Source organism: Centropristis striata, chromosome 12, assembly GCF_030273125.1.
Source record: "Centropristis striata isolate RG_2023a ecotype Rhode Island chromosome 12, C.striata_1.0, whole genome shotgun sequence".
NCBI lineage: Eukaryota > Metazoa > Chordata > Actinopteri > Perciformes > Serranidae > Centropristis > Centropristis striata.
This window is the reverse complement of record NC_081528.1, coordinates 6,270,077-6,413,214: the sequence shown is the minus strand read 5'-3', so window position 1 is coordinate 6,413,214 and position 143,138 is coordinate 6,270,077. Positions and strand designations below refer to the sequence as shown.

The 143,138-nt window shown below is 38.1% G+C and overlaps 9 protein-coding genes across 14 annotated transcripts in view; 2 read left to right on the top strand and 7 right to left on the bottom strand.

The window, feature by feature from the left end:
* Nucleotides 1–18,955: 18,955 nt before the first annotated feature.
* On the bottom strand, nucleotides 18,956–29,135 carry b4galt7 (xylosylprotein beta 1,4-galactosyltransferase, polypeptide 7 (galactosyltransferase I)). Of its 2 annotated transcripts, XR_009395369.1 has the most exons (7): nucleotides 28,622–29,135; nucleotides 23,382–23,720; nucleotides 22,521–22,746; nucleotides 21,836–21,919; nucleotides 20,839–20,943; nucleotides 19,827–20,128; nucleotides 18,956–19,713 (listed from the first exon to the last, which is right to left on the bottom strand). XR_009395369.1 is itself a non-coding variant. In XM_059346887.1 (6 exons), exons 1-6 carry the CDS (start codon nucleotides 28,672–28,674, stop codon nucleotides 19,973–19,975), a joined length of 963 nt encoding a protein of 320 aa, XP_059202870.1. In that variant the 5' UTR covers nucleotides 28,675–29,135; the 3' UTR covers nucleotides 18,956–19,972. The 2 variants fall into 2 exon arrangements, 1 of the variants encoding a protein (XP_059202870.1); XM_059346887.1 differs by having other exon boundaries at nucleotides 18,956–20,128.
* Nucleotides 29,136–30,175: 1,040 nt separating this feature from the next.
* On the bottom strand, nucleotides 30,176–38,055 carry LOC131981867 (transmembrane emp24 domain-containing protein 9). Its single transcript, XM_059346371.1, has 5 exons — nucleotides 37,873–38,055; nucleotides 35,062–35,162; nucleotides 34,847–34,972; nucleotides 33,844–33,990; nucleotides 30,176–32,862 (listed from the first exon to the last, which is right to left on the bottom strand). The coding sequence occupies exons 1-5, from the start codon at nucleotides 38,018–38,020 to the stop codon at nucleotides 32,713–32,715; spliced, it is 672 nt and encodes a 223-aa protein (XP_059202354.1). The 5' UTR covers nucleotides 38,021–38,055; the 3' UTR covers nucleotides 30,176–32,712.
* A 3,875-nt stretch (nucleotides 38,056–41,930) lies between these two features.
* nocta (nocturnin a) lies at nucleotides 41,931–52,765 on the top strand. Its single transcript, XM_059345456.1, has 3 exons — nucleotides 41,931–42,646; nucleotides 49,634–49,900; nucleotides 50,651–52,765. Exons 1-3 carry the CDS (start codon nucleotides 42,439–42,441, stop codon nucleotides 51,514–51,516), a joined length of 1,341 nt encoding a protein of 446 aa, XP_059201439.1. The 5' UTR covers nucleotides 41,931–42,438; the 3' UTR covers nucleotides 51,517–52,765.
* A 4,097-nt stretch (nucleotides 52,766–56,862) lies between these two features.
* elf2a (E74-like factor 2a (ets domain transcription factor)) lies at nucleotides 56,863–70,322 on the bottom strand. 2 transcript variants are annotated; one of them, XM_059346941.1, is made up of 9 exons: nucleotides 70,061–70,322; nucleotides 67,278–67,361; nucleotides 63,607–63,889; nucleotides 61,729–61,836; nucleotides 60,352–60,468; nucleotides 60,010–60,093; nucleotides 59,395–59,587; nucleotides 58,801–59,055; nucleotides 56,863–58,013 (listed from the first exon to the last, which is right to left on the bottom strand). In XM_059346941.1, exons 2-9 carry the CDS (start codon nucleotides 67,350–67,352, stop codon nucleotides 57,440–57,442), a joined length of 1,689 nt encoding a protein of 562 aa, XP_059202924.1. In that variant the 5' UTR covers nucleotides 67,353–67,361; nucleotides 70,061–70,322; the 3' UTR covers nucleotides 56,863–57,439. The 2 variants fall into 2 exon arrangements, with proteins under 2 accessions (XP_059202924.1, XP_059202925.1); XM_059346942.1 differs by having other exon boundaries at nucleotides 60,352–60,465.
* A 4,229-nt stretch (nucleotides 70,323–74,551) lies between these two features.
* Nucleotides 74,552–95,133, bottom strand: mgarpa (mitochondria localized glutamic acid rich protein a). Of its 3 annotated transcripts, XM_059345931.1 has the most exons (8): nucleotides 94,915–95,133; nucleotides 89,336–89,436; nucleotides 89,092–89,197; nucleotides 85,428–85,448; nucleotides 79,223–79,525; nucleotides 76,497–77,548; nucleotides 76,210–76,256; nucleotides 74,552–75,983 (listed from the first exon to the last, which is right to left on the bottom strand). In XM_059345931.1, exons 1-7 carry the CDS (start codon nucleotides 94,988–94,990, stop codon nucleotides 76,221–76,223), a joined length of 1,695 nt encoding a protein of 564 aa, XP_059201914.1. In that variant the 5' UTR covers nucleotides 94,991–95,133; the 3' UTR covers nucleotides 74,552–75,983; nucleotides 76,210–76,220. The 3 variants fall into 3 exon arrangements, with proteins under 3 accessions (XP_059201914.1, XP_059201915.1, XP_059201916.1); XM_059345932.1 differs by lacking the exon at nucleotides 76,210–76,256 and having other exon boundaries at nucleotides 94,915–95,128; XM_059345933.1 differs by lacking the exons at nucleotides 74,552–75,983; nucleotides 76,210–76,256; nucleotides 76,497–77,548; nucleotides 79,223–79,525 and adding an exon at nucleotides 81,699–83,201 and having other exon boundaries at nucleotides 94,915–95,102.
* A 3,908-nt stretch (nucleotides 95,134–99,041) lies between these two features.
* naa15a (N-alpha-acetyltransferase 15, NatA auxiliary subunit a) lies at nucleotides 99,042–116,985 on the bottom strand. The gene is made up of 20 exons (XM_059346062.1): nucleotides 116,790–116,985; nucleotides 114,362–114,446; nucleotides 113,478–113,582; nucleotides 112,380–112,537; nucleotides 111,499–111,633; nucleotides 110,349–110,502; nucleotides 109,915–110,034; nucleotides 109,481–109,576; nucleotides 108,304–108,410; nucleotides 107,458–107,530; nucleotides 107,170–107,339; nucleotides 105,950–106,102; nucleotides 104,902–105,030; nucleotides 103,174–103,387; nucleotides 102,632–102,825; nucleotides 101,946–102,054; nucleotides 101,686–101,784; nucleotides 101,450–101,593; nucleotides 100,498–100,595; nucleotides 99,042–99,747 (listed from the first exon to the last, which is right to left on the bottom strand). The coding sequence occupies exons 1-20, from the start codon at nucleotides 116,841–116,843 to the stop codon at nucleotides 99,538–99,540; spliced, it is 2,607 nt and encodes an 868-aa protein (XP_059202045.1). The 5' UTR covers nucleotides 116,844–116,985; the 3' UTR covers nucleotides 99,042–99,537.
* A 1,307-nt stretch (nucleotides 116,986–118,292) lies between these two features.
* Nucleotides 118,293–120,948, top strand: ndufc1 (NADH:ubiquinone oxidoreductase subunit C1). The gene is made up of 4 exons (XM_059346075.1): nucleotides 118,293–118,452; nucleotides 119,789–119,892; nucleotides 120,603–120,674; nucleotides 120,836–120,948. The coding sequence occupies exons 1-3, from the start codon at nucleotides 118,407–118,409 to the stop codon at nucleotides 120,660–120,662; spliced, it is 210 nt and encodes a 69-aa protein (XP_059202058.1). The 5' UTR covers nucleotides 118,293–118,406; the 3' UTR covers nucleotides 120,663–120,674; nucleotides 120,836–120,948.
* A 2,684-nt stretch (nucleotides 120,949–123,632) lies between these two features.
* On the bottom strand, nucleotides 123,633–140,647 carry immt (inner membrane protein, mitochondrial (mitofilin)). The gene is made up of 14 exons (XM_059346063.1): nucleotides 140,490–140,647; nucleotides 136,646–136,713; nucleotides 136,360–136,549; nucleotides 134,924–135,053; nucleotides 132,985–133,077; nucleotides 131,965–132,129; nucleotides 130,900–131,033; nucleotides 129,692–129,795; nucleotides 129,146–129,281; nucleotides 128,619–128,748; nucleotides 126,997–127,220; nucleotides 126,492–126,623; nucleotides 125,653–125,782; nucleotides 123,633–124,639 (listed from the first exon to the last, which is right to left on the bottom strand). Exons 1-14 carry the CDS (start codon nucleotides 140,529–140,531, stop codon nucleotides 124,032–124,034), a joined length of 2,286 nt encoding a protein of 761 aa, XP_059202046.1. The 5' UTR covers nucleotides 140,532–140,647; the 3' UTR covers nucleotides 123,633–124,031.
* A 1,718-nt stretch (nucleotides 140,648–142,365) lies between these two features.
* Nucleotides 142,366–143,138, bottom strand: part of slbp (stem-loop binding protein) — a 7,855-nt gene continuing 7,082 nt past the window's right edge. For both annotated transcript variants that reach the window (XM_059346070.1, XM_059346071.1), the window contains exon 8: nucleotides 142,366–143,119. In XM_059346070.1, coding sequence (XP_059202053.1) covers nucleotides 143,051–143,119 — 69 coding nt within the window. In that variant the 3' untranslated portion in view covers nucleotides 142,366–143,050. The remainder of the gene's footprint in view (nucleotides 143,120–143,138) is intronic.

Here is a 143,138-nt window from a genome sequence, read left to right as displayed (position 1 = left end):
AGTAAAGTCTTTTTCTTTCTTTTTTACAATGTATGTTAGTCTCTCCAGAGCTAGACAGTCCATCAATTCCTTTGTCCACATTCCAATAGAAATATTATCATTACTTATGTCAAAATGAACTATAGCATTAGTTGCAACCAATGATAATCACTCAGAGCTGAATCCATAAACCCATAAACACTTTACAACATATATGAACCAAGCAGGACATAGTGTGGACCATTTCTACAACACTGTACTGTGTTACAGCTCTACCCATAGGGACTTTATGTTTGTTTTAAATTTACATTTACATTTAGTCATTTAGCAGACACTTTTATCCAAAGCAAACAATCAAGGTGTAGTGCAGTAAGAGCTATTAGTGCAGCAATAAGTGCTAGTGACAATTCTTTAAGGAGTAGAATTATTGTGTGGTGCTAGGAGAGAAGATGCTCTCTGAAGAGCTGGGTCTTCAGGAGTTTTTTAATGATAGATAAGGTTAATAAGGGTGTTTTTTTTTCCTTTTGCACAATGCTGTAAGCAAATTAGAATTGAAAAGAGCATATGCAATAAAAATGTGAAACGTACATATTCAGTGTGTTGTACTCAGTTACCTCACTGAATACAGTAATGTGTAACTTTACTGTAGTTTTAAATAGTATATAGTGCTTTCTTGAGTATTTTCAGGTAGCGTCACCAAGATCTGACTTTTTTGCATTGGGAAACATTTACAGAGTAAACTGTCATAATGAAAACATGACAAAGCCATTTGAATATTCATAAACATGGAGTCAGCACTTTTCATCTTGATGGCACTTTCATTGACATGAATACTTGCTTTTGAGGAATGAGCTAGGATCCATTTTGAGCAAGTGGCACGCTTTTGCAGGTTATCAACTAGGTTTTGCAGTTTGTACTAATTGTTTTGAGAAATGCATTAACTGTTGTGCAAATGTAAATATTTTTTTTATTTATTTAACCTTTATTTAACCAGGTTTTTTCCCATTGAGATCCAAGATCTCTTTTTCAAGGGAGACCTGGCCAAGAACGGCAGCACATAGAACGTTTCAACACATAGTCACAAACATTGGTCAACAATACAAATACATACAAAAACATGCATTTGATTTGAGAAATGCACCAAAGCGACTGAGAAAAACTAGTATTTTACTGCAGTAAAGGATCTGAATATTTCCTCCACATCACTGGTCAGTAATGCTTTAAACAGCAAACTAATGCTTTTAGCACTGGTTGTTTGGTTTGGTCTCAGTATTGATCGTTTCCATCGTTTGTTCGGAGCTTTAATCTGATCTCGTCCGTCAGCTGATCTGAGATCTGTCCTGTCACCGTCTGTCTTTGATCTGCTGATCGTACCTGCTGGACGAGCTCAGAGGATGTTTATTCCACACCTAAAGTGATGACAGGTGTCAAGAGGAGGAGTGGGAGGGGGCCTCAGGTGTGTGTGTGTGTGTGTGTGTGTGTGTGTGTGTGTGTGTGTGTGTGTGTGTGTGTGTGTGTGCTGATAGACACTCCCTTTGTCTCCAGGTGTGTGTGTTGCTGAGGGACATGCATTTCTTCTCATTTCTGCATCAGCGTGTGTTGATGTTTCTCTGCTCACACATGATTGCTCAAATGTATATGTGTATGTGTGTGTGTGTGTGTGTGTCCAGGTGAAGGTGTGTGTGTGTGTGTGTGTGTGTGTGTGTGTGCCCCTGGGCTCTTCCTGTAGCAGCGTATGTTTCCACCCCCAGGCCTGAGGGACTTTACAGGCTTTAACTGAGGCCATAACAGCTCCCCAGTGAAGACAATTAGCTGCTAAACGCCTCCCTGCTCGCCGCTGTTTGTTTACCCGCCCGGCAGCCCGCCATGTTGACGGCGTGTTCTGCTTTTTGTCCTCAAATGTGTTTAACCGCTGTCAGGAACGTCCAGAGAGCAGCAGATAACAGGAAGAGATAGAAAACAAAAACAAAAAGAAAAACAAGTTTGTTGTCGAGTTAATGCAGCTGTATCATATAAACCAGGGGTCTCAAACTTGCGGCCCGTGGGCCAATTGTGGCCCTCATGACGATATTTTGTGGCCCCCACCTTGATATGAAAGTTTAATGTGAGTTTTATATGAATGGCACTTTACCGTGTTTTGTGTGGAAGGTCCCTTTATTGTGCAAGCTGGAGCTTTGTTTCACTTGTTTCTATGTAATTTTGTTTCTTTCTTTTTTTTAAGTAATATTGTGTCTTTTTTTGGTCATTTTATGTCTTTTTCCAATACTTTGGTTTCTTTTTTTGTAATTTTGTGTATGTTTTGGGTCATTTTGTGTGTGTGTGTGTGTGTGTGTGTGTGTGTGTGTGTGTGTGTGTGTGTGTGTGTGCTGATAGACACTCCCTTTGTCTCCAGGTGTGTGTGTTGCTACAAGTTTGTTGTTGAGTTGTATCGTATAAACCATGGGTCTCAAACTCACAGCCCGCGGGCCAATTGTGGCCCTCGTGACGATATTTTGTGGCCCCCACCTTGATATGAAAGTTTAATGTGAGTTTTATATGAATGGCACTTTACCGTGTTGTGTGTGGAAGGTCCCTTTATTGCGCAAGCTGGAGCTTTGTTTCACTTGTTTCTATGACGACGTTAACAAAAAGAAAGGCAGCTGCTACCGGACCGTTTATTATCTGCTGTGTTGTTGTTACCGGAAGAAGTGGAAATGTTATGTAATGTAATGTAATGTTGTGTCTTTGTTTGGTTATTTTATTTTTTTATTTTTTTTTGTAATTCTGTGTCTTTTTTTGTAATTTTGTGTCTTTTTTTTAGTAATTTTGTGTATTTTTGGGTAATTTTGTGTCTTTTTTTTTGTCATTTTTTGGTCATTTTTTGTAATTTTGTGTCTTTTTTTTAGTAATTTTGTGTCTTTTTTTATACTGCCTCCAGCGGCCCCCAGGTAATTTGAGTTTGAGACCCCTGATATAAACAATGCTGTTGTTTTCACTTCCTGTTTTCACATTAAAGTTTTCCATGCTTAAAAAAGGCCTAAAATTTTGCAAATGAGAGACTGCAGATCTTTTCCATTTTCTGCTCATTTTATGAGATAACAGAAAGGTTTTCCACTAAAAAAAATAAAACACACAAACAGGAAAATGTTATTAATTTTCTGCTTTTTTTTTTTTTTTTTTTTTTAAATGTTTAGTCTATTTCAGGATTTCTGTGTTTAAAGTTCTGCAGACACCGACAGGTTTCGACTGAGAAGCTTGACTCCATTATAGAATAACACCTCGTGTGTCACATGTAGGTGAAAGTGGCGGCGTTCAGAGGCCCAGCGGGTGTTTATGGGGACGCTGATGGACTTTGTGTCTCAGCACGACCTCCAACATTACAGTGAAAATGGCCTCCACGTCTCGCCGCTAAAAAAGAACATTTCAATATGAAGCTGCTGTCTTTACAGACAAGTCCACAGACGTCCCAAATAATCTCAGTTTCAGTCTGCAGGACTTTCTTTTGTTCTCCAGATCTTCTTTCACTTCATTTTATAACCTTATAGATACTTCTTTATATTAGTAATAAACTTGATAGCTTTGAATGGAAGATGAAGACGATTAAAACCATGTTTGAGTTTGTGTTTAAGGTGTTAAACAGATACTTTTTCTGCATCTTTATAGATACATTTTTGGATAAATCCTTGTTGATGAAGCTGCACTCGTGTTTGTTAATCCATCTTCTGGATTTAGATTTCAAATGTTTTTATATCAAACATTTGGGTGTTTTTAATCTATTCGCCACAAAATAACGTGGAAAAATTCCAAAACTGAGTAAATTTGTGGACATGTATTGGTGTATAGACCCATGTATTGTAAAACTGGGTCCGTTTTGACTCGTGAGAACAATATGAAGCCTAAGTGAACCGTTTATTGATCTCTGAGGGAAAATATGGCTTATTTTATTTTGTACATTTTAGATTTTGTCCAACGTTTTCTTTTGTTGTTTCGCTGAACAAGACATTTTTACTGAACAAAACGTTCAAATAAACTGTCATTAAGTGAAAATACAGTGTAAAAAAGGGTCAAAGTTATGAGACCAAATCGGTAAACGTCCTTTTTTCTAATATATAATCTGCTTCTCTCCTGATGACGGCTCGCCTTGTTAGTGACCTGTCAATCAAAGGTAGCCACGCCCCAAATCATACGATTCTTTATCTTCTATTTTCTTCTAAATGGGGCCATTATTTGAACTATTAACATCAAATTGTCTAATGATGATGATTGAGACCATTGCATTGAAATGAATGGACAGAATTTTTTTGCAGCCAAACTTAGCGCCCCCTGCTGGAATGTTCGGTAGAATGCAGCTTAAGGCACTTCCTGGTTTGCCTCCCTGCTTAGACCCGGAGGTTGCCGCCTGATATATACATGGACATCTTTTTTTTTTATTATTACTTTTTTTGTTGTGATTTTTGCCTTGTTATTGTTGCCCACCCCCAGCTTAGCTTGTAAATATGCAATGTTTTTAATATGTTGTTGTTCTCCTAGTATTCTTAACCCTCTGAAACCCAAAACAAAAAGTATAAAAAAAAGTGTTTTTCTTTAAAAATGTCAGCAAAAAAATTTGTCATTATCTGCAAATGTTCAATTTTCCAACAGTCCTTAAACGTGTTGCGAATTCTTCACAACACTGGGGTTCAGAGGGTTAAATCCTTGTTGTTTTTATTTTAATATTTAATATTAAAACACCAGACAGCTTTTTAATCCTCTAAATGTCCTGAAAATATGTCAGAAATGACAAAGTTATCTTAAAGCCGTCTTTGCAGCAGAGACATCAGAGTGAAACGTGGTTGGACGACATTCCCGCTGCAGGACCTGCTCATAAAGACATGAAGACGTCATGTTGACTCTCTGACTCGCCATCTGTCAGCTGCTTTCATCTCCGACGTCCTGAAGTCGACTGTCAGGAGTCGGAGACGAAGCTTCCTGTCACTCTGATCTGACGAAACTCTGACTGACACTAACGTTCGTCTGCGAGGCAGCGATGACAGCGCTGAACCCTCTCAAGTATTCAGAAGGATTTCGGAAGTAATTTGCTGTCAGTGAAGTACAAACAGTAGTTTTTAGGTAAGTAGCGAGTCTGTTGCAGCGGAGGAAGAAGTAAAAACAGCAATACTACAGTGTAATCACCTGTATTTTCTTTCATTTCAAGTCCACCAGGAAAAACCTGAAACCCTCTGAGAGCCAATCACGTCCCTCACAGACCTCCTGATGGTGTAATTAGCGTCCATCAGCAACCAATCCCATCAGCCCCTGGGGCACCACTGTTGATTTAGGACTGAAGAGGAACTGGTGGTTCTCTGAAATAATGAGAGCTGTTCCACCTTAAGAGTGAAATCTATCTGGTTATACAGGTAGACGTTCAACTCTCAATACAAAACCAGTATCCCACAGTCAGCTAAATGTGTTTTATAATGGGGCTCTGTGGGGAAAATGCTTTCAGGGCTGCAGAAGATGAGTTATGATCAAGATCAGTTAAACTAAACGTAGAGAGGAAACTGATATGTATGAGCAAATGATACTTCATATACATAACTACTCTTAAAATATAAGACAGGACACAATCGTATGCATTAAAACATTTGAAAATACAGCCAGAAAAACCAAAGAGTATACTTAATATTAAAAAACATCAAATATTTAAAAAAAATCTGGATAAAGCAACGTTTTGTTCCATTACCAAAGTCGGCACAAAATTGGCAATAATGAGCAGATCACGCCAGATTTTATTATAAATTATTTAGCAAAATCACCATGAATTAAATCCTTGTGGAGCTTCAGAGTTCATAAAGACAAAAAATAATGCAATATGATTGATATGTAACCCTCATACTAATAAACTCATAATTACTAATAATTCACAGTTTTATAATAATAATGAAAATAATACATTTACTTTATAGGCGACTTTCTTATCACTCGGGGTCACCGTACAGTGACAACAACAAAAAAACAACAAATAAGAAATAAGAAATAATAAGAACAATTTAGAATTTGAAATTTAAGCTCTACTTATTTACATATTCTTATACTCTTAATATATTATCTATTGTATGTACATCTTGTATAGTCAAGTATTTATATATATATATATATATATATATATATGTTTACATATTATATATTATGTTATGTATGTATGTATGTATGCACACCCTGTACAGGCTAGATATATGACACGTCTAACTGGTAGGAGGCCCCGGGGAAGACCCAGAACACAGTGGAGGGATTATTTCTCTCTCCTGGCCTGGAAACGCCTCGGGGTCCCCCAGGAGGAGAGGGAATGCCCTGCTTAGCCTGCTGCCCCCGCGACCCGGCCCTGGATAAGCAGACGAGAATGGATGGATGGACTACTACTACTACTACTACAACTGCCATTATTAAACTAGCTACTATTATACTATTATTATTAGTTCCTTCTCAATCTTTAAGCAGAGACTGAAGACCAACTCTTTACTGAACACCGTCACTCTTGATCTACGCTGACGACTACGACAAGTATCTCACTGACCTAAAAGCTCCTGTGTCCTAATGGACTCAAACTTAACCCACGGCACTTACTCTGCTATTTTTTCTTGACTTCATCCTTGTTTGTGTTGTATTAGCTCCCATTTGTACGTCTCTTTGGATAAAAGCGTCTGATAAATGACATTGTAGAATTGTTTTTGACAGGAAGCCAGTGAAGTTGCTGTAGTACCGGAGTAATATGACAGGTGGAGTTCTGGTGATAATCCGGGCTGCAGCATTCTGAACCAGTAACCAGTTGGAGGTTGCGGATGGATTTTTGGGGCGCACCAAAGAGCAGGGATTTGCAGTAATCGAGGCAAATGTGACCAGAGAATGAACCAGGACGGCAGAGCTGTTGTTGGGTGTGAGGGACTGACGGAGGTTAATATTGTTAATACAAAGATGGAAGAAAGCAGACCAGGTGATGTTTAAAAATTGCAAATTGCTAACAGGCTAACAGTTAGCTCTGTAGCAGTACAGTGTGTATGTGCTAACAGGCTAACAGTTAGCTCTGCAGCAGTACAGTGTGTATGTGCTGCTGCTGCAGGAGGCGTTCACTTAGCGAACTCTGTTTGCATGAAACGATAAAGTGCTGTCCAGGATGACACCCAAATTTTCGACCCGAAGGGAGGGAGAAATGATGGAGTTGTCAATATTTATATTAAAACTGTCAGTTTTTGATATTGTTGATTTTAACCTCTGTTTTGTCACTGTTGAGCTTGAGAAAATTATTTTATGGTGAAGTATGCCATAAAACTTTTGTTCAAACTTTTTACCAAACAAGCAATTTTTTTGTGTCAGTTTTTAAAAAATGTTTAGTTTTTTATATACCTTTTTTTTCACTATATTAAACACTTTTGTAAAATCACAACCTAAATATCAATGTTTTCTCTCATTAAATGACAATGCAGATTTTTTCAACTCATATTTTGTTTTTTTTCTTCGTATTTTAACTTTGTTCCACAAATCCATGACAACTTATACTCTGTTGATTAATGAGTTTATAGTAATTAAAGTTTGTGACTGTAAGTCTCCAAATGATCACATTTTTAATTTGAACATAAATAACGTTTCCATTCTCTATGCACGCGGTTTCTGATAAATGTAGTTTCTAGAATTTAAATTAGTTGTGTTGAAGTTCTTTTAACATCGAGCTGTGATCAGACAGCAGCTGACAGATTTAAAGACTCTTCGGTCTGTCATCGGGGAAATTCTTTAAATCAAAGTAAAGATTTAAACGGGGACTCCCTGGACTGCCTGGAGGGCCCCGCGGCGGCCCCGGGCCTCAGCTTGAGCAATGAGCTGTCAGTCAGCATGTGTCGGCTCCTAAACGGTAATTTATGTTGTTGTGGAGGACAAATTGCTGCAGGAGCCGAACCATTAAACAAAACGGCATTCACACAGAAACATGTTTTCACCTGCAGTACAGATATTTTAAATATGTCTCACAGCGGAGGGGGGGAGGGACTGAGAGAGGCGGAGGGGGGAGGGAGATACATGCTTTACAGGAGGAGGTAGGAGAGGGGGAGATGCAGAAATACTGATACTCTACAGGAGGGGGAGAGGGACACGGGCTTAATAGGAAGGACGAGAAAGAGAGTTACTTGTTTTACAGCGGTGAGGAAAGGAGGGAGAGAGAGGAAATACTGCCTTTACAGAAAGAGGAGAGAGGGAGAGACACAGGCTTTATGGTGGGGGGGGGGGGGGTACTCGGTTTATAGAAGGGTGAGAGAGGGGGAGGGACACAGAGATGCTGACTTTATGAGGGAGTTACCAGTCCAATACCCGGAATGAGGCGGATCTCACTCATAATTTGATTATGAGCCATCCGTAGCGGACATTTGTCGGGACTTTTTTTGTCCCTGTTGAAGAGCAGGGCCTTTTTTTTCTCCCCTGAAAAAAGCCTGGTTGCTGATTGGATAGAACGCTAAGCAGGATGTGATGTAATACTCGACGCCACAACAACACGCGCCATATGTAAAAGCCAGCGAAGCACTGTTGCCAACTCGGCGACTTTGTTGCTATATTTAACGACTTATCAGACCCCCTTAGTGACTATTTTTCAAGAAAGCTACTGGCAACAAATCCAGCTACTTTTTCTGGTGTTATTGGAGACTTTTGGAGACTCCTTCTTACTAAAACTAAGAAAGAGTCGAAGCGGCACAGTCCTCCTGCAGCAGTCTCTCTCTCTAGCTGCAGTCACAGAGCCGGAGGGGATGTTAACCCCTTAGCGTCCAGTCTGCAAATTGCTAATAGGCTAACAGTTAGCTCTGTAGCAGTACAGTGTGTATGTGCTGCTGCTGGAGGAGGTGTTCACTTAGCTATCTCTGTTTGTTTACAACAAGCACCAGACACTCTGTGCACAGTTAGTGATGCCGGTTAATTCACGATCACGATGATTATGATCAGCGGAGACGATGTACATAATTAGCCATGCTGCTTTGTTTATGATCAGCTGCTGAGGTTATGCACACGCAGAGTGAGCGGACATTTGAGAGGGCGTGGCCTGAGACTTTCCCGGTGGCCACTTTTCCCCCTAAAGGAAACACGGCTATAGAATATATATATAGTAATCTGTCCTCTTTACGGCTAATTAAAAAAATGTTATACCTTCAGAATTTAAACCGAAATAGAGAAACAAAACTATATTTCACACATCACAGATATATTCCCTGTCGCTCTCTGAGATGTTTCCCTCCTCACGGATCCAATAAAATGCATATTTTTGTGTGAACTCCTCTTATTTTCCTGTAAATATAAATATAAATAAAACAAATAAAAATGTAGCAACCATGTAGAGCACCGTCACAGTTTAACTGTGTTATTTTTGGTCATTTTTTTATGTCACAGGTCCCAAAGTTTCCTTATAATTCCATAGAAATTAAAGTTGGGAAAGGAAAAGACACATTTTTTTTAATTATGTATATAGAATTAATTTTAACTAATAAAGTCCCACATAAGTTAATTATTTACTTGTGTTTGAATTGATTTCTATTATTTAGATTCAGTTCTGCTGAGAACAGAAATCAACGAGTTATTATATTTTAGGTATATTTTCTAGATTTTTCCTGGTTCTTGTGGTTCTATAATTAGGACCAATTATAATTCAAGTCAATTATTAATGAATATAAAACTGTTTCTTATCTTCCTGTCAGTGTTTGAAACATGCATTTAAATCTGTTTCCTGTGACAAGAGTTCATTAACATCATGCTGGTGTTGAACAGTGAACTCTGCTTCTGCTGTAAGAAAGATGAAGCTCGCCTTCATTAAAAACAGAACAGCGCCCTCTAGTGGCCAAGACTCCGAACTGCACCTGAACCCAACACACAACACAGAGCTGCAGAAGAATGAACAACCTTATAATTCAGTAAAAGTCTCAGTGTCACAGTGTAGAAATAAAAGACTGCATTACACATTAAAGTCCTCTGTATTTGTTTTTGTTTGATATAATTATTGTAACTAGGAGGCAGCATTTAAATCCATCAATCAATCAAAATTACTTTATTTATCCCTGAGGGGAAATTCAGTTAGTCTTTTAGCTCTTCTGTAAATTATTGAAGAATTAGACAACCTGATGGCTTTAGGAGCAAAGGATCAATGTTGCAACTGGTTGAAATAGAAACATTTTTTTTGTCAGAGATCTGTATTTAACAACTGTTTTAATTTGACAGTTTGGAGTGTTTAACCATTTAGGACATTATGATTTAAGCATATGAAGGCCATTCCCATATGCTGAAATTTATCTTAGATAATATTTTTATTTTATTTAAATCTTAATCTCCAAAGGAACTCCAGCTTGGATAAATGTAGTGCAGAAAAAGTACAATATTTCCCTCTGACATGAAGTAGAAATGTAAAAATATATTTTTTTTAAATAAAAAAAATGAATAGTTTTCTCACCAGACAGGAAGCTAATTTTTGCCTCGCTTTGCATGCATGTATAATATTTGTGTTTATTTATGTAAACAACACTAACATTAACTTCCACCATCAATATAAATATATATAATCAATATAATCCCCCCTTCTGCTCTGTAGCTGCCGTGGACGCCAAAAAAGCATAAAAAAAAGTTGTGATGTCAAGATACACACATCTGAAGGAACTGTAACTACAACATCATGGAGCCAAAATAAAGTGATTTATCTGGGATTTAATGTCCATAAATGGATGAAAAGGATGCTGAAATATACGACATGATGCTGATGTGGAAAAAGTCTGAATTAGTGGAATTCATGCTTTGTAAAGTCTGTCTGCAAGAACACAAGAACACTGCTGTTTTCTGAATGGAGTTTAGGACAATCAGGGCAAAACCCCCAAATATTTTTGTGATTTAATGTGAAAACAAGGATCAAAAGTATGCTGAAATAACTACAACATGATGATGATGTGGAAAAGGTCTGAATTCTTGATTTGTCACGTCTGTCTGCTGTTAAAACGACATGCATTCAGAGTTGTGCTGTGCAGGAGAATCTCAGCGAGACGGTGTCATTAAAATATATAGTTTAAGTTGAAATTTTCAACTTGTTATCTTGAGAATGTGGGAGGAACAGTTTGAAGGGAAATGGGAGAAATGGAATTATTACAGAAAGGGTGAGGGTGATACCACTAGTAATTATAGTAATGATAACTGAACGGGACAGAATTGTTGCATTGTGACTGAATGGAAGGACCTATAAGCTGATAATTGAAGTGTTGTTTTTTTTTATTGTTGTTGTTTGTTTTTTGTGTATTATTGTATTTAAATGGAAAAAACCCAAATAAAAATTAAAGTTTAAAAGAAAGACATTTTCAACTTGCAGATATACGTGAAGATGCAAACTTTGTTTAAATTTAAATTAAGTTTAAATTAATTAATTAAAATGACCTTATTATACCTATAATATAGCTATAATGCTCCGACTGCCTTTTATTGTTTATTTTTGGGGGGTTTGTTTATAGTGATGACACGAAATCTGGCATTATATGTAATATATATTAATGCTATAATGTTCTCCCTATATAGGCCATACAGTCTGTGTGTGTGTGTGTGTGTGTGTGTGTGTGTGTGTGTGTGTGTGTGTCCGGTTTGGTTCAGAAGCTTCCAGCAGCAGCGAAGCAGCCAATCAGAGTGTGACAGACGAGTGAGAGTCCGACCATCTGTAGGTGGACTGATGCCGACACACACACACACACACACACACACACACACACACACACACACAAAATACAGATAATAGAAATGTGGAAGTAACAGATTACATTTGCAGTAACTGCAGGATAAATGACAGAAGTGTCCTCATACTTTTGGCCACTTGGATTATTTTAAAGACGCCTTATTGAGATTTTTTGTAAACAAACAGTTGTTTACATCGTATTATGCAGCATGTGCATAAATGAGACTTATTAATGTGTCAGATTTGTTAATTTCTTTCTAAAAAAGATACGAAGATGATTTTAAAAACATTTTTTAAAATCTACTTCAGGTCTGAAAAGTGATTCTAATGTCCTGCAGGGGGCGACTCTAATGGCTGCAAAAAGAAGTCTGCTTGCATAGAAGTCTATGAGAAAAAAACCCTACTTCTGACTTGATTCTTGACTTCATAAACATTGTATAAAGAATAATTCTCATTAGTTTTGGTTTAATGATTCAAACCCTATATAAAAATATAAACTGGTGGAGAACTATTTTTACTGCACCTGATATGTATAAAATCTGTGTTTAAAGGAGCAGATGTAGCGTTTTCTTGTGTTTTTCACTGCATCTGGTCCCTCAGTGTTTTATTAGTGGAGCGGTGAAAACGATTACATGCTCTCTTTCCCTCCACTTTCTTTATTTTTTGCTAATTGCTCCATAATCGAAGCATAATCCCCCTACATTCATTAGCAAAAGGCTGAAAATTAAGTGTTGGCACCACATCTGCTCCGGAGCCCTCTGTGTCTGTAAATACGTGTGAACCGCAGCAGCCGACTCTCTGACTTATTACTGTACAATTTCCATTATCTTATATTACTGCGGAGATAAAAGCATTATAATAACCGAGTGGGGAATTAAAAAATTAGCAGGAAGCTGCAGCAGGAGTGCTGCGGGTGTCTATTTGTGGCAGCAAAAAAAGGTGTTTGTTTTTTCTCCGTCGCAGTCACATCCAACTAAAGGTGAAAATTGCACCCTGGGGGGAACAGCTTTGAGATGGGGCAGTCACATATGTATATATGTCTTTATGGCAGGCACCCCTTCCTCTCTTTGTCTCTGTCGCCATCTTTGGATCCACCCCAAAAACCCACAGCTGTACCAGAGAGCTGGTCTGTTTGTGTCAACGGAGACTTTTATTCTACCTGTTCAACGAGTTCAGAGCATAGACTGTATAAAAATAGGTTCAGAGGCAGAAAATTGACAGGAAACAGGAAGAGGAAACAAAAACGGTCATTGTAAAAAGGTGCAAATATGTGTCCTTTTTGACAATAAAGCAGGTTTAGCTACAATGTAAAGTACCAAAATGCTTAATTCACAGAGAAATGCACTCAGTCCGTATTCACAAACTGCCTTTAAATGAGTCATTACAACTCTTCGACATGAGCTACAAAGTGCTTTACTACAACATTAAAAAAATAAATATCAAATGCAGAGCAAACAGACTGCATATAAATAGGTTCAGAGGTGAAAAGTGACAGGAAACAGGAAGAGGAAACAAAAACGGTCACCATTAAAAGGTGCAAAGTGTGAAAATCTGTTTGTCAGAACATCTGCACACCTGAAGGCTTTTACACAGCGAGGAATTACGACAAGAATAGCTAAATACTCAACGTGAATATTTTGTATCTAAAAGATGAAAATTCCAGGTGCAGCACTTTAGTTTTACTAAAATAAACTATCTGAGTGATTCTCCTTCGACAAAAGCAAACACCACTCATTTTTAAATTAGGCAAAGGGCAAAAAACGGCAGTTAATTCTGCTCTGAATCCTCCGTCATGTTGAAGTGAAGACATCAGACGCTCCAGTTTTCAGCCCTTCATGTCCTTTTTTGATAATAAAGCAGGTTTAGCTACAATGTAAAGTACCAAAATGCTAAATTCACAGAGAAATGCACTCAGTCCGTATTCACAAACTGCCTTTAAATGAGTCATCACAACTCTTCGACATGAGCTACAAAGTGCTTTACTACAACATAAAAAAAAAAAATGTACAAGCCACATACAGAGAAAAAAAATATCACATGTAGAGCAAACAGACTGTATATAAGTGACAGGAAATAGCTAAATACTCAACGTGAATATTTCAGTTGCAGCACTTTAGTTTGACTTTAATAAACTACCTGAGTGATTCTTCTTCAACAAAAGCAAATACCACTAATTTTTTAATTAGGCAAAGGGCAAAAAAGGGCAGTTAAGAGCCCTGAGATCACTAAATCTGCTCTGAATCGTCAGTCATGTTGAAGTAAAGACATCAGACGCTCCAGTTTTCAGCCCTTCATGTCCTTTTTGACAATAAAGCAGGTTTAGCTACAATGTAAAGAAAATGCTCAATTCACAGAGAAATTCACTCAGTCCGTATTCACAAATTGCCTTTAAATGAGTCATCACAACTCTTTAACATGAGCTACAAAGTGCTTTACTACAACATAATTTAAAAAAAATGTGCATGCCACATACAGAGAAAAATAAATATCAAATGCAGAGCAAACAGACTGTATATAAATAGGTTCAGAGACAGAAAAGTGACAGGAAACAGGAAGAGGAAACAAAAACGGTCACTTTAAAAAGGTGCAAATGTAGGTGTGTGAAAATCTGTTTGTCAGAACATCTGCACAGCTGAAGGCTTTTACACAGCGAGGAATGACGACAAGAATAGCTAAATACTCAACATGAATATTTCAGTTGCAGCACTTTTGTTTGACTTTAATAAACTATCTGAGTGATTCTTCCTCAACAAAAGCAAACACCACTCATTTTTAAATTAGGCAAAGGGCAAAAAAAGGCAGTTAAACAGCCTCTCCTGTCCTCTCCTCTCTGCTCTGTGTAAACAGCCTCTCCTGTCCTCTCCTCTCGGCTCTGTGTAAACAGATTTTCAGTGAATATTTGTCACGTGTCCGTTCGTCTCAGCAGAATCAATCATGTCTTCACAGTGTCTCTGAGGAGCAGAATTTAATGTTTTTAACAGGATCTGGTTCGTGCAAACGCTTTATTTTTGGACCCATTTTAAATGACACATGTAGAATAAAGTGATTCTGACATAAAAAGTAACCAAAATGAAGCTAAAAATAGTGATTTTTTGTAAGTGATAAACTTTCATAACCTATGATCTGTTCAAGAACCGTCAGAAAGCTCAAACTCTGATAATAATGACTATTTTTACAGTTTCTCTCTGTGACAAACGCTGTTTGATATTTGTGGATTTGTTAAAGAAAATATACTTTTTAAACCCATTGGCTGGTGATGGGAGCCTGAAAATGAGACTAAAAACAACTGGGTTCAGATTAAAAATATGCCATTAATCTCAACACTAACAGCAACAATAAAGTGTTAAATCCGATTATAGTCAAGTAAACTTCTTCTACTTGTGTTTAGGTGAAGTGTCCTGAAACAGAGTGGATAATGAGGTCTAAGAGCGTTCATTAGCACCTTTACAGCAGCTCATTAGAGGAGCAGGATGACGGGCTAACCGGCTGTAAACTCCTGTGAACGGCTCCGCTAACCTCTGATCACTCAGCTACCTGCACACCTTCACTTATATGTGAACACCTTTATTTTTACCTGTGTTCCTCCTGCTGCAGCGTCCTGTGTCTTCACATTAAAAAGTCACTGAGAAAAGAGGAAACGATGGGTGGAAATGTGTAGATAACACAACAAAATCATGCAGGAAATTTATATCAAAGCTGTGATTTCTCCTCCAGCTGGTTCATATGAACTATAGTAGAGATTTAAAAATATTTTGTTGTTGTTGTTGTTCACTTTAACTGCCAAACAAAGCCTGAAAATCAATTTACAGTGGTTTGACAGTCATTTCTATGACTAAATAAGAACTATTATGGGTTGAACCAAAACACTATCTTCATGGTATTTGTTCTTAATTCTTTAATTATTTTATCGTGTTTATTTCTTAGGACTTGGATAAACTTTAAATCATGGGTCTCAAACTCACGGCCCGCGGGCCAATTGCAGCCCTTGTGACGATATTTTGTGGCCCCCACCTTGATATGAAAGTTTAATGTGAGTTTTATATGAATGGCACTTTACTGTGTTGTGTGTGGAAGGTCACTTTAATTACTTTTTTGGGTAATTTTGTCTTTTTTTAATAATTTTGTGTCTTTTTTAATAATTGTGTGTCTTTTTTGGTCATTTTGTGTCTCTTTTAAAAATATTTTTTGGGGTAATTCTGTGTATTTTTTGGTCATTTTGTCTTTTTAAAGTAATTTAGTGTTTTTTCAGTCATTTTGTGTCTTTTTTTGTAATTTTGTGTCTTTTTTGGTCATTTTGTGTCTTTTTTTTGTAATTTTGTGTCTTTTTTTGGTCATTTTGACCTGCTGTAAAGCATGTTTTTTGAATATAAATACAATTATAGTTATAATCATTTTTTTATTAATTTAAATAAAATTATAAATGTAATTGTAAAAAATATTTTATACATAAGTTATTTTAATAATTATTATATATAAAACATCCCAGTCAAATCACCCACAAATACAAAAGTGACTGATAACTAATTTATTGCTAAATAAAAATTGTCCACTATTTGTTCTAGCCATTTTATTATTTTTTATCTTGTCTATTTCTAAGGATTTGGATCAATTGTAAAAGTATGTTTTTGAAAGGTGCAAGCCAATAGAGTCTGGATATAAAACTGAAACTTTGTCTCTGTAATACTTTATAATAACCACAATTAATAATTGGTGGTTATATATAAATTTGAAAGTCAATGAAACTTTAGTTGATAGTTATTTTACTGTTAACAAATAATAACATTCATTTAAAATGTTTTTAGGATGTGAAATTCAAGAAAGCAAATTCAGTTTCACAGTAAAAAAAAATATACTGTTGAATTATATAAAACCAGATCTAGCTTTAAATTTACAACACAATAATGCCTTTAAAAATACAACTTAAAGATATGTGACGGTAAATTTCTGCAGGGTTTTGTACCCAGATGAGTTGTAGAGGTGCAGAGAGATTTTATCCTGAATGCAGACTTTTAGAAAACACAGAACAAAGTTGAGTTTTATCAGTTTTGGTTTTAATGATTCAAACTGCAGCAGCAGCAGGTCTCTCATGATGACAGATCAGACATATTTAAAAAAAATAATAACTAAAAACGAAAAAATAAATGTTGAAAATACATGAAAAAAATACTTATCCAATATAAATAGATTCCTATCTGGTGTCTCTCTGCGTCTGAGGTCATTCAGCGAGTCGACCAATGAAATAACAGCTACAGTCATCATCATCATCATCATCATCATCACACTTTTCATTTTAAATATCTCTCACAGTTCGACCAGGAAATGCTCCGGAGGTTAAAGGTTTAATTCTCTCTGTTCTGTTTAGTCAGTGAATGAAGTACCTGCAGTTAGAATTAATGAGTGAATGTTGAAACATAATTTAAGTTTCAGGATTAAAAACCCTTCGACAGAGAAGGAACCAAAGAACCCAGACGGAAGATTAATTAATCTGCAGGAAATTCTCCAGCTTCAGCGGTTTGTATTTGGGATGGAAATTGATAACCGATCGGTTGCCCGATTAATCAGAATCTCTCTGAGTTTATCAATTCTTTTAATGGATGTTTTCACAGTTTTGCACGTTGCAAAATTGTGAAATGCAATAATGAAAGAGTCACGGACGAGAGGAGGAAGAGGCCAAAAGTTTGGCTTCGAAAAGTCATGTCATCACTATCATCCCCACTGGCAGCTAGGAATTAATGGGAAAAGGAGCGAGTTTGTACCTTATCAGACAAATCGTGGCAAAAGGAGCCTTGACAGGGTTAACTCCACCTCATCTTGTGCCAATCTGACATTAATTCAATTCAAAGTCCTACACAGGATGCATTTATCCAAAGCTAAACTTAAAAACTTTTTTAATACAAGCCAGCCAGTCATACACACGTTTTTTCCTGTCCAAGATTAACCCATTTAGGCCTAAAACACCTGGAAACCTTTTTTTAAATAACCCCCTAAAACCTGAAGTTTTTCTGGAAATTCAACAGAAGTGTCAACTCTTCCTACTAAATAATAGATTTTTCAGCCTCTGTAGCAGATAGAAATGAAATTCAAAAAGTATTTGAGAGCTTATAGCAGTTATATCTGAGCTCCCTCCGCTATAGTCGTCTTCCACCATGATTTCAGTTCTGGAAAAGTCCCATGATGCATTGCGACACTCCCACATGTATTCTGATGCATTTCATTGGCCAAGAGACCGAAAATAGGTGGAAAAATCTAAAAATACTACAAAACGACGTATCCACTTTCCCGGCCCCCCTCCGATAATGCTTTCCAGGGTTAAAGGGGTTAAGCTCATTCTGGTTCTCTTTCTACAATACTTTTTCAAAAGCTTTAAACAAACCGATGCCTTTGAGTGCTTTAACCTCGATCTTTGGTGTGCCTGAATAATTCACACACTTCACCAACAGGGAAAACAACTCTATTGCTTTTGCATCTCTGGTAGCCTGCAGACGTATCTTAATTCATTGGAAGGAGAAGAATCCTTCTAAATTAAAGGATAAAGGATCTAATGTCATTTCTACACTTAGAAAAAAATCAAGTACAGTATTAGGGGGTGCTCCGACAAATTTTATAATACAACACATGTTTAGACAAGGATTTTCACTTGTAATATTTAGGGAGAGGGGGTGGGACTTTATAAGTTTTACTTCTTCTCACTCCTTCTCGAATATGTATTCTACATGTCAGGTTAAATGTTTTGTCTGAGCGCAGAAAACGGATGTGCTGATTGGCCGAAGATGTTTAAAAAAAAAAAAAAAAAAAAAAGGAGGTGCCGATTGGCTGAAGAGGCGCTCTGTGTATCTGTGCTCGACTGCTCTGCCTTAACTACCCGGATGTTTGTCTCAGAAAATTGAAATTGAATTTTGCGAACTGAATGCAATTATTCAAGTTAAGCGATTCAAATTCAAATATAAATTATTCAAATTCAGTTTCTGGTGGCACATACTTCAGCCCAAAGAAAACACTTACTGCCAGCTAGCCAAGTTAATGTAACAGCTGACTACATAAATACTGGTGAGAATCATGAAAAACTTAAAGTAACTTTGGTGCCTGAACATAACAGAGTAGTTCTGTTTTATAACGTAAACCTGTTTAAAACAGCGATTGTCTGAACTTTAAATAGGACTGTCATATTTCATATCATAATATGAACTGTTGTGCAAACATTTTTGTAAGATACAAAGCTGCTGGTCAGGATTATTGGATACGACTGAGAGCTCCAGCTCAGATTGTTTGTGTCAGACATTTAAAGACAAATGCTTGAAGTGAATGGACACAATAATCAGGTTTATTCATTGATAAAGAAAATAATAATTAGTTGCAGCTGTTTATCCTGCAGACTGAATAGTTTGCAGAGTACTTTGGTTCCTTCTGAACATGAAATAAATCAAATTGATAGAATAATTTCTGTCCTGACTTGAAATAAAGGTGAAGTTCTGCTGCACTTCAGTTCAGTTTGGCTCAGTTTACTTTGTAGAGAACAGAAACACCTCAGTTTATCCCAATTATGAGAAATAAAGTCTGTTAAACCTGTAAAGTCTGTAAATCTGTTCAAGAGGGGCATACTGTTAAAAAAAAAAAAAAAAAGCTAAAATAAAAACACTTTCTCTGTACGATTCAGCAGCAGAAAAATAAAAACATGACATTTTTGACGTTAGTAGTCGAGTTTTTGCAAAATACTTTTGTTTGTTTGTGGAGTTTAAAATGATTCAAAGCTACAATAAACCTCTGATGTAACAGTGTGATGCAGAAACATTTCCAGCTCTGCTCTGCTGCTTTTGCACAATCCCAGTTTTAAAAAAACAAAAAAAACAGTCTTTTAGTTTGCATTCTCACCTTGCAGCAGGGACCAAACACTGAAATAAGGATTCAAACAGCCGCGCTCGTCTGCTTCAGTTCAGTTTGTGTGAGTCTGCGTCTCCGTCCGCTGAGGTTCAGTCAGTCATAAAGTCTCTAACTGACCGGTTTGATGGTAAGAAACCATCACGAGGAGGTTTTAATCCTCTCAAAGTGTTTCTCTGAGGAGTAAAACAGTTAATTGTTGAGATGTACCTGATAAAGAGGAAATCTTCAGCTCCAGGTTGTTTCTGTCTAGCGTGCAGATTAAATTCATCAATAAGTCAGTTTGTACCGTCGATCAACGCGTCCAGTTTCACCGATCAGTCGCTGAAGTCTGCAGGACCAGGACCAGGACCAGGACCAGGACCAGGACCAGGACCAGGACTGTGGAAAGGACCCGTGTAGCACCGTGAGATGAACCGTTAAAGCGTGCGTCCTCTACGCCAGGACGCACCACGGCGTCTGCTCCTGGTCACACTCCAGCTTGATGTTGACGACGGAGCACGGAGCGCCGCTGATGGTCAGATCCTGACGGGACTCCACCTGGTACCGCAGGTTAGTCAGACCCCCCTCAGGGTCCACCTTAAACTGCTCCTGCAGGAGAAGGGAGGGAGGAACAAGTGGATGAGGGAGGAGGAGGAAAAGGAGGAGTGACAATGGAGGACGTGTTGTATTTTATTTGATGTTTTTTGGGGGGTGAGGGGACTTAAATCTTTGTTCATGTTTTGATTTTATCAAATATTATCTTGGTCATGTCCATATATCTTACAGTTGTGTTTACTGTAGATGCATAATTGTTAGAATAAACGGCAGCATTTCCCTCCAAAACTCATAAAAGAAAAATGATCCATTAAACTGTTCAGAAACTAGAAGATAATCATAACTAGATATTATTAAGGAATGAATGACTCCGTCCCAAATGTCACTCGTGTTCTCAGGAAAGAAGGAAGACATTATAGTTTAACTTTGGTTCCTCCTCCAGGATCTTCCCATTAAAAGAATAATCTGTTCTATATGTTGCCAGGCAGCATTCAAACCAGAGAAATGTCATTTTAATCAAGGTAACATTTCCTCTGGTGTCACGTGTCAGCGTTGTGTTTGTCTGACAGAAGCTTCATAAATACACTTTTTATCCAGTTTGAAGCAAAGTTCTTACACTCAACTCTATCTGAGAAACACTGAATGAAGCAGTTTCACTTTTTTTTTTACTTGTGTCAATCAGCAGGTGTGTTTATTTTGGAGAAGAGCTCCGTCTTTTGTTATTGTTTTGAATCCTCCTGAAGTAAACTGTGTGTCTCTTGTACCTGTTTCTGAGCAGCGACTCTCTTCTGGTCTCTCTTCCTCCAGGCCGAGTCGTGGATGTGGAGGAAGGTTTTATATCCCGTCGTGATTCCACTTGGTCTGAAGAGCTGCAGAGAAACACAGCAACCCACTCATCAAAACTTTGAGCGTGCCTTACTTACTTAACTTACCTTTGATGCACAACGTGGGTCTAAAGTGACCCGACTAAGTTTTTATATTCTATATCTTTGCAATAAATTCATTTCATCTCTCAGTATTCCAGGTTTTCCTCAAATAACTTGTTTTTGATCATCATACATACTAATTTTTTGTTTTCATTTCTTACTTTTTGAATAAAAACCCTTTTTTGACCCATGTTGTGCATTAGAAGGTGTTTATATGTTGTCACCAATTTAAAACCTGACAAAGAAGACACAAATATTAACTATCCTATTGTGTTAATTTGGTGTTTTTTCCAATTGAAATTATTATTTGGTGGCTCTAATAAGTAATAAAATATGTGATTTTCCAATGTAATCTGGTGGTTCTAACAACTCTTTTAAAGTTAAACCTTAAAATAAGACAAACACAGTTAAACATATACTCAAATTTTTTAATTCAGTGAATCACTTTTTGTATCTCTACGCTTCTAATGCACAAGGTCATTTTTGACCCATGTGTGTAAACTTGATGATATAATACCAAAACTATTTTTCTTAATGTATGAAAGGAAAATGGATATAATGATCTGTTGTAATAAAAATAAAAAAAGTTATTCAAACATACAGCCAGCTTGAAATAACATGGGGAATGAATGCCAGTCATTTTTGAACCATGTTGTGTATTAGAAGGTGTTTATATGTTGTGCATCTAAGGGTTAAAGAACTAACAGGAATCAGATATCACATTCACCTGTCGGACAAAAACCTCACTGATCCAGAACAGAAACTAAAACAAAGACCCAAACATCGTCCAAAAACAGACACTACACTGGTCCTGATGTTCTCTGTAGTCCTGTACCTGTAACTCAGCTTTCCTCAGCCGTCTGTAGAACTCGTCGTCCTCTCGGCCCCAGCCCCAGAACCGGTTCGACATCCCGTTACACTGCGACAAAAAAGAAAAAAAGCTCACTTTTTATTTTCTGCTTATGAGCTCATAAAGTCTGCAAACACACAAAACACTGAGGGACTGAAAGCTGTGAAGAAAAGACAGGAAACAATACGAGTGAAGTCGTGGGAAGTCAAACAGCTCCCTCTGGTGGACAGTTTGTCAAAACATTAATGTGCTGAAAGAAAACTGTTTCCACTGCAGGAACTTTATTACATTTGATCTAAAGCTTCAGCTTCATAATTTTCCTCGAGCATTTCCTGTGTTCTATCAACCATGTATGCTAGATTTTGCTTTTATTGTAGTCGAACCTGCCTCACCAGTCAAACACCTGAACCTGTTTATTTAATAAGCTCCTGACATTTTGTTTCATTCCTGCAGTGAAAATGGGAAAAAAGTACAGTTTTACCATTTTCTTTAAATGATTTAAATGCCGATATTATCAGAATAATATGTTGTCTGTCAACTTCTTCCAGCATAAGTCTGTACTGATGGACAAACAAGCAGGTTAAGAGGTTTAATAGTGGAATAAACTGCCTGGAAGATGAAAAAACTCAAAATGTTCAGCAGTGACGAGCATGAAAGAAGCGTGTGGTACCATGTGGTAATGCTTCTTGGTGAGCAGCAGGATTCCTCCCACGTAGGTCTTGTAGTGGTAGAGCGGGTGCAGCTCGGGGGACGCCACGTGGAACGGGCCCTCCTCGGGGAAGCCGTAGTCCAGAGCCTCGTTCAGGGGCAGCAGGTCCACGTCGTGCATTGCCAGGTAGTCCGTGTCGTTCCCGCTCTCCAGGTAGCCCACGTTGATCAGAGACGCCCGGTTAAACCTGCAACAGGACACAACACGGCTGTGGTTACTTTTAGAGACATTTTGCTGAGTTATCAACAGCTGTTATATCTGAGCTCCCTCCGCTATAGTCGTCTTCCACCATGATTTCAGTTCTGGAAAAGTCCCATGTTGCATTGCAACACTCCCACATGTATTCTGATGCATTTCATTGGCCAAGAGACCGGAAATAGGTGGAAAAAACTACAAATACTACAAATACTACAAAACTACGTATCTGCTTTCCCAGCTTTATTGGGTTAATAAACGAAATGCATGAGCCCGACTCCAAAAAAAAATATATATATATATATTATTTATTTATTTTTGGGTAAAATTGTGCACACTATTAGGTCAAACTGTTGTATATGGGTACATGTGTGCACAATTGTGTTGTGTAAGTATACGGTTCTCTTAGTGTGTCAGACATGAAAGAAGAGGATTGGGGTGGGAGAAAATGTTATATATGCATACATGTCTATATAAAGATTTTTTTCTTTTAAATTTGTGCTTCTGTAACACATCTGTTTTTCCTGCAAATAAAAAATTTGAAATATAAAACATCTGATAGTGCGTCCTCAGCTACCCTGATGGCGTCCTCTCTGCAGATTAAAACCAGGTGCAGGTGTTCCTCACCTGTAGTGATCCGCCTGGTTGATGATGATGATCTTGTGTCTGATCTTCTTCTTGTTGAGGAACGTGTGCATGAAGGGGACGAACACCAGCAGCTCGTCGAAGCGTTCCCTGAACGGGATGATGAGCGCCAGTTTGTGGGGACCCCAGGACGGGTCGTCCTGACTGTCAGCACCATCGGCGGCGGCGGGACAGGGCGGCGGCTGCTGCAGGCGTCTGTCTTGGTGCGTGGCGGAGGACATGTCTCCTGAACAGCTGAGCTGCAGCCACAGCAGAGAGACCAGCAGCAGCACCATGCAGAGACCAAACAGCTTGTAAACCGTGCAGCGACCGGACAGGAACCTGAGACACAGAGACACGAGGACTTTAGAGACTAAAACCTGCAGCTGTCAGTTGTTAAAACACAACTTCATAATAGTAGAAGCAAACTAACACAGGAAACAACCACAAACCAGGCAGGGATTATTGTTTTTAACCCATTTAAGCCGGGAAAGCATTATCGTATTTCTACCATTATAACCGGGAAATCGGATACGTCGTTTTGTAGTATTTGTTGTTTTTTCCACCTTTTTTCGGTCTCTTGGCCAATGAAATGCATCAGAATACATGTGGGAGTGTCGTAATGCATCATGGGACTTTTCCAGAACCGAAATCATGGAGGAAGACGACTATAGTGGTGAGAGCTCAGATATAACAGCTATAAGCTCTCAAATACTTTTTGAATTTCATTTCTATCTGCTTCAGAGGCTGAAAAATCTATTATTTAGTAGGAAGCGTTGACACTTCTGTTAAATTTCCAGAAAAACTTCAGGTTTTAGGGGGTTATTTTATAATCGCCCAGAGGTTTTACAGGCATTTTTTCCAGGCGAGAAAATTATAAAAAGATTTTTTACATTAGACAAAGTGCAACCTGAAAAACATAAAAATCTGTTCACCTAACAGTTTTACCAAACTAAATGTATTATTATTTAGAAATAATGTAGTTTGAGAAGAAGACATTGATGATGTCTAATGTATAATTAAATTGATCATTGTATCATGTAAACTGATGGATTGAAGTGTTACGTTAACAGTGCAATGAAATGTGTTACTGGATGTAAACTGTTAAAACCCCAGAGTTGTAATTAGTTGCGTTATTGTGTATTATATGTTTCATTTATATATATTTTTCATCCCTGTCTCCCTGCCCTATCCACCCCTTTGTCATACTGTATTCATGTTAAGTATATGTTTGGACGGGTTGATGGCTAATTTCATTGTCCTAGTACTTGTTACTCTGTGCAATGACAATAAAGGTGATTCGGGTTCTGATATATGCAAAAATCAATAAAAAGCCAAGTGGAAAAAAAAGAAATAAAGTTTGGTCACACCTCAGGGCCGAGGAGACATCTTTTAAGCCCAATAAGCAACAAGAAGGAGTGATGTTTTAATTTTTACAGTTTTAATTACATTAAACTCAAACACTGCTGTCCTCAGCCAACTGTCTGTCCTTCAGAGGCTGAAGCAGGCTCAGTTTTAGTGCACAGTGGAGATATTGTTATTAATATCAGAGTCCAAAGTCAGGCTAAATTTAAGTGAGGGGAAAAATGACACACCCACTTTTTATGCAAATCCCACATCGTGTTTCTCCTGCTGTAAAATGTGTTAATTTGTCCTCCTGTTTTTTGATATATGTGCATCCTGGGGTCCCTGAACAGCATCAACAACATCTTTGAGCTGCATAAATCAGGTATGACTGGAAAGCTGAGACTCTTGTGGATTCAATGAGCCTAATTTTATTTTTCTGCGGTTCACACAACACAAGTGCTCGCCAAACAACTGCAGAAAAATACATTTATGTACAAAATGTCAGAAGTTTATGAGACCAAATCACAGCATGGATTTTTCTCCGCGGTTCTAAAGGTCTTGGTGTCTGAAGGTGGGATTCTGGACGGAGTTTTGAACCTTTTTGTTAAACCTCACATAAAAAATGTTAAAATTTAGCGCCATATTTGTGTAACAAAGGCTATTCACCCAGAGAGGTTAGCTGAAGCTGCTTTGTATTTCTGTCACGCAACATTCAAATATGAATTCAGTCATTTCATGAGAGACAAACCAGGATCATGCTGCATTCAGGCCACAACATGAAAAACTCCCATTATTCCGACATGGAAGTGTTGATGTATTATTCTAAACCTGCAGGCCTTATTGTGACACCAGACATATGTTAATTTGGCCTAAATTATCTTTTAAACCATGTTGAAAAAGATCAGAAATACAGCGCCGTATTAATTAGCAGTTTCTCCTCTCAGCTGCTGAGAATTACAGACCAACAGATGGGACCTGAACGCAGCGTGAGCCCTGCAGCAGGCAGAGTTTAATAAAAAACAAACCAATTAGCAAACTGCAGCAGAGGTTCCCAAACTGAGTCTCACCAACAGTTTTATTAACACACTTTCAGAACAGAGAAAATCAAATATCACAATATGTATTACGACAGTATTTAATATTTATACTGATATAAATGTCACAGGGACGTTTTATACTCATTATACCTAAATAGGTTTACTAAAATAAAAATTTTAATACAGGACTTTTACTGGCAGTGGAGTATTTTCACTTCTTTAAAATATTTGGATACTACTTCCACCACGGCTGCTGTTTGTTTATTTTGATTATTGTGAAATAAAAGGAATAAAATAAACAACAACAAAGCATTGTGATGTAGCAGCCAAGGTTATAATCGTTTTGGATTTTTCATTAGTTTAAGTTTTAATATCATTGTTATTTTTTATTTTCAAAATCAGTTAGTTTTAATGAGTTTTTAGAGTGAGTTTAATAATTTTATTTTTTGGAAAATGCTTAGTTTTAGTGTTAGTTTTAGGGGTTTTTTAATGGGGTATTTGTTGGGTGCCAGATTAAAAAAAGTCACAATAAATGTTGCCTTTATTTCCTTTGCCTTATCCACCTCGTCCCCAATAAGTTTATTAAGTCATAAAACTAGATAGATTAAATAGATTTCATATCATCCAAAAAAGGTTTACGTATGAAAAAATTTGACAAAGACGAAAACTAAGGACATTTTCACTATAATTTTAGTTAGTTTTGTAACCACACAATACAGTTTCAGTTAGTTATCGTTTTTTTAAAAACTTGTTTTTATTTTTTATTTCAGTTAATGAAAATGTTTTTTCAATTCTAGTTTTCGTTATTACTATAATAACCTTGTTAGCAGCTATGGCTGATAATACTATCAGCTTCAACTCTACAGAATAAACTATCGCAGCTCCTCTCTACTGTAAAGGAAAAGACTCAAAAACTTGTTTCCACTCTGACCCTGCAGCTCTTTACCTTCACTAAGTTAACATTTGTTCATTTAAATTCTCTCTGCGCAAAATATTTAGATTTATTAATTAGTCATGCATGCATTATTTTGTTTTTATACATTTGATCTGAACATTGTTGGAGAACAAGAATGAATTGCCATCAACTGAATACTTTCAACCCCTGAGATTCAAACACAAACCCACGGTTATATTTTTCATGGCTGCATCATTTAATCAAGAACAAAAATTAATTTTTGCACCATTTAAAAGTCAATTCTTAAATATTTCCGCCTCATTTTGGAAGCCAATGTTTTGTTTACTTTAGTTACCTTTTAGGTTAAGAATATTTACACAAAATATTGCGAAAAGCTAATAAATAATGACGTATTATTATGGAATAAAAAACAAGCATACAAACCGCTGCATCATTTCATCAATAACAAATATTCACTTTTGGATAATTTACACTCTTTTGTTATATTCAGCTCGGTAGATTTGAGACCTTTGTAAACTTTGGGATATCCGTAGAATTGAAATAAACAAAAGCTTGAGTGGACGGCCCTCTGCAGGCCCCTGACCACAGTTTGGGAACCTCTGACTGAAACAAGGAGCAGCAGTTTTTACTCACTTTTCCTTCTGATGAGGAACTTTAGAGGTTTCACTTCTTCAAAAGGCCAAGAAACATTTTTCATTATTTAATCTGTAAATAATTCTTACTTTCTATATTCTGTAGCATTTTTAAATGTAATTTGTACTGCAATAACATGCAAATAAGAGGTACTTGTACTTCACTTGAATATTTACATTTTATGCCACTTTATACTTCTACATCTCAGAGATAAATATTGTAGTATACTGTTACTTCACTAAATTAAATTAATTACTTTAATTACTTTAAGTACAATACAATTAATATTGATGCCAATTTTTTTTTTTACATTTTCGACGCAGGACTTTTACTTGTCACAGAATATTTCTACACTGTGCTATTAGTACTTTTACTGCCTCTTCATCAAAATTGAAGAGTAACTTGGGACATTTTTTAAAAATACTTTAATACTTTAACTCCATTTGCCAGTTTACTTAAATACTTTTACTGGAATAGTTTCAATTTTGGACTTCAACAGGAATTAATAGGAATAAAACAGTTTGAAGAAGCAGCTTTAAATCAACAGAGCAAAACAAAACAATAATTATATATTATTGAATCTAATGATATAATGTAAAATAGTACGTCTTCCACTGCTGCTGTTATATTATTGTGAAATAACAGAAATAAAAGTTTACAGTTGGATGTAGCAGCATTAAACAACAATAATAATATAATATAAAAAAATATATATAAAAATAAAATATGCAAAATAGTACGTCTTCCACTGCCGCTGTTATATTATTGTGAAATAACAAAAATAAAATAGTTTACAGTTGGATGTAGCAGCTTTAAAAAATAATAAATATAAAAAAATATATAATGTAAAATAGTACGTCTTCCAGCACTGCCGCTGTTATATTATTGTGAAATAACAGAAATAAAAATAGTTTACAGTTGGATGTAGCAAGCTTTAAAGAAAATAATAACAATAATATATATATAATAACAGAAATAAAAATAGTTTACAGTTGGATGTAGCAAGCTTTAAAGAAAATAATAACAATAATATATATATATATATATAATGTAAAATAGTATTTTATAATAAATAAATAATAATAGTATTTTTTTTTAATGTGAATTAACAGGGGGAAAAGCAGTTTAGAGTTTGATGAAGCAGCTTTAAATATCTAAAAGAGTTTAGGACATAAACAGGAATTAAAATGAATAAAGCAGTTTAGTTTGAAGTAGCAGCTTTAAATCAATAGATCAAAACAACAGACTGATAAATTATAATAACAATAATAATAATAATAATAATAATAATCATAAAAAATGTGTCTCACCTTCTCTCCTCTTTGAAGTAGAGGACAGGTTTCCTCCTCGATGAGTACATCATGTTTAAAACTAGTTTTTAATTGATAAAAACAGCCGCTAACTCACATTAATGTCTCCCTGCTGCTCTGTGAGAACTGTGAGCTAGCTCCACTCAGACCCTCCGGCTGGTCGCCTTCTCTCTGAGTCAACATTTGTTCAGTAGATCAGGATATCAAAGATAAAACTGGCATGTTTCTGTTTCTGGGAGCTAACAGGCTAACAGCTGCTACTGGACACGTAGCATGTAGCGGTTCTCACACTCCGATGCTCCGGGTTCAAACGTCTTCTCCTGGTATTTTTAGTCCGGTTTATCCTCCACCGAGTGTCCGTTAGCGGCCGGATTCAGGGGGGTATTTAACCCGTCACGGTAAGAACTGAACCGGAGGAATATTTTACGGTAATCCCACGGTGGAAAATATCAAACAGACAGCCGATTGTAATGATGTCCAACCGGGATTTCAGTCCGACTCGCAACGGCGGCGATTAGCAGGAAAGGTTCCTACCTATTTTTCCCTCCACTTTTATAAATCGTCACCCTGTTGAATTAATTGCCTCGTCATTTTTTCAAGTTTTGCAGGAAACACAGAAAACTTCACCAAAAGTGTAACATATGACATTTATTAATCATTTCACTCAAAAAGGATGTAACAAAAGATGGCTGTTGGCATAGTAATAACACTGTGTAAATTATGTAACTTAAGAGAAATAAATGACTTAGGCAATTTTTTGAACATGCCTTTGTGACTTAAGCAAGATATGGTAACACTTTATTTTGAAGGTGTCTACATAAGAGTGACACGAGCGTGTCATAAACATGACATGACAAGTATCATGAGCATTAATGACACTTTGAAGTTCAATGTGTCATTAATGTTCATGACACCTACCATGCCTAAAATTATTGACTAAATACTAAATTCTATTGTTTTCGTATTGGATACTGTTTATTATATACTTATCGGAGCTGAAGTTCAACTTCTAAGATTAAAAAACACTCACCTCACTTAAATGTATGACATTTCAACTAACAGAGATAAAATAATGGATAAATGAAAAGTTATGACATTTTACAGTACTGTAATTTTCATTAATACATAAAATAGTGGAGCCTTCACATAAAGCATTAAAACTAAACTATCAAATAAATATATTCCTATAACACTTTTACCCTTGAACCAAAAAAAAAGTACAAAATGCTGATATAACATCTTTATAAAAATGTAATAGTGGAGAATTTTTTACAGTAGAATATTTTTGTATGTAATGAGTAATTCTTCCAGCACTGCAGGAGAAACATGCAATATATAAAAAAAATAAAAAAATAAATAGGATTAATTTCTGTCTCCACTTTCTAGACTGGATCAATACAAACTGTATAAAGAGTTTTATTTCTATTATGATTATTTTATTATTTCAATGTATTACAATATTTTGCATTTTAAATACATAACTTGATCCCATAAAAACCTCCTGAAGTGATTTGAAAAACTGGGTTTTAAAGCAGAAAAGTAAAGAATAAAACGTTTCATTCCTTTAAACCAAATGTGACAAAACTTTATTCAAGTGCAATTTCAGACAGATTTCACAAGGACAGAATCTCTCTAAAAATAAAATAAATTCAAGCCCCTCTTCCAGATTCAAACTCTAACCAGGAAAACTTTTCTGAAATCTACCAGCACAAACCACCAGAGGAAAAAAATAGAAGAAAGAGAAATAAAGTTTTTATTAAAGGTGGAGAAGGACAAACTTCAAAATAAGATTCAGGTTTTTTACTCCTCAGATTCAGATTTAATCTTCACTGAACTTCAGAGGATTTAAAAAACCATTAAAAACCATTTCACTGTTGATTTCTCACCGAACAAAACCATGCGGAAGCTGAATGTTTGGTGGTTCAGATCTGTTTAGCTCTGTCTGAATGAGAAGAAAAAGTTACAACTGTTCTCAATTAATAATTTTTGTCATTTTATACCAGAAAAATAAAAAACTGGAGCTAAAGATTCAGCCACTTAGATGCAGCGCTGCTCTATCTTTAAATTTTAACTTTTCTTCAGGGAGCAGAAAGTTGTTTTGTTTTGTTACAACTTTTTGCAATATTCCTTGAATTCCAGAGATACAACATATGAAGCTTTCAGGTCAAAACAAAAAGCTTTTTTCTTTTCAAATGACTGGATTGTGGTAAAGAAAAGTGGGGATCCAGACAGTGACGAAGCAAATAGATGCAACTAAAAAACTATCAAACCAGGAGCCTGTTGAGCAAATAATTCAGCTTTATTTCAGTAAATTTGACTCATTTTCAATTGATTTGGTTCTATGAAGTGAATAAGTCAAGTTTTCCCAATAATAACTGAGCTTAAACAATGTTGAATTTACTTTATGGAACCAAATAAACTATAAAGGAGTCTGAATAATCGAAATAAGCCTGAAAAACTTTCTGAAACAGCCCCAGTTCTCTAATTTTATGCTCTTCAATGAAAAAGTTCCAGGAACTAAAAGTCTCCTTGTAAAGTTTCTGTGATTAAAAAAACCACGGTGGCATTTAAACGCTACAAAATAATCCAGAATATTCTGTGCGTCTCCACCAGCAGACCAACAAAATCACATGGACAGAAACATACATTCAGTTTGGACAGTAAAAATGCAGATTCAATCAGCAACAAACAGGAAAGTGAGTCATCGAGTCAGGCGGAAAAAATGAAAGAAAGATAAGAGACAGAAAGCAAAACCTTCAACCCTGATATCGATCAATATTTCACCTCATTAATGAAAACTACAGCCTCAATTAAACATCTGTTTTGCTGAATAAACACGTCTGTCTGGAGGAGAGTTGCAACCAAAGTCACTTAACTGATTATTCAATGAGAAGAAAATCAGATCTGTAACTTTTTTGATAATCAGTTTGTCATTTAAGTTAATAAACTTAACAGGCCGACTGAGACGCTCCTGCAGTAAAATTAGAGGTTTTCTAAAGGGAGTCTGGTGCTGATGGAAACATAAAATCAAAGTTCTTTGTAGCTGCTTTATTAAGTCATTTTTCAAGCAAAAACAACAAAACTAGTATCACTTCCAGGTTCTTAAATGTGAGGATTTGCTGCTTTTCTTGATCTTATATGAGAAGAAATGTGATATTTTTGGATTTGGATAAAAACAAGACATCTGATGACATTTTTTGAGGATCTGAGATCGTGTAACAGGCTTTTCTCACCGTTTATTTATTTATCGATCGTACGATTTAATCAATGAACATAATCTTTAGTTGTGTCTGAGTTCTGCAGCTGGAAACTGAAATGGAAACGCAGCGTTTTCTGCTTCTATAGATGTTTAAATCAAGCCAGTTGTTGAAATGAGACAAGAAAAAAAAGGAGTAAAAAGCCGCTCAGAGGTCAGAAATCTGTCCGAACACTGACAATATTAATATTCTGCAGCTGTTGGCACAATGTAAAAGCTTTGATATACTTTTAACTAAAAGCTCATGTGATGCTGCCAAACAAATCATCATGTTCTTGTCACAGAATTAATATCAAACGTCCAAACAAGATGCAGGTAATCATGACGAGTGGGGACAGAAAGACTCAAACTTTGCTGCTAAATCTCCACCTTGTGTTTCCCAAAATGATTTTACAGACAAAACCTGATTCTGATTTCTGTGTTTGCTTCGGACTGTGAACTGTCGACTCTGAACGATATCTCATGTGGCCAGTAACACGTCAGAAAACAGAAAGAAAAAAAAAACGGGAAAATCAGTTTCCACCACTGTGGGCCTGGTGGACGCCGGCGGTGAGTAATAAATAGAGTCGTCTCACGTTCCCCTGATCGTTTACTGCATATGTGAGGGGCTCGTTACAAACAACAGGGCTGCTGAGGAAACAATGAGGACGTCAAAATAAAAAGAATCATCTAAAGATGTTGTTTTCAAGCCGAATCGTGCAGCTGGATTTCTTCAGCAGTTTTTTCCTCCGACAGCAGCAGCGACCGCCGACACTAGTCACTGCATCAATCAGTAGAGACCAAACACACTCACACACTCTCTCTCTCTCTCGCACACACACACACAGTGGGACAGTTACACCAGTTTCTTGGCCTCGAAGAAGCTCTTGAGGTGTCTCATCTGCCAGATGCCGATGGCCACCAGGATGAGCGTCTGCACGATGGACCACCAGAGGACCCGCTGGTTGGTGCTCTCACTGGTCTGACGGAAACGCTCCTCACGGTACTGAGGGAGGACAGAGGGACATGTTTCAGGATCAGGACATCAATTGAATTCAATTCAACTGGCTTTATTGGCATGATGTAACACTGTACATATTGCCAAAGCAAGCGTCAGAAAAAAAGGATAACAGTAAGGAAAGCAATATTTACAATAAATTATTATAATTCTATCATTCATTTTAAAGGAATTAAGAAAAGAAAAACTAATAACAATAAAAGAAAGCAATATTTACAATCATTGAATTACAATCAATCTAACCGTCCCAGCAAAGAAGAAGAAAGCTGTGTGTCACTCGCTGTCCCTCAGTGTGTGACAGGCAGAAACATAGACTGCTGAAACCCAAAATGCAATAAGCTTTTTTATAGCCATATTAAAGGCGGCATGTTTAAGCATGCTCAAATGACCAGAACACACATATAATAAAATAATCACGATTACAACAATGCCGTCTCGCATTTGAATTAATCTGAAACACAGTTTCAATATAATGCAACAAAGTTATGTGCAAGCTTCCACTTTTATGAGCAAAGAGGATGATGGCAGGAACAGGATCAGAGGCAGAAAGCAGATAAGTTGGGACAATGTTATAATATTTTGAGCCGCGTTGAACAAAAATTGCAGCAAGTGTAAATGAGCGTGGAGCTAAAAAACACAACCCTGTCATCATAACACAGGCTGGAAAAATGGAAGAAGATAACTTCTACGCTTCATTTTAAGATTAAGTGCATTTTGAATAGCCTGCATTTATTTATCAATTAACATTACAGTTTTTGATTTTACATTTTACAAAGGAAATGTTTATTTACACGTCTTTAAATGCATTTTACACGACCGCCATTACATTTTTCATCTCAGGCACCCCCTAGCGGCAGCTCGTGCACCCCCGGGGGTCCACGCACCACACTTTGGGAATCCCTGCTTTAACACATTTATCAGACGTCTACTGGAAATAATCCACGAGTGTGTAAGAGTTTTTAAACTGACCCTCTGGTAGTTCTGCTCCTTCTGGATCTGGTCCACCTGCTCCACCAGCTGTCGGACTCTCAGCTGCAGCTCCGTCAGCTTGTCTTTGGCGGCGATCTCGGCGTAGTTGTTGGCGTGTTCTCCCACCTGGATGTCCAGGTGAACCCTCTGCAACACAAGGTCAGCAGTGACTTATTGAAGCATCACAACCTGAATAATCTGACAGCAGCACAGTGACAGGAGCTGCTGACACAAACCTCTGCCTTCAGAATATTATAGGAAGTAGAGCATGACACAGGAGTGGATATTCACTCTCGTCCCATCCCACTCCCAGAGAAAAAATCCCATCCCACTCAAAATTACTCCCACTCCCATCCCACGCTGTTTTTTTAAATTAATAAGGTAGTCATCAGGAAAGTCAATGGTTTTTGTGAGAGTAATGCATTTTTATTTGGTTTCCTTCAAAGCAACATTTTAGTACAGTATGTTTTTACCCTGACTGCACTATGCAAGTCAAGGTCCTCAGTCAACTTGCATATAAAAAAGGCAAAATAACGCAAGTCAAAATAGTTTTGGCTCACTGAAAGATGACTACAAAAATGGACGCGTCTGTCATATTGGTTGTTTAACATGGCTGAAAATCATCATCTATTAATGGTGTTCCCACTCCTGCCCGCTCCCGTTCAGTTTTATTCCGGTCCTGTCCCAATCACGGGACTAACAAAACTTTGACTCCCCGTGGGATTCCCAACAAATGTCATCCTCTAATAGGAAGGCTAGAAGGCAACGTGAACACAAAGACAAAAGAGAAATGGCTTCAGGGAAACAGAGATATGTCATTCTAACTGTCATTCTGCACAACAACATGTTTGAGTTGTTCCCACTTCTAGCCAGGACTTATAGATTTATATGGATTTGATATATTACAGTGCAACACAAGGACAGAGAGGAAAACACCCTGAAACTTGGGCTTTTTTGTGTTCACAGGGTTTAAGTTAAAACAACATAGGAGAACCCTCCTCACCAGCATGCCTCCGGCGAACAGCGAGAACTTGGAGGAGTTGGAGTGCAGACAGATCTGGTGCTCTCCTGGTGTGTGTGACGTGAAGGTGAACCTGCCCTCTGAGCCGTACTGCCGAGACAGAATCACCTGCAGCAGGAAACACACACAGACCAGTTAAACACTGCAGATTATCAGCTGATCGTGGTGACAGAACATGTTTGGATCTTTTAGTTCACCTTGTCGTCAGGATCTTTGACCTCCACAAACATGCCCAGCCCCTGAGTGGCCGGCAGGTATTCTTCTCTCTGTTTGTCGTACAGCTGAGTCCGATAGTTACCTGCACAGGGAGGAACACAGGTGAGTCAGGGGGACACTTCTTCAGAGGTTTAACTCTTCTTGGCAGGTCATATGACGACACCCGAGCCAGATTCATTCTCTGATAAAGTTCATATTCTTTGCACGACAAAAGCAGTCATTGGAAACTCTCAGACTCAGACAAACTGCGATACAAACGGCGTGCAAAACTGCCTGGATCTCATGTTCAACTCGACACTCTGAATCTGTTCATCTGCAAACAAACAAAGTAGCGTGCGTCCTAGTTTTTGAAGCTGCTATTTTTGGTGCCAAATCTGGGTTGAATAAACACAAAACATGCAGTCACTCACAGTGGACGTTCCACGCTTGTTTAACTCTATGGAGTCTTGGGCTAATAGTCCATTACTGAAGCCTTTTCATCCTGCCTGTATACACCACTTTAAAAATGTTTAAATGGGGGCGCCCCGGTGGCACACCTGGTAGAGCGCGTACCATAGAGGCTTTGACCTCGCAAGCGGGCGGCCCGGGTTCGAGTCTGACTCGGAGCCCTTTCCCGCATGTCTTCCCCTCCGTCTCCCCCTTTCACTCTCTCTCACACTATCAAATAAAGCCTTGAAAAATGGCCAAAAAAAAAATTTTTAAATGCCATGTTGGTATATTTTTAAGCACCTTTTGGTCATTTTGTGTCTTTTGTTGTGTCTTTTTTTAGTCATTTTGTGTGTCTTTTTTAGTCATTTTGTGTATTTTGTTGTGTCTTTTTTAGTTATTTTGTGCCTTTTTTAGTCATTTAGTGTCTTTTTTAGTCCTTTAGTCCAACATAAAATGTGAATCTTTTTTTTAACTTTCAAAACACTATCATGCTCAAAGAATTTTAAATGTTGCAAATGTGAACAAAGGTGTCAAATCTAACATATAAGAGGGTTATATCCAGTTCTATTATTTTATACTAAATATATTTGAGCTTGTCTCCAGTTTTACTTGGTATATCATCATCAAACTGAAACTGGCCTCATGGAGTTTACAGCCAGAACTTTAGAGGTAAATTTACAGTTACCATTAGTCACCTGTGTGATCTGTGAGAGGTTAGAAAATTAAGTGCACCTTTTGCTTTATTGTCCCTTATATCACCAGCTTAAAATATCCTGATGTGACTTCTGATGAATGCAGATTTCACCCGTTTACAAAGTGAAAGTTTCACTGAGCTTGGTTTGTGTTAAATACTTTACAATTACGATTTACAATTTCATGTGTTAAAGCTGTGTTTGTGTTTCGTGACAGTGAGAAGAGCAAATCTGTGCATAAATGGACGTTCCTGATCATTTTACACCATCTTAAAAGGGTAAACCAGCCATTTCAAACAGATATGTTTAATTCACCACAGCTTTGATTTATACACATTACTGAAAGCATAAACATGTTCAATACTTTATGATTGAGACCAAATAAATATATTTATGCAGAGGTAACGTAAACTAGCCTTTCAGTTTCAGTGTTATAGCTTCAGTTCAATTATCAGAACAATACAAATATGTACTTGAAATGAATCATAATAAGTAGGCTTGTGTTTTATCAACAGTCACTTTGACTGTAACAGACCTGTCTGCTTTTTGTAACAAACTATGGAGGAACTTCTGCAAATATATTTGAAAAACCTAAAGTCACTGCAACTGCAATGTCCCTGACACTCATGTGACATCATGCTGAATATTACTTTTATTTAAGTAAAGTTATTAGTACTTACTTAAGAAAGGTTATTAGTACCTTTACTTCAGCAAAAGGATCTAATTATGTCTTCCTACACTGCTTGTGTGTATTTATGAGTTTCTTAAATGTTGAAAAAGTGATATTATATGATTAAAATGTGTTAGAAATGCACATATACTATAACTTATGATTCAGCAGTTTGTGTTCAGCTCTTAAAGGTGTGTTTCTGTGTGTATGTGTGTGTGTGTGTGTGACTTTATTAAGCTGTAAATCAACACATCAGCAGCAAAGTAAAGTTGACCTTAATTATTTTTAAAAATTGGATTTATATTTAGTAGTTTACAGAAGGTTTGGGCAGTGCATTAAAGATGTTTGATCTAACGTATTCTTATTATTTTATATTTATTAAACATATGTTTAGTAGTTTTGAGTAGGTTGTGGAACTACACTTATTTTCCAACATTTTTGTTATTTATTTTAATATAATTTACTGTCATAATTATCAAAATGAACATATACGTGTATATAATATTTGTTTTTCTTTTTATTAGTTTTATTTTAATGGTATTTTACATTCAATAAAATCCACTGTTACATTTAACAAATGGGAGCTGTAATCATAAACAACCGTAATCTGGACATTTATATGTTTTTGAAACGGGGGTTAAATGTTGTTAAGTGACTTTACAGGATTGTAATGTGGTGTTAGCGTGTTTCCTGTTTAACTAGAAAGACAAACATAAGGACATATACTAGCTAAAGATTTAGCTTCATGAAATGACAAATATTGCAGCTTTATGTAACATTTACAGCTGATGAAAAACATTTAAATATATGAAGAGGTTCTGCAGTTTGTGTCGAGCTCCTCTGACTGTGTTTATTAAGCTGTAAATCAACACATCCGCAGTAAAGATCCTTGTATGACACGAAGCACGAAGTTGAGCCCAGTTAGCCGATTAGCTAACTCCTTCAAGTTGGGGAGCTAGTTAGCATTAGCAGTCTGACTTCCTGCCGCCGCGGACACTCACCGATTATCATCGTCTCGTCCGGGATCTCCTCTATGAAGCATTTCTTCTCCGTCTCTCCGATGTGGAAGTACAGAGAGGACACGGCGCTGTAGAAAACGTTTAGAAGTAAAACCGACAACACGCACGGCTTCATCCTGACAGACACCATCTTCCTGCCGGGACACAGAGCGAAGACTGAGCATGCGCGGACTCAGCAATGCCACGTAAACCATCGCTCGAGTCCAGCCAATCAGCGCGCAGCTTGGGGGATGCTGGGTGTTGTAGTCATATATATCTATGGTTGTAGTTCTGAACTATATATATATATATATATATATATATATACCTTGTTTATATATGTCTGCCTAAGCCCAGTATATATATATATATATATATATATACACTACCGGTCAAAAGTTTTAGAACACACCAACTTTCCCAGAATGTAATTGAAAATTATGCAGTTTAATGTCTCAGTGTACTCTGAAATTAATGCAAAAAAAAAAAATGATTCAAAATCACATTTTATGTTGGACTAAAGGACTAAAAAAAAGACACAAAATTACCAAAAAAAGACACAAAATAACAAAAAAAGACACCAAAAGACACAAAATGACTTACAAAGACATGAAAGAATTCAAAAATGGACAAAATAGCCCAAGACTCCATAGAGTTAAGTTGTTAACCCATTTCTTGTTCCCTGAAAAAGGCCTACTTGTATAATTCTGAAATGTACATTATTTTTCAGTTTTGGTTAAGCTTACCTTTTTTTATTTACCTCTGGCAGTTCACCACTTACCTTTGTACCCTTTCAAGCTGTTCATTTGACTTGAACTGCTTGAATTTCAATAAAAAACTGGAAAAATTGGGGTGTTCTAAAACTTTTGACCGGTAGTGTATATATATATATATATATATATATATATATGAGGCAGTAAGCAGCAAATTTTTCTTAATGAAAAACTCAGTCTTCGTTTTGTGGACTGATGAAACATTTTCCCAGATGTGGAAGTGTCAGGTTGCTCTTTGGCAAACTTCAGGCATGCAGTGATGTTTCTTTGTAAATCATTGACTTCCTCCTTGGTGTACTGGCAACGACACTACACCTGTTCAATCTGTGTGAGGTAGACACCTTTTTACACCATACGTAGTGCTGCTTGTTCTTCATGAACAAATCAGTCTTTGTTTTGTGGACTGATGAAACATTTTCCCAGAAGTGTCATAGAGTGTCAGGTTGCTCTTAGGCAAACGTCAAGCATGCAGTGATGTTTCTTCCTCCTTGGTGTCCACAAACCCAAAGCATGCTGCCGGATGTGCAGAGGCTCATAAAGCTCTTCCTGTCACTCCAATCTCTGTCCATGGAGAGACTCACTCACTAGGCAATAATGAGGATTCATCATGACATTTTGGATGTCATCAATGTTCCAACAAACTTTATTAGAAGCTGAGAGAAGGTCCACTTTTGGCAAAGCATTAGACTGAGACAAAGTGAGATAGCCTGCTGTTGTGTGTAGAGTAGAGCTACTGAAAGGCTTTGTTTTTGTCAGTGGCTGTACCGTTAAAGGTCTTATCAAATAGGCAATACAATTCCTGACTCAGTTGCTGATAAAATCTTGTGCACAGTTTGATTTGGTCACCTTTGTTTGTAAACAATTTAGTACACTATCATTTTTGGTTCAGGTAAATATATGAAATAAACGCTTTTCATTCACTGTCCTTGTTATATGTTCAGTGGGTGTGTACAGTCTAGGCTATTTATCAGATAACTGATGATCATTCCTCTTAATTTTGCTCTCAAAGTGCACCAGAGTGATGCATTTCACTTTAAAACGTAGAAAGAATTTGACCCCCCTAGTGGTCCACAGCACCCCCTCCCAGAAAACAGCAAACGTCCCTGTACCCACAGGTGATCTGTACCTTTAATACTCAAATTGGAAATGCTTACAATTTTATACAAACATATATAAGTGAGTAATTACTTTTGCAAGCACCTGGCCCTGGTTGCTTGGCTACCAAAGCCTAGGTGAAATTGGGGGACAGAGTCAAGCACACTCAACATTTCTTTAGAAATGTTATAGTTTCTGTCTATTCTTTTTTTTTTTGTAAAGAAATAATAGATCATTCAATGATTAATCAAGATCACTCATGTTTTCTCCTTGAGTGAAGGACATGTGAAGAAAAAAATTCCAATATTTAATGTGAGACTTTCAATTTGAGTGTTGTTTTTTTGTTGTTGAGAATTTTAGTGAGTGGCTTTAATATTTTTACTGAATTCAATGATCTGAGGGTGAAAGTAACCAAAACCCTTGCCTGAGTCTAGGTTCCCCAAATAATTAAATCGTTATAAGCTTTTATTAGTTACAGCACACAGACAGCTGGAAAAAATAACAACAATGACAAAGGGAAGCTTATTAAGCAGTCTGAAGATGGATACCATATCGATTAAAAAGCTGTCAAGGCTTTTCATCATAATGACCACCAGATGGCAGTACAGAAACAGAAAGAAAGGACAATTCTGTACAACAAGTGAAGCCCTCTGTACTACCTGATGGTTCCACACTGAAGTCTGCTGTCTGACCAATTTAAAAACACTTTTATTTAACTGTACGTGAGTTTGAACAAACATAAAATAGGTTGGCATTCACTGAATATTAAGTTAGAAGCTGTCCATCTGACTGAGTCACCTCATGTTGCATTTAAGGTTAATGGGGATCATATAATACATAAAAGTATAATAAATAAATTATAAAGGAACAAAAAACACATTATGAGGTAAAGGAACGCAAATAAATAAAGCAATACAAATAATTAAATTTAAATATTTTGTTGTCAAATGGAGGTTCTGTTCTAAGTCTTAAAGCCTTTTTTTTCCTTCTGGATGCCTTGTTTTCTTGTTCTCTTTCTTCTGTTATTCAGAATTATGACATAATAGTGTATACATACATGTACTTTGAAATCAACCTCGGCAGGTGCCCCGGTTGTTGCTCTAGTTGATGAATAATTAACAGCGATACAGACCAGGAGATCCTGACACTACTGACCCCGCTTATATAATAATGACTCTAGAACATTACTTTTACCTCAGCTAACTCAGATAAGGTTGGTTTTTGTTTTTAAACCAGGGGAGTCAACAACTTCTTTGAGAAAAACATTTACTACATTAACCCTTTGATGCACAACATGGGTCTAAAGTGACCCGATTAAGTTTTTATATTCTATATCTTTGCAATAAGTTAAATTCATCATTCAGTCATCCAGGTTTTCCTCAATTAACTTGTTTTTGATCATCATACATCCTAATTTTTTGTTTTAATTTCTTACTTTTTGAATAAAAACCCTTTTTGTATCACTAAGATTCTAATGCACAAGGTCATTTTTGACCCATATGTGTAAAGATTGGATTAGATTAGATTCAACTTTATTGTCATTGCACAGAGTACAGGTACTTATACAACGAATGCAGTTTAACATCTAACCAGAAATGCTAAAAGGCAGTAAAGTGCATGTGTACAGTAATATATGTAAATGTCACATAAATAAATACAATAGGGTTTGAGGTGTTGTTGTTGTGTTTTGTTAACTTGATGTAATAATTAAAAAAAACTATTTTCTTCATAAAGTATGAAAGGAAAAATGGATATAATGATCTGTTGAAATAATAATAATACAAAGATATTCAAACACACAGCCAGCATGAAATAACATGGAAAATGAATGTGGGTCATTTTTGACCCATGCTGTGCATTAGAAGGTGTTTATGTTGTGCATCAAAGGGTTAAGAAGTGTTCCTGAGATAATTCTAGTTATGACTACTTTCTTGCAATTAACCAATACTATAAATGACAAATATTTAAGTTTGAAATCTACTGCCCTTACTGACTTAAGTTTGCATGGCTGTTATTGTTGAGATTGACATTCTGGCAGTTTATTGTGGCAGATTCAGGACAGGATGTTCTTTTTCAGGACTAGTTTTCAGGGAAAGGTGATACAGTATAATTTGAGAAGAACACTGCGTATTTAACATTGGGCAGGCATTGAGGGGCGTGTTGCAACGTCATAGATTTGGCACGTCATTAGCGCACTGGACGCTGATTGGCTTGTTTATGGAACATTAACGCCTTCTCCTCGCGGGTTCCGCCTCTTTGGTACTAACGTCAGTTCGGCTCGATCCACAGGTGACAGGAGGGGGGTAACAGTTTATAGCTTCTTAAAACGTAGACTGGAGGCCATTTCTAAAGAGTAAAAAGTACTTTCTTACGAGTTTTATTTCACTTTGGAGTCTACCGTCAGTTCTCATGTATTTTGGTGTCTTCGGTACAACATTTATGGACTGGACCATTATTGGACCACCCCTCAATAGTCGAAGTTCCATGACTCACCAGAAAAATGATGTAACTTTTACCGGCTTTCTCTTACTTTCAAAGGCATAAAGACAAAAGGAAGTTTAACTTGTCAACCGCGTGTCGGAGGAATATTCTCAAGCTTTTCGCGGGTTAAATGGCTCGGTTTATTAGGTACAGGTGAAAGGATACCGACAGGCCGCCAGTACTTTACAGTTCTTTCTCTGTCAGACTCAGTACAGTCAGAATGAATCCAGCTCGTCGCTGTTCGGCTTTATTGAGCCAGCTGTGTGTTTCCTCCCGGGGAGCTGCGACAGCCAGGAAACCCTTTTCACCGGGAGCAGCCTCAGCCCCGGCGGGGACCAGGTACTGTTTCTCCGGCGTCGGAGGGGACGTCAAAGGGAGCTGTCACCAGCTGAAGCCGTGTGGAGCATCCGCAACTGGGGCAACAGCAGGTAATGTAGCTCACACATCACTCACCAGAAGTGACAGGCCTACTGCCGGATGGCCTCTCAACCAAACTCACATAAAGGGTTAAAACCTTCTCTTCTTACTAATGACTCACCATATGGTTGAAACCGATCTATACACTCTGACCCATATATATGGACTGTTATTACTGACTGTCTAATGCAAATCGTCACCCTGTTAAAATAATCGCCTAAGTCATTTTTTGTCAATTATTATTTTTATTTTTTTTGCCTTAATCATCTCCTCATGACGCCGGCCACCTATGGTAAAATCACCTACATCCTCAGTTGATCAGATCATGTGATTTTACCCCTTTAAGATAATGGCCTATGTCAAGTGTGTGACTTAAGCGGATTTATTATTTTATTATTTATAATTTATACTTTTTTGAACATGTGTTTGTGACTTAAGCAAGAAATTTTAACACTTTATTTTGAAGGTGTCTACATAAGAGTGACAGGAGTGTGTCATAAACATGACATGGGATGTGTCATGAACATTAATAACATTTTGAAGTAACATTAATGCTCATGATACTTGTCATGTCATGTTTCTGACTGTGACTGTTTTCATTCAATCAAATTCAAATCACACCATGGTCATTTTAATATATATATCCAATATTTCTGTTGTTTGCTCGCAGTTGAAACTGAATAGGAGGCACCTTCAGACAATACGTCAATAATGAATGCACTCTGTGGGGTGCAGTGGTTCCCTTAGCTTGAATTGTATTTTGCTACATTTCCAACAGCAAAAATGGTATCATTGATTTTTTATTTTTAAGCGTAGGCCTAAGTCTTTACAGTGATTTGCTCACTTGTAGACTTAGGGTGACCATATCAAACCCCAAAAGCCCCTTAAGTGCATGCATGTGCCAGTGTGGAAACCAAGTCTAATACAATTCAGAGAGATGTCCTGATTCTCCAAATCCATGATTCGATTAGGCTTCGATTTTAAGGTTATGATTCAATTAAAATTTAAACATATTTTCTTTCAGCAGTGAAGGTTCTGCCATTGTTGAACAATGGAGGATATAGATGTTAAGACAGTTTGAATTGGGCCCTGACATGTGTCATTAACTTATTTCAACAATTTAGTGCTGTTGTTTAATTTTCAAAAGTGTGCAAGTCGACAGAGACAACTGGAAAAGTTGCTGGTGAATGTAGAATACCCAGATATTTGAGTGTTTTACAGATATTTGTCAGGTCTCGGGACATCCAGCTTGAAAGTCAAACCAGGAAAAAAAATCAAGGTTTCAGGATTTAAGGATTTATTTAGACCAAACCAGAGTTTGTAGTTATTGGAACACAGGAAAGCCTTTTTTGTGAGTTTTATTTTCTTAGTGTCTAAGTAAACAAGCTAATTGCACCCTATTAATTTGTTGTTGAAAGAGAGGAACATGAGTTCAGAGGGTGTGAGGTTGTAGTTTTGTGTTTCGGTGTAAGAATATTTATTTGACATTTTGTGAACGAGCTTTCATTATCACTTTCCTCTCAGGTGTTTGTTTTTTTTGCCCTGTAGCCATTTCAAAATTTCTCTCCATTGTGATTTTATAAACCAGGCAAATTTTGTTTCTAAAATAATAATTTAAAAAAAGTTTTCATCATTGTTATCTGAAGCATATATGCAACAAGTGTTGTATGTAATACAATGAAATATATTTACTTTTTTGTTTAAACATAAAAATAACTAGGTCATCTAACTTAACTTGCAACATCTTTGACCTGTCAACCTCTCAGTGGGTTAGTTGGAGTTTCTATTTGTGGCGCTCCAGCTAAGTAACCAATTCTATTTATTCTCTCTCTGGGATACAGGATGTTCTGGATGTGGTTCTTAAGCAGCTACCTCTGTCTGCTAATCTGCTCAAGAAGCCTCCATTTTCACCCTGCCACTGCAAACTATGACACTTCACTTCTTACCTCGCTGCATTTAGTGCTAGAGTTAACTAGCTGATAAATAGGCTAATAGGACTTAACCTGGTTCTGACATGTTCATACTTAATACACATGAAATGCCTGGTTGTCTTAGAAACGAGTCATTGCTGCAGATCAGAGGATCTGGTGACGTTATTTGAAGACTGACATGACAAGACAAGACTATGTTCGTGCTTATGAAGTTTTATGACTGTTGTCATTAAGTTTTAAACTATGACACTTGTAACAGAAAGTTGACATTGTTCACGATGTCTTTGTCAAAGCAACTTGACATTACGCGAAACAACATACCTGTCATGAACATGTCATAGCAGGCCTAATTGTAAACTTAAAAAAAACTATATACCTTTATAATCATATAGTATCATTACATTAAATTATTATATAAATGTGCTTGTTTTTTAAATGGCATGGCACTATTATAATGGTGTCATGAATAGGGATGTCATGATATTAGATTTTGGCATCACAGTTATTATCAGAGAAAATTTCACGATTTCCCTTTTTTTTAACTGGGAACTTATGATACTATGGCATTATTTAAGATATTTAGAGTGAAAAAAAAACAGATTTAATACTTTTGGAATATTTCTAATATAACTAATGAACTAAAAATACTTTTTCATCATTATATAGGGCTGGACTCTTAATATTCAACTATTTGGATATTACTCTTGATGGCAGCCTCGTGCTCGGTCATTCCTTTTTTTTCTCTTCTTAGCTTCCTCTGTCAATGTCTTCTTTGGTCTCGTTGCCTCTTCCATGATGTCCGTAGATAATAATAATAATAATAATATATTTTATTTGTAAAGCATTTTTCATAAAGAAATCCCAAAGTGCTACAGAAACCAGAAACAAAATAAACAAAAGACTAAGAGAAAAATCAGACACGTTAAAATCAGCAGTAGATAAAAAGACACAGGTAATAAAGTACATTAAGAAGTACATTTAAGCCCTTTTTTAAAAAAGATGCTGCTGTTCCATCGTCCATGCACGCCACCTGCACCACATGGTCTGGGTTAGTGGCAAAATGGGGTCTTAACACAATTATTAGTTCCTGTGATTCTCTCGAGGCTAAAGCTCATAATCTAACTGTGTCTAACTGAGTGTTACTGGCCTCCATCTGTAATGGGATTGGTCAGGCTGAGTTACACAATCAACCAAGCATGAGTCAAGGGAGCATGGTCAATGAAAGTATAAAATACACAATAAAACAAGAAGAAAAGTAATCTGATGACTGTTATAAAGTTAGATTTGTTTGTACAGCTACACAATTATAGGATTCAAAGCAGTTACATTTGCTACATGCATATATATATTTTTGAACTTTATTGCCTTTATGCACATTTACAGGCAATTAACATCACAAAGGAAAACAAATCAAAACATCTTGAGATTGAGTCTCATCTGTCACACAAATAGCACTGTAAAGGGTGTTGCACATATTTTATCTGGTTCTGTATTCCCCCCCAAAAAAGGGGATATTTTAGATAATAATAGTGTATAAGAGTCTTAAGTGATATAATCGGTAACTGGGGTCCACCTTCTCATAAAAACAGGTACTTTTAGCTGTAATTGGGCAGTCATATATTCCATCATGTAGACATGTTTAACTTTCTGTAACCACTGAGTGATCATGGAGGGGGTCAGTCTTCATCCAATTTAGAGTAATAATTTTTCTTGCAATCATCATTACATGCAGATATTAATACATTATGTGAAGACAGTACAGTTGAGCTTTATAAGTGGTCAAAAATGGTCAACAAGATTTTAGTTATAATAATCTAGGTTTCAACTCAAACAATGGTTGACAGTGTCTTTTATAAAGCCAGTCTGTGTCCAGCTCTCAGTGGAATTCAGTGCTTCAACTGAAAGCTCAGTGTCTAATAATGTCACATATATACAGGACAATACTTCATTCATTTTTTACCGTGTACTACTTAAGCTAATTGGTACTCTGGTAATTTAGTTAATTGGCATGTGTTTGCTGCTGCAGAGGAGAAAACTACCTGGAATTTAATCTCCGTCTATGTAACCAGCAATACTCAGCACAGTCTGAGCAGTCACAGTTAACAGCAGCTTCACTGCTGTCAATATTCCTATTATATTTGCTATCATATGAAACCATAGACTGTATATGAATAATGGACGTAGTCACCGTGACGTCACCCGTTGCTTTGTGGCCCGTTGGAAGCATCGAGTTCAGCGTTATACTCGTCGCCATCTTGTTTCCGATACAGGAAGCAGACCATATTTGGACTGTGGAGGAGCGAGAGGGATCTGATCACTGACTACAGCCTCTCTACACCTCCACCTGACTGAGAGAAGTCACTGCTAATTCATGTTAGCATTAACTGGAGCATTAACTGGGATGCTCCTTTTGGCTAGCAAAAAAAAAAAAAAAATGTTCGTTACTTAAGAAAACTGAACAGCGACTCCTTGGAGTGTCTGTTAGTCCAACCAAATGCTGAACAAGACATTTTTACTGAACAAAACGTCCAAATAAACTGACATTAGGTGAAAATACAGTGAAAGGGTCAAAGTTTTGAGACCAAACCGGTAAACGTCCTATATAACTATATTATATAACGATATAAATAACTTTATTGACAAGTTGCTGTGGATACACATTGTTCTGCTTCTCAAATCCAATGCTAAAATCAGCGTCAGCAGTGTGTTAATCCATCTCTCAATAATTTCACACTCCCCTGCCCTGTCTGTAGCTCTCAGCTCCATTGATTCCCTAATGAAGACATGCATCTATAAAAAAATATAGAGGTTTACCTTTAAAAATGAAAATGATCAGTGCTTAAAAATGAACACACAAAGTGAATTGGCCCGTCTGTGACAGTTCATTGTTGACTGACATTCCAGTTTAATGTGTTCCCTCCCTGCACTGCCTACGCTGCAGATCTGTCATTGTTACTTGAGGGGGAGGGAAAGCCTTCTGTTAGTGTCTCAGTCACCTTCTTGATGTGAATGTCCCAGCAGTACTCACTGGGATCGTCTCATGACAGTCACACTGTTCTTCCATTACCACATACGACTGTCTGCTCCCACTTAGTCCTCCAGGACTGCTGGGAGAGAGTGAAGGAAGAGAACGAAGAGACGAATGTTAACTGGATAACCAGCGGACAGACTGAAACTGTGTGGATGTGTGTGTGTGCTTAGTTACCTTTATCCATTTTCAATGTAAGTATCCGTTGCTGTTGTATTTTTATTTGTAGCCATGGATATGATAGGATCTAACTCGGCTCATGACATTGACTCATTGTGGAATGAATCAGCATCCAGACTTTTTGGAATACAAATAACTATATATGAATGATGAAGATGAAGGAAAATGTTGTTTGTAACAGTGCATAGTAGCCTCATCTGTCATAAAGAAGCATTGCTTGTAGTTTTAATTGACACAGTGTCAGAGTGGAACTGATAAAATTGTCTGGTCATTATGAGGACACAGTTAGTGGTGGTGTTTTGCACTGTGTTGTATTAAGAGGCTGTAGCCAAGCTAGTCCTGTGAGTTTTATATGAATGGCACTTTACCGTGCTGTGTGTGGAAGGTGCCTTTATTTAGGTTTTTTTGTAATTTTGTGTCTTTTTTAAATCATTTTGTGTCTTTTTTGGTAATTCTGTGTCTTTTATTGGTCATTTTGTGTCTTTTTTTAAGTAATTTAGTTTTTTTCTGTCACTTTGTCTTTTTTGTGTCTTTTTAAAATAATTTTGTGTCCTTTTTTGGTAATTCTGTGAATTTTTTTGGTAATTTTGTGTCCTTTTTAAGTAATTAGGTGTTTTTTCAGTAATTTTTTTTTTTTTTTTTTGGTCATTTTGTGTCTCTTTTAAGTAATTTTTTTTATTTTTTTTGTCATTTTGTGTCTTTTTTTTTTTAATTTTGTGTCTTTTCTTGGTCATTTTGATACTGCCTCCAGCGGCCCCCAGGTAATTAGAGTTTGAGACCCCTGTTCTAAGGTTAATGGGCCGAGGAGGTCACTCGGTAGGTTAAAGTTTTGTTTTCTTGTCTTTGTCCAATATTTGGATGTCTGCAAAACTTGTGCTATTCCTATCAGCCTCAGTTGGACTTTAGTTAATGGGCAAATATTAGCATGCTAACATGCTGAACCAAGATGGCAGCTATGGTTAGTAAGTGAGTGTCATTTAGAGCTGATAAACTTTATCTTCCTTTTTGCCGCACTACACATACTCAGTTTTCTTTTGCTTACAGAGGCTCCATACTTTGGAATTCTCATATTCATGTAGTTAAATTATCTTCATCCCTCAATAATTTTAAGTTAAGACTAAAAGCTTACCTGTTAAATCAAGACTCCTAATAATTTATTTGCCAGTCTAGTTGTCATTGGGTCATTATCTCTTATACATGCTCATACACTCAAATACAATTATTTTACCTTTATACACACCCATGTTTTTATTTTGGACTTTTTTGTGTGTGTGCTATAAAATGGCACTTGTGTTGTTTTTTTTTTTTGGTTATTTGTTGTTGCTTTCTCTCATTGTTGCTGTTGATCTGTTTTTGAATTTTTGTATATTTCTTGGGGAGGTGCTTTTTATAAACCCAAATAGGGTTTTTTAACCTCTCCCGCACTTATTATTCATGTTTCATTTCTGTTTTTTGTACATGGTACAAATTAATAAATACAAATTACAATTAGTATGATTGACGATTGGATACAGCAATATCTATACAACCTTCTACTTTTGACATTTGCCATTAATGTAAGGGATAATGTGCCTTTGTTGTAGACAGACATATCAGGCTTATATAATGTGTCTATTAAAATTGAGATGACTGTCTGGACAGTGCCTCTTCTGCCTTTTGCATGTACTTCCTCCTTCCTACAGTGCTCACTGTTAGCATGTCTGTATTAATTGTACAGTTGTAAGTTGGTCAGAGCACTCACAACAAAAGAAAAGAGTGAACTGATGTACATCACCTTTGAAAGAAGAACACAATCTTCCTCTTACAAATGAACATTTGAAGTGACCACATATTTTTTTCCTTTGTTTCCTCTCCATCAGTTTGTCCAATGGGTGGCAGCAGTAGCAGGTTGTTTGGTACGTTGGCCCAGCCACTGAACAGTGCCCCCTTGGCCGAACCAGACCTGTACCCAGACCATGACCTGGCCGAGACCGACCCGGACGAGCTCCTCAGAGAGTGTGAGGAGGCCCTGCGAAGGCGCCCGGCCCGGCCACATCGGGACCTGGTCTATCCCAGCGGCATGATGCCCTGCAGCCACAAGCACAACCCATCCATACGGATCATCCAGTGGAATATACTTGCACAAGGTACAGATCATCAATCAGTCAATCATTTGTGATTTGTGATTTATAGTAATGTAGACATATTCAAATTCAAGAGGTTTCTAGCTCGTCTGTGGCTCAAGGGATACGTCAGTTTTTCAACCAGTTTGATCCAGACTGAAATTAAAATCCAAAACTAAAAAAACATTTATGGTCTCTCGAGGGTAAACGCTAATGATGTGCCAATGAAGCCTAATGAACCATTGTCTTTATTTTCTGAGCCTAATAGATGGCGCTCTCTGTTCAACAAAGGACTGACACACACTCAAAACTATTGCTGAAGCCTCTTTTTAAAAACCAAGAGCGCCATCGAATGGGGTCAAAAAATAAAGAAAATGGTTCCTGAGGCACATCAATAGTAAACATCTCGGGCTGAAGAATAGCAAAGTAATGTAATTTCGATGTATTCTTCTTTTAAAATGAGTTTGTTTTAGAACAATATTGCAATGGTGATTTAGTACTCAATATTTTAAGCGCCTTCCCTTCCTTATTTTTTAATATAAACAAACATGATATGCTGCATAAATGCAAATAACATATTTTTATTTAGCTGTAAAAGCATTTAGTCATAGATGAATATTTAATACATTAAACCTAAAAACTTCAAGCCTGTATGCTTACACACTAAACTAAGCTGTATTAACATTAAGCTCAAAGCACTGCTGTGCCCTAAGTACATTCTTACAGAACCAAGGATAAAAAAATAAACAATTCTCTCTCTTTCTTTGTTTCCAGCTCTTGGTGAGGGGAAAGACGGGTTTATTCGCTGTCCGCTGGACGCTCTCAACTGGCAAGAAAGGAAGTACCTGATCCTGGAGGAGATCCTCACCTACCGCCCAGACATCCTGTGCCTGCAGGAAGTGGACCACTACTACGACACTTTCCAGCCAATCATGGCCAGCCTCGGTTACCAAGGCACCTTCCTGGCGAAGCCCTGGTCCCCCTGTCTGGACGTAGAGCAGAACAACGGCCCTGATGGCTGCGCCCTGTTTTACCGCCGCTCACGCTTCTCCCTGCAGGCCACAGCTCACCTGCGGCTGTCGGCCATGATGCTGCCCACCAACCAGGTAGCCATCGTCCAGACACTTACCTGCAAGGTGACGGGCAGGCAGCTGTGCGTGGCGGTCACCCACCTGAAGGCTCGTAGCGGCTGGGAGAGGCTACGAAGCGCACAGGGCGCCGACTTGCTGCAAAGTTTACGGAACATAACATCTAAAGGTGGCAGCAACCAAAATGGGGCGGGGCCAGGCAGCACCCCTCTGGTAGTGTGCGGGGACTTTAATGCGGAGCCCTCTGAGGACGTTTACCGGCGCTTCAGCTCCTCCGTTCTTGGCCTGAACTCTGCATACAAGCTGCTGAGCTCTGACGGACAGACGGAGCCGGCTTATACCACCTGGAAGGTCCGCCCCTCTGGAGAGAGCTGCAGCACCCTGGACTATATCTGGTACTCCCATGATGCTTTGAGTGTGGACTGCCTGTTGGACATTCCCACCGAGGAGCAGATCGGCCGAAACCGCCTCCCCTCATACCACTACCCCTCTGACCACTTATCACTGCTCTGTGACATCAGCTTCAGGGAGGAGCCTCATAGGTTGATGTAGGCTGCCAATCACAGCAGCACTGGACAAACAGCAGGGCTGAGTGTGTATTGGACATTAAAGCGAGGAACGTGAACTTTATCTAATTGAGAACCTGGTCTCACAGGAATCCGTGAAACAGCCACGGATTCGCTTAACTCAAAATCTGTGGAATAGCCACGGAATCACTCAAAATTCCATTAAACTGACACGGATTTCGCTACAATGCAAGTTAATGACATATCCCGTGGCTATTCCATGGATATTTTTTCCTATTGGTTTGTTCCAAGTCACGTGACTTTCAAGGTCCTGGCGGTCAGAACAAAAAACATGGCGGACAGTTCTCTCATTTTTAGTGAAAAAATCAATATTTTGACTAAGTTTCTGCATAAAAATGGATTTTGATCACATTTCTAGCGAGAAATATATGTTTTATTTTCTAAATATTCACTCCGTGAATGTACATAATCACTTTGTATGTTAGCCACGGGATATGACTGTCATTAACTTGCATTGTAGCGAAAATCCATGTCAGTTTCACGTGATTCAGTGGCTATTTCACAGATTCCTGTGAGACCATGTTTCTAATTGACCTGACAGTCATGGCAGGGCAATTTAAATCTAATTGGAGTGTGACTAAGTCACCATAATGACTGTAATGTTATTATTTTAAAGATGTCCATACCAGGGAGAATTCGTAGGAGTTAAATAAGACATTGTGAAACAATTTCTGATGGAAAGAAATTCTTCTAGTTTAAGAAATTAGTTGGGATTTGTGCTGAGGTGGATGGGTTGACACTGGAAACTAGTGATGTGCCAATAAAGCCTCATGAACCATTTGCTTTATTTTCTGAGCCCACCAGATGGCGGCCTTGGTTTATTGTAAAAGGCTCTAGCAATGGTCATCAAGTGTGTTTTCAGCCCTTTGTTGATCAGAGAGCTCCATCTAGTGGAGTCAGAAAATAAAGAAAATGGTTCATGAGGCTTCATTGTCACATCACTACTGGAAACCAACAGCAGTTAATACTATCATAGTATATATTATTACATTTTTAATACATTCTGTACATTCTGTCAGTTAGTTATGCCATTACTGAGATCTTTTCCTATAGTGTTTTTAAGTAATTTATTTTGCATTGACATACAACATAATCCTATGTGGTTTCTCATGGTTTGACATTGGTAATCTTGAAAATGTTTTTGCTGTGACGACACTTAACTTGAGGACAAATGTTATAATATAAAGTAATAAAGTAATTATTTTTTAATCATATTCTGGTCGTATTGATTTCCTGGTTGGTACAGTTTACTGATTAATCATATTGTTGTTCATTTAATTATTTTGTTTTAGTACACACACACACACACACACACACGCGCACACACACACACACACACACACACACACACACACACACACACACACACACACACACACACACACACACACACACACACACACACACACACACACACACACACACACACACACACACACACACACACACACACACGCACGCACAGCCTCGATTCATGCTGCTTTTATATGAGCCCCTTTGCCAACTGTTGGTTATAGAGTATGTAATAACTGAAGGCTGCTTTTAAGGGAGAACTTCCAACAGATGCCTCAGGCACATACACTTTAGGGCCAAAATAATCTGAACATCTATGTGCAGTGACGGAGCCAGGATATTTTCTGTGGGGTGGCCAGGATGGTAATGTGATCAGTTTGGGGTGGCAATGTCTCACAGGAAAATGTAGGAGTGCCTTAACCACACACCTCCACAATATTTGGAATGCAGGTAATGGTGGGAAATATCAAATGATATTACGTGTATCCAACTTTTTCTCTTATTCCTGCAAGTAAAGTAACAAAGATGCTAACACTATATATGTATATAATATGTGTCTGACTCATAGACTGTATATAAATAATGGACGTAGTCACCGTGACGTCACCTGTTGGTTTGTGGCCCGTTGGAAGCATTGAGTTCAGCGTTACACTCATCATCATCTTGTTTCTGATACAGGAAGCAGACCATATTTGGACTGTGGAGGAGGAGAGGGATCTGATCACTGACTACAGCCTCTCTACACCTCAACCTGACTGAGAGAAGCTGCTGCTAATTCATGTTAGCATTAACTGGAGCATTAACTGGGATTTTCATTTTGGCTAGCAAAAAAACAAAAACAAATTGTTTGTTACTTAGCTCAGAAAACTGAACCGCGACTCCTTGGAGTGTCTGTTAGTCCAACCAAACACTGGACAAGAGTTTGTGAAAATACAGTGAAAGGGTCAAAGTTTTGAGACCAAACTGCAAAACGTCCTTTTTTTATCAATATAACATTATATATAACTTTATTAACATGTTGCCGTGGATACGCATTGCTCTGCTTCTCTCCTGATGACGGCTCGCCTTGTTAATGACATGTCAATCAAAGGTAGCCACGCCCCAAATCATACTATTCTTTATCTTTTATTTTTTCCTAAATGGGGCCATTATTTACACTATTATCAGATTGTCTTGAAGATTTCTTCCTAGCGGTTGAGACCATAGTGTTGTTCTGCTTTTGCTCAAATAAAGGAAACTCCAACATTCTCCCTCTACATTTTGTTATATCAGTGTATGTTTCTTTATCTGCTCATGTTTCATACTTCTGTGGTACCCTTTTCTAAATGTGACCTGGTGGATAACTTTATTGCCTGTGTTAGATCCATCTGCATTTGTTTTCTTAAGTTGTGTTGAGCTCAACGTCACTGTATGCAATAGATTCAGTGCCTTTGCGAGGTCAGCCTATAATCGTTTGCACCTCTTTATAAGTTTTCCCCTCTCCAATCAACTTTTTAATCAAAGTACGCTGTTCTTCTGAACAATGTCTTAACGACCCATTCTCCTCAGGCTTTCAAAGAGAAATGCATGTTCAACAAGTGCTGGCTTCATCCTTTAATAGAGGCCACCTGATTCACACCTGTTTTTTCACACAATAGATGACCTCACTGATTGAATGCCACACTGCTATTTTTTTTAACACACCCCTTTCAACTAATTGCCCAATTGCACAGCCTTAAAGGAACACTCCACCATTTTTTCATATTAAAACATGTTATTCGGTCAAGTAAGACGAGTTGATACAGACCTCTTGCGTCTCAATGCGTGCACTCAATCGCCCTGAAAAATCTTCTCCCCTCAGGAGTGATGATATTACTGCGCCGAGTCGAAGTGCTCCCAAGTGCTATTCCGCCATACATTATAGTTCTCCTTTTTATCTGCTTCGAAAAGTGCCACGTTTTATTTTGTGTCGCCATACTTGGTCGTTTAACTACTCGTGTAGCTGTATTTAAATAGGGAAAACGTGGAGGAGTTTGGTCGCTTCTAACTGTCCATCTGTTTGGATCCTAATGAATGAACTGGGCTAAGCTAAGTGCTAGCCAAGTGGCGCCGCGCGCCAGGGCGATTGAGTGCACGCATTGAGACGCAAGAGGTCTGTATCAACCGTATCAACTCGTCTTACTTGACCGAATAACATGTTTTAATATGAAAAAACAGTGGAGTGTTCCTTTAAGAGCTGCATATCACCAATGCTGGGTCTTGTTGGTTCTCTGAGAATCTACTGCACCTACTGGTACCTTGTTTGCCATGTAGCAATAAAAAATATACTAAAAACCTGGATTAATCTGGTTAGTCACATTGGGCTGCTATTATTTTGAACACTACTGTACTTGTCCCACAAAGTAATAAACAACAGCACAGTGCAGCTCTGTGGCTTGGCCTGCACATTTACTTTGTGTTCTAGCAACTTCACCATTTCTTTAAAAAGACGCTAAAATGCACCAATAAGTACAGTGGGAGGGAAGTAAGTATTCAACATGTCAAGACGGTTTTCATTAAATATATTTCCAATGCAGGTATTCCCTGAACATTTAGACCAGACATTGCTATTAACGCAATAAAACTACACAGATAAACAAATCTTAACACAAAGTTATGTGCAATAAAGTGGAAAGATGCAGGAAAAAAGTAATAAACATAACTGAAATGTGTTTTTTATACCCGTTTCAGCTTCAAGATGCTTCCTGTACAAACAATGTCATGTCACATTTTGGCACATTCTTCCACACAGACCATCTTTGTACTTATTGGTGCATTTTAGCCTCATGAACCATTTGCTTTATTTTCTGAAGCCCACTAGATGGCGGCCATTTTTTATTGAAAAGGGCTAAAGCAATGGTAATCAAATGTTTTCAATCCTTTGTTGATCAGAGAGCTCCATCTAGTGGTCTCAGAAAATAAGGAAAATGGCCGGGGAGAGGGACGTCTGGAATGCCCTGCTTAGCCTTAGCCCCCGCGACCCGGCCCCGGATAAGCAGAGGAAAATGGATGGATGGATGGATAGATGGTTCATGAGGCTTCATTGGCACATCACTACTCTTCTTATCATGCTATATCCCCCCAGTAATCTTTAAGCTTTGGAGGAGAAATAGCTCTGCATGACTCTTACAGACCATACTTACAGTGAGGGTTAGACAGGAAGGACTCATTGGACTTAACCCATTGAAGCCTGGAAAGCGGATACGTCGTTTTGTAGTATTTGTATAAGCTCTCAAATACTTTTGGAATTTCATTTCTACCTGCTACAGAGGCTGAAAAATCTATTATTTAGTAGAAGCGTTGACACTTCTGTTGAATTTCCAGAAAAACTTCAGGTTTTAGGGGCTTATTTTAAAATCACCCAGAGGTTTTACAGGCGTTTTAGGCGTCAATGGGTTAAAGGAAGATAAAAGGAGCCATGGACCAGGAAATTCTAACAGGGTTCACCTTACAAACTGTTGATTGGATCCAGAGGGCTGAAAAAAGTATTGGAAAGGCCGAATAAATCACCAGACTTAAATCCTATCGTATATTTATATATTTGTTGAAGGAACAGATGATGAAGATTCACTTGAAGGCCCCGTGAATCTTCAAGATTCAGAGAATGGACCAAAATGCCTCCTGAACACAGAGACATTGGTTTCTTCTTACAGGAAGCATCATAAAGCAGACAGAGCAAATAAAGCCTTCTCCAACTAACAAATACATTTCAGTTACAGTGCAAACCTTTTTCCTGAGTCAATCCACTTAACTGCACATAAAAAATGTTGTGAACTGAAATGTGACAGCTGCATAGGACATATGCTAAATGAAAGAAATGTTGACATGTTGACTTTTTTCATTAAGATTGATATATTATCAATCTAGCAATCCAGTATTCAGATGGCCGAATAAAACTACTTCAGTCGGTTTTAATGCACATTTGTTTTTTTCTTGTTTTTTTTGTTGTTTTTTTACAATACATATTTCAGTAAAATCTACTTTAATACATTGATAGTACAAGAAAAAATAGTATATTATACTTCAGATGTGGATCACACCATTCAGTTCTTCAATCTTGACGCAGACATCCTTTCACTCCCTTTTTATGGACAGTAAAAAAAAAGAAAAACAGTGCTGTGGGGCAACAGAACTCTGCAGACACACAGTTAGACTGAAACTGAAGAGAAAACAAAGACATGAATTCAAACTACGGCTGTACTGATACATACCTGCTGAGTATCAAAAAATGCTTTTTACATTTTGCTTTCCAACAAAGTATTGTCAGGCTTTTTATATTCCATTTTATTACAAAAAGGAGTCTTCCATTTAGAATCTAAGGCCGCCCTGATGTCTCCTGAGCTCCGAAAGGATTTGCGTGTCTGTCTTTGTACAACAGTCCCTTTAATCCTTTTTATAGGGCTTCAGCAGCCCATAGTAAGAGCAGGCTGGAGACCAATGTTAGGCTGACTGTTTAAAACAATCAGAGAGCAACTCTGTTCTGTGACGGGGGGGGCTGGGATGTGTCCTGCACGTCCTCACCAGGGTCCACACAGTCACTTCCTGTCCCCCCCGTGGACCCAGCTCAGGCGGCTCACTCAGGATAAAGTAGTTTCTGCTGATTCTACTCGCGGGCTGGAGGGGGGTGAAGCCTCCGCCGCTGCCTCTGATTGTGCTGCTTCGGGCTGACTGCTGGGGTGGGTTGGGGGCTGGGTGGGGGTTTTGGGCGGGGCAGGGTGGGGCTGGCTGACCTGGACCGAGAGCTGCGGCAGCGACTGAGCCACCGCCGCCGGTTTAGCCAGGATGAGGTGCGGTGTGGGCCGGCCTGCTGTTATCTGGACCATGGGGGCGGAGGTGGCGGGCTTAGCGCCGGCTATCTGCGTAGCGACGGCTTTAGCGTGGAAGAGCTGCGTGATCTGGCCTGATGGGTTGGCCTGCATGAGCGTGGCCAGCTGGTTGGCTGGGATGGTGATGATGGTGATCTTCTCTCCTGCTTTGGATCCGGCCGGCAGCATGGTGGGCAGAGCCTGGATGACCAGTTTGGGAGGAGCGCTGCCTGAGGTGTTGGCTACAGTTACTGGGACTCCTGTGGTGGTGGTGAGGATGGAGGAGGAGTTTAACGTCACCTGACCCAGTGAGTTGGTCATGACCACTGGCATGGCTCTGATGGGCCTGAAGGAGAATAAAACAATTATTGTATTTCTGCTCTCCACAGCAGGACATTTCCATCACAGCTGGAATATGCATTACCTCTGATTTATTATTAAAGACAATTTAACATGTCAGTTTGGGAAGGAATGCAAACTGGACTGAGAGGTTTAGCACAGGATTGAGATTCTTTACTGGGTCTTTTCTGTCATTTGTGGTCAGGCTATTTGATCTGAGTTTTACTGAGGTCAGAGCTTTGTGCACACACATGATGCAGACTTTGCTCTCATTACCAATATTAGTTACATTTTTCAACACTGCTGAAAAACATGCATGCAGGCTGAAAATCATGTTCTGTCAAGATATGAAGTGACTTGAACCTAATAAGAGTAGAGGAGCTATGAGTTAGCTGTGATTAGAAGAAAGTCTGCTAGCCACTAGGCTAATCTATGCAGGTGTAAGAAATCTTTAAAGTGCAATGTAAAAATGCACAAAATGACTTCTTGCAATAAATGTTGGTCTGTTAAAAAAAAGAAATCACAGTAAGTGGTTGTTTTTAATTTGCTTCAAACCTTTTGTATTCATATTTATACTGTTAAACATGCATTTGAGCATGAAATATATTAAGTTACTGCAGTGTAAACATATTTAAAATTGCAGTTTCATCATATCTGGTGAAGTGCACGGTCCTATATGTGGCCCTGTGGTAGTGTCCATGAAAAATTGAGGCCCCCTCCAGCATTTAAGTTGCCCATCCCTGATATAGAAAGATCAAATTGTGACGCATTCATGAGAAGCAGTGAAAAGAGACCTGGTGGCAGCGTTGCTAGGAATGACAGTGACGTAGGTCTGCTGAGGTTGGGTGGTGGTGGGGAAGTTGGTGCCCAGGCCGGCGGGGCCGTGTTGGTGAACAGCGTGCTGGCCGGACACCACGCCCTCGCCGTCCTCCACGTCCTCTCCATCGTCCTCGTCTTCAATCACCCGGATGTTCTTGGGCATGTCTTTAAACTGGTACGCCAACCGCTGACCCTCCACTTTTGCCAGGATGCCGCGCTGATAGTAATACCTAAAAACACACACGGGCGATATCACAGCTGTGTTATCATACACAGTATGTTTAGAATAGGGTTGTCAAAAGTATCGATAGTAAAACGTATCCGGATACAATACTAATTTTCAAAAGTATCGAGTATCTGAAGCTTGTTATCATAGTTGCAGTTTCTTTTTGCACAACTGTTTTTCATTATAAATATTTAACCTGTGGTTCTGTTAATTTTTACATGTTGCATTTTTCTTGTTAATTAAAATATTTCTGTTAAATTTTGGGGGAAAAAAAACCCAATAAATAAAGAGAAGTTTAAAAAAAAGAAGAAGAATTAGGAGTTAATGAAGAGAGCAGGCTGACCTCAGGGCTCGGCCCATGGTCTCGTAGTTCATGTCGGGCTTGTTCTTGTGTTTCCCCCACAGTTTGGACACGGCCTTGGAGTCGACCAGTTTGAAGATGCCCTTCTCCCTCTGCATCCACTTGATGTACCTGGGGCAGGTGTTTTTATCTTGCAGAAGCTCGAGCAGGAACTCCCACAGATAGGTGGTGTTGCCTTGAGGAGACCAAGACAACATCGAAAAAAAGGTTTCACTGACAGGATCAATACATCTGAGATCTCCCACACACTGCAAAAAAGAGTGTCTAAAAACAAGATAAAAACAGTAAATCTGAGGGAAATGATCTTGCTGCATGGACAGATAATTTCACTTGACCAGATTTCTTAAATTAAGATTATGCATGTCGAATGCTTAAAATAAGAAATTAACTCTTTAAACAAGATAAATTATCTAACACTTAAACACTAAATCTAAAAGTTTTTTTTAACTTGGTAAGAAACAAATGATTGTCAGTGAACTCTGCTCGGGCCAGTTCATCGCTGCTTGCAGCTTTAATTTATCTTGTTTTAAGAGTTAATTTCTTATTTTAAGTGTACAACATGCTTATTTATTTATTTTTGACATGTTGTGTACAAACCTTTGCCCTCCCTTGGCCTTTTCTTTATCCCCAGATCAAAGGAGCCGTTGGAAGCAGGTTGGTTTGTTTTGGGCTTTCTTCCACCTGCAGGCATGCACACACGGAGAAAGCAGGTGAATGGGAGCCTTTTCTCACCATTACATCATATTATTTTCAAACATTCTTAATATATGTGCCACTGTGCACTTATAGATTTTGCATGGAAATCAGAGCAACAACTAACAGGCAATGACCAAGTAATTAAAAAAATGATGTAGCCTCCAGGGAAAAAGTAAGCACACATTATTGTATTAAGCCTTGAACAGTCCCACGTAAGATGAGATGTTCTGTAGAGACACTGACCTCCTCTCCTCTTCTTGGCAGCAGGTTCACATTCAGGGGGGATGGGGAAGGACTCCTCCTCTATGGGTCCACACTCTGTAGACACCTCCACCACCGTCTCCATCATCACATCCTCTGCTGGGGTCAAAACACAACATCCGTACTAATGTTTGTCTGCTGGATCAGCTACAGGGACACTGGAGGGGGCTTTCTTCATTAAGACGAAAACTGCCAGGAGTTGTTATTAAATACTGATGCAGAACCTGATGGTGTGTGTGAATGTGAATGTGAGTGTGTGTGAGTGTGTGTGTGTGTGTGTGTGTGTGTGTGGACTGCAGACACAACAGAAGCGGTGTGAAAGGAAACATAAAAGCACCAGTATTTATGCTAGGCTGAAGGCTAAATATTTTGGCAATTATCTTGTAACCAGTATTCATAACAGCCAGATGCCTGTCACTATCTTTATCAGCCTTATCACATTTCTTATATAAAAAACAGAAACCCCCGATTAAATGAGTCTCCTATAAAGCCACAGATCTTCATTATACATTAGCTAAAGCCTAACCCTCGCAGACCAGCAGCTCTTCAGACTGTTTCACAGTAAATGTCCACTCCCTGAAAATCAGTTGAACTACTTCTAGCATAGCTTTGTTCCTCTGTGTACTGTACTGTCTGTATATGGACGGATGACAATAAAGTTTCTTTTCCCTCATTGTCTGGCCATGAATTAGCCACAGCTCAGTTTTGAAGGCTAAAAGGCTTTCAGCAAAGAGACGTGCATAGGAACGCTCTCTCTCTGAAATGGCCTGTTATTGGCCAAAGTCTTCCACATGGAACAGATTTTATGACGTGCATAGAGGAGGTGCTGAAGTGTAGCTTTCTCTCAGTAACATAAATTAAAAGATGATGAAAGGTTAACTTGAATATTTTTGCACAATAATGCCAAAAAATAAACTGCCTTCCCCTTCTTTAATATACGTAAGATACTGATGGTCATATCACTTGCATTTTCACCGTCCATCACTTCTGGATTTCCGTGTCTATCAAACAATGGAGGAAGCTCCGACATCACTGACTGATTGGTGTTAATCTTAATGTTTAATATCTGCAGGACTGGATGCTGGCTCTCCCCTCCTCTGTGGCATATCATAAGTCTGTTCATGTTGTGAAATGTATTGATGATGTGCTCATTTTGCAGAAGTTTTTCTTTTTCCCCCTCCCCTCTCCTCACGTTATGCTGTATTTCTTTTCTTTTCATCTCTGTCTCCCTGTCCTGTCCACCCCTTTGTCATATTGTATGTATGTTAAGTATATGTTTGGACGGGTTGATGGTTAATTTTGTTGTCCTAGTACTTGTTGCAATGACAATAAAGGTGATTCTGATTGTGGTGTGTTTACCTGTGTTGCGTTCATTGTGCAGTCCTCCAGGAGACTCCATGTGGAGAAGAGCTTCAGCTGCTTCGAACGTTTTGTCAAAACACACTATGTCATGACCCGACATCTCCACTGAGAAGAGGAGCAGAGAGGAGACTGTCAGCACACACACACACACATTACTGACGAGAGTCAAGACATCACATAGATCCTATTACTGCTGAGAAAAGGTCACAACAGTACAGTGCTGCAGCTTCAAATATTTTGAAATGTTGACTTCCTTGTTTAAGGTTTTATAGGCTCTGTCTATTCCTCCCTTCCTGTTTATAATACTCCAACTGTTATGTTATTTTTTTCTGCCAGCAGAGGGCAGACTTTACACATCAGCAGCAGACATCAACATAAAAAAGTTGTGCAGATTTTTTACATGGAACCAATTTCAAGCGGATTTAATAAAATTAGCAATAAATAAATAATAGTAGTCATAATAATCAGAATAAAAAGAAAATAAATGGGAATTGGATTGACAGGCAGGATACACAGTGTACTACTAAATGTATGGATTCTGGACTCATTGTTATAATGACACATCTTATGAAACATTCACTAGGAACAGGATGTAAAATACACTCAGTTTGTTTTTAATCCTGTATAAAATGTCATGAGCTGTTTGAAAGAGTTTGAAAATGTGGGCAACTAATTAGATTCATTCTGAAAGACAAACTCAGATGGCAGCCATTACTCTCTCATCCAGAAACTAACTGAGTTGATGGTTGGCGGGTGGGTCTTGTTTTGTTTTGGGGGCAAGTTTTTGACTGGGTCTGTAGTTTTTTTTGTTTTTGTTTGTTTGTTGGTGATGCTGTTACTCTAAAAGAAACATCCAAATGTCAAACAAAGTTTCTTGTTGAATGAATGTTTCACAATAAACCTATTTGAAACAGAAAATGTGGGCAACTATTAAATTTGGGATATTTTTCTAATGAAAAAGTGCATATCTATGTGATTTTAAAGGAAAAAGGAAACACAGTTTTGCAGCGTTTGTATTTGACTTATTGTTGCTCCAAAATGTGTCCAAACAACGGACATGGCATCTTTCTTGGGTACGAGCCATTCGAGTTGCTCAGTTGGTGTTTGAGTTCTCCTCCATGTTGCTTCCATGTTGTGGATTGGACGATAATTGGAAAATAATTGAAATAAGTGTCATGGGCAAGATATTACGTTGGTTAGAGGTTCTGAATGTCGCTTTGGATTAATTGTCCAGCCCTGCTTTCATGGAAAAATTAACCAATTTCAGCTGGGAAAGCGTTACCGCATTTCTACCATTAAAACCGGGGGCGCTGTTGCGTTATTCTACCATTAAAGCCGGGAAAGCGGATACGTTGTTTTGTAGTATTTGTAGTTTTTTCCACCTATTTTCAGTCTCTTGGCCAATGAAATGCATCAGAATACATGTGGGAGTGTCGCAATGCAACATGGGACTTTTCCAGAACTGAAATCATGGCGGAAGACGACTATAGCGGAGGGAGCTCAGATATAACAGCTATAAGCTCTCAAATACTTTTTGGAATTTCATTTCTATCTGCTAAAGATAGAAAAATCTATTATTTAGTAGAAGCGTTGACACTTCTGTTAAATTTCCAGAAAAACTTCAGGTTTTAGGGGGTTATTTTAAAATCACCCAGAGGTTTTACAGGGATTTTTTCCAGGCGTTTTAGGCCTAAAGGGGTTAATTGGAACGTTGACGTTGAGGTTTCTTTCAATCACTTTGTGATACATAAATGAATTTGAGACTCCTGCCAGTCATGTGCTGTATACATTCTTTCATTCATATCTCTTCGATATCTCATATCTCTATCTCTTCACTTTTTACAAGTCAAATTTAACATTCAAAAAACCTCTTACCAGTCTCAGCCACCTCTGTGACCACCTCCTGCTCCTCAGCCACATCCTGCATCAGATACGTCCCGTCATCGTAGACTAGGACCTGAGCCGAGTAGCACTCCTCCACCTGGGTACTGGGCACCTCCTCCACGATCACTGCTGGACAGCCCTCCTCCTGCAGCACCACACCCTCCTCCTCCACATCTTCCTCCACCTCCTCTCCGCCCTCTACAATGACCGCCTCGACTTCCTGATGGACCATTTCTTCTTCCTCCTCCTCCTCCTCATTGGGCTGCTGCTCACACTGAACGGGTGAAAAAGATGTGAAAAGGTGAGATCTTTAGTAAGGTCACTGTGTTCCTAGGTTGGAAAATTAACTTGGTGGGAATAATGTTATTAACGCTAATACAAATGATGGAAGAAAATAAGAAATTATTTATTTATTTAAACTTTATCTTTAGCTGCTTATACTGTATGTATACATCAAACTGTATTTTTGCACATGTATATTGCACACCTGTTTATCTACACACCTGTATATTTGCACACTTGCTGTAACTGTTATCTAGGAGTAACAGCTACTAATGCTCATGTTTTGTATAGGTGGAATATGTATGTATACATGTGTTGTGTTGTGTTGTGTTGTGTTGTGTGTATATCAGCTGCTGGAACACCTAAATTTCTCTGCTGGGATCTTAAATTAACTAATTTAAGATAAGATAAGATATTCTGGTTATAACCAGAATGACCAATAACCTGTGCTGTGGAATATTTATCCCTTTTCATACCATTTCCTGAAAGTATGATTTAAAATGTGCTTTGTGTTCAGGCAACTGATCCTATATGGAACTAATAACTGGTCTTGATCTGTACTAGCAGCTGGATTTACCACTCTTGCCAATTCTGAGATTTTCTCGCTAGGTACTGTGATTTTTAAGACCGATGTCGTGACTTTTTGGCAGACTTTAACTAGGGCTAGGCGATAAAACAATAACAATTATTACTGATATAATTTTCCTGAATAGAAATTTGCATTCTGGCATGTTCAATAGATGTTTGATATAATTAAACCACCCAGTGGCAGTAAACAAAGGGGACATGTCTCCTTGTGCTCCACACAGGTTGACATCTAATGTAAATGAAGTCATGTGTGTGATATGTAGCATGCAGTAAATACCACATGGTGCCTACAGCCGGTCTCTTTTATCTTCTGACCTGGCATTTACTGCTGCTTAATAGCTCCATGGATCTGTGCTTCTGTTCTGTATTTTGCATGTCTGTTAGCCCCTTGTTCCCTGTTTGCATTGTTTCTAGATTTCCCTGTCATATAGTTAATTTACCTTTAGAAGCTAGCTTTATTTTCGCTAGCTGCTCAGGGATTGCTGGTGGTTTTGAACATGTTCTGTGATTAGCCCATGTTCTCACTCAGATTAGCCAGCTACACTGCAATTTAGGCAAAGGGGCTAGCAGGTTGGATTAGCCCGACTTTTAGTGACTTGTTCATGGTTTGCATATGTGTATGGATTCTACATGAGGTTCAAACTTGCGTCCTGTAAAAGACTTGAACACATAACAAGGAAGTGATGTAATATCTCTACATAGCTGTCAGACCACCAATAAAATTGCTCCCTATGCTCATATTTATTTATTTTGTCAATTTGTGATGCCAGACTTTGTTTATTCTATCCAGCATGAATGTTATGACTGTAATTGGAACTTTTCAATAAAGTTTTGAGAAAAAAAAAGAGAGGCAGTGCTTCACTGTTTATAATAAGAAATGTTATCAAATGATAAACTGATTATTTGTTATGTTGGCTTTTAATTTACTGCCACTTTAACATGTTTGCACTACTCGTTTTTTTTATTTTGGTCTTGGTTGTTTGTTTGTATTTTTATTTTACAATATTTATTTTTTATCTTAATTCTATTTCATTTTTATTATTCTATTTTTATTACCTTAATCTGTTTTTACTCTGTAGGCTACTTGTGCTGATGCAACACCTTCATTTTCCCCATGGGGATCAATAAAGGAATATCTTATCTTAAAAAACTAAAAATAAATAAATAAATAAATAAATAAATAAAATTGGTCTGGTAGTAGTCAGGATTTGGTGCATATTGGGCACTAGGTGTCGCTATACAGGAAATCAAAAAATGTGTAAAAGCTTATTTTCCAACCTATCTCAAATCATCAGTCCCATCTGCATTAACTGTTGCAAAAAGCATCTAAGGTCCCGCATTTTAAAGAGTCACTGCTGCTCTTAACCTGTGTATTGCATTGCAGGTTCGACTTCCATTGCCTTCAGAATATTCAGGATAATTTTTGCCTTTACCAATACTGTTTTTAAACAAACTCCCCTAGAGATTTACGCTATATACCTTCAAATTTGGTCAGTATCAACTAAAGACCTTTGTGACAAAAGTTGTGAAATACTTTTTCACATGAAAAATTTTGCTGTGGGCAGGCAGAAAATGTGCACGATTCCTAATTCAACAGGAAGCTGTTGTCACACTATTGTGCACTGTCAAATCTTCCCCAAATGTATTATGCTTGGTAAGAGCCCACGCCCGAGGACATCAACATGCTAATAAAGACTGATACTCATAGCGCCCCCTACTGGCCACACAAAGTCAGTCTTATGTGATTTGGATGATCAGATTCACAATAAATATACATGGTGTGGTCGACACATGATATACAGCAACATGATGCATAGTTGGTGCGTGTTCTGTAGCACCACAGAGCAGGCACAGGAAGTGGAAACAAAATTAAATCATTAATTTCCAAAGCTACTGATTGTGGAAAATACATTTTTGAGTTGTGTGCACAGTGTATGGTGGTTCTGCTAATACTCCAGACATGTAGAAGGGTGTGCAGGGCCCTTATTCACTGCTTACAGCTTTATATTATTATGATTTTCTTATTAAACTACAAAACATGCAAGTATTACATTGTTAATAAACTGTGGACAGGGACATTTTCATTGTTTTTGTATAGGAAAATATGCACCCTGTATTATAATAATTATAATATCTAATTATTAAATATTATTATTATGATTATACTGGCCTTACTATTATTATTATATTATTTTATTTATTTTATCATATTGTTACTATTATTATTACATGTTATTTTATATATTATATACTGTACTATTATTATATACTGTCTAGTCACTATAGCATTGTTGCCATCATATCATCAGTAAAATTGCCATCATCTTGCCACTATAACTTGCCTACAAAGTGATCTTTTTAACTTCTCAAGTGTCCTTGTTGTATTCTGTGTTTTTTTCTATTTTTGTTTTTATTTATTCTACCTTAGTATTTTATTGTATTGTACTTAAATACCGGACTGCTGTGACAACCGAATTTCCCTTTGGAGATTAATAAAGCTAGCTGGCTATTCAGTTCCTTTACTTTCTCATTTAGGATCAGAGTCCACTCTGTGTTTGGTGTAAAACAAAAGGAAACAATGTACAAATGTGACAATAGAATTGTTTCATTTTAAATATTTTTCTAAAATTGATTTACATGTGTGATTTAACACTAGATGTTTAAAAACAATCATATTCAGGAGTATATTCTAATTAAGCCTTTTTCCAAACTGTGTAATAACCATTAGTGATGCAAACACAACAGTCTTTGTTTACTTTCCTGTTAGCAGTTGTGGGGAAACATAGGCTTACCTGCTGGGGCCCCTCCACCACCGTAACATACTCCACTATGTTCCCTCCACCGTCTGACACTACCATAGAGGTCATCACTCATTCCTACCAAAACAAAAGAATATGGGGTCAGGATGGATACATTTAGAGTGTTTGTGTGTATGTGTACAGGGGGTGGGGTCATGTGAAGGCCCCACGGCTCTCCTCATGACTTAGTAACAGTATTGTTTTGGTCTTTGGTAAAAAAACAACAACACTAAGTCACAAACCCACTTTTATGCTCAATTCACTATATGAAAGGACCCTATAGCAGGTGTTTTATTTTAATAACATGTCAGTTTATTTATCGAGAATGTATCTTCATAAGCATCAAACTCACAATAAAATACAAATACATCTCTATACTAGAACCAGAGGCTGTAACAAGGGCTGCAACTAACGATTATTTTATTTTATTTTTGACTTTATTATGGATTAATCTGTCAATTACTTAAACGATTAATCGATTAGTTCTTTGGTCAATAAAATGTTGAAAAATATCAATCAGTGTTTCCCAAACCACATGATGACGTCCTCAAATCTCATGTTTTGCCCACAAACCAAAGAGATATTCAGTTTATTGACATAAAGGAACAAAGAAACCGGAAATATTCACATTGAAGAAGCTGAAATCAGAGAATTTGGACTTATTGTCTTTAAAAAAACTACTCAAACCAATTATTCAATTATCAAAATAGTTGACGATTAATTTAATTATCCATTATTGTTCGATTAATAGAATAATTGTTGCAGCTCTATTACAAAGGAATCAAGACAATCACTAATATAATAATAATTCATGAAAATAAATAAATAAATGAATAAATAAAACCCCATACTTTGAATATTTATTCAATTTGTGTTCAAGTTTGATATTTCAATAACAGAACTTATGGGGCTACTTTTCACACTGTTCACAACAGCCTATGATATACAATGGTGGGTTAAAGCTGAGCATAATAGCACATCCAGATAATAAAGTTTAAACTCATAAGGCTTTCATATAAATATTGGTCAAACAATTTATATAATGTTGAGTAATGGAACCAAATGTTTGGCATATTGTGTTATATTGCTCCTACAAGAAAATCAAATGGCATTTAAATGATCATCTTGAATCTACATTCTGGACCGCAAACAAGCGAAGTAAATACATGCAAATCAGGGTTTCACATATGAAATCATGCCGATGGCTTAAAGCCAGCACGACTTAACCCTATAAAGCCTGAACCGTGAAATAATTGCCAGAAAATTCGAAATTTTCAAAACTGGAGTGTTCGTTGAACAGACTAAAAAATGTTTTTATTCAATATCAATTTTCATATGAATTTAATTTGGATCATATTTGATACGTCAGGTCTTTTTGTGCAATTTGTTGCTCACAATTTGCTTTTCTTGAACTCACATAATCACATAAAACCTAATATTTTTAACCAAATAAAACTTTGACTTTCCTTTTAACATTTTCCTCAAACATACAAAATATTTTTTTCCATATTAAACAACATCATACATCTGCTGATATGAAGTTTTCACGCAGTAATGACGGATCCACCAGTGGAACCAGCAAATCATTTCTGTTACATCTGGTATTTTTGTGAAATTTGTTGCTCATTTTTTTTAATCATCAATTCATGTATTCATCAGGTTTTTCAGGGAAAAAAAATATCACACTGATGATGTAGAGGTCTCAAAAACTTATGTATCAAATATGATACACTTGGCTTTATAGGGTTAATTATAACAGGGTGAGAGGTCGATACAGAGTTGTTGAGCAGTTGTTGAAATGACTAAAAATGTTTTTTATTTAATATCAATTTTCATATATGAATTTAATTTGGATCATATTTGATACGTCAGGTCTTTTTGTGCAATTTGTTGCTCACAATTTGCTTTTCTTGAACTCACATAATCATATAAAACCTAATATTTTTAACCAAATAAAACGTTGACTTTCCTTTTAACATTTTCCTCAAACATACAAAATATTTTTTTCCATATAAAACAACATCATACATCTGCTGATATGAAGTTTTCACGCAGCAATGACAGATCCACCAGTGGAACCAAAGCAAATCATTTTTGTTACATCTGGTATTTTTGTGAAATTTGTTGCTCAGTTTTTTTAATCATCAATTCATGTATTCATCAGGTTTTTCAGGAAAAAAAAATATCACACTGATGATGTAGAGATCTCAAAAACTTATGTATCAAATATGATACACTTGGCTTTATAGGGTTAAGTATAACAGGGTGAGAGGTCGATACAGACACATTTCGTCCAGTCAATCAAACTGGTTTGTTGAAACATCTGACAGGGAGTATAGTCAGCTCTCAGGCTGTGTTTACCTTCTGAGCGGGCAGGCATGTCTCTGTCTCTGCAGCTACAAACTCTCAGGCTAACTCGTTAGCTCAAGTTTATATTTTTTCTATTTAATTACTAAGACTTAGCCAATCTAACTAATTTACTGCTGCTACCAATGTGCATTTTGTAACGTTGCGTCACATATACAACGCCACAGAAATTAATTACCACTACATTCCCTTTTAAAAGAAGGGAGATCCTCCACAGCCCAGTAACATGGTCAATGGTTAGCATCGAGGCTAGTTACAGTTAGCAGGTAGCTAACACACATATAAACAACGCACAGAACCAGAAGTGCACCATCACTGACTCAATGTAAAGTAAATTAAGACGTCTATAGTGGGGTTATGGTCCACCAGAGCCTGCTGATGAGTTATTACAATGAGTTTCCGTCTCTTACCTTGTTTTGCTTTTGCTAGTGAAAAGTAAGCTCGGCGGCTAACGCTGCTAGGGCCTAGTTAGCCGAGCTGTCAAGGCCACAGGGATTATTACTCCGCCAGCAGAAACAAGTGTCTGCGTGTTCCCCGTCCCTCAGGGTTATTCTGCAGACAGTTGCGTTGAAACCTAACGGAGGGCTACGGATACGGACTCCGAAGCTGCGTTTTGATCGCAGCTCGTTTCTTGCTCTCCTGTTGTAGCTTTACGGCGCGTCGCTTCTCCGCTGCAGCGCAAACAGACCGGCGTGACGTCACGAGGGCGAACCCATTCAGGGACAAAACCAAACTAAACCAAACCAAACTCATGGAGGGACCAAACCAAACCAAACCAAACTAAACTAAACCCATTCAGGGACAAAACCAAACTAAACCAAACCAAACTCATGGAGGGACCAAACCAAACCAAACCAAACTAAACTAAACCCATTCAGGGACAAAACCAAACTAAACCAAACCAAACTCATGGAGGGACCAAACCAAACCAAACCAAACCAAACTAAAACTATGGAGGGACCAAACCAAACCAAACTAAACTAAATCAAACTAAACCCATGGAGGGACCAAACCAAACCAAACCAAACTAAAACTATGGAGGGACCAAACCAAACCAAACTAAACTAAATCAAACTAAACCCATGGAGGGACCAAACCAAACCAAACCAAACTAAAACTATGGAGGGACCAAACCAAACCAAACTAAACTAAATCAAACTAAACCCATGGAGGGACCAAACCAAACTAAACCAAACCAAACCCATGGAGGGACCAAACCAAACCAAACCAAACTAAAACTATGGAGGGACCAAACCAAACCAAACTAAACTAAATCAAACTAAACCCATGGAGGGACCAAACCAAACTAAACCAAACCAAACCCATGGAGGGACCAAACCAAACCAAACCAAACTAAACCAAACCAAACAAACCAAACCCATGGAGGGACCAAACCAAACCAAACCAAACTAAACCCATTCAGGGAGAAAACCAAACCAAACTAAACTAAACCAAACCAAACTCATGGAGGGACCAAACCAAACCAAACCAAACTAAACCCATTCAGGGAGAAAACCAAACCAAACTAAACTAAACCAAACCAAACTCATGGAAGGACCAAACCAAACCAAACCAAACCAAGTTAAACCAAACCAAACCAAACTAAACCCATGGAGGGACCAAACCAAACTAAACCAAACCAAATTGTGAACTATGTTAAGTTTTCTTTTTGAACCAGATCAAATAAAATCAAATGAGTTAGACTTCCCCAAGATAAGCCTATTTGTTAAACTCGCTTTATGGAACAGGCCCCTGGTGGGACCTGGAAAGTTTATCATTTTTCCTATGATAAATTAATTTGTTCGGTTGCAGCTTTTTAAAAACAGATGTATTTTTTTTACAAATTAATATTGTTTGAAATTAGTTAGAACTGATCACACTGGGATAATAATCGCTTTTGGGGTCGCAAGTTTGAATCAGGCTCTGCTGTAATCTTCATGTTCTCTCTGGATCCTCTATGGGGACTTACACATCACACATTAATAAAATTGGGCTCATTGTATCCACGGGAGTCTGAGCTTTCCAGTTATACCCAATTTACAGAGTTCCAAGTTGGTTTAGGAACCCCAGTACACAGAAATATTCAAGTACACCATTTTAGAATGGGCAAAAATAACACATTAGTACTGCATGCAAAAAGTGCAAGTCTGCACATTGAGTGTGGCTGTAAAGGGGAGACTGGTACAGAGGTCAGGGGATCCCTTTGAAAATCACAGTGGCAGTTTTGCCCTCGCTCTATGGTTGAAAAAGCGCGCTAAAGTGCCCTTTACACATGCAAAAAATTAATGGGTGCCCTCTAGGGTGCCCCTTCATACAATAAATATAATATAATAATAATAATAATAATAATAATAATATACAATAAATTATGATGATGTTCCCTCTAGTGCAAAAAAATCGATAATGTGCCTTAATGAGTGCCCTTCGAGTGCCCCACTGCCCTTCTGGTAACATGGTGCCTCTCTTTGGTAGCCGATGAACGGGGAATGCGAAAGAGGCGTTGCTTTCATGTGGCGTTGCTATGACGAACAGCTACATCGAGTGGTACTAAAATGGATGGATAATGGATAACGAAGCAAAAAGCCGATTAATAGTCTGCCTGTACCCGTAGTAGAAAAGCACAATTAGATGCCAAGTTAGAAAACACGATAAAGTGCCCTTGCAGTAGAGAAAAAGAATCCCAGTGAAGAAAATGATCTGCAGTGATACAAAAATGTCACAGTAAGTTATCAATAAAGATTCTATAATACAGTATCACCCAACTGTGAAAAATGTTATGTGAGGTGTTTTGCTCTCATTTAGCTCTCAAAGTGCACAAGATTGGTGCATATTACTTAAAAATGTACAATTTTATCCCTAGATGGTTTGGTTTGATGGATTTAATTGGCAGTACCATATCAAAAATTACTTTGGCCCCATGTTTTGCAGAATGTGCCTTTTTTATTTTTTCGCCCTGCCCTTCAAACAGTCTGAGTCCACCACTGATTGTTGACTTGGGTAGGTATAGGAAAGATCATAGTTTGGCTTACTATCACTATTATTATAAGTATGAGAAGTCGTTGAACCTACTGTACAGGACTAACGCTATTGGGTAAAAACTGTTTCACTTTCAGTTTGTTCACTTCTAGCATGTGGAGTCTTTTCTTTTAGTGTGGGAATCTGTTGCCCTCCACTTGTCAAGAGAAGGAACAGCTTCTGCATGAAGGCCTGGACCAGGCTGCTCTCCTGTGCAAATAGTGTACTTACCATTATGAGATCAGTTAATTTATAACAGTAGTTAAGTCAACTGCAAATGACTGTTAAAGGACGCATTTCCTTTTATGTTTAGTCTGCTGCTCCTCCAACAGCACAACTCATTGCCTGTAATTAATGAAATTTACTTTTTTTTTAAAACTCTTTTAACAAGATCAACCACATAGATTCCTTTCAATATCAACTTCATAGCACTCTTGATGAATAATTATGCAAAAAATAATAGTTTCTGTTCTGAGTTAAAGACCAACATTTTCCCCAGTTAATGAGGACAAGTTAAATAAAAAAACAGACTAAAATAAATCCTAAATACCAAAAATTAAAATCAGATAAACAGATTTGTAAGCAATTTTACCGAATATTCACATACTTCTTGCTTAGATCCAAAGAAGACAACCAGCGTTTCCTTCTCTCAGGATGCAGCATCAGGCCAAGTGCTAAGTGACTTCTTGCAGGAGAACTCAATGCAATTCCTTTCTGCCTTGTTTTTAATACCCTTCATGGTTTTTGTTCCAACAGTAATATAGCAGGTGCTGCGTTACCCACCATTAAACTGATTGGCTTCCAGGGACACGTTAAGCCCCTCCGAGGCTCATTACCTTTCAGAGCCTGTAGTGTTGTTTATTTAAAGAAATCTAGTAAGCCACTTGTTATCGACATACCTATCTATAAAGGCAAGAAGTGTGTGTGAGTGTGTCTAGTTCATATCTCGCTGACCGTTAGTCAGACTGACCTAAGATTTCGTATGTGGCTTGAGCATGGCACGAAGGTGTGTATCCTCGATTTTGAATTCATTTTTCAAAATATTATTTACGTAGGACGTGTTGCAGCATTGCACTGTTTCCGATCGGACACCTTTTAGGGGAGCTCCGCCCCATTGTGTGATAGGCCTACACCTGGTCAGTGACACAATTCACTCTGGATTTACACCCTGACTCATCTCATCTGTAAGTCTATTTAGCCTACCTATCTTTAGGAGTTTTAAAGTGCGCTACAAGGTTCGATTTTCCAATAATATTCAAATAGTTTCCAGTGAATATCAATGTTCAATGTGTATGTGCTGGATGGTGTGCGTACCTTATGAAAAGTAAGTGTTTTATGGAGTTGCAGACATTGTAGTGGTCTGCATGTAATGTGCAAATTCTGTTATTTGCGATTAGCATGCTAAGCGGAGATTTAGCTTTATTCACTTCTTATGTTGCATTACTATGTAATTCAGGGATGACATTCATGTTGCTTAGCGTAATGCTCATAATCATTTGATATGAGATACTTACATGCAATATAGTATATCAGCTAATTGGGTTCATGTTTATGTACTTTTAGTGCAGCATACTGCGTAATCGTGCCATCTCACGATTAGCATGCTAACGAATACATACTTCCTACGGGCACTGCACTAATCTATTCTAATTTTTATATGCAAAGAAAACCTTGCCAATAAATGGGATACTGAATTAGATTGTTTCACTGTAAAGTACTATTTTGAGGTACTTGTCCTTCACTTGAGTATTTGTATTTTATGCTATTGTTCTACTTCACTACATGTCAGAGGGAAGTAGTATACATTTACTTATCTAGATTTATTTGATTTGTATTTGATGAAACCACCCAGCAGTATATAATTAAAAATCGATTAAGTAAACACATTCAAGCATCAATAATTTTATTCCAATAAGATATTTTATTCCGAAACAGACCAACTGAACATTAAGAATGCAGAACAGTATTTTTATTTTGCAGTACTGCTACTTTTATGAAAAATAGGAAAAAGGATCCAAGTTAAATAACATGACGCAGTGAGTTGGTTTTCCTCCCAATTCTGGATTCACATGTGGATAAAAAGGATACAAGGATCTTTGCACAATCCATATTCAGTTATGTCAAACTTTGAAAGTGATTGTCCCCAACACTTACTTTCACCGTCCAATTAGATTGTCTACAAAATTGTGCAACAAACTCACCTACAAAAGGTAACTCAAAACTGGATATTAAGAAGAAACCTCCTGCTGCGCAGCTCTCTATACATTTCTTTTTCCTGTCTCGTCACATTCAAATCAATGACATTACAAATGGTGCTTTCCAACAGCTACCCAGGGTATAAACCTGCAGTGATATCACCAGATTTAGTCGACAAAAGGTAAATGTGCTTTAAAACTGAGATTAGAGTAGAGCAGCAGTGTTTGAGTGTTAAATGACCCTTTAAAAAGGAAGAAAAGTACAGGGAAATCAACAAGTGCCTGCTTTATTTCGTTTGACAGGATACGTTTAGGTTATTACATTTAGGGAGTGAAAAATAAATAGGGTTTACTGAAATAAAGGTCTTAGCAACTGTGTTGTTGGCTTAAGAACTGTCACACTGAATGCATCAAAAGATCTGTAGACTGAAAAACAAACAAGAGTGAGGTAACCAGTGGCTGCTGTACATAGATGTTGTGTTTCTTCATGAAAAAAATAGTTTTTCCAGCTGTTCATTTTCACACCAAGAGGAGCAGAAGAAACACATGAGGTCAGATATTGTACAGAATGCTGGTGAAGGAAATCGCCCCTTGCTTCTATAAAAGGTAACACTAGTTTCACATTGTAAGTGGCTGTGCACAGACTGGGTAAACAAGATGTGGTGGTGAGTATTAAGGTATTTCACTGGAGTGATTTCTGAGGCAGTAAACACTGTAACAAGAAGAAACAAAAACAGGGACTGGATGGCTAGAGTTTGGTTCACAGCATGAAAAAGGTAACAATTCAATGACGCTGAAGATCTGTCATAGAGGCTCCTAAAGATATACCAGAGACCTGTTCAACTACTGGCTGGGCTCATCAGGGATTCAAACTCAAGACATGCAAGTCATTGTGGACTGTCACATTAATGGGCCGTGCCAATGATTATTGTCAATGTGTTGCCATGATGGTTCCATAAAGCAGGCATTGATCTAAACACTGTACAGTACGTGTATATTCAACCACAAAAGGTGCAAGGGACTTATGTAGAGACAGTGTAAAGGAAGAAAAGGTGAAAAGTGTTGGGAAAAGGCACGTCCTCTTCTTCTGCAGAATACAAAGTCTTCATTCAGGAGCCGTTTACTGTAATGGTGGACAGAAATACAAAGGTCAATAGCACTGCATATTTTCTGTTTCTTTGCGAACAGTTTCCACTGTACAGTTTTCCAAAATCTACATCACTGGAGTGTATTTGAGCCTGAAGTATAGGAATGTAGACATGAAGTGTGGGAAAGTTAAATTTTAAAGACATGCATGTCATTTCCACAACCTACGATACCATGGTTAAAATATTTAAAAGGCTCAGTACCTTATTTGGAACTACTTCATTTGCATCCTAAGAAGACGTCGCTTACCCTGAGTAGCAGAGTTTAAAAATCCATGTTAGAAGATTCTATGAGCCCCAGCTTGAGGTATGAAAAGTGTCGTTACATATCTAGTAATAATTAAACATCCCTAAAAAAAAAAAAGACTAATAAAAAAAGCCCTTTTACACTGAGATATGAATAACTGGCTCTTATAGTATGTACTAATCAAAGTCAGTACAACAGTGAGTCTTTAATCAATTGAATTTCAGTATACAATGTCTTTAAGTACCTCAGAAGCATCGTCATCGTCTGGAGCTGGGATGATTCTACCACTCATGGACCCCACTCCCAGCACCTTGGGCCGTTTTTCAGATTTAGGTGTTCCTTCCAGAACCACCACAATGTACTCTCTCTTGGGCTCTTCTGCAGCTGGTTCTACTGGCACTGGGGATTCTTCAACCACTAGTGCAGGTGCCTCCTCAACAACTGGTACAGCCTCAACAGCTGATGCAGGGGCCTCTTCTATTAGTGCAACCTCCGCTGGTGCAGGGGCTTCATCGGCAGGTGCAGCTTCTACTGCTGTAGGGACCTCTTCTGTTGGTGCAGGGGCAGCCTCTACTGGTGCAGGGGCCTCTTCTGCAGGAGCAACCTCAACTGGTGCAGGGGCCTCTTCTGCAGGAGCAACCTCAACTGGTGCAGGGGCCTCTTCTGTAGGAGCAACCTCGACTGGTGCAGGTGCTTCTGCTGCAGGAGCAGCCTCAACTGGTGCAGGTGCCTCTTCTGCAGGAGCAGCCTCAACTGGTGCAGGTGCCTCTTCTGCAGGAGCAGCCTCAACTAATGCAGGTGCCTCTTCTGCAGGAGCAACCTCTACTGGTGCAGGTGCCTCTTCTGTAGGAGCAACCTCTACTGGTGCAGGTGCCTCTTCTGTAGGAGCAGCCTCAACTGGTGCAGGTGCCTCTGCTGCAGGAGCAGCCTCAACTAATGCAGGTGCCTCTTCTGCAGGAGCAACCTCTACTGGTGCAGGTGCCTCTTCTGTAGGAGCAACCTCTACTGGTGCAGGTGCCTCTTCTGTAGGGGCAGCCTCTACTAATGCAGGTGCCTCTTCTGTGGGGGCAACCTCTACTGGTGCAGGTGCCTCTTCTGCAGGAACAACCTCTACTGGTGCAGGTGCCTCTTCTGCAGGAGCAACCTCTACTGGTGCAGGTGCCTCTTCTGTAGGAGCAACCTCTACTGGTGCAGGTGCCTCTTCTGTAGGGGCAGCCTCTACTAATGCAGGTGCCTCTTCTGTGGGGGCAGCCTCTACTGGGGCTTCCTCTGTGGGAGCAGATTCTACTGGAATCACTGAAACACAAAATTCAGCCATCCACATATCACTGATGCTCAAGTCATAATTTCCCACATTTAACTTGCACAATTTGTGGTGGCAGGCCAAAAGGTAACATTTGTGAGAACCTTTTAAAGATAGAGGATGTAGTCAGAGTAAATCTATTGGGTGGATTGTAACTACATGCAGGTGCAATATCAACCCCCAGCAGTGGAAGAAAAACAAAAGCAGTGTTAGAAGCTGTATCTTTTTCCTATTCATGTATGGAAAATCTTTTTGTCACTGAATGACAAAGTGAGAGACAACAAAGCAACACATCTATTATCAATGGGCAATTTTGGTGGTGGTGGTGCACCGGTTTCTTGCAAATTGGGCAAAATTATACAGCAGTATCTGTCAAACAGACTTAACATTTTTCACAATAAACAGATCTTCATGCACATTTATTCCTAAACGTGCAGACCATACAAAGGCTTTTGTCTTGATGAATACAGAAGTCCCAGTGCATTTTTGAAAGTGTAGCAAAGCGGAGTTGGGTGTAGAGAGCAGCAAGAAGGAAATTAAATGTTTTTAAAATACTCACTTAATAGGGGGAAAAAAGCAAGCTTGAATTTAGGCTTAAAGCAATATTATATGGTGATTTCTATCATTTACATCATTACAAATTACGACAAAGAGACCGACTCAGACAAATCAAAGACGGCAGTAAACCCTTTACGGTTTGATAATGCTTTTATTGTATGGCTTGATGGATTACCATAAAATGTTCACAGTGCTCATTATCCAGTTATAAGCAAAATAAAACTATGATCACATATGGGTTGAATCACTTGGTAACCTCATGATTTTTTCAGGAGTTTGACATTACACTTACAAAAAAAAAAACACAATGCAGAAGTTACAGAGTTTGTACAAAGCCATCTCATCTTGCTGTAGGAGATACACAACTGTATGATAGTTTAGGTATTATCCGTTGTTCTATGTTCCCTGGCAAAGAAGTACAACATTACAGAGGTTTTAAATGAAATACAAAGGTCAAATCCCATTAAAAAAACATTAGGGCCTTCATAGTATCGCAGCATTAGGAGGGGTGTTCCTGCTGGTTCTCTGTGTGTTGGTTGGGTGAACCTGAACTAAGGTTTGTGATATTCTCACAACCAAATTAGCTTGTTTTTAGTCATCTGTATAAATGTTTGGATTCACAGTGATCATTTATTTTACCCATAACTGCAAATGAGTCACATCACCGCTTTTGGAAATATCTCACTGAGGAACCTGCTCAGAAGACCGTTGGCCTTTTTTTACATCTCTCGGCCCCGTAATAATCTGAGCAATTAAAGATTTCATACAAAGTGATCTACACTGCACACCAGAAAAACTTAAAACTCTTAATTTTCACAATGCTGCCCTCCATACCAACTTCAATAAATACGAGAAAATAGATATTTCAAGGAAGACAAGAGAATGATCAATAAGAGGTAAATACAGACACCTGAGGAGAAGCAGCTAACCTCTAGTGGTTCTAGACGGTGACTTTAAGTTCCCAGTTCTATTGTTCCCAGTGTGAGAGAAGGTAAAGGTGCAGCTGTCAGCAGCTTGTTAATTAAAGTGGTTTGAGATAGACAGAGTGTGTCTCGAGTGTGTGCGTCTCCCTGTAGTGAAAAGTGTGGAACGTCAGGCCTCAGTCGTACCGTTGCTTTCGGGCTCCTCGGCAGCGACGGCAGCCGGTTCTGCGACGGCCTCGGCAGCCTCCTCCACCGCTTCGGCTACCTGAGCCACTTCTTCTGCGACGGCCTCCACTTCTTGCGCAACCTCGGCAACCTCCTCTGCCACCTCTTCAACAACCTCGGCAACCTCGGCAACAACCTCAGCGACCTCCTCCACTACAGTTTCTGCCTCGCCACCGGCGGCAACTTCTTCGGCAACCTCAGCTTCTCCTTCGGCAACCTCAGATTCTCCCTCAGCCTCCTCAGCTGCCGCTTCCTCCTCTCCAGCTGAAATAAGAGCCATACGGAGTAGATTAGCCAGAGCATTGGTTTGATTTACAAGGCTAAACATTACATTTAGTTATCTACTACATTATATTTTGTAGTGATGTGCCAGTGAAGCCTCATGAACCATTGCTTTATTTTCTGAGCCCACTAGATGGCAGCCTTGGTTCATTAAAAAAGGCTCTAACAATGGTAATCAAGTGTGTTTTCAGCCCTTTGTTGATCAGAGAGCTCCATCTAGTGGAGTCAGAAAATAAAGAAAATGGCTCATGAGGCTTCATTGGCACATCACTAGTATTTTGATTCATATTTTAAATGCAGCATTAAACAAGTAATGCATTACAGTAGCTGGGTTTTCATCCAAGCTGTGTTAAATTATGTAACAGAGGAAATTTGGTAAGATGTTTCATAATATCTACAAACTATTTAAAGCACACAAATGCCGAAGGTCTTTGGAAATTTGGAAGACTGCAATAGGGCGCCACAGGAATGAGTTCTTAAACCAGGAAGTAAGTTATCGCAATGTAGTCTAACCTCTCAAACTCAAGGGTTTTGTATGGGTTTGTGGTTAGATGCCTGAAATAAAGTCTGTGGTTAACACAAGCTTAAGAGATGTTCGCGTTTTGTTGTACAACATAAAATATGTTAGTAAATACTAGTGATGTGCCAGAGATGCCTCATGAACCATTTGCTTTAATTTTTGACCCCACTAGATGGCGCTCTTGGCTTTTAAAAAAAGGCTTTAGCAATGGTAATTGAGTGTGTTTTCAGCCCTTTGTTGAACAAGGAGCACCATCTAGTAGCTCAGAAAATGGTTCATGAGGCTTCATTGGCACATCACTAGTAAATACCCCCCACTTGTGAATTTTTAAGTCTTTATTTTTCCTTAAAAAAGTGGTTGCTAACAAGTGGCTAATTGAGACTACAGTGGTTGTTGAGGATGTTAAACGTCGGACGGAGGGCATCTCTCACCCGTCCTCCTCATGGCCTCTAGTCGCGTTTTTTAGTGCTCTTGCAAACTCTTGTGGATTATTAAATAAACAAGTTATAAGGCAACAGATGCGCTAGCTAACAGTAGTGGCATCGAGGTCATGTGACCGTGGTGTAGTTTACTAGATTATTCTGCTGAACAAAACGTGTTAGCATCAGAAACGTGTGTTAGCCACAAAGCTTATTTCCTGCCCTGATCCAAAATCCAATGCAAACATCCCATAGGCTAACTCTCAATAGATCCGATGGCAATACTACTTCCGGGGCGACCTACAAAAATGCCTCATTTCTTTTCCTCTCTTTATTGTTAATTTTGTCCATGGTTGATGACGGAAAGAAGGGACGCCGTTGTTTGCACTGGTGCATCATTTAGTACAAGACTGTATATATATATATATATATATATATATATATATTTTTTTTTTTAAAAAGGTATGGCTGTAATGCATCAGCCTTATGGTATTAAAAAGGACAAAAATTTGAAGTTACTTACAATAACACAGTTTATGATTGTTCAACTTTTTCCAATTTGCTTCCTGTCATTGGCAAGTATATACAAAATACATTAACTGAGTAAAAATGAGACCGATTGGTAGTTGGATGGAAACATAATACAGCTTATCATGTCCTCAGTAGGCAGATTGAGAAGAACTACTTCTGCATACAGTTGCAAGAAAAAGTATGTGAACCCTTCTAAATGACCTAGTTTTCTGCATTAATTTGTCATAAAATGTGATCAGATCCAAGTCCCACTTTGAATGTTTAATGGATGTGTTCAATAAAAACATGAAATATTATAATTGTTAGTGTGGTATTAGGTTAAGCACATTGTGTTTGTCTATACTTGGGACTTAGATGCAGATCAGATCACATTTTATGACAAATTAATGTAGAAAACCAGGTAATTTCAGAGGGTTTACATACTTTTTCCTGCAAATGTAAGTCACTTCAAAAATGACTACTGCCTCAGCAAATACTTCATCTGGAAAAATGCAGAGGCAACACGTTAATTACATCAACTGCATGCAAACTGAGAGAGGGAGGAGCAAGACATAGACCAGAGAAGAGAGGGGGAAGGAAGGGGAGTGCGGGAAAGGGGTGGAGGGGGTAAAGTTGAATCTTACCATCCAATAAACTATGTGTTATTTGGAACTCTGAAAGTGAATCTGACCATGAGACAGCCGAGGCAAGTTGTACATCTTTAATCTTTAACTCAAAGATTCCACCATTTGTTCCATGTTAATAATCAACAAAATTACACCAAGTTGTGGGAGACTGGCCCCGGAATAAACCGACTCTGCTGCTCAACACTCGAGCGTTGACTCTGTTTAGTCTGTTGAGTTACAATGTGGAGGAGCTGCTCTTCCATTTGAAGGGTTTGGTTTTGGCTCCTGAACATAAAAACACAAGTGTCTGCTGGATGTTATCCACAATATATAATTAGTGTGTATGTGTGTGTGTGTGTGTGTGTTCTTGTACTTCCTACATAGTGAGGACCAGAACACGTTTTAACCCACAGAGTGAGGACATTTTTGCAAAGTGAGGACATTTCGGCCGGTCCTCACTTTTTTGAGACTTCAGACTTTTTTTAAGGGTTAAAGGTTACATGATAATGATAATTAACTGAAACGGTCTTGTGTGGTTACAAAACTAACTAAAATTATAGTGAAAATGTCCTTTGTTTTCGTCTTTGTCAACTTTATTCATACATAATGAAGATGGATAAGGGAGAGGAAATAAGGCCAAATTTACTGTGACCTCTTTTAATCTCCCACCCAACAAATAGCCCATTAAAAAGCTAAAACCAACACTAAAACTAATAAAAAACTAAAACTAGCAAACTCACTCTAAAAATTCATTACAACTAACCGAAATTGAAAACAAAAATTCACAACAAAATTAAAACTAATGAAAAATCCCAAACTATTATAACCTTGCAAGGGAATTCACTGTTCTGATGATGGTCCTCACAAAGATAGAAGTACAAGAATGTGTGTGTGTGTGTGTTTGTATGTGTTCTAATTTCAGTGTAAATCTGTATAAAACTCCTTTAGAGTTATATGGAAGATGATCCCTGTAGCTATAGAGCTTAATCAGGGCTTACGATTAAAGGAGGCGGCTAACAGCCATTTCATTTGTTAGCAGTGTTGTCGTCTATCATAATGCTATTTTCAAACTTAAAACACCACTGCTAAACATTTGCGGGTATTGAAGGTTTCAGTGACGAATGATGTATATGAATTATTGCTATGTTAAGTGGCTATTGAAACTGCAAATGCTGTAGATAGATATGATCTTATGTACTCAGGTGCATGCTAATGTGTTAGCATGAAGTCTTTTCCTGATAGCCTAGTCAACCGACTGGCAAATATCCCACAAATGCAGAGCCATTTAAAAAAAAATCCAAACAGTGGTGTTGATCAATGAAATAAAATAAAAAAAAAACTGTCAAAATTGTCCATTCAGAGTTACACATGAACATTTAGCAGCAAGAGGCAAAAAAAAATGCACAGAATCAAGATCCTTCACAGAACTGTCCCGAGGTTTAAGGCTGTTTCGATCTTTCTTAGCAGTACAGGAGGTGAGAAAAGGAGGATAGAAGGCTTTTGTTTTCCTGTTCAGATCCAAAGAGTCCAGTTCTAGGAAGAAAATCCATGCGGCCACAGAGGACCTTAGCTTTACCATTACACTGAAAAGAATAAAGACATAAAGAGTTAGAGAAATGGGAAGAAGAAGAAGAAATCTAGGTCTTTAAATAGCTACGGTCAATTTACACATCAATGTCATTGTCAATCTAAGAATCAACAATAGAAGCTATACATGTGAACTGGTGAATAATGGAGATCAGCTGATGTTTATGGTTAGCAGTCTGAAAGGAAGCCTCTTGGTGTGTTCCCACCAAACACACAACAAATTTACCGTTTGGTGTCAATAACAAGACACGAGTAGATGAGGAATTTGTATGTTTCTCTAAATGAAAATATTTCAACTGAAGCTGTGGTCCAAGTGGGTTAAATATGTTAATCTGGAACAGACAGAAGCACTGAATGGATGACCCTGTAATGCTGTTTTGTACTTTATTACTTAATGTTTTATTGGGTCTAATGATTAGTTTGCATTACTTATATTTCATTTCGAAAATTCCTGGTGGAAAATGTATTTCTCTTTACTTTTTTTTTTCTATTTGCTCTTTTACATATGCCTACCTTTCCCAGTTTGTTCAGAATTCTCAAATGTAATACACTTAATTTTCTGTATCTTGTTTGTTTTGTAAACAAAAATGTAAAAATATATATATATATTTCAACTGGAGTAAGAAATCTACATGATGCTGTGTCACAAAGCCCATCAGCACTGAGATTCTCCTGCAGAGCAAAGGCCTGATCAATCTGAAAAAGCATTTGGAAGTTTACACATATGCATCATAATGTAATTATTTCCGGATACTTTTAATTCATTTTTTGCCATTAGAACACAGCAACATCCCATTATTGGGTCCACACTTGGTGGAGCACCATAGTGGCAATCATTGAGACGAAATTCATCAATCTGATATTAACCCATGCAGGCCACTGATTGGCTTTCTTGGACTTCCACAACAGGTACAAAGCAGCAATAGAACTTATTCCGTTAATGTGGAATATGAATAAACACTCATAATCTTTCCAAACTTGCCAAGTAATGCAATGGAATCATTTGCTTTGCGTTTGGTGTGAACACATTATTTGTTATTCGCAAATGATGGCAAAGGCCCCGGTCTGTCTCACTGACTAGTTTCATCTAAAGCCTCTTCTAACACCAGAGGGATGAAGAAGACAATGAGAAGTGAAGGAAAAGAGGAATCGAGGGGTGTCGAAGGAGGACACTGGTTTGGTGACGAGGCTTTTTGGACAATAGGAGAAGAGGGGAGGCATAGAAACATTGATCTAAAGTGTATTGTCAAGTATAGCCAGGCTATTTTAATTTGTAGATAAAAGCTGCAGCACGTTTGTCCTAATGGTAATGTTTTGGCCCGTTTAAAGGGCATTTGCCATACTGGCCACTATATCCTCAGCTTACCAATCACCCCAGATCAAAAGACCCTTCACTGCAAAAAAAGGTGTGTCTAAAAACAAGATAAAAACATTAAATCTGAGGGAAATGATCTTGCTGCATGGACAGATAATTTCACTTGACAAGATTTCTTAAATTAAGATTGTTAAATCTACAAATAAGCATGTTGAATGCTTAAAATAAGAAATTAACTCTTAAAACAAGGTAAATTATCTAACACTTCTAAATCTAAAGTTTTTTTTTTATCTTGGTAAGAAACAAATCATTTGCAACTTTAATTTATCTTGTGTCAGCTGCTTGGATCCTGCCATAGCTGATTTCAAAACTAGTTTTTGCATGTTGTACTGTGCTTTGCCGCCCCATACAATTACAATGAATGTGTCAGAGTATAAACATATAGAGTATATACAGAGTATATACATGTACAGTTTCCTTAGTTTTACTTAACATGATATAGCATTGCTTTTATACAATAGGGTATCATCTTTTAGATCCTTTATTTTGTGTTAATATTTATATTGCATTTGTCTGTGTTGGATGTGACATTTCAATCACTTTTTTTTTCTTCAATCATTATTTCCATTTCATGTGTAGCCATCGTAATTTCTACATACATATTTTAATTAATTCTCTTTACACTGTCAATTGTCTAATTTTGGAGCTATAAATGGTTAAAAATAAAACATGCAGTGATTAGTGTGATCATAAGCCTTCATTGCAACTAATGTTGGAATCAGGATAGTGAAACTAAAACCCATTCCAACATTTCCCTGAACTCAGGGCAACATTTTAGTGAACATTTAAAAACTTATCAGGCAGTGTTAATGAAGGAAAGCTAAATAAGTGTATTGACACAACTTACCCTCTTCTTCCTCATCCGCGCCTGCAAGGAAACAGAAATATATAGCAGTTAGGAAATGAAACTATGGCTTGGTTTCTTCCTAGTCGTTTTACAATAAATTCAACCAATCAATTGGTTTCTATTCAACACACTGGTTATGTCATTTGCCCTTGTAGACAGGCTTTATTCCAAAGAATTTGGACACGAAAAAGAATATCAATGAAAACCAAACGTTTGCTGTATAGAACACAAAGTTTATCTGTTGGTGAGCATTTAAAAAAAGGGAAATATGTCTGAAATTGTCATTTATTTGGACAATTCCATAAAACTATAATTGGCAACAAAGAGTAGTGGTCATAACATTTGGTGTGTTTCATGATACAAAATTGTGTGTCAGATGCTCTGAACCAGTTACTAGCCAGGACCATTTGGTCCTTATCAAAGTCTCTCAGATCCACACGCAGTATAGTATTATATATATATATATATATATATATATATATATATATATATATATATATATTAATTATTTATTTTTTTTATTTAACCTTTATTTAACCAGGAAGTCCCATTGAGATTCAGAATCTCTTTTTCAAGAGAGCCCTGGCCAAAATAGCAGCCAAAACTCAACACAAGTGCCAAAATAAATACCATTTACAATAAAACAAGTGCAATATAACACAATATTAAAACATAATGAGCCTTATCAGGAAAAACAAGCACACGTCTATCACCACAGTCTTGATGGTAGCTTTAAATTAATTGATTGATATCAGACTGTCTAGTTGTAGATTGTTCCATTCCCAGGCTGCTGAGTAAGTGAATGCAGTTTTTCCCAGTTCAGTTGAAACACGGGGGACATTTAAGAGCTAACAGAGAGCTGATCTGTGTTACAAGGCTGTTTAACTTCAAAATAAATAAACTTCACTGAATTGATTGCCAGATAAACCACTCTGTCAACACTCTGGTTTGTTCTAAGTGGCTATCCACACATCTAATGTGGTTGGACTGTTTACTGTCTTGAAGCTGTTCAGCAGCACTTCAAGGCTGTGGTAAGATACACACACGCATTTAACTTAACCCTTTATTATTTTCTCTTAGGTTATTAAGTTTACTGATATACCGTATGTTTTATGTGGTAATTATGTTTGATGTTTGTTTGTCTAGTTGTTAGTAGTTTTAATGTTATTTAATGTCTTAAAGTTCTTATTTATTATTGTTGATTTATTTATTTATTTAGGTTGGTTTTGTGATATTTTTGGTTTTTTGTTGTTTTTTTTTACTGTGTTTGTCCATTGGTGATTTATGTTGTGTTTTGTTTAAATTAATAAAAAAATTAAAATTAAAAAAAAGATACACACACATATGACGGCTGTGTGTCTGAATAGGACGGCCTCCTAATCGAGCAGTCAGACACTCAATCACTACATCCGTGCACTGCATCAGTGATGTCACTGCCCAAATAAGCAGGGGATAATCTGGGACTGTCCCACAATCCTTTGTTTGGCGGTTAACTCCGTCTGTGTGTTCACAGTGAGGCAGAGCAGCCCAACATATATATATTCTGACATATATATATATATGAGGGCTCTGTTTGAAATAAGGGCCACACAACTCTTCTGAACAAAGGTTCTTGTTATTACTGATTACTGCAGGACCAGATGGCTGCCTGTCTATGCTGACTGTATTGAGTATGTGCTTATGTTGCTGAGGTTTCTCTTTTTTTCCTCCCCTCTCCTCACGTTATGCTGTATTTCTTTTCTTTCATTCTGTCTCCCTGTTCTGTCGACCCCTTTGTCATATTGTATGTATGTTAAGTATATGTTTGGACAGGTTGCTGGCTAATTTAGTTGTCCTAGTACTTGTTACTCTGTGCGATGATAATAAAGATGATTCTGATTCTGATCTCTGAATGATTAGAGCAGAATGAAAAGTGTCCACAGTGAATCACCGTCTGCAGGAGATTAGAAATGTTGATAAAATATGGATGTTGACCTTTGCACACTTTTTTTTCCCCTTCAAAAATAGTAGAAGTGCCAAAGCTATTATGTTTAGAATCTTAATATATTTTTATAATACACATACAAGTTTCAACAGTTACATAAAATACAGTTACTGTGTTACAGAGAGCACACAGAGTTTCATTTTAGGCAAGTTACCTAACATTAATCAGACACACCCAATTTTTTTCTTGCTGATAACTTCTGTCATTTTAACTGCAAAACGAGCTACCACTGCTGGCTCAACTGAACAGTATCCACCCCATGTTATAGAGAGTTATAGAGGGCCAGTGGATTGTCTATGTCTATAACAGTAGATGTCACATAGCAGTGGTGTAAAGCACCTAAAATCTGGGGAGCTGAAGATTAATTTGATGCATTGTGCCAAGCCGTTTTAAGTCATAAATGTGTACAAAATGCTGCTGCACGTCTTTTAACTGGCACAAGAAAGTATGAGCACATTTCACTGATTTTAGCTTCACTGCACTGGCTGCCCGTTCATTTTAGGATTCTTTTTAAAATGATTTTATTTGCTTTTAAAGCTTTGAATGGCCTTGCCCCACCTGACCTCTCTGAGCTGCTACACCCCTACTCTCCCAGCCGTCTCTCAGGTCGGCTGAGCAGCTGCTCCTGACAGGACCAGAGCTCAGCTGGAGCTCAGAGGGGTTAGCGTTAGCTAGCCCTAGTTTGCCTCGCTGCACATCAGACAGGCCTCCTCACCGTCTCATTTTAAATCTCTTCTGAAAAACCACCTCTTCTGGTTGGCTTTTAACACCACGTAGAGTGTTGATTTTATGATTTTATGTGTATACATGCATATTATATTTTGTGCGGGCAGTGCATTTTATTTATTTTAATTTTATCATATTGTCTATTTTGTTATCTATTTATTGTGTTTTTGTGCAGCACTTTGAAAACCCTGTTTGCTATGAACGTGCTATATAAATAAAGTAGATTGGATATGAATTGATAAAATAAGAATTGAAGTGGAGTGTGTATGTATGCATTATATATATATATACAAGTATTTATATATCATATAACTTAGACCTTGAGGAATACCATAGAAAAATCCATGCTGTGATGTGCTTTAAAAAACATTTTGTAAAGTTTCATGAGGCTTTGATTGTCCTCGAGGTCACATCAGCTCATTTTATCCAGTGAGATCAAGTTGAAATAAAAAAAAAAAATGCTCTCACTACAGGGAAATGCTACTATGGGGACAATCATCACGCTTTCATAAAAATGGGCTCATTAAATCCACAATAGCCTCAAGAACGCAATGAGATCTAATTCATACAATTCACAGACTGTTTACCTGGAACATCTGACAACATTCACTCAAACTCAACGCAATTATAACAATGGGCCAGTTTAAAACTATGAAAACCAAGAACTCTGCCTTTCACTGAAACTGTTTTTAATGTTTTTGCATGTGCTTTGTCTGTGCTGTTTTGTGTTTTCTCTGCAGTCTCTACATCATGCATCAACATTGTACATGAGGGGTTGCCCTCAATGATTCCTCGAGAAATAAAAGGATAAATGAAAATGTTTAGGGACCCAGAAAAACAGGTGAAAACAGCACAATTTCAATGCATGAAAAAAAACATTGTGGTTTTTAGCTTAAACTGAACATAATTAGCATACAGTGTGTGTATGAGTTATTTCCCCCCTGTGATACTTACTCTTAGGTGGCCATGGTTTGGGTGTCCACTCCGTCTTGGGTCGGGCATTGATTTCTGCAACACGTTCATTGAACCTGGCGCTGTCCGAGCTCACAGTGCTGTACGCCTGCAGAGAAACAAAAAGTCAGAATGAGTTTCTTCTGTTTACTTCGTCAAATTCTGTGTATAAATGTCATTTTACAGGATTAGCACTTCTTTTCCCCTTGGGTGGTGTAACCCTTTGTTGAGAAACAATCCTACTTACGTATGACACGGCAGCAACAAAGGCTCCGCCACACAGCACCGTGTACAGGATGTTTTCTCCAGACCCACCAGGGACTGACGACATCGCTCGCCGCTGCACAACTGGGAAGGGTTAAAGGTCACAGGTTAGATCTTTCTCAATATTTATTCATTACAACACATACGATTTTCCCTCATGGGGCCTTTATTATGTGTTCTGACTTTGACTTCTGCATGCATGAAACAGGAAAGAGGGATAGATTTCCTGAAAGGAAGAGTGACAGAACAGAGAATATGAGAGATGATCAACTATTCACATCAACCGTCTTGCATCGCCACCATCAATGGAACAGGAAGAGGAATAATGTTCAGCTCTCAGTGTTATAGTGGAGCTTCAGATACTGTTTGTCATGGTTCAGTGTCAGCCAGAGCTGCTGTTGCCTCTGGATCTGTCATTATTGCCATTCAGTATTAACTAGGGTTGTCAAATGTATCGATGCTCAAAAAAGTATCAATACTAAAACGTTGTATCCGGATACAATAATAATTTTCAAAAGTATCGAGTATCTGAAGCTTGTTATCATAATTGCAGTTTCTTTTTGCACAACTGTTTTTTTATTATAAATATTTAACCTGTGGTTCTGTTCATTTTTACTTGTTGCATTTTTCTTGTTAATAAAAATATTTCTGTTCAATTTTGGGGTCTTTGTTTTTATCCTTGTGGTATCGAAAATGGTATCGAGTGTCAAAATTTTCCTGAATATCTGTATCGTGACAACCCTAGTATCAACCATTGCTCAATTATTATTTTGAAACACTGTCCGCTCAGCGCCACAACTATGTTTCCCCACCCCTTAGTATTTATTTAGCATGTTTAATGGCGGTTAGTTTTTAATTAAAAAAAGAATTTTAAAAAACCCTCCCGTGGGACTGTTTCCTTGTCATGGTAAGGGAGCTTGTGTACCTCGGTGAACCCTGAGAGCTGTCGGTGGGATCCTACCAATAAAGCTGGGAAAACAGATACGTCGTTTTGTAGTATTTGTAGTTTTTTCCACCTATTTTCGGTCTCTTGGCCAATGAAATGCATCAGAATACATGTGGGAGTGTCGCAATGCAACATGGGACTTTTCCAGAACTGAAATCATGGTGGAAGACGACTATAGTGGAGGGAGCTCAGATATAACAGCTATAAGCTCTCAAATACTTTTTGAATTTCATTTCTATCTGCTACAGAGGCTGAAAAATCTATTATTTAGTAGGAAGTGTTGACACTTCTGTTAAATTTCCAGAAAAACTTCAGGTTTTAGGGGGTTATTTTAAAATTGCCCAAAAAATTTTACAGGCATTTTTTCCAGGCGGTTTAGGCCTAAATGGGTTAAAGATCCACATTGCGGGCGGCAGCCATCCTGAAAAAAAATTGCCACCTTGGGTGACCCACAGAGACTGCTCATACCAATTTGTATGCATGTATCACCCAATAAACCACTGTATCACCCAACTGCTCCACTAAGACGTCGGCCATCTTGAAAAATGGCCGCCACCTTGAAATCTCAAACGTCTCGTACAATTTTCTTGTCAAGTGACTCATTGAGAGTGCTCGTGCCAATTTTCACACTAGTATCATAAACTGAACGATTATACCACTTAGCCGCTCCGCCTTTAGAGGCGTTGGTGAGGAAGCACCCTAAGGCGCTCTGCTGGCTCATGATGCCTCCCGCTCTGATTGGATTTAGCGCCAGGGATTAACATTGCCAAAAATATGCCTGTCAGCACTTGCTTGAAGAGCTGCATGCCATTTCACTCCACACCCTCTGAAAAGACGCATATTGGTTTTTGCCTGCTGCGGCATCAGTTTGAAACGTGTTTTGCAAGGAGAGTTAGAATAACTTGGCAAGATGGCCGAGTCAAGTGCTGTGTTTCAGGTGACAACCTGCACTGCAGAAAAGGTGTGTCTCAAAACAAGATAAAAACACAATCTGAGGGGAATGATCTTGCAGCATGGACAGATAATTTACCTTGACAAGATTTCTTAAATTAAGATTGTTAAACCTAGAAATAAGCATGTTGAACACTTAAAAAAAGAAATTAACTCTTAAAACAAGATAAATTAAAGCGATGAACTGATTCATTTGTTACTAACAAAGATAAAAAAAATTTTTGATTTAGAAGTGTTAGATAATTTATCTGATTTTAAGAGTTATTTCTTATTTTAAGCATTCATTTAATTTAAAGCAGTAATTTTCAATTTGTTGATAGTGTTTTTTTTTTTTTACAGTAGTTTGTTCAGTAGTACTTTAATATTAAATATGTTGGGAGGGTGAGGGTTAAACTCTCCGTAAACACCAACCACAAACAAACAACGTGTGCATGAACAGTGTACAACTGTTTGGCAAACAGAAGTTTGACGTCCAAAAGGAAAAAAAAACACTGTATCCTAAACATGGCTAGAACACTTTGATCAATAATTAAAAAGTGTCAATAGATTCTGCAGGCCAAATCAAAAGTAACGGGACAAAAATCAACTCAAAACCACCTTTTTAAAATAACTTACAAGACCTGAACTCATAATGTCTCATCTCTGTTTAGTTTGTTCTTTCTGCATTTTGTGTTTGTGTGTGTCTAAATTCTGTTATGTTAAGCGACTTTGAGCACCTTTTAAAAGCGCTATAAATATCTAATGTATCATTATTATTAATATTAAACACCAAATAAATTGTTTTAACCCTTTATCAGGCGAAGAACTACATTTGGTAACTTCAGTGGATATCAAAATGGGGTCGTGAAAAAAGTGGCAAATTTACTAGATTAAAGTGGCAAATCTACAAGAAAAAAAGTTGCAGATTTAAGAAATTTAAAGTGGCAAATCTACAAGAAAATAGTCAGATTTAAGAGATTTAAAGTGGCAAATCTACAAGAAAAAAAAGTCGCAGATTAACGAGATTTAAAGTGGTGAATCTGCGCAAAAAAATTGCAATTTTACGAGATTTAAAGTGGCAAATCTACAAGAAAAAAGTTGCAGATTTAAGAGATTTAAAGTGGTGAATCTGCGAGAAAAAACGTTTTTTTTTTCCCCAACTTCTTCGTAAATCTGACTTTTTTCCACGCAGATTTGCTACTTTAAATCTCTTAAATCTGCGACTTTTTTTCTTGTAGATCTGCCACTTTAATCTAGTAAATTTGCAACTTTTTTTTCGAAATATTTGTATTTTTTATTTTGGACATCCGCTGAAGTTACCAAATACGGTTCTTCGCCTGATAAAGGGTTAACCAATTTGGATAATTACTAAATGGAGGACAACACTCATTAACACATTTTTCTTGGTAAAGTTATGGCCAGTAAAGCTGTGTCATGGTACAAGTTACATGGTTAATCTGCTCAAGTCTAACGGTGGGAATGGGGGGTTAATGATCAGCTGAGGGGATGCAGGTCAAGAGGTCACAGGATAAGAACATGACACCATCCTGTGGTTAACTGGGACCAATGGAGTGGAGAAGGTCAACAAACAAGCCCTAGTGGGAGGCTCTTCATGCTACCATCTTATTTTAGGATTTAGAAGCCTAAAAGGTGTTGGCTGAAGCAGTCAGGACTAAACTCTGATTAGGAGCCGTGCACCTGGACATTAATGAGGCCAAGCTCTTAAAGAAAACAGAACTTTATGCAAAAAAGGTGTGTCTAAAAACAAGATGAAACACTAAATCTGAGGGAAATGATCTTGCAGCATGGAGAGATAATTTCACTTGACAAGATTTCTGAAGTTGAGATTGTTAAATCTAGAAATAAGCATGTTGAACGCTTAAAATAAGAAATTAACTCTTAAAACAAGATAAATTAAAGCTGCAAGCAGTGATGAACTGGCCCGAGCAGAGTGCACTGACAATTATTTGTTTCTTACCAAGATAAAAAACAACAACTTTAGATTAAATGTTGGATAATTTATCTTGTTTTAAGAGTTATTTCTTATTTTAAGCATTCAACATGCTTATTTCTAGAATGAATACTGATTTCTTTACTTTTTTTATTTTTATTTATCATTGGCGTCGGCCCATTGGAATTTGTATTCTTCAATTGTAAATATGTGCAGCTAATATGTGGCATGGCATTAAAAAGTCAACTAAAATCTGCATCATAGCTTACGAAAGTAAGCCTTAACCTCTAAATGTTCAAGTTTAGTTTTGAGTTTTTCTAGCTTTCGATTCCAAATTTCCTGAGATATTTCTTTGGTGTCCAGCCTCTTATTTGCACTTTGGCCTTCGCTGCATTCTTCATATTAATAAATGTTCATTATGGCCTTTTAGTCATGTTGATAGGCTCATTTAGACTTAGTAAGGCTGTTTTATCTTTAATGTTAGGCTCAAAATAAGCTCCATTCCAACATTTTGTCTCTTTCTCCCCTGCCCTAACCTGATAAACAGGCTGGGATCCTCCAACTCTGGAGGTTTTTAATTCAAAATGCAAGCATCAGAACCTAAATGTTCCTGTGCACGGATGATGTGTAGTGCCAACAGAGGGACTTGTTCTTCAGGTCATCCATGTGCTCCTAGTGCCAACACCGACAGCCTCCACTGTTATGTAATGTTATCAGGGAGGTTTGCTGCACTGCCTATAGATAACTCTGGTGTGTGCCTCTGCAGGCTGTACATTACACCATCGTCACACAAACATCACGTGATCTGACAGCTGAAACCATGCTTCCACACTTCCTATAGCCTAGTGAAGGTCACATACACATGTATACATGCATACATTATTTATTAAAACAACTAGGAACATGGGAACGCCACAGTCTCATTAATTTGTATTAAATTGCCTCATTTAATTTGTATTACACTGTCTCATCCATTTGTATTACATTGTCTCACTCATTTGTATTATATTGTCTCACTCATTTGTATTATATTGTCTCACTCATTTGTATTATATTGTCTCACTCATTTGTATTACATTGTCTCACTCATTTGTATTACACTGTCTCATTGATTTGTATTACATTGTCTCACTCATTTGTATTACATTGCCTCACTCATTTGTATTATATTGTCTCACTCATTTGTATTACATTGTCTCACTCATTTGTATTATATTGTCTCACTCATTTGTATTACATTGTCTCACTCATTTGTATTACATTGTCTCACTCATTTGTATTACATAGTCTCATCCATTTGTATTGTCTGTTGCTCTGTTTAATGCTGTGGCAGTGGATAAAACTGTTTAGTTGCTTTAGTGTCGCCATAATATAAATCCAAACGAGGTTTAAAGTATACTCATATCTCAATGACTGGGATGCCTACGACCCCCACCATCTAATTACACACAAAAAAAATGCAGCACTGGGGGCCTCTCAGGCAAAAAGCCACGTTGACCTTCACATCCTATTGGCAGCCATTGCCATTCTGCAGCGTGGGGATGCAGCAATGCAGAGAAATTCACACGAGAACAAAGTGTACTTTTCAATCTTTCTCAGTCAGGAGGCGACAAAATGACAAAGAGAAAACGTCACAATTACGCGCAGCCATTGTGGAAGAGAGACAGATGGATGAATTAATGCACAGATGGATGCATGGATAGAGAGGAAGGGTCTTTTGGCTGATGAAACTCACCATCCCGGGGCAACCTGTGGGCTGCTCCCCGCACCACGGGCCCACACCTGAGCCAGGCCGCTCTGCAGGAAAACATGGTGCTCTCCGAGGGAATGTTCCACCTTCAGCTAGAGCTGGATTAATGGCCGGTCCGGGCTGCTCAAAGACACATGCGAGGAGGAGAAGGACGCCCTTGCACGCTGCTGAGCTATGAAAGTAGTGCGCCGCCGTTTGTATGAAGGGTTGTTAAAGCCAAAGAGGTTTAAAAAAAAAAAAGGGAAGACAACATGTATGAGGAGTCGATAAGACCCCGGAAGTTGTACCAAGCTCCCAAGCAAGGTTATTATAATTACTGAAAACTAACGAAATAACGGAAACTAGAATTGAAAAAACATTTTTGTTAACTGAAATAAAAATAAAAAACTAGTTTTTTTAAAAACGTTAACTAGCTGAAACTGTATTTTGTGGTTACAAAATTAACTAAAATTATAGTGAAAATGTCCTTCGTACTTTTTTCATACATAAACCTTTTTGGTTGATGTGCAATCTATTTCATCTATTTGGTTTTATGACTTAACCCTTTATCGGGTGAATAACTATATTTGGTAACTTCAGTGGATATCAAAACTGGGTCCCCATGACTCTCTGTTTGGTCGTAGAACCACATGGATTTCTTCCAGCTAATCAGCAAAGCCGTAGCCTACTACGTCACAGACAGTGACACCATGACAGCTGGCCAATCACTATAATAATAATAATAATAATAATAATAATAATAATATAAAAATATTAACTTTATTGACCTTGACCTCCAATGTAAAAATGAAAAATTTAGGGGAAAACATCTGCAAGAAACACTTATACAAACAGAATTAATCTTCAATTATTTGTACGCGGAGAACTTGACTATGATGGCATATTAGGGCCAAGTATGAATAAAAATAAAAATACAAACCCTGTGTCAACTAATGACACACTTCTGACTCTTCCGTGGCACGGATCACCTTCTGTACCTCATGGTGACTTTCACCCGCCCCGATAGACAAAAATGCTGTGTTCAGGGTTCAGGGAAGCCAACTGCACTTAGACTAGGCTACGAAGAAATTATGCGCCAGTGGGTGAAACTACAATGACAGAACATGGACTACAAAAAGCGCTTCTTCACCCCTGGTGCTCTAAAGGTCTGTGGTTTCAATCAGTGGTTGAATCAGCTGCTTCAGTGAGTTAGTTAGATTGTTTACATTGCAGCACATAGAGAGTCCGGCTGCTAATGGTGCGTTCAAGGTCTACAGGAATGTCAGAATTTTCAAGGTTGTTCCGAGCTCCAAGTTCAGACTTTCAGTGTAAATTAAACACATCATAAGGTTTTAAGGTAAGAACGTGTTAGACCCGCCTTCAAAATAAAAGCAAACACATGTAGCTTTCAAAATAAGAGCACATGGATGTGTTAGCAGAGTCCACCACAGAATTTACAAGAAGACCGTCAAAATATGACACCTTAAATAAACATAGAAGAACCCTTATTTTCCTTTACAATAATTCATTAAAATATGGAGTGTTAAGATGGAATAGTGGCGTTAGAATGTGCGAGAGGCACCAAATTTAGGCTTTTAAGGCAAAAAGGTTCTCAGGGGGAGCATGCCCCCAGACCCCCCTACTTTGTTTGGGTCCCCCCATCATAGTCTCAAAATCCTGACAGATAATAAATTGCCCTGCAGTATGTTCAGGGTGATGAAAGGAGGAGAGATGTTTTTGGGTCCTTCATTGAGTCAGCTTCAAGTCAGTAAATTTGTTTGGCTGCACTGGAAATTTCATGTACAAACCCCTGATTATAAATGCATGTTTAACTGTGCAATATCAGTATTTTTTTATGTGCAATAGTGTGAATTCTATTACTTTTTTATTTTGCTTATTGCTTACTTATTTGTTTAATCTTGCTTTTATTTGCTGAAGCTTCTTGTTATTGCACTGTACCATTAGCTGCTGTAATACAGCAGGCTACATCAAATAAAGGATCTTAAACATGGACAACATGGTGAAAAATATGACTTCACTACCAAGGATGGTATTGAAAATAAATGAAGTAATAATTACTGGTCACAGCATTTAAATGAAATGGTTGTTACATTGAAAATGGTTGCTCATGCTCCTGTTCAGTCTTATTTATTGACATGAATCCCAGCTTTCTGTTACATTTATGCAAGAATGGTCAGACGGGTTAGAGATGATAGAAAGACAACAGTGACTCAAATAACAACTCATAACATTTAAACAATCTTTTATTGTTCAATTTTGATGAGCTCTTGCTAATTGTCACCTCAGATTCCTGTTCTCAGCTGACAGGAGTGGTACCCCGTATCTTCTGATGCTGTAGCCAATCTGCTTTAAGGTTGGACATGTCCAGAGATCTTCTTCATACCTTCCTGCCACATGCCATCACACTGTACAATAACAGCTCAAAGTCTGGTCATAACATACAGTTGCTATGCACTTTGTGTTTTTTATGCACTCAGTTCACTGCACCTTTTTTGTTTCACAGCACCTTATATTTTTATACTGTATATTTAGATTTTATTATGCACTACAATAAATACTCCTTCTTTACACACTTTCATTTTTATTGCATTTTATTGTTTGAATATGCCTCGGTTGTTCTTTTTATTTAATCATGTTGTTATTGTGTCAGTGTGTAATGCTGCTGCTACACTGTAATTTCCCAGCTAGGGATAAATAAAGTCTATCTATCTATCTATCTATCTATCTATCTATCTATCTATCTATCAACACCAACAACCATGCCACGTTCAAAGCCACTTAAATCACCTTTCTTCCCTAGTTTGATCTCTTTGAACTTCAGAGGGGTGTACCATCAACGTGGCTAAACAAACCGCGGCTTCATTGTAAAAGCCTGGTTAGAATTAACACCAACTTTCACTTGATGCTAGCCGTTCCACTAATGCCGCTCAGCTGAGTCTAGTTTATTACCATTTATTACCTCAGAATTTTTTATTAGGACAACACTATGGTCTCAATCGCTAGTAAAAAATCTTCAAGACAATTTGATGTTAATAGTTCAAATAATGGCCCCATTTAGAAGAAAATAGAAGGTAAAGAATCGTATGATTTGGGGCGGGGCTACCTTTGATTGACAGGTCACTGACAAGGCGAGTCATCAGGAGAGAAGCAGAACAATGCGTATCCATGGCTACGTGTCAATAACGTTACATAGATATAAAAAAGGACGTTTAGCTGTTTGGTCTCATCACTTTGACCCTTTCACTGTATTTTCACTTAATGACAGTTTATTTGAACGTTTTGTTCAGTAAAAATGTCTTGTTCAGTGTTTGGTTGGACTAACAGACACTCCAAGGAGTCGCTGCTCATTTTCCTGAGGTCAGTAACATACATTTTATTTTCTGCTAGCTAAAACTAACATCCCAGTTAATGCTCCAGTTAATGCTAACATGAATTAGCAGCAGCTTCTCTCAGTCAGGTTGAGGTGTAGAGAGGCTGTAGTCAGTGATCAGATCCCTCTCCTCCTCCACAGTCCAAATATGGTCTGCTTCCTGTATCGGAAACAAGATGGCGACGAGTGTAACGCTGAACTCGATGCTTCTAACGGTGGATGAGCGGTTAATGATTATGAATGAATGAATGAATGAATGAATATTGTCAACGTACATTTTTTTCTTGCACCCTCATCAACACATTTGATTAAATCAAGCTTGGTATTACAATAAATTAAAACGATTCCTTCAGAAAACTAGTTTTATTCAGAACTCCTTGAAGGTTGATAAAGAGGAGCAGGGCGACTGTGGGCTAGAATCAGTCAGACTTACAGATGCTGAAAACAACTGGGACACCTCACAGTCTCCCCCTCCTAGGATCAAACTGAAGAGATGCAGAGAAGTGAAGGGATCAGTATGAACTTGTGTGTCACACAAAGCAAAACTCTCACAGTCGTTCCTGCAAGTCGCCTCCCCCTCCTGGTGGAGCAGGCAGCGCCCTCATGTGGCGCTGCAGAGAGCTGCAGGGAACTAAAACCTCCCTGGAACATCAGTAACGTTCCCTTTTATTCGGTCTGGTTCGTTCTTGGAGAGCAGCAGCTCACATTCTGAACAACATCATCACCACCACTATCACAATGGTATCGTTTGGTTTTGCAAACATTGTTTTATTAATCCATTTGTCAGTTTGTAATATATAAATTACTTTTAAAAACGTGAGAAGCAGATGCACCTACAAGAAGGACATGGCATGAAAACACAGGAGTTATAGAAAACCTAGACTGTGTTTACAGGACCCATCTTAGCCATCCAACGTCCACTTTTCCCAGAATCCTCTTTGCCTCCCCATACTGTATTTATCTGTCGTTTTTTTCAGTTACAGAACAACAGTGGACAGGGCCTTTTTTAATGTTTTTTTGAAAAGTTACATGGGCATTGCCTTCCTCCATGTGCCATCCCTTTTCCTGTCTCCTGTGGCGGTAAGTCCATCCAGATCAGTGCAAAGTGGGGGGCAACTCACAGCAGCCATGGCCCAGGGACTGGGAGGGGGGCGGGGTTGGGGAAATGGGTTTGTTGGCGGACTAAGGCGTCTGGCAGCGTGTTCGCTCCTCTCCTCCTCGTCTCTTCTCGTCCTAGATCACATCTCGTTTGCCATGTCGTCGTGCTCGCCTGCCGACAGGTCGCCGTTGGCACTGATTGTGGTGTGGTTGTCTTGGTAACCGGGGGGCATGAAGGCCATGCTGTAGGGGTAGATCTTATGGCAGGCGGACCGGTAGGCCTCGGCCGCCTTCTGCTGGCCCTCGCCGAGCTGCCCCTCACGCAGAGCCTCCAACACTTCAGTGCAGATCTGCAGCACACACATACAAAATTAAATTTTTCAATTCAACTTTATTTATAGAGCGCATTTCATGCACAAGGCAGACTCAATGTGTTTCACAATGTACAGTACAGGCCAAAAGTTTGGACACACACTTTCTCATTCAATGCATTTCCTTTATTTTCATGACTATTTACATTGTAGATTCTCACTGAATGCATCAAAACTATGAATGAACACATATGGAATTATGTACTTAACAAAAAAGTGTGAAATAACTGAAAACATGTCTTGTATTTTAGATTCCTCAAAGTAACCACCCTTTGCTTACTAGAATATAAGACCTGTTTTCAGTTATTTCACACTTTTTTTGTTAAGTACATAATTCCACATGTGTTCATTAATAGTTTTGATGAATCTACAATGTAAATAGTCATGAAAATAAAGGAAATGCATTGAATGAGAAGGTGTGTCCAAACTTTTGGCCTGTACTGTATATACATAATTACAGTTAAAAAACAAAACAAAACACAGAAAAACAAACAAACAATAAAAAAATAAAAAAATACAAATTAATTGAAGAGTGCAGGTAGACAAGCTACGCCATATTCACCACATACACACTTACTTACTCACACATGTGCACCCACTCCCACAACCACACACACACACACACACACAGTTCAACCAAAAGCACACTGTTTGTATTATTGACAGGTTGTTAACCAAAGACAGCAGGTGTGTGATGTTTGGTACAGATGTTGGTTAACTATCACAGACCTGGATGCTTTTTCCAGACAGTGACTCGTCCAGGGCTGTAGCGATCTCATAGGCCATCTTATCAGAAGACGGTTCCAGGTAGACCATCATTTTAGCAGCTGGGAATACAAGAGAGACAAGAGGGATTTGTCGAGAACTTTTTTTCTTAAATCATGATGAAATTTGATTTTATATGGCAGTATTTTCTGATTTATGAAATGATAAAAGGAGATATCACAATTTCCTTCTGTAGAAACTAATATTAAGATTTAAGATTAAGATGAATTACTTTATGAATCCCACAATGGGGAAATTCAACCTCTGCATTTAACCCATCCTTTTTTACACACAAGTGAACACACCATGCAAGGAGCAGTGGGCAGCACATTACTGTGCCCGGGGAGCTGTGCAGGGGTTAGGTGCCTTGCTCGAGGGCACTTCAGTCCTAGACATGTCAGTACTGGGATTCGAACCGGCGACTCTCCAGTTACAAGCCCGATTCCTAACCTCTAGGCCAGGGGTGTCAAACTCAAATACACAATGGGCAGGCCAACATTGAACAAATAGACCTTATAATATATACCAAACATGTTTTGCTTTAACATTCAATATGGAACCAGCAACGCTTATAAACATACAATATATAACTAAATAAATAGCTTTTATAGTACAATAATAATATAATAATTTGGTATTGCCTCGCGGGCCAAAAGAAATTACACTGCGGGCCAAAAAGAGTTTGACACCCCTGCTCTAGGTCATGGACTGCCCAAATATAAAAATAAAAAGTTTGAAATTTGCTTTATCCAGTGTTCAAATGTATGTCCTGCACCGATCTGCACATCTGAATGAACATCTGAGTGAAGCGATATACAGTTGTGGTGCAATACAGAGTGGTGGGTGGCTGTCACAGATAGAGGGGCTCCTGGTGACAGTGTGTGTGTGTGTGTGTCAGTGTGTGTGTTGTGCGTACCAGCCAGTCGGTGTGGGATGGAGCTAGAGTGTTGGCTCAAATAGTTCTTGTTGAAGCTCTGAGGGTTGCTCTCCCCGAACAGCCTGGAGATCTCCTGCTTCAACACCGTCCTCACTGCCTCCGCCAGGTCTGCACTCTCACGCACTAAACCCACAATAAAGGACATATATGAAGCTTTAGAAATCTGAGCTCATACTGAGGCACGCCAATTATTATATCATGCGAGTTATACTTGCCTCCTTTGAAGAAGCGTACTAGACACTGGTGCAGCCATGGGTTGGAAGGCTCGATGGTTACAGCCCTTTTTATTGACTGAAGCATCAACAGGTACTTCTCTGCAGGTATGAAGAAAAAAAAACGAATGAATGTTAGTTTAACTAAGTAATGATGCAGCTACACTTAAGATGAAAAATGACCATGAAAATAAGACTCTCTACTTCTGCTCACAGTTGGGACTATTTAAATGACTGTGTGAAACAAAATGAATTGCAGTGACCTTTCCTGAAGTAGATCTCGAAGGCCAGGAGGTGAGTCTCGATCTTGTTGCGCACCAGGTTCTTCAGTGGGATCAGGAACTTGACGGCCTCCTCCAGAGGATTCTCTGCCTGGTAAAACAAGTTCAGATCATTACTACATACTGTACACATTAGACCCCATTTGGATTATCTCTCAATGGAAAAAGAGACACACACAGTATAGCCTATTCCAGTGAATATCAATGTTCAATGTGTATGTGCTGGATGGTGTGGTACCTTATGAAAAGTAAGTGTTTTATGGAGTTGCAGACGTTGTAGTGGTCTGCATGTAATGTGCAAATTCTGTTAACGCGATGTTATCACGCTATTCGCGATTAGCATGCTGAGCGGAGATTTAGCTTTATTCACTTCTTATGTTGCATTACTATGTAATTCAGGGATGACATTCATGTTGCTTAGCGTAATGCCCATAATCATTTGATATGAGATACTTACATGCAATACAGTATATCAGCTAATTCATGTTAATGTACTTTTAGTGCAGCATACTTCATAATGTGCTATCTCACGATTAGCATCCTAACGAATACATACTTCCTACGGACACTGCACTAGTTATGAAAATCATAGGAAACTCAGAGGTACTATGTTCACACAGCCAAGCTACCTTCTCTTATACTGGAAGAACTGGGAAACATGAGCTCACCTTGGCCAGTTTGTCTGGTATTAGCTCCTCTTTTGGCCCTCCTATCTCCTCATCATCATCCTCCTTCTTCTTCTTCTGGTTCTTAAGCTGTTTCTCCTTCTCTGCGTTCTTCTTCTCTTCCTCTAACTGGGCCTTCTTCTGTGCTCTTCGCTGTTTGTTGCGCAGTTTCTTCAGCTCCTTGTCTGTCAGATTCTCTACAGAGAAACAGTAAACAGTATATTTAACTTTTTTTTTTTTCCTTTTGATAGTGATACTTTCAGGACAGTACTGTCACCAAACTGCTCAAGGAACTATGACATCACAAACACTAAAGTAGGAACTGAAAACTCTTTTACTGCTTTTCTTTTTGTGTTTCCACTGCATCTGAAGAACCGTAAAGTTTAGGTGCATTTGACTCTTTTTCTGTTATCTACTCTGCTTTCAACCATTTAAGAAAGTCATAAATAAAAAATGTGGATCCAGATACTAAAATGTAAAACTGACTCTGGCATATGAGGTATAATTTGACTATTTGACCGACACAAATAACATTTTAGTCTGACCGGTGTCTGCCTTGCTCTCCTTGTTGTCGTCGGTCAGAGGTTTGTCGTGCAGCACCAGGTAGATCTGGATGGCAGTTCGAGCAGCTTTGTAGTAAAATGGATGCTGACGCAGCACATCCTCCAGCTTCAGCAGGTCCACATAGGAGCGCAACGTCATCTTCCTCATGCAGTAGGTGTGGAAGTCAAACTGGTCATCTGTGATCTCCACAAAATGCTGATGAAGAGGAGGAAGGAGAGTGAGGAATGAGCCTGTATTTACATCTGCTGATGTTAGAAGAATCAATGTGATACACTCAGAGTCCATCCTCACTGTTTAAAAAAAAAAAAAAAATATCTCTGCATTTTAGCACTGTTTAAGTCATAACGGTAGCCTCATAGCATAATTGCCCAAGTCATTTTTTGGCCAAATTGTGATATCTGCCTAACTTTACTCTCCTAATACTGCCGCATCTTTCTGCCTCATTGCCTATGTTCTCAGCCTATCAGAACACAGGTTAGAGTCCAAAATCCCTTTCTGCCTTAGTCATCTCTTTGACATTGTGTGGCATTTTTGCCACTACATACAAACATGGCCAACCGCATGACAAAGAGGGCTCTGCTGACCACAACTGAAGTAATAGTCTTCTCTTTAATTCATCTGGTAAGGTAGTTCATGTTTCTTCAATTTTCTAGAAAATAAATGTACTTTCAGTCAATCAAAAGGATTAGGAGACGTGTGTTTTTACTTTTAATCACATTTCTGCGACAAGGTATGATGAAGTGATGTAAACGCTAGCAAAACACTTTTTATTGTAAGTGTAAAGAGGTTTGTTTTGACTAGAAATAAAACATTTTGACAAGATACAAGATAAGTATTCTTGGTTAGATTTTGAGTTTTTGCAGTGAACCTGTTCATATTTTCGGAATAGCGTTCAGTGAGCAGAAGTACTCTGTGTTCGTTCCAAAAAAAGACCAGTGTGATGTATGTATCGTTTTTTTCTTGTTTTCCGAAACGCTCAAATATGACTTAGGCGAATATGCTATGAGGCTAACGATAATCAAACATGCCTGAAAACGCATATCAAAAGCAAAAAGGAAAAATAGGGACGAGCTGCAGCAGCAAACTCTGGAAGCTGCCTTCCAGCGATGAGAAAAATTCCCCAGAGAGCGTAAAAGCAACCAAGATAACAGACAAAATCCTGGAATTATATCCTGGATGACCAGACCCGTCTGTTGTCAAACCGCTTAATGGAGAATGTTGAGACAGGGTACTGTTTTAAAAGACGCTGCCCCAAATCATACGAGGCAGTTAGGGAACACATTTTGTGTATGCCATTACAGTCATGCAGGGTAGTATGATATTTTTTTAATGACATACTGGTATCGGATCGGTACTCGGTATCAGCAGATACCTACAGCGCGAGCATCGGAATTGGTATCGGGAGGGAAAAAATGGTATCGGAACATCTCTACTGGAAACACATTCGTTTACACTGATTTAGGAGCACCCACCAAAAACTAATACAATCCAAGTTCAGTTCAGTTTTTGTTGGAACTGTTTTAGAGTGTAGGCATGAAGTTCAAATGATACCTCTCTAAAAGTGTAAATGCAAACAAAAGTGTCTTGAATCTCATGAGGATTTCATCAAGATACGAGACACTTGAAATAACATGTAAATGGGGCCAATACTCCTGCTGAGTGTGAAAGGAAGTGAAGTTGTGTTTGTGATGCCAGGTGTAGAGCTTTACCCTCTCGATCTCATGACACTTCTTCAGAGCTTCTCCAAACTTGTTCATGTCCTTGTAGGCCAACGCACATTCTGTCTGGAACCACATGCACTGCATCTCATTCAGGTTCTCTACTGCAGACGTCCCCTCCTGAAACACACACACACACACACACACACACACAAGCACAAACACACACCTGTTATCACACTGTAGCCAAAGAGAAACTGTAGCCAGTGAGGTGAGCTGGAGTCACAGCTGCTTACTCATGAAAATAAAAAAAACTTTAACTGGATGCTCGTTTTATCGAGTACTTAGCTCAATCCTAATGAAAAGTTTTGTAATAAAAACACAAGTAAGGAAAAGCATGTTTCATTAACATTCATTATAATATATTGTTTAAATATAATCATGCAATTTCCAACACGTTGCTGCTCTGGATTAATCAACTAAAGAGTGACTGTTGTTTTCCTATTTCAGTCCCTGTAGATGATCTGTGTATGTTAATCAACCCCCCAGTGACTGACAGAGCTGGGCATTAAAGCCAATTTGATTTAGGGGAAAATCTGTGGAATTGCAACTGCTTCATCACATGATGCCATTAGGCTTAAAAAAACCTTTTTCTCATAGACTTACATTGGGTAAGAGATGTCTGTATATAAGCATATCATATTTTTCAGGTGCATTAACTTCCCAGTAGCCCTAATTTAAAATCATAATGTCATGTTCACTAATAGTAGAATCAAAAATTATTTTTCTTTCTCTGTTCAGGTGAATATGTCAGAGACCAAGCAAATGTTTCATAATAAAAGCCTTGTTAGGAATTGGGATTCTGTCCACTGAAACACTACAGGACTTCTAATATGAAACAGTTAAAGGAAGAATTCATTTGTATGAATAACCATAACACAGTAAAAATGTAACAGGGCTGATCAAACAACTACAAAGAACTAAAATCTCTTTTAAATGCACTTTAAAGACTCATGTCTAATGTATTCATACAAGACTGATTCATTTTAACAAATCAAACTTTTTCAGGTTCATTGCACATTGAATCTCTGTCTCTCACCCGTGTGAACTTAGCGCACATTTCCTCTGCCTCTTTGACGAAGCCGGCCTTCAGCATGTACTTGGCACACTTGGAGTTGATGAAGCGGTCAGCGGTGTCCAGAGCCTGAGCCTCATCCATCCACCGAGCTGCTTCCTTTATGTTGCCTGCGTGCTGCAGGGAAGAGGACAGAGGAAAGACGACGTCATCATGATGTTTCATATCCAACTTATATCACAATCAACTGTCCTGTTTCCACCAAGGTTATAATAGTTTGGGATTTTTCATCAGTTTTAGTTTTAATTTCATTGTGTTTTTTTTGTTTTCAAATTCAGTTAGTTTTAATTAGTTTTTAGAGTGAGTTTGCTAGTTTTAATTAGTTTTTATTTTTGGGAAAAGGCTTAGTTTTAGTTGAGTTGTTATTAGTTTTAGTTTTTTTGTAATGGGGGATTTGTTGGGTGCCAGGTTCAAAAAAGTCACAATAAATGTTTCCTTTATTTCCTTTGTCTGATCCATCTCAGCCCCAATTAGTTTATTAAGTCCTAAAACCAGATAGATGAAATAGATTTCATATCAACCAAAAAGTTTTACGTATAAAAAGTTGACAGACGACATTTTCACTATAATTTTAGTTAGTTTTGTAACCACAAAATACAGTTTCAGTTAGATATCCTTTTTTTAAAAACTCTCATTTTTATTTCAGTTAACGAAAATGTTTAAATTCTAGTTTTCGTTATTTCATTAGTTTTCGTTAACTATAATAACCTTGGTTTCCACCAACAAATTTCTATGCACATTTTGAAGGTTTGCAAAAGAAAAGCTTGATGGAAACACCAAAATTAGATAAAACTTTCAAAATGCACATAGAAATTTTTTTATGCTCGCTTCAGGTGGTTTTTGTCTTTTTCAAAAAATCCGTGAAACGGGAGATGCAAATGCTATTTTCAAATAAGTTCTTAAGTTTTCTTTCGCATCAGTTTGATCCATTGAAAACAGTAAAAACAAAAAACTTTAATAACTGATAGCTAAGCATAATATGAACGGAAAGATAGCGTTTCTGTGTTATTTAAGGTTACACTAGCAAGAGGCATTACCTACAAAATAAAATCTCACACTATACGAATACATACTTCCTACGGGCACTGCACTAGTTTTATTTAATGCAACATTTTGCTTCAAATTCAAGCTGTTATATGCTTCAAATTTAAGCTGTTATATGGATATTGCATCGGTTCAAAAACCTTGTAGATCTTGGCCTTGATGAGGAAGAGCTCGATGAGTGTGGGCGTGCTGTCTATGGCGGTGTTGATGTAGTCCAGAGCCACGCTGGGCTGGTCTATGAAGTCAAAGTGCTGTGCCAGGAAATACTGTACCCACAACAGGGTGGTAGGGGGCTCCTCCTTCCCATCATCTGCACACACAGTTCACACAAGTGACTGATTTACATGTGATTTACATGGGTTGGACACACAAAAACATCTAAATCAAAGAAATAAATTGAAGCCGATGAAAGAGGAAGTTTAACTTACCATTTTCACTAAACATTCGACAGGTTTTTAAATTGTTTTCATAGCCAACTACTAATTCTTCAATTATTGTAACCTGCACAAGGAGAAAAAGAAGTTATGTTAGTCATTTCAGAACAGCAACAGCAAGGATTTCAGTGTGGAGGCTCATATCCTCACCCTGTTAAAGTAATCGCCTAACTCATTTTTCAAGTTTTGCAGGAAACACAAAAAACTTCACCAAAAGTGTAACATATGACATTTATTGATCATTTCACTCAAAAAGGATGTAACAAAGGATGGCTATTGGCATAGTAATAACACTGTGTAAATTATGTAACTTAAGAGAAATAAATGACTTAGGCAATTTTGTTGAACATGCCTTTATGACTTAAGCAAGATATGGTAACACTTTATTTTGAAGGTGTCTACATAAGAGTCACACAAGCCTGTCAGAAACATGACATGACAAGTATCATGAGCATTAATGTTACTTCAAAGTGTCATTAATGTTCATGACACGTCCCATGTCATGTTTATGACACGCTCTTGTCACTCTTATGTAGACACCTTCAAAATAAAGTGTTACCATATCTTGCTTAAGTCACAAAGGAATGTTAAAAAAATGCTGAAGTCACATTTTATTTTGACTTAGGCATAATAAATCCGCTTAAGTCACACACTTGACATAGGCCATTATCTTAAAGGGGTAAAATCACATGATCTGATCAGCTGAGGATGTAGGTGATTTTACCATTGGTGGCCGGCGTCATGAGGAGATGATTTAGGCAAAAACCCCAATTATGACAAAAAATGACTTAGGCGATTATTTTAACAGTGTGATGATATTTTAAATGTCACCCTGCTCACCTTTTCTTTGTCGGTGTAGAGGGATTTGAGGGTGGTGAAGACGGGGGGGCAGCCTTTACTGAAGTTCATCCTCAGGTAGCTGTCCAGACACTCACGAAACTTCTCCCCTGGCCAGCACAACACACAGTAAAGGTACAGTAAAGTGAGATTTGTAGTGAGATGACAATGGTAACAATCACAACAATCACATCACAGTGACCCCCCTACTCCCAGTTGTCCCCAGTGCCATTAGCAGGCTTGTCATTTCTAGCTTTCATCAGCTGTAGTCAGTTCAAGTAAAAGGAATCTAGGAAACTTTTATGCTCGTCTGCCAGATAGCGTTGATCTTTAACCCTTTGATGCACAACATGGGTGAAAAAATGAATTTCCCACGTTATTTCATGCTGGCTGTGTGTTTGAATATATTTTTTTATTATTATTACAACAGATCATTATATCCATTTTTCCTTTCATACTTTATGGATAAAAAATGTTTTTATTATTACATCAAGTTAACATAACAAAAAAAAAAAAAAAAAAACCTCAAACCCTGTTGTATTTATTTATGTGACATTTACATATATTACTGTACATATGCACTTTTGCACCTTTCTGCATTTCTGGTTAGATGCTAAACTGCATTCTAAGTACATGTACTCTGTGCAATGACAATAAAGTTGAATCTAATCTAATCTAATGTTTACACATATGGGTCAAAAATGACCTTGTGCATTAAAAGCTTAGTGATACAAAAAGGGTTTTTATTCAAAAAGTAAGAAATGAAAACAAAAAATTAGGATGTATGATGATCAAAAAGTTAATTGAGGAAAACCTGGAATACTGAATGATGAAATTAATTCATTGCAAAGATATAGAATATAAAAACTTAGTTGGGTCACTTCAGACCCATGTTGTGCATCAAAGGGTTAATGTGCAACCACTTATTAACCATTACTCAGTGCATTTACCAGTTTTAATTATTAGGTCTGTTTGTTTGGAGATGGGGAGACCGCTGCGGATAATACACTTCCCAATAAAATCTCCTAATTGTTTGGATCTTAGGTCATAAGAGAAACAAGGAGATCAAATGTTGGTGGCAGATCGGCCCACTGCTCCTCTAGTTCACCAGACAGCCTCGAGGAAAACCCTAATTGTTTTTATGTGACAGTGCACGCCCTTCAGGCTGTACTGTGTTTACCTGTGAGGAAATTAAGAGGCAGCCTCCGGGGAACCAGGCCTTTTGGAAACTTCACCCAGGAGTCCTCATAAATCTTCTGACGATCTTCTACACTTCCTAGACAAACACACACAGTGGAAGGAGAAAAATGATCAGTTAACATATGAGACAGAAAGACATGAACAGCTGTAGTAATATTCTGCATATTCATTAACCCTGGTATATAAATTTAATGAGCCTAAGTTCTATTTTTTTTGTACACACTGTTAAAGAATGTGGCCATATGTGTCAACTTGGTCTGAACGTTCAGCTCTGAAGGCATTCTCAATATGTTTTGAGTGAGTTCACACCTGTATCACACCTGTATCAGATCACAGAGGACACTAGGCCCTAATACATAGCTACAGTATAATTTCATGACTCCATTATATGGTGTGGGCTGGTATGGTGTTCACCTGGCTTTAGGGCGTTTTCCAGGCCCTTGTAGTAAGCCCAGTTCTCAGGGTTCCTCTCCTGGAGTCTCCTGTAGACCTCAGAAGCCTCCTCTGGCCTGTCCAGGTTCAGCAGCAGCTCTCCTACACACACACACACACACACACAACAGACACACAAAGTTAGTTGGGACTAGTCATGTAGCAACTGTTGTGAGCATTGCATACTCTGTCAGCAGGAGGCTCATTATTTATAGTGGTGAGAGCCAGGAGCAGGCAGAAAAAAAAGAGCTCAAAGCTCAACTTGTAATAGCAACACGGCAGCTAAAACAGAGTATGCCAGGCAGACACACAGGCAAAATGCCTGATGAGCTATAAATGGCATGTTTTGTTTGTTTTTTTCCAATTTAATCCAAACAGTGAACAGTGTCAATGATTGAATGACAGCAACAACTCACCTCTCGTCTCCTCAACAGCCAGTTTATCACAGATCTGCTTCTCATAGTTGTTGAGGTGATCCAGGGCCTCCTTGTGCAGGCCGGCCTCCCTCAGGACCTGGTTCTGATACAGCAGCAGTTCACTGTACTCATAGTCCACCTTGTCTGGAGACGTCTGCACAATACACACACACAGAACAGAGAGACACACAAACATTAGTGAGGTAAAATACTTCTCCTACAGACCTTACTATGTTTCCTGCCACAAAAAGCGCCCTGCTTGCATTTGTGACATCATATAATTTGTTCTATAATTTTGCACGTTATCTGTATCGGCCGATATTGGCTTGAAAATGAACTATCGGACATCGGCCAACACACCGATATAATAAAGTGATTAAATAATGGGGTGCACATCACCTCTCTGTTGCTCCTTGTTTGTAGCTCATAGAATTGTGCAGTGTAGTCTGAGCCCACCTATTTATTTATGTTCTGGTGAGGGACTGAAGCTGCTTAAATTTTTTTTACTTTTTGTGATTTTGTGTGCACAGTGCAGATTGAGTCGTCACATATTGGGCTCCTGTTTAAAGTTAAATTTGAATTTAAGCAGCAGTCTGTAAGGTACATGTAGTTTTATTCAATTTGGGTTTAACTGCTGTACAGTTGCACTTTTCACATGTTCCCAGTGAACACAGGTTATGTTTACTTATGTCAATTGGGAAATTGGCCAAATTTGCCCTGATTGTGGGTATTAGATGTGCGGGAAAAAAACATCGGTAATCGGCTAAATGAGTTGCAAAAAATCGGCATGTCGGATATCGGCAAAAAATCTAATATCGTGCATCCCTATATTTTACATGTCCACTTGAATAAACAGAACATGGAGTTTTGAAAAATTGCCACTGGATTTTATTCTCTGATGATTCACAGGCAACTTCTAATGCTCAAAATATAAAACTGAGGTAGAGCTTTCTAATTTGCATGGTGTAATGGAAACAAACATGGAGACATGAGGACACTGATCTAACTGCTTTGGGTTCAGAGAGTTCACCCAACCTGAATGGGGCTTTAGCCTTGTTAGAGTGGATCTACTGTTTGCCTTTAGATGTGTTTAATGTATTTGTAAAGAAGCCTGTAAAGTTGTGTTGAGCTGCTCATAGCGTGGACCTACCTGTTGCGTTTTACGGAACTCCTCAACTATCTTAGCAGCCATCTCAAAGTCCTCCAACAGGTGATAGGCTACAGCGTATCCGATCCACGAGGCCCGCTGGGCCGGACGGAGCTGCAGGAGCTGGTACCGAGTCTCCTGATGAGGGAGAAGACCATCATAGTATTTATGCTGGATTAACCTGTCCACTATTTTACTAGACCAGGGGTCGAAAAAAGGGAAATAATGTTGGAATGGAGTCGCAAACCTTATTTCAATCCTTACAATGATGATAAAACAGCCTACTAAGACTAAACCAGCCTACCAGCTTTACTAATAGGTCATAATGAGCATTTATCAATATGATTTTGTCAGAAAGCAATGAGAACCAAAGTGCAAATGAGATGCTTGACACTGAAGAAATATCTCCGGAGATTTGGAATCGAAAGCTAGCCTAGCGAGGGAAACTTAAAACCAGACGTGAAGTTGGCAACATTTAGAGGTTAAGGTGCCATGTCGTAGACTTTTGTAAGCTATGATTCACATTTAAGTTGACCAAAAAGTAAAAAATAAATAAATTAATGCCGTATATAAGCTGCACACTTTTACAATCAAAGGATATAGATTGCATTGGGTCCACACCAATGTTGCATAAAACTTAAAACCTAAAAAACCAAACCACTGTAGATGGCCTGAAGAGCCACATGTGGCTCTGGAGCTGCAGGTGGCCTACCCCTGAACTAGACTGTCAGTCTCTTCCTTATCTTCATCATCTCCATCAGCAGGAGGAGAAGTAACTGTCTCATCCTGCATCGTCTCTTGTCCACAACCCCGTTCTCTTCTGCGTCCCTCAATCCAACCTGTCATCTAGTTTTTACAGACATCTTCTCTCTGGTTAGCCTCACCCTGTATCCCTCCAGGTCTCTCATCTGGATCTGCAGCAGGGAGAGGTCTCTCAGGATCTGCAGGTTGTCCTTGTCCCACTTCAGGGCATTACGGTAACACTTAATGGCCTCATCATACTTTTTATCGGAGCGCTGCAGCAGACCGTACACATGCCAGCCTGGAGGAGGAACGAGTTCAGGAAGCAAACACACACAGACACTATAGAGGAATTTATGGATTGTCTTACACTATCAGCACAGAGCATCCAAGCAGAAATTATGGTAAAGTACCCCTGAATAAGGGACCTAACCTAAATCTAAATAAAGTAAATGTCACTGCAAAAAGGTGTGTCTAAAAACAAGATAAAAACACTAAATCTGAGGGAAATTATCTTGCTGCATGGACAGATAATTTACCTTGACAAGATTTCTTAAATTAAGATTGTTAAATCTAGAAATAAGCATGTTGTATGCTTAAAATAAGAAATGAACTCATAAAACAAGATAAAATAAAGCTGCAAGCAGCGATGAACTGGCCCGAGCAGAGTACACTGCAAATGATTTGTTTCTAACAAAGATAAAAAATCCTTTAGATTTAGAAGTGTTAGATAATTTATCTTGTTTTAAGAGTTAATTTCTTATTTTTAGCATTCAACATGCTTATTTCTCGATTTAATAATCTTAATGTAAGAAATCTTGTCAAGTGAAATTATCTGTCCATGCAGCAAGCAATCATTTCCCTCAGATTTAGTGTTTTTATCCTGTGTTTAGACACACCTTTCTTGCAGTGTACTAGCAGCATTAACATTAGCTGCGGACAAAATCTTGTTTTTGAAACATTAAAAAAATGTGTTTGAATTTTACTTGGCTGCATCGTCCCAAAAAAAAACACTTTTTTTCATATAAATCTGAATAAAAAGACGATTGATCATCTAATTATTTATGTAATGTATTATTTATGTCCAAAGGTTACTCATAATGTAGAAAAAACAAAAATAGTAAGTTTGGGAGCATCCACATTTAATACAGGACGGCCTGGATTGTAATTGCGAACAGTTCCAGGAAGATGGTGAGAAGAGTTAGTGTTGATCCCTGTGTGTGGAGCTGATGGAAGGATACAGACGTGGCTCTTGAGGTCGTTGCGAAGGCCTCGTCTCACCAGCTCGTAGGCCTCCTCCTTCTTGCCCAGACAGTTGAGGGTTAAACCCTTCATGGCCAGCGTCTCTGAAGCACAAAGCAGGAGAGGGGTGAGACATAGAAATGCTTTAAGAAAACCTACAGAAACACAAACCATTAATACTCGAATGAAACTGCTACAGCAAAAGTGGTTAATGAGGGCATATATATAACCCCTGAGAAACTCAATAAATGGTCACCTGACATTCCAGATACATGTGTGAAATGTTTGACTGAGAAAGGTGCTTTAACCCTTTGATGCACAACATGGGTCTAAAGTGACCCGACTAAGTTTTTAAATTCTATATCTTTGCAATAAAGTAATTTCATCATTCAGTATTCCAGGTCTTCCTCAAATAACTTGTTTTTGATCATCATACATCCTTATTTTTTGTTTTCATTTCTTACTTTTTGAATAAAAACCCTTTTTTTTAGCACTACGCTTCTAATGCACAAGGTCATTTTTGACCCATGTGTGTAAACTTGATGTAATAATACAAAAAATATTTTTCTTCATAAAGTATGGAAGGAAAAATGGATATAATGATCTGTTGTAATAATAAAAAAAGATATTCAAACACATTCAAACCAGCATGAAATGACATGGGAAAATAATGCGTGTCATTTTTTTACCCATGTTGTGCATTAGAAGGTGTTTATATGTTGTGCATCAAAGGGTTAATTCATTGTGTATGGGAATGTCCTAAACATTAAAAATTCTAAATAAAAAGGACTCATCCACTTTATACATTAGCTGTAACAGCAGATAAATCCATCACTCAATAACAGCAGCAACAAGGTGACAAGTCAGGTAGCTTCTGTCTTACCTCCATGTTCAGCAAACTTTGGGTTGCCCAGGATCTGTTTGCAGAACTTCAAGCCGTTTCTGTACTGTTTGTGTTCGTAGCATCTCTGCAACAAAACACAGCGAAGACTTTACATCAGGCACAATTACAACAACAACACAACTACTTCCTAGGCAGCGCACACATGCACAAAATGAAGCTAATCTTTTTTTTTACTTGCATCTAAGCCGAAAGAAAGACCAGACAAATTCTGCTGAAGCGACAGAGGGTTTTTTTTAGCAGCGCTGAAATGTGTTTCTATGCGGATACCTGGGATGCATGCAATGAAAGTACCTAATTTTTCCACATCTGAATACTGACAGACATGTATTTAAGAGGAAATCGAAAGTTTAGATAACTGTGGAGCTGTGGGGAGGAGGCTATACTACATTAGTCTAAAAACTGAAGCTAATATCTCAGCCAATAGCCCGCCATTCCCACAGAGCTGTACTGATTGCAAACACCATGCAGACAGTAGAAATAATTAGTCCTCCCTGCTATCATATACACCAAACAGTGTAGCACTGAAGAAACAGCATTTGAAAGAACAGCCTTGATGATGGAGTCCCCCACCCCCAGTAGAAATCATGGCAACTCCCACAACAATATGCACCCAAATCCCTGACTGACAGAAAGTACACTCCACATACCAGGTGTAGTGCTTGTATAATTGGTTTTATACATTAGAATATAGCTTCCAAGATAGCTACAGTCACTGACTAAATATTCTGAATTAACTCTGACTTGAACTTGTTCCATGTTTTACTGTTAAAGGCAAGAGGAAGATATCAATTCGTCACACTGTTAAAATAATCGCCTAAGTCATTTTTTGTCAAAATCATCTCCTCATTGCCACCTATGGTAAAATCACCTACATCCTCAATGGATCAGATCATGTGATTTTACCCACATTCATAGGCATCAGATAAGAACCCAGTAAAGAAGAGCTAGAGGGAGATTGTTTAGTTATCAGTTTAGTTTGTCAGTGTTGTATTGTTGACACTAATATTGGTAACACTTTATTTTGAAGGTGTCTTCATAAGAGTGACATGAGCGTGTCATAAACATGACATGAGATGTGTCGTGAACATTAATGACACTTTGAAGTAACATTAATGCTCATGATACTTGTCATGTCATGTTTCTGACAGGCTTGTGTCACTCTTATGTAGACACCTTCAAAATAAAGTGTTGCCATATCTTGCTTAAGTCACAAAGGCATGTTCAACAAAATTGCCTAAGTCATTTATTTCTCTTAAGTTACATCATTTACACACTGTTTTATTACTATGCCAGTAGACATCCTTTTTTACATCCTTTTTGAGTGAAATGATCAATAAATGTCATATGTTACACTTTTGGTTAAGTTTTTTGTGTTTCCTGCAAAACTTGAAAAAAATGAGTTAGGAGATTATTTTAACAGTGTGATGATATGTATGGGACTAAATTATCTGTTGACAAGACTGGCATGACACTGTGTTAAATGTAATGACACATTAACCCTTTGATGCACAACATTGGGTCTAAAGGTGACCAGACTACGTTTTTATATTCTATATCTTTGCAATAAATTAATTTCATCACTCAATATTGCAGGTTTTCCTCAATCAACTTGTTTTTGATCATCATACATCCTAAATTTTTGTTTTAATTTCTTACTTTTTGAATAAACCCTTTTTGTATCACTGAGTTTCTAATGCACAAGGTCATTTTTGACCTTGTGCATTAGAAACTCAGTGTGTGTGTAAACATTAGATTAGATTAGATTTAACTTTATTGTCATTGCAGAACACAGGTACTTAGAATGCAGTTTAGCATCTAACCAGAAATGCAAAAAGGCAGTAAAGTGAATATGTAAATATATGTAAATAATGTCACATAAATAAATACAATAAGTTTGAGGTTTTGTTCTTTTGCTTTGTTTTGAGTTAGGCGATTATTTTAACAGGGTGATGATTTTAATCTCCAAATTACAGACTGAAATGTAGATCTGAACTGAAATACTCAACTAACGCTGTTAGCAGTTGCTTTGGCCGCATAAGAGCAATGTTGTTGAACTTTTTTCGACAGTGCACACAAATATGAGTATGTAGAAAGCTCAAACCTTAACTCATAACCTCAACTATGTAGCTGTCATGTGTCAAGCAGCTTTGTCACTGATATACTCTGGATGTGTTGCTAGGCCAGCGCGTAGCTAGGATACCACCCGGTTGGTTGCTATGCTGTTTACTAAGTTGCATAGTTACAAGCACGTGTTAATAACATATACATGATAATTCCAATGCGTTAGGTGTTATTTGAATGTGAATATTTTTAGTTAATTTACTAGCTACTTGCTCTGACTGCTACAACTGACGGCTACTTGGTAAACTAGCGTTAGCCAGCAAGCTAACAGGCATTTGAAGCCTACCAATATTCTCTTGAAGAGAGCATTCTCCTTCGGCGGTAGAGTGATTGTGGGCATGTTTGTTGGTTTCCTATGCCTCTGTCGGTTCACACATGAATAATATCCTCCTGGAGGCAGAGATCCTGGACTGGTTCAGTCTCTTCAGGCTCCTCTCTCTCACGTGTTGAAGCCGAGGCCCCCTTCAGAGCAAAATGGCCGCCGTGCTTCTGCTCCGGGTCAGGCTGCTGTCTGAGTCTGCGCGGCAAACACAGCGAGCAGCAGCAACAGCGTCACACTGTTAACTCTATGCAGTTTTGGGCTATTTTGTCCATTTTTTAATCCTTTTCACCCTGCCTGTATACACCACTTAAAAAAAGTTTTTTTCCCCCAACTCTTTTTATTGATGTTCCTCATTTTGAACATGAAAATATCAGTCACTACAGACACCATACAAATTTACAAGTACACGTTTACACAAAAAGGTAATTTAAGTTGTATTAACTTATATATCTCAAAATGAACAGTAGAGAGTTTTTAAAAAAAAGATTATAAAAAAAGATTATACCTCTATCTATCTATCTATCTATCTATCTATCTATCTATCTATCTATCTATCTATCTATCTATCTATCTATCTATATATATATATATATATATAGGTATAATCTTTTTTATTTTATTTATTTTTTATTTTATCTCTTAAATTATATATGTACTGTAAATGTAGACACTCTTCATAAGTAAAAATAATAATACTATCAATAATAAGCAGAGACAGGAATAAAAATACATAAATAAAATAAAACATTTAAAAACTGGATCAACATTTTGAACCAAAAAGAAACAAAGAAAAACCAACATAAATGTGATCTTGTGATTGTGTGTGATACTGTCATCCAACTCTGGTTTTTATTCTAGTGTGACTCTATTTTATTTGTCTTGTGTGTTTAGCCTAACATGGTCATTTTGTGTCTTTTTTGGGGGGTATTTTTTCGTTTTTAACAATAAAAAAGTGTACATAAATTCAAAGTTTTTATAGCTTTCTTGTTGGTAGATTTCTTAATAGACTTTATATATTGTTTGGTTTCATTTCCAAAGACAAGAAAGAGAAGTTTTTGATTAACGTAACGACATTTATGGATATGTCATTTGGCTAACTGTATCATGAAATTGATGATATAATATTGTTTTTCTTTTGCAAAAGGAAAGTCAGTGAAACCAAACAGTATATGTTCAAAGCACAGGGACAAATGAGGTTCAATCGAAAAAGAAATCAGGTTACAAATATCTTCCCATAATTTAGTTGAGAAAGGGCAGGACCAAAATAAATGAGAAACATCTTCAGGGTGTCCTTCACAGTTTAAGTCTATGTATTTCTTAAATCGTTGTAAAAATTAAAAAAAAAAGTTGATACGACTTCTTTCTGGAATAAAGAGCGTATATTACGGTTACTATTGCGTGTAGAGGAGAAACAAATTTGGCCGATTTCAAGTTTGGTTGGGTTCGAGCAGAGATGCTCGATGGTTCGAGCGAGTTATCGGTGATCTTGGGATCGTCTACTCAGTCCTTGCAGGATGGTTAATCAATAGCGGAGCGACAGGATCGACCATCGGATGAAGGGAGCTGTTGTTTTTTGCTAAAATGACTTTCAGCCGGTTATTATCGAGAGCTACTCTCGTTAGCAAAGGTAAGACTGTGACATAATGTTAGTGATGTAATGTTGTGATTTTGTAAGACCTGTTTTTTTGTCTTGATATTCAAAGGGTGAACGCCGTATTTATTTTGAAGCCTGACCTTAGCTTAGCTTAGCATCTATGTAGCACTGCAGTCGTACAGGTGCTTTTCTCCCCCGAAAGTTCTGCATTTTATGATAGTGTTGGTTAACTCTATAGGGTCTTATAGGGCTATTTTGTCCATTTTTGAATAATTTTCATGTCTTTTCGTGTCTTTGTAAGTCATTTTGTGTGTTTTTTGGTCATTTTGTGTCTGTTGTTGTTTTTTTTTTTTAGTTATTTTGTCTTTTTTGGGTCATTTTGTGCCTTTTTGTTCATTCTGTGTCTTTTTTTTGTCATTTTGTGTCTGTTGTTGTGTCTTTTTGTGTCTTTTTTGGTCATTTTGTGTCTTTTTTTAGTCGGAGACGGCAGCCATATAAAATCTATGAGAACCAATATATCTTCCAAGCCACTTAGAAGGTCAATCTTGGTGTCAAAATATACATTTTCTGGGTCAAAGAATCATTTAAAGCTATTGAGAATATCACTAGATGATTAACATACTAGGTCATATACAGTGCATGTATTCTGAAAAATTGATAACATGCAGTAAGGTGCAAGTGGCTGTGGTGCAAGCTGTCATGCATGAGGGCACACTGGAATTGCAAAGATCGTTGTGGTTGTAAATGTAATAAATGATACAAGTGAAGATAATGAAGTTTAATTAAATTTACTCATGTTATCAATTTTTCAGAATACATGCAACGTAAAATACCTATATTAATATATGTCAGACCACTTAGGAAATGAGTTGGAAATTAAGTTAATACATGGCCAAAATGAACATATCTATTTGATCAAATAATCATCTAGTGATATTTTCAATAGCTTTAAATGGTACCTTGACCCAAAAAAATTATATTTTGACACTAAAAAAATATTCGTTCTCATAGATTTCATATGGCTGCCATCTGCCAAGTGGCTCTTACCAAAAATTGAAACCTGTGGTGATGGAGAGCATGTGGAAAAAAATTGCTGCTTTTATCCAGCATGTCTCCATTCTTCTCAAATCTGGTCCTAAGCTGCCTGACTATAATAAACATTCAGTATTATAGAAATGGAATATGGACAGGCTAATCAGATTGGTTTAAACATTTCTACTTTGGTTTATAATTTTCTAGATCTGCCACACTGATATTGATGTTTCTTCTTTCATGGCTGTTTCAAGAACTGACTACCAACACCAAGATTGTGGTTGTTTTTTCATTTATAATAGGATGGTGATTTTAGCTATTTTGCTATTTTTTGCAGTTGGATCCAGGTCTGCATTCACTAGCTCCAAGCCTGATTTTAGTAACCCCAACTGGTTCAGAGTGGGCCTGGCTTTTGGATCAACTGCTTTCATCTGGGGCCTGGTAAATGACCACGTCATTTCACAGAACATTTTAATAACATATACTCTTTAAAACTGTTTTTCATTTTTTTCATCTATAAACAGACCAAGCTCAGTTCATACATGAAAAAATACAATTTATGTCATTGGCTAATCTATCCAGAAATGTATATATGACTTTCGGGAAAATAAGACATTCCTAAATCATGTAGTAATCTGGTAAAGGACCTGGTCCACTATTGAGCCTTTACTGTATCTCTAAGTGTCGACCATTGTTTTAACCAGGGGAGGGCAGCAATGAGCACAAGGCACATTTCATTTTAAAAACGAATTATACATTTATGATGTTTGATTTTCAGTGAAGCTTGGTGGATCAGGACAAAGAACTGTATGCTGAAAGATAAAATATATTTAAAATATGTCTTAAAAGTCTTTGTGAGGCAAAGCCATATTTTAAGGGTAGATTTTTGAAGGCATAGTTGTGATATATTAGATCACTTTAGTTTTAAAGACCAGTCTGGTCTAACCTTGTAGTTTGATTTTCTTATTTTGTTAATACCTGCTGGCAATAAAACACTTTCACAGAGTACTTCTAATGAAATAATTCTGAAGCTACGCTGAAGACAAACACTGATTGATTGGAGATATGCCAGGCACTGAAGACTTTCAAGTGTAATATAAAGAATGTTGTGATATAATTAGTTTGTAAATGTCTTGTGTCTTTACCCACAGCTCTTTAAGCAGCACAGCACAGATTTACATGAGTACAAAGTGAGGAATGGCCTGGAATAACCCCACACACTGGTATGTGACTGTTTGTTTGCTTAGAAAGATACTAAAATTAAATATTGATTTAACATAAATCACAGCATTATTGGTACTGTGTAATCTAGTGTGAAGATATTAAACATATAAAGGAATGAACTAATAAAGTATGACATGCTGTGATTTCTTGTCCTGTGTAGGAGGTCCCCAGCCCGGTCTAAAGGATGCACCACCTCTCTCTATTTCCACTGTTCCTGATTCCTCTCTCTGAATTCTGTGTAAAATAAAAATGTATCATGTGAAATATACACGAGTCGTGATCATTTTGTCCGCATGAACTCACAGTTGCCATAGTGTTGGTGTATGTTTGCTTTTCCAAACGGCGTTCTCTCCCGTTGACGTCTCAGAGACCCTTAATGAAAAAGAAACCTTGACCCTATCTGATAAATAGCAGCTTGAATTGCAACAATTTAATATTAACAAGCAGTACTGAACGGGCCCTCGCAGTACACGCATGTCAGGGCATGCTGCCGTCGGGGTGTGTGCGTTACAGGGGCCAGTCTATACTACTAATAAACTTTTAAGTGGTTTAATTTATAAAAATGGGTAATCATTTTAAATGTATCATGTTTTTCATTTTAAATCTTGACCTGAAAAGTAAGTAAAGCTGTCAGCTAAATGTAGAGGAATAAAAGTACAATATATGTCACAAAATGTAGTGGAGTAGAAGTATAAAGTTACATAAAATGTACATAAAAGTACCTCAAAATTTTACTTTAAGTCCAGTACTTGAGTAAATGTACATAGTTACTTTCCACCATTGCTACCTGCCTCTTCTAGCTTATACATATCAGTTAAGAGTCCTCCTTCAGACACTGTATGAGGATTAAAGGGATAGTTTGTGCATTATTATACAAAACTTGGTACAATTATTGTCAGTGCCCTCCTGAGGATAACCCTTTAAGGTTTTATTGATCAGCCCCCAAATAATTTCATATTTGGTACCGTGGCCACACTATAACACTTAAGGCAATGAAATTCATAGGGGTGGTATAGACTGGTTTTTAGATTTGGCAGAGAGCTGTTCACACTGAGAAATATTTTTGGCCTGTCCTTGACCATAGAAATAACATATGAATTGTGATGACATTGATATGTTAATAATGCACATATGAAAATATCATGTCCTTAATAATCCAGCACCTCTTAAATCATTTGTTACCTGCTCTTAGGTGTAAATATATTGAGTCCCTTCACCTCAACTATGTACAGGGTTCGTATGGGTGTTTGAAATCCTTGAAACTGGACCAAATGTACCAATGAAGCCTCATAAACCATTTTCTTTATTTTCTGAGTCCACTACATGGTGGCCTTGGTTTATTGAAAAAGGGGGGAAACCCTTGACAGTGATCGCCATTAAAATGCTTGTACAAGGTTGAGTTGGAGCGAACAGATCAGCTGCACTTCTCTTTCCCAAGCAAAATGCAGGATTCGTACAGGTGTTTGAGATCCTTGAAAATGCTTCAATTTTAATGTTGTATTTTCAAGGTTTGAAAAGTACTTGGATTTTGGATTAAGTGCTTGTAAATGCTTGAAATTCTTACTGTATTTCTCTTACAATCAGACTATAGATAACCACATTTTCAATGGAAAAATATATATAAACTGAATAGCCTATAGCCTATCTGCAATGAAGACCGCTCCGCCTGCGTCTTCTTGTTTCTGAGATGTTTCTTGTTGCTCTACCCTGTATCTTCTTACTGAAGGGAGTTTTTCTAATTCCTAGTGGATGTGAGGGCTCCTGAAGTATTTCTGGTCTTTCCTCCTAGTTTGGGTCGTGTTTAGTTCCACCAGCTGATGATTTTTGTGAGCTTACTTTTGCTCCTAGCCCCTAGATTCCCATACCAGTATGTTTTATGAGATTAGCAAACTACTTTTAGTTGTTAAAAGTGTAATACCATTGCTGGTGGTATGGTTAAGTGAAATTACCCCTTTTAGTATCAAAGTACTCATCTAAAAAATGACATTTACAACCGTTGAAAGGTACTGGAAAAGCTTGAAAATGGACCTGGAAAGTCCTTGAAAAATGCTTGAATTTGACCACTGAAAAAGCGTACGAACCCTGTATGTAGGCTAACTGATGAAACAATCATCATTATTTGTAGCAATCCAAGACAACGTCAAAAAGCATTAAATAATTGCAGAAGAGACTTGAACAGCTGTTGGCCTGTCCATGTTATAAGTATCTGGCCAATAGGATTCAGTTTGTGTGTAAGTCCAACTTCTGTAGATGAATAAAAATGTGAATTACGACTAAGATCGGGGCTCATTCTGACTGGGAGCCTGTGAGATAACTTTACCTGAGACCTAAAATAAAAGGCCTGCTGCATTTAGACCAGACTTTTTTCTCCGGTGTGTTTTTTTTTCTGGGCTTCCAATTTACAGACCAGAGAGAAAGACCTTTACACAGTTAACCCTCTAGAGTCCATGAAAGCACCTGCACATTACTTCTTCATGACGTGAAGACATAAAAATGAATCAACGTCGAGCCTTGCCATTAGCCTCCCTCTAAAGTTCTGGCTTGAAACTCCATGCCAGATTTTTTTTAGGGATTATGTTCGGTAAATTCGGTCAGTAAAACCGGAGATAATGTCAAATATATTTAGTATAAAAATATAGAACTAGATATTATCCTCATTTTACCTGTTATATGTTATATATGCAACCTGTATTCAAATTTGCAATAATTAAAATTCTGTGTTTTGAAACATAATTTTCAAGATCAGATTTTTATGTTTTCTTAGTATCTTTTGGGTTCAACATTTTTATCAAGTAAGTCAAAATTAATTATCAGGACATATAGGTGGGGTAACGCTGAAAAAACTGATACCAACATGGCATGGTGAAAATTTTAACAGATTTTTAACGGACATAATAGCCGAAGATTTCAGAGGGTTAAACAGATGTGAAAGAGTAAAGAAACATTTACCAGACAGCTTACTTGTTCATAATTTATTGAACAATGTGCAGTATTGACAAAAATTAAATGAGGCATGACACATTTCTTAATCAGTGCTAAGATTCATGTTCATAACACGAGGGTGGATTAATGAGAAATAAATACCTGAACCTAATCTGTGGGCCTGAATAAACACTAGACTAGATTAAGAGGGTGCATCAATGATAGTTAGCAAATAATCCTCCACGTTGACATAGTGCTTTAAAACAAACGTATGTTGTATGATAACATCAATAACTTGGTTAACTTCAGTGAACTTAAAGAAACACCACTGAAAACCTCCTCTGTGTGTCAGACACTCCTGCTTCCTTTCCAGCCTACAGTGGTAACCTTCAGTGGGTTGTTTCTTTAAGGGTTGCCGGGTGGCAAATGGCAGCCTACTGAGCCTGGGTGGTTCCTAGGCCCACTGCATTTGCATAAGCAGACAGCAAACTGATAACCTGCCTGGTTTCCAGTGTGAGTCTGGCTTCAGTCAGCCAGTCCTCCACCACTCTCCTGGCCTCTCCCCTCAACTGGTTCACCAGTTTAGCTGCTAGCTCCAGATCCCCATGCTCTAAGCTGTAGCTGGCATAAGACAGGAGCTTGAATGGATCTAAATCCTCGCTGATTAGCTGGGTAGGCGGGGCTTCCTGTTTATCCTCAAACAGCAGCGCAGCTTGAAGGTAGGACAGGAAATACTGGTACAAGGAGTTGTGGGTTTCGTCGACGAGGGCGACCCGGCGAGCCAACCTCCGTAGGGCGTTGAATCGGGCGCGGAGAGAGGCCTCGCTGTACACGCCGCGGTTCAAGGATTCTTCTGGAAGGGCCGATGCCAGAGCCAAGGCGAAGTCATTGTCGTGGCAGCTGGCTCGCACGGCCTGAGCGGCGCCCTCTAGAGGCACGGTGGGCACGTCAGCGTCAGCAGTCTTTAGAGTGTAGTTGAGGGCCTCCACGGAGAGCCAGAGCTGGTGCGCTTTACGGGCCTCCTCCTCTGCTACAACGTGGCCTGAAATCAAACACAGGAAGGTGTTTACATGGCAGGGTTTACTCAAGCACAAGATGTCCTCGTTGAGAACATAAGAAAAATCAAGATGTACTTTTTAAAAGGTCCTCTTCCAGCGAATATCAATGTTCAATGTGTATGTGCTGGATGGTGTGGTACCTTATGAAAAGTAAGTGTTTTATGGAGTTGCAGACGTTGTCGTGGTCTGCATGTAATGTGCAAATTCTGTTATTAGCGATTAGCATGCTAAGCGGAGATTTAGCTTTATTCACTTCTTATGTTGCATTACTATGTAATTCAGGGATGACATTCATGTTGCTTAGCGTAATGCCCATAATCATTTGATATGAGATACTTATGCAATACAGTATATCAGCTAACTGGGTTCATGTTAATGTACTTTTAGTACAGCATACTGCGTGATGTGCTATCTCACAATTAGCATGCTAAGCGGAGATTTAGCTTTATTCACTTCTTATGTTGCATTACTATGTAATTCAGGGATAATAATACATTTTATTTGTGATACACTTTACATTAAAGGAAATCTCAAAGTGCTACAGGTTAAAAGCTTAACAGTCCAATTATTAAAAAGGATAAAATAGCTAAAAACAGAAGAAAAAGTATACATACATACACACACAAGCTAAAAACCATCTGGACGGTAGGAACCAAAGGTTTTACTAAAAAGGAAAGTTTTTCATGTTGCTTAGTGTAATGCTGATAAGCATTTAATATGAGATACTTACATGCAATATCAGCTAATTGGGTTCATGTTAATGTACTTTTAGTGCAGCATACTGCATAATGTGCTATCTCACGATTAGCATGCTAACGAATACATACTTCCTACAGGCACTGCACTAGTATTATGAACAAAGGGAGCTAAGGGAAGTGGTGGTGGGTCCACACACAAAAAAATCTAGCATGTTGTCATCAGGTGACAGACTGTTAGTCTTAAATATAAAACTTTTGGATACAGTAAGGGTCTTGTTGTGTGTGTGTGTGTATCTTACTGTCTATTGCCTCCTCCATCCCCATCAGTCTTGCATAGGCAGTGTTCATATCCAGAGTGAAGTTATCCAGCTGTTCCTGGCTCAGCTGACGGTAGCGAGTCTCCTGTTCCAGCATCTTACTACTGAGGACCTGAGGAACACAACCCACAGCAGAGCGGTTGGACACGCTGTCAGAGACATGCAGCGTGACAGGGACTAGAGTGGACAGGTGCACATACAGGCACCGAGCCGCTAGTCACCTGTCCTGGCCACACACAATCCTTGCAGAATGTATAAGTGTGTTCTTGCTTTAATTATTAATCAGGTAAAATGTGATCAAAAAATAGCCGCTTGTCCCCGCGGCTCGTTAAGAAGAGTAAGAACGAGTCGAATCGGCACAGTCCTCCTGCAGCAGTCTTGCCCAGCTGCAGAGCCAGAGGGGATGTTAATCCCTTATCGTCCAGTCTGCAAATTGCTAACAGGGTAACAGTTAGCTCTGTAGCAGTACAGTGTGTATGTGTTGCTGCTACAGGAGGTGTTCACTTAGTTATCTCTGTTTGTTTACAACAAGCACCGGACACTCTGTGCATAATTAGCCATGCTGCTTTGTTTATGATCAGCCACAGTTGCGTCTCCTGCGTTTAATCTGATGCTTATGTGATCACGGTCGAAACTGTCGTTAAACGATTACACGACGATTGAAAACCAAACGTCACCTCCGGAGTCTCGTAAGAGACACACAGAGTGAGCGGACATTTGAGAGGGCGTGGCCTGAGACTTTCCCAGCGGCCAAAGGAAACACGGCTATAGAGTACACAGAACTGAATGTGTGTGTTAAGACTGTGAGCCAGTGTGGAGACCTGCTCAGCATCCGTTCTCAGCTCCTGCTCCTGGACTTTAAGGACGTCTCGCACGTGGTCTGTGTGAGCAGCTGCCTGACGCCGCAGCTGAGTCCTCATCTCTGCCTCCATCACTTCCCTTAATTCAGACAGCTACAGACAGACAGACATAGTATTATTGATACTGTCTAGTAACATTGAAAATACGGTTACAATACAGATACAATGGTGTGTGATGATGCAGGCTGCATGTATGTGGCATAGAACTGTTAAATCTTGAACCCCGATATTGTTTAAATACAGGATAATGTCCACTAGAGCTGCAAAGATTAATCAATATGTTGTTTTAAATTAATTAACAACTGTTTTAAAAATCAGTTTGAGTAATTTTTTAAGAAAGAAAATGCCAACCTCTTCTGATTTTAGCTTCTTAAATGTGAATATTTTGTGGTTTGTTTACTCCTCTGTGACACTAAACTGAATATCTGAGTTGTGGATAAAACGAGCCATTTTGGGCCCTCCATACCTTCTTCTCCTGTTCCAGCCGGGCGTCCTCCTTGATATGCTGCACAGCGGTGGTAACAGCTTTCTCAAGGGCTTTCTGGTCCTCCATCTTCTGCTGCTCCAGCGACGCGTCAATGTGGATCTGCTCTCTGACTCTCTGCTCGGCCAGTTCTCGGTTCAGCTGGTCGATGCGACGGTGTGCGTGGGCGATCAGAGCGTTCAGGTCATCAGCTGACAGTTTACCAGCTAACACACAAAGACAAAGTTATTTTACATACATGTCTCTTTTCTCTAAAGAACTCATTTTTGATCAGAGAGAGCACAAGTGTGTCCCAATTCGCTCTGATATACTAAAAGTATAGTCCTGTGTACTAACACAAATGATCTACCAGGGGTGTGGTTAACTTTAAGTTATTTGGTGCTTGGAGTAATATCAGCTTATATTGTAATCAGGCGGCAACCTCCTGGTCTGAGCAAGGAGGCAAACCAGGAAGTGCCTTAAGCTGCATTCTACCAAAAAATCCAGCAGGTGGCGCTAAGTTTGGCTGCAAAAAAATCTGTCCATTCATTTCAATGCAAAATTTGAAAACTTCTCACTTGATTTATTACCTCAGAATTTTTTTTCAGGACAACACTATGGTCTCAATCACTAGTAAAAATCTTCTTCAAGACAATTTCATGTTAATAGTTCAAATAATGGCCCCATTTAGAAGAAAATAGAAGATAAAGAATCTTATGATTTGGGGCGTGGACACCTTTGATTGACAGGTCACTAACAAGGCGAGCCGTCACCAGGAGAGAAGCAGAGCAATGCGTATCCACGGCAACGTGTCAATAAAGTTAAATATAACGTTATATAGATATAAAAAAGGACGTTTACCGGTTTGGTCTCATAACTTTGACCCTTTCACTGTATTTTCACTTAATGACAGTTTATTTGAACGTTTTGTTCAGTAAAAATGTCTTGTTCAGCGTTTGGTTGGACTAACAGACACTCCAAGGAGTCGCTGCTCAGTTTTCTGAGGTAAGTAACATACATTTTGTTTTTGTTTTTTGCTAGCCAAAACTAACATCCCAGTTAATGCTAACATGAATTAGCAGCGGTTTCTCTCAGTCAGGTTGAGGTGTAGAGAGGCTGTAGTCAGTGATCAGATCCCTCTCTGCTTCCTGTATCGGAAACAAGATGGCGACGAGTGTAACGCTGATCTCGATGCTTCCAACGGACCACAAACCAACGGGTGACGTCACGGTGACTACGTCCATTATTTATATATAGTCTATGATTGTAATCATTGGCAAAATGCTAATGTTAATAACGTTTAACGAGCAGTCACAGTTAGCCTGGACACTAGACCAGTCTGCTGAGCTCCTTTGTGTTTGCTCTGTCAGATGACTCTCACTCTCCCATTCAGACTGATAACCAGCCAAGAGGACCTGAACCGAACAGTTTATCTCATGCAAAGCAGGTTTGATAGCTGGGTGAGGTCCAGCGCAACTCATAAAACTTGGTTCAAACTGTCAAACTCTGCAGCTCATCTGTTCTACACATATCACACCAGTTCGGAAAACAAAAGATGACAACTTTTCACCCCTGCACTACTGCCTGGTCTGTGTGTGTGTGTGTGTGTGTGTATATAGTCTTACTGAGCCCCTTCCAGTTGGCCTGGATCTCTGGAGTCAGGCTGCTTACTTCCCTCTGGAACTGCAGTTTGGCTTCATTCACCAGGTCACTGTACTGGGAGACAATCTTGGCTTCTGACTCTGAAGACTGCACCTAGACACACACACACACACACACACACACACACACACAGTCACACACAGTCACACACAGTCACACACAGAGTGATGAGTCATGAGCAGGGTGTGTCCTACCATTATAGGACAGCAGGCAGGCTGCCTAAGTGTTTGTGCCTACTGCCTGAGCCGAATGAACGGGAAATATGAAAAAACAAATCTCCACTTATATCCTTGAAGCAGCAACTCTAAATTGTGCACTGGGCTGATTGACACATCTATCTTCGTATCCTTGAAGTGGCAACTCCTCCAATCAGATTTGAGTATTCTGGAATTTGCAATCATGCATCTAGAAAGCGATCTCTGCTGCGTTTGGAGTTTTTCTGTGTGAGACAAACAGTTGCAGCCTGCAGCAGATTGAATTGTATCTTTACCTTAGTGACCACTTTGTCCAAGTCCACCACCATGTTATGGAGATTCTCTTCTGCTGCTAAAACTATTGGACGAACAGCAGGAACCTTCAGCTCTTTAGACTTGTCAATCACTGACTTGAGACTGTCCAAGGCTTCACTACGGAGAGAGAGAGAGAGAGAGAGAGAGAGAGAGAGAGATATTATATACATATATATCTCACTCTGGGAGCATGACATCAATAAATCAATCAATCAGACTTTATTTGTATAGCACTTTTAATACAATAGAAATGTAAGTCAAGCAGTGAGGAAACACTGGAGGCAGGTTAGGAATTAATTACAATAAATAAATAAAAAATTAAGTAAGGTAAGATAAAATGAAATAAAAAACAAAAATAAATAATAGTAAAAATTTAAAAAAGCTAGATTAAAAAATCTTGATAATGACAATAAATAATTAAAAAGTAGAGCATGATAATATATGTATGTATAATATATATATATATGCACAAAAATGTTTTTATTTAAATGATTTGCATTGCAGCAGGTGACAGAAATATGTCTTACTTGGCATTTAGCAGAGCAGTTTCAGCATCTTTCACAGCGGAGGTTCGATCAACTAGAGCAGCTTCGAGTTCCTTCCACTGGGCTGATTTCTCCTCAGGAGGCACCTGCAGGACAATAATGTAGGAACAGGAAGTACAGGTATTTAATCACTACTAACTCCTATGGCCATATCCAGGAAAGAATATCTTTAGGAATATCATTTAATTTTACTCTGTTTCTTGGTGTCCAAATCACTTTTCAGAGTAGGATACTTTTAACACACAGACACATTGAGCTTGTAGGGAAAACAAACACACATCTACCATTGATAAAACTGCCGGTAAAACAGAGGACTAATGTTCCGTTAGTTAGATTATTTACATTGCAGCACACATAGAGAGTCTGGTGGCTAATGGTGCATTCAAGGTCTACACGAATGTCAGAATTTTCGACGTTATTCCGAGCTCCAATTTCCGACATACAAGTTCCGACTTTCAGTGTAAATTGAACACACCATAAGGCGTTTAGGCAAGAACGTGTTAGACCGGCCGTCAAAATAAAAGCAAACACATGTAGCTTTCAAAATAAGAGCACATGGATGTGTTAGCAGAATCCACCACAGAATTTACAAGAAGACTGTCAAAATAAGATGCCTTAAATAAACATAGAAGAACCTTATTCTCCTTTACAATAATTCATTAAAATATGCAATGATTAAGATGGAATAGTAGCATTAGAATGTGCGAGAGGCACCAAATTTAGGCTTTAGGGCAAAAATCTTCTCACCTCCCTACTTTGTTTGGGTCCCCCCATCATAGACTCAGAAAATCCTAAATTTGTTTGGCTGCACTGGAAATTTCATGTACAATCTTCTTTTTATTTATGTAAATATGTTGGTTGTTATACTACAGTTCTTTTAAAAATGTTTAAATAAAACATATTTTAAGGCATGGAGTGGAAAAATAACTTCAACTCATTGAGTTGAAATCATTTGCCGACAGCTTCGTCCCCCCAGTTCAAAAATCCCATCTGCGCCCCTCATTATCAGTAGTTTGGATCTTGACTAAATGGAGTTAGTGTCTCAGGCACATGTGTAGATGCTCATTGGTTAGCCTGGGTTATTTCTTGTTTTTGTTAATGTTCATAGAACGATTTGGCTCCAACACAAAAATACACTAGTTCACTCCTGTAAGACTCAGGCTCAATGTAATCACAGCACTGTTGTGTACCTCTGCTTCCATAGCCTCTTTCAGTTTGAGTGTGTGCCTGATGACAGCCTGCAGGGCTGCCTCCTGAGCTCCAATGGCCTGCAGTGTAGCTTTAGCTGAGCTGCCCAGTGACTCTTCAAGACTGGCTGATACAGCTGGAAAACAGTCAGACACACAGAGACAGGAGACATAGAGAGTAGAGGAGGACGGTGAGGAGTTGTTGGAAGACAATTCAAAGTTGTTGCAGTGGAATGTTCATATCTTTTCCCTCTGAAAGTTAATAAGCGAAAACATTTACAATATTTTTAGTGCCACAAGAAGTCTGTCTTCCATAATTTGCCAATAAATGAATTGGAATGTTGCAAACAGAATAATGACATCAGCCAGTACACTTGACAGCTAGCCTGGGTTTACCCATGCTGCCTTGCACGCTCGATTTCGTTTCGAACTGCAAGGCAACATGCTGTCCATGGCTGATTCTTAGCCCTGTTTTAGGGATCCACGGATGTTTTAGGGAAGCTTGTAGTGTTGTTGTTTTGTAATACCATAAGACAGTAAAATCAATAAAACAACAGTAACAACAAGTAGAACAGTTGGCCTTCATGGCCAGAAAGAGCAGGAGGAGTAATTACAGAGAGAAAAAATGTATCCTTGAAAACATAATAGAACAGAAAATAAAAGCAAAAACAATGAAAAGTACAGTGGATCATGGAACATACAGGCCAACGGTCAGGGGACCAAACATAATTCACTAGAGTTAAACGCTAAATTTAGATAAAGGGCTGATTAAAGTGCAGAGTGCTGAAGTGTGTAATTATATTGCAGATTGCCCGATTACACAGTAAATATAAAGTGCTATTTTAAATGCACAATACTTAATACATATTACATTAATTAAATACCAGCAATGGTAGTTATATGATATTGGGAGTACCCATTTTTAAGAATATAAAGTGCATCTTGCCTTGCACGTAGCCCTAATACCTAAAAAATAAATAAAGATATAATAAATAGATAAAGATATAATAAATAGTAAGACATGTAAGTGCTTTGTAATGTGTGTGTGTGTGTGTTGTTGCCCCCTACCTGCTAGGACGTCCTGTTCCTCCTGGTCCTGTTGAGCCAGTCTAGCTGCCACTTCTTCTACTGGTCGCTCTTTCAAGGGTTCTGGTTCCACAGGGGACTCGGAGTCAGGGAGAACTGCTGCTGCTACTGGGGTATCCTGATGCTCATGGCACTCTTTGCACTCCTCTAGAAAAAAAAACACACACAGACACACAGTGACCTTACTTTCACTAGATACCTTATAGCAGGGGTCTCAAACTGAAATTACCTGGGGGCTGCTGGAGGCAGTATCAAAATGACAAAAAAAAGACACAAAATGACAAAAAAAAGACACAAAATGACAAAAAAAAAAAGACAAAATGACCCAAAAAAGACACAGAATTACCAAAAAAAGACACAAAATGACCCAAAAAAAAAGACACAAAATTACCAAAGAAAGTAATTAAAGGGACCTTCCACACACACAACACCGTAAGTGCCATTCATATAAAACTCACATTAAACTTTCATATCAAGGTGGGGGCCACAAAATATCGTCACAAGGGCCGCAATTGGCCAGCGGGCCGCGAGTTTGAGACCGATGCCTTATAGTAATCTTTCAAATCAGCCAAATCACATGTAATGTAGTAATGTGACACAGAAACACTGTATAACCATTTCCTGTATTTAGTGATGTAGCACACAGTGTACCACATTGAAGCTATGGGTTTGCTTTGTTATCAGTATGAATTAACAGTTAGCCTTTTAAATAATTTCTATTTTTGGACCTTCACAGATTTAGAAGATCTACATTCAAACATTCATTTGGAAGCAATAACTAAAGCCCAAACTCTCTTTCCCTCCCTTGTAGTCTGTGCCATTTCATTGTCAGATGATGCAAATATAAAAAAATGTGAGATCTGATCATTTAATTACCAGTTACATGAATTTATTATCTATACATTTGGGTTGGGTTGAATGTCTGCTTTTATTTAGCTTGTACACAGTATTACTTTGATATCAGAGTGTAGAGTGGTGAGAGGTGGAGCTGGACAGTGTTACCTTTGACCACTGCTGCCTCTGTGTCACATGGAGCAGGGACTGATGGGACCTCACTGATGGCTGAGATGATATGAGAAGCCTCTGCTGAAGCCTCTGGATAGGACACAAATACAGAAAGACACAGGCAAGTGAATAACGTTAAACACGGAGTACAGGAAATTAAATGATGCCAACATTTTAAAAAAAACATACCTTTTGTGGTTTGGAGTAAATGTAATGGCCAATACATGATGGATTATTATAAAAATGGTCCAGGACCATCCATTTTTATTGTTGGATAGCGTATATATAGTATTTAGAACAAGGCTAGATGTCATGTATTGAACTAAAAGTTGTAAAGGAGGTATTCTAGGTGACAAACTACATTCTAAACATATCAGATAGGAGTCTGAGAGGGATACGACTAGGTACTCTGAGACTATTCCCATGTGAGAAGTCTAGAGGCAAAACATTCTGGCATGTTGCTTAAGCAAAAAATAACTAAAGCTCCCATTTATTAAATAGACTGTTTAATTACACATTTATAAATACCTAAATGAATAAGGAAATTTCTAAAATGTATTTGCCGCTGTGTTGCCCCTAATAGTACCAACTCTAAAGTGTAGTGAAAGACAGAGGAGCATCTACAGGAGAGCTAAAGGAAGCTTACCCTGAGAGTTCTCTGTGGGTGCAGAAAAACAACAGAGTGGACATAAAACTCTTGGATTTTAACAAAACTTAAATTAATCCCTCATCCAATAATACATCATGGAATTTAACATTATGGCCCAGTCTTTCTCCCTTGTGGCTCCATGAGAATGTCCTTACATGTCACATGCATATTTCACATAAACTTTTACACAATTCATGTTCATATCATACTGTTTCATGTGTAAATTCACTGTACTGTAACATCAAAATGACAAGGGGACAAACATATGTCTGGTCAGTAAAAACAACAAGTAAGAACAAAGTTTTGCAGAGCATCGACTTAACTTTTCACGACATGTTTTTATTTTCCTGATTATTTCAAGTAAAGGGTTAGGTTAGAGGAGGCTCAGCAGCAGAACAGGTGGAACCTTTCTTTACTTTTCTTATTCTAAATGCTGAGAGGACCTTCACAGCTTCTCTCAGTTTCCTTTCCTTTTGTTAGTTAACGAGCAGCGGGGCTCGTTAAGAAGAGTAAAAACAAGTCGAAGCGGCACAGTCCTCCTGCAGCAGTCTCTCCCAGCTGCAGTCACAGAGCCAGAGGGGATGTTAACCCCTTAGCGTCCAGTCTGCAAATTGCTAACAGGCTAACAGTTAGCTCTGTAGCAGTACAGTGTGTATGTGCTGCTGCTGCAGGAGGTGTTCACTTAGCGATCTCTGTTTGTTTATTACAAGCACCGGACACTCTGTGAATTAACCCGCATCACTAACTGTGCACAATCACTATGTTCAGCGGAGACGCTGTGCATAATTAGCCATGCTGCTTTGTTTATGATCAGCTGCTGATATTGTTCACACTAATGACGTCGGCCACAGTTGCTTCTCCCGTATTTAATCGGTTGCTTATGTGATCACTGATCATGGTCAAAACTGTCGCTTAGCAATTATGCAACGATCGGAAACCAAAAGTCACCTCCAGAGTCTCTAAATCCCTCTGGGGGCTTTTTTGTAATGGAGACAGGCAGCGTGAGCGGACTTTTGAGAGGGCGTGGCCTGAGATTTTCTCAGCAGCCACTCTTCCCCCTAAGGGAAACACGGCTTATGAAGTCCTTCAATCTCTATTCTTGCACAAAATATACACATTCAACTACCATGTCTATCTATGTCTATTTTCAAACATTTTAATGGCCCTGATTTTTTCCCCACAAAACGAATTTCAAGGACCTGTGGGAACCGAGCATACTTGGTGCCTCACTGCAGAAATAAAACCTGACAGTACATATTTATGAGTCTGAACCAAACCCAGACTTACCCTCTATGGTCTGTGCAGGCGCTGCTGGAGTCTCTTTGGCTTTGCTCTCTGCTGCATCCTTCACCTTTTTCTCTGGCTTGACTTTCTTCATTGCTTTCTCCATCATAGAGGGAGGCTGGGCCAGCTCCATCTAAAAAGCAGGGACAGCAGCAATTTAAGCTGAGGCCTGAGAGTCCTTCAATGTTTTACTGTAGAGCCACACATCAATTAACAATGGATGTTGATTAAATATGTATGTGACAGCCTTCTAATTTTGTCCACCTTATTCTTCACAGGCCACTTGGTCCACATACTTAAGTTCCTAATAAAATCTATAAAGCTGATTAACATAAAACACAGACTTATATTAAGGAATATCTAACTGGAAGAATGGAACTTGTGAAATAGACATGAGGACATATGCAGTTGTAGGAATTTCAAAAATACTTTAAAAATAAGCAGTGGAAAATATTGTTAGTAAACTGAGACTGAAAACTAAACTGAAACAATACTGCAAATTATTAAAAAAAAAAAAAGGTAATGTAAAAAAATTAATAAAATTTAAGATAAATTAATTTCAGTTGTAGTTTTTTAAAGCTATAATACATCCCTGCAAAGAATAAAGATGAAAAATTAATTTCCTTCACCTTTCATGACAATTTCTGACATCCAATATTTGTTTACATGTTAGTGTTTCTTCCACAATTTAGTCAAGAAGAAGAATGTGTTTAATTATCCAGCTTCCAGTGTGAGATAACTTGAATGGGAATAAAACGAGTTAATCACACGGCTCTTCTAGACTTTGCAAATGTTACCATACAAAATGAATTGCATTCAAGTTAAAGAATAATTCCGGTGGAGAAACTGGTAGTTTTGGATCTGCTCAGGGGATCGCTAAATTAAAGTATTTGGATTTATTTCCCAGCTGTGTTCAGGAGTGGATTTATTTTTCTTTTAAACCATTAAAGCCTGGAAAGCGGATACGTCGTTTTGTAGTATTTGTATTTTTTTCGGTCTCTTGGCCAATGAAATGCATCAGAATACATGTGGGAGTGTCGCAATCCAACATGGGACTTTTCCTGAACTTTGAAATCATCACCAAAAAAAGACACAAAATTACCAAAAAACGCCACAGAATTACCCAAAAAAAAAAGACACAAAATTATTTAAAAAAGACACAAAATTATTTTAAAAAAGACACAAAATTACCAAAAAAATACACAAAATTATCAAAAAAAGACACAGAATTACCAAAAAAAAGGACATACAATTACTAAAAAAAACTTCAGGTTTTAGGGGCTTATTTTAAAATCGCCCAAAGGTTTTACAGGCATTTTTTCCAGGCGTTTTAGGCCTAAATGGGTTAAACCCTGCTGCATTCTGAAAACAGTGTAATGAAGAAGAGATCCCAGCTGGCATACAGACATTGCTCAAACATGCTGAGAATCCATCCTGACCTGTTTCTTGATAGCGAGGCCGCCATCTTGGGGGGGTCCCAAAGCCAGACCCAGCAGCCAGTCTGAGTACGGAACATTGTTCTCCACAGCTGCTCTGAACTTGTTGTCCAATTTGGCGTAGAGTACCGTTCCTCCGATGCCTCCGCCTACTGTCAGCAGGCCTGCAGCTACCACTTTAGCAGCACCACCACTGGAGTGAAAACGGACAGGAATTTAGTGTGCAAGCTCTTCTTTTGACTCACTTGAAATTTTAACAAATTATCTGTGCACAATGTGTGTGTGTTACCCGGTCTCTCCTGCTGTGTAGTGCCGGGACTGTTGCAGATTGGTTAGAGGTGTTCTCCCATAGTTCTTCTAGAGAGTGAGAAGAGAGAAAATCACAATTAGACAAACAGTTCATGCAGTAATATTGTCTGACCTTAAATGTCTGAAATATGTACAGGTAGACACATTTACTATTATGCAGATGATGTATTTACTAGTGGTCGACCGATATGGGTTTTTTAAGGCAGAAGCTGTAACCGATTATTTTGACATCAGTCTTAACCGATCCCCGATATGTGCTGCCGATTTTTTTGGGCCGATTCTTTAAGTCGATATTGCCTTTTCTCCCTCGATTTACATTATAAAAATGACACAATGATAACAAATGTTACACAAGTCTCAATTTAAACATTTATTTATCAAACAAACAAAACATATTAACAGTTGGATACGCACGCACATATCGGCTGATGCCGATACAAGTAAAAAACGCAAATATCTGCCGGCCGATATATCGGTCTACCTCTAGTATTTACCTGTGTTACATGTGTAAAATTGCACGATGACATGCATTTGACACTCTTTTTGATGTTAGTTAGTTACTGGAAAAACTGAATAAAAAAAACTGATCAAATCCATTATCTTCCATCCCTCCAGGACCTAAAAGCCTCCAGGACTCTGAGGCGTTCAGGCAGCTGAACCCTCCCACCCTGTGAAGACTTCCTGAGTCAGTCCCCTCTGGCAGGAGGCTGCAGTCCATCACAACCAAAACCTCCCGCCATAACAACAGTTTCTCCCCCTCTGTAACTGGCCTCATTAACAAAGCCTGATACCCCACTCCTGGTGCTGTTTCTGTCTCTATGTTTTAGTGGAATGAACAACATTTTACTTTGGTGGACAGTAAAGTCGTATTACATTCTGTTCTATTGAATGAACCCAAGTTTTAGCAAAGATTAGGTAAATAGTTTCCAAATCCTACAAACGTATCCATCAAAATGCATTTATTCATTTTATACCACAATTTTCGCTGAAAAAAAAAATCACAAAAACCATAATGTTAATAACGTATGCTGTTCCCACAGCAAGTCTATCATATTAAATGTAGGCTATTACAAGAATGATGAGTCTTAACTACGTGTTTATTAAACTACAGTGAATGGACGTGATGCGAAACAATAACATAATCAGTTTTAACAACAGGGCGAACGAGACGCCTGTATTTACCTTTGGGTTAGACTCTGTGATATCACTGGCTCTCTCCGCCTGGACTACAGCGCTGACTTTAGACATTTGACTCTGGATCTTTTCCAAATATTAGACCGACATTTAAAGCATATTTGTGGAAGGGACTTTTAAATAACACAAGGTTAAAACAGGTTCACTCTGTAATCCAGGAGGTCACTGCTAAACAGTTTTTGTTGACTCCTTCTTTCTATCTACTAAATCATGCTCCAGACAATCTCTCGGGTACGGACACCAAATCTCTGTTGATAAATCTTTTGTTTTTGGCTAAACAATGCATCTTGCTGCGGTGGTCAACTCCCCAGATCCCTAATGTCGACATGTGGATATCACAGATTTCTGCTCTTATTCCTCTGGAGAAGTTGACTCATGACCTTAATCACAATCCTTTTTACAGAAGCTATAACTCTTCATTTGTCTCTGGAAGATGAGGACTGTCTGCCCTTTCATTTATTATATGCATTTGCTCTTCATTTACCTGTCTCCTGTCCTCTTTTTGTTTACTTACTTATTTTATGTATAAATAGAAATATAAAGCACCTCGCTCACTGTAATTTTTGTGCTTTGTTTTGTTTTGTGCTTTGTTGTCTGGTTTGTTTTTGTTTTTTCTAACGTTTGTGCTTCTAAAAATGAAAAAAACAGAACTGTTCACTAAGTGTAATGTTGAGGTGGGGAGTTTTATTCATTGTGCCTGGACTTGTAGATATATTGATAAATACTGGCAAGACGTAGAAAACCTACTACAACTAATTTTTGACGTTAAACCCCAAAAAGACCCGTTGTGTCGACTGTTTGGACTGGCGGACACACAACTTAAACGTACATATTCCAAAAGACTCTTCTCTATTCTCACTGTTGGTGCAAGGAATAACATATTACTGAAGTGGATAGACTAAACCCCCCACAATAGCTGGATGGCATAAAGTTATTTTTGATATGTTACCCATGGAATACTTAACATATAGGTCCAGATGTATGACTGATGCTTTCTATAGAATCTGGTCCCCGTTCCTGACTTACATTGGTATGAGACTAACTGCCATTGTGTTGAAGGGCCTTAAGTGAGATAATACAGTACAGATCAACACGTATTGGGTTACATGAGTTATTATGCGCTTGATGATGCTGCTGTGGTGGGAAGCAAAACTGGATGCTGTCTCTATATCAGGGATGGGCAACTTAAATGCTGCAGGGGGCCACAATTTTTCATGGACACTACCACAGGGCCACATATAGGACCGTGCACTTAACCAGATATGATGAAACTACAAATAAACATTCATCGCACTCTTTTGTTTAGAGCAAAAGAGCGCGATGAATGTTTATTTGCCATGTAATGTTTCTATGTCATGTGTTGTGTGATGTTAATGTTGAGCGTCTGTGTTATCTGTTGAATGTACAGTGATGTGAAAATGAATTTCCCCTTGGGGACAATACATCTAATCTAATTTTAAATATGATTACAGTGCAGTAACTTAACATATTTCATGTTTAAATGCATGTATAACAGTATAAATAGGAATACAAAAGGTTTGAAGCAAATAAAAAATAACCCCTTACTGCGATTTCTTTTTTCAGTGGAAGAACAGCAGACCAACATTAATTGCAAGAAGTAATTTTGTTCATTTTTACACTGCACTTTTAAGATTTCATGCTCAAATGCATGTAGTTGTACTGAGGGCCACTTCAAGTGAGGGTTGGCCTCCAGTTGCCCATCCCTGCTCTAGGGGGACTCCCGCCACTCTTATCTCTGTATCATATATTATTTCTTTTTATTTATGTATGATATGGCCTACCCCCTGTGATTCTTGTTGTTATGGTTTCTTTTTGTCTAAGACAGCTCTGTTTGTTTGTTTTTGTGGCTGTCTATGCTGGTTTGTGTAATGTTTATTTGGCTACTCATAATGACATGCTGTATATATGTGGAGGAACAGTACAATAGAACAATATTTTTTTGTGACATAACCTTCCATTCATGTTTCTCCAGCTGATTGCCATATATTGGTATTTATCTTTATCTTATTTATTTTTGTTGTTGCAGTTATATGAAAAACTCAATAAAGATATTGAACAGAAAAAAATAAAAAACAATAAAAAGAGTATTAAAAAATAAATACGTTATAATAGGTATAATAACCATCTACCCTTCATTTGGGTATTACATTTTACACAAGGAAAACTCTGCATTATTTATTATTATTTATATCATTATTATTATTATACATAATTAACAGCAAACATTTTGCTAGCATCAGTCAAAAATAATTACGTCAACGGTTTTTAAAACGTATTAACCGTTAGCGGAGTTCATGTTTACAGATGTGACGTAGCTCGCTGTACTCGTTAGCGTTACGTCACTTGTGGTTGAAATGCCATAAGTCACTTGAAGCTAACCAGCTAGCATGCACATGTTACAGATTCACACTGCGTCTTTCTGACAACGTAAAAGAAGCTATGCTTATTCTATAAGATGACGCAAGGTGGGACGTTAGTGTTAGTAACGTTTCCACCTCGTTTACAGCACTTTCCACTGTGGCACCTTGGAGCAGTGTGTGGGTCACTGGATGACTGAAGCCAACATGGTGCCGTAAAGCGCTGCTTCGCTGCTAACGCTCGGATCTTACCCGGGCTGTGGCGTTAGCTCCTCTCAGACAAGCCCTCAGCATGGTCCACGGTCAGGGGGTTCCTCTAATGCTTCTCAGATCAACCTGCACGGTAGCAGACACTCTTTTCTCCTCTCGTCCTTCTTTTCTCGTTTCTTCCCCTCCCCACTTCTTCTCTGTATCAAAGGTAGTGTTAATGCTTGTGTGCACAACACTGCCCCCTCGGGTCAGAAGGAGAAATGAACGGAGGCGGGCGCTCCCGGTGGCACACCTGGTAGAGCGTATACCACAGAGGCCCAGTCCTCGTAAGCGGGCAGCGCGAGTTCGAATCCGGCTCGGAGCCCTTTCCCGCATGTCTCCCCTCTGTCTCCCCCTTTCACTCTCTATATCTCTCCTGTCAATAAAACCTACGAAATGCCCCCCCCCCCCCCCAAAAAAAAGAAATGAACGGAGCAGGGCCGGTTATTCCTACAGGCCACCAAGGCGGCTGCCTAGGGCACCAAATTGGCAGGGGGGCGCCTTAAGCATACATCTTTGTTTTAAATGTACATTTAAATTTCATTTTTATGTTTATTTTTATTGCATTTGTATGTCTACATTTTATTTATTTTCAGTCTTTGCCATTCTTAATTTGATGAAGATCTGTGTTTTCTTATTTATTTATTCGTATTTTCAATTCAGTTGTTGTTGGTAAAGTTCCAAAGTTTCTAAAAATAAAAATGTTCTGAGACCATTACCTTGCTTGTAGTTCATGTATCAAATATTAGTGTACAGCATAATACATATAACATAGTGTACCTATATCAGAATGAATACATGGAATGGATGTGGTTCGGGGGGGGGGGGGGGGGGGGGGGCAAAATCTCAATATCGCCTAGGGCAGCCAATGGGCTAGAACCGGCCCTGGAACGGAGGTTTGTATTGTCAAGTAACTTGTGGTTTCTTGTTGAAAAGACAGATATTAATATTAGAAGAAGGCAATAAACAACACCATGAAGAAGAAAAGACTACACAGGACGCTGGATGAAGACAGGTCTGGCTTTTCTGAGTGATGCATTCTACTAATAGTGTCAAAAACCTGCAGTGAACTGGTGAAGTGTGGTTGTAAAGGTTCAAGGTGCTCATGCATAAAGGCACACTGGAATTGCAAAGATCTCTGTATTTGTAAATGTAACAAACAATACAAGTGAAGCTAATAAAGTTCAATTAAATGTAAGCATGTTTTTCATTTTGCACTGTATATGACCTATATCAATAAATGTCTGACCGCTTAGGAACCTTGAAATTACGTAAAAACATGGTGAAACTGAACTTATGTATTTGATCAAATAATCATCTAGTGATATTGTAAAAAAAAGAAAATGCAGATTTTGACACCAAGATTGACCTTCTATGTAGTTTGGAAGATATATTGGTTCTCATAGACTTTATATGGCTGCCATCTCCGATCCGCAGTCTTGATGAAGTGGCTCCTACCAAAAATTGAAACCTATGGTGATCGAGGGAATGTGGAAAAAACTTGGTGCTTTTTATGCTTGACCATAAGAAAGTTCCAATAACTAAGACTGGGTTATAGTTAGGGTTGCTAATATGTTTACAAAGACATCTTGGGATTTACTTTACCTCACTTTAATAAAACAGGTGCAATAGAAGAACTAGTTTTGGTGCTTTTAAATAAAGGGTATATAATATGCATAATATATTTGTTTTTATAGCTTAAAAGACATTAAATTAAAACAGGTGGTTATCATAAAGTTAATAAAACCAGTATACAAGGAGTGGAGGATTGGTAACAAGGTGGTTAATACCTGAACAGGGCAAAAGAACATTGATTTAACTCAACCTGATCCCAAACCAAATTAAATTTTAATGTATGAGTCACACCAGGACAACCTAATACCAGCCATTCAAGTTTCTTTTTTTTATTTGAAATCAGTCACCTTGAAAGAAACAGCAATAAACACAGCAACAATTGCATGTCAAAAACAATATAAAAACAAACCAACCCAATATAACTAAAGAATTGCTCTCCAGTATTTAAAATTGTACATAGTTGAAATATTGTCAATATGAATTATTAAGAGGAAAATACGTTGCCTTTGGCTTGCCTATTTCCTTTAAACACTTTAAACAAACATTCTCTTCTTACACTCTATTTAGCAAGTATGAGCAGGGTGTGATTTAATATTTGGACATCAATAAACCTGGATGTCTGCTGAACACAACCACAGACCAGTGCTACAAATATTTTCATGAATACAAAATCCTAAACCCTTTAAACTGACCTTTAAGCTTGATTAAACATGCAACTGTAAAATCCTGCCACAAAGAAAGACTCCCTGAGCAGATTAGTAATCTGTAAAAAAGGTCCCAAACTATCGATTAAGAAGCACGCTGCAATGGAAACTGAATACTTTATATGTTACAGTGCTAATAACAACCAGCTGAGACACGGATCAATCAGCTGGTACCTGGTACAGAGTCATTCTGTGGAAGTGGGAGAAGTCCGAAGGTCCAGGGCAGAATGGTTGATCCATGTGAGAAGTGTGTCGACGTGTTGGATTTTCTTCTCTCACAGTGAACTATGCCATATCAGTCACTGCGTTCTCTGTCTTCTGTACTTTAACTGGAGTCCCCGAGCAGTCTTCACCCTGCAAGACAGCAAAAGCA

What these genes read in the sequence shown, in the direction of transcription:
- nocta (XM_059345456.1), top strand. Translation starts at nt 42,439, where the DNA reads ATGAATCCAGCTCGTCGCTGTTCGGCTTTATTGAGCCAGCTGTGTGTT. An exon ending in CGCAACTGGGGCAACAGCAG is followed by an intron (nt 42,647 to 49,633) that starts GTAATGTAGCTC and finishes CCTCTCCATCAG; the next exon opens with TTTGTCCAATGGGTGGCAGC. An exon ending in GTGGAATATACTTGCACAAG is followed by an intron (nt 49,901 to 50,650) that starts GTACAGATCATC and finishes CTTTGTTTCCAG; the next exon opens with CTCTTGGTGAGGGGAAAGAC.
- ndufc1 (XM_059346075.1), top strand. Translation starts at nt 118,407, where the DNA reads ATGACTTTCAGCCGGTTATTATCGAGAGCTACTCTCGTTAGCAAAG. An exon ending in AGCTACTCTCGTTAGCAAAG is followed by an intron (nt 118,453 to 119,788) that starts GTAAGACTGTGA and finishes TATTTTTTGCAG; the next exon opens with TTGGATCCAGGTCTGCATTC. An exon ending in CTGCTTTCATCTGGGGCCTG is followed by an intron (nt 119,893 to 120,602) that starts GTAAATGACCAC and finishes CTTTACCCACAG; the next exon opens with CTCTTTAAGCAGCACAGCAC.
- mgarpa (XM_059345931.1), bottom strand. Translation starts at nt 94,990, where the DNA reads ATGTTTTCCTGCAGAGCGGCCTGGCTCAGGTGTGGGCCCGTGGTGCGG. An exon ending in CCACAGGTTGCCCCGGGATG is followed by an intron (nt 89,437 to 94,914) that starts GTGAGTTTCATC and finishes AACCCTTCCCAG; the next exon opens with TTGTGCAGCGGCGAGCGATG. An exon ending in CGCGGATGAGGAAGAAGAGG is followed by an intron (nt 79,526 to 85,427) that starts GTAAGTTGTGTC and finishes CTCTTATTTCAG; the next exon opens with CTGGAGAGGAGGAAGCGGCA.
- immt (XM_059346063.1), bottom strand. Translation starts at nt 140,531, where the DNA reads ATGCTGAGGGCTTGTCTGAGAGGAGCTAACGCCACAGCCCGG. An exon ending in GAGCTAACGCCACAGCCCGG is followed by an intron (nt 136,714 to 140,489) that starts GTAAGATCCGAG and finishes CTCACTCTCTAG; the next exon opens with AAGAACTATGGGAGAACACC. An exon ending in GATGGAGGAGGCAATAGACA is followed by an intron (nt 124,640 to 125,652) that starts GTAAGATACACA and finishes GTTTGATTTCAG; the next exon opens with GCCACGTTGTAGCAGAGGAG.
- elf2a (XM_059346941.1), bottom strand. Translation starts at nt 67,352, where the DNA reads ATGACCTCTATGGTAGTGTCAGACGGTGGAGGGAACATAGTGGAGTAT. An exon ending in GCACAATGAACGCAACACAG is followed by an intron (nt 60,469 to 61,728) that starts GTAAACACACCA and finishes TTTTGACCCCAG; the next exon opens with CAGAGGATGTGATGATGGAG. An exon ending in ACCATGGGCCGAGCCCTGAG is followed by an intron (nt 59,056 to 59,394) that starts GTCAGCCTGCTC and finishes GTGTGTTTTTAG; the next exon opens with GTATTACTATCAGCGCGGCA.
- naa15a (XM_059346062.1), bottom strand. Translation starts at nt 116,843, where the DNA reads ATGCCCACAATCACTCTACCGCCGAAGGAGAATGCTCTCTTCAAGAGA. An exon ending in AAAGTTTGCTGAACATGGAG is followed by an intron (nt 113,583 to 114,361) that starts GTAAGACAGAAG and finishes TTTGTGCTTCAG; the next exon opens with AGACGCTGGCCATGAAGGGT. An exon ending in AGTACGCTTCTTCAAAGGAG is followed by an intron (nt 101,594 to 101,685) that starts GCAAGTATAACT and finishes TTGTGGGTTTAG; the next exon opens with TGCGTGAGAGTGCAGACCTG.
- b4galt7 (XM_059346887.1), bottom strand. Translation starts at nt 28,674, where the DNA reads ATGATGTACTCATCGAGGAGGAAACCTGTCCTCTACTTCAAAGAGGAG. An exon ending in AACCAGGCGGATCACTACAG is followed by an intron (nt 22,747 to 23,381) that starts GTGAGGAACACC and finishes GTCCTGTTGCAG; the next exon opens with GTTTAACCGGGCGTCTCTGA. An exon ending in TGAGGAAAGCTGAGTTACAG is followed by an intron (nt 20,944 to 21,835) that starts GTACAGGACTAC and finishes GTTTCTCTGCAG; the next exon opens with CTCTTCAGACCAAGTGGAAT.
- LOC131981867 (XM_059346371.1), bottom strand. Translation starts at nt 38,020, where the DNA reads ATGGTGTCTGTCAGGATGAAGCCGTGCGTGTTGTCGGTTTTACTTCTA. An exon ending in TCAAAGATCCTGACGACAAG is followed by an intron (nt 34,973 to 35,061) that starts GTGAACTAAAAG and finishes TTCCTGCTGCAG; the next exon opens with GTGATTCTGTCTCGGCAGTA. An exon ending in TGTTCGCCGGAGGCATGCTG is followed by an intron (nt 33,991 to 34,846) that starts GTGAGGAGGGTT and finishes CTTGTGTTGCAG; the next exon opens with AGGGTTCACCTGGACATCCA.